The 144,179-nt window shown below is 42.3% G+C and overlaps 4 protein-coding genes across 6 annotated transcripts; all 4 read left to right on the top strand.

Annotated features, from left to right (window-relative positions):
- The first annotated feature begins 1,859 nt into the window (after positions 1-1,859).
- Positions 1,860-27,077, top strand: NPLOC4 (NPL4 homolog, ubiquitin recognition factor). Its single transcript, XM_032974637.2, has 17 exons — positions 1,860-1,985; positions 5,061-5,141; positions 6,781-6,893; positions 8,749-9,015; positions 10,006-10,054; positions 11,711-11,805; positions 12,323-12,446; positions 12,684-12,863; positions 13,464-13,550; positions 13,817-13,888; positions 19,999-20,125; positions 20,817-20,977; positions 21,541-21,612; positions 22,123-22,218; positions 22,632-22,748; positions 24,662-24,764; positions 25,177-27,077. The coding sequence occupies exons 1-17, from the start codon at positions 1,974-1,976 to the stop codon at positions 25,338-25,340; spliced, it is 1,920 nt and encodes a 639-aa protein (XP_032830528.2). The 5' UTR covers positions 1,860-1,973; the 3' UTR covers positions 25,341-27,077.
- Positions 27,078-29,149: 2,072 nt separating this feature from the next.
- LOC116954167 (ras-related C3 botulinum toxin substrate 1-like) lies at positions 29,150-40,797 on the top strand. 3 transcript variants are annotated; one of them, XM_032974650.2, is made up of 6 exons: positions 29,150-29,420; positions 34,368-34,439; positions 35,051-35,168; positions 36,377-36,439; positions 38,236-38,395; positions 39,763-40,797. In XM_032974650.2, the coding sequence occupies exons 1-6, from the start codon at positions 29,227-29,229 to the stop codon at positions 39,894-39,896; spliced, it is 741 nt and encodes a 246-aa protein (XP_032830541.2). In that variant the 5' UTR covers positions 29,150-29,226; the 3' UTR covers positions 39,897-40,797. The 3 variants fall into 3 exon arrangements, with proteins under 3 accessions (XP_032830541.2, XP_032830558.1, XP_032830550.1); XM_032974667.2 differs by having other exon boundaries at positions 29,397-29,482; XM_032974659.2 differs by lacking the exon at positions 29,150-29,420 and adding an exon at positions 29,527-29,783.
- A 2,939-nt stretch (positions 40,798-43,736) lies between these two features.
- On the top strand, positions 43,737-51,545 carry LOC116954183 (small integral membrane protein 10-like protein 3). The gene is made up of 3 exons (XM_076074292.1): positions 43,737-44,042; positions 44,835-45,054; positions 47,975-51,545. Exons 2-3 carry the CDS (start codon positions 44,890-44,892, stop codon positions 47,999-48,001), a joined length of 192 nt encoding a protein of 63 aa, XP_075930407.1. The 5' UTR covers positions 43,737-44,042; positions 44,835-44,889; the 3' UTR covers positions 48,002-51,545.
- Positions 51,546-55,799: 4,254 nt separating this feature from the next.
- WBP11 (WW domain binding protein 11) lies at positions 55,800-67,693 on the top strand. The gene is made up of 11 exons (XM_032974689.2): positions 55,800-56,049; positions 57,317-57,348; positions 57,683-57,776; positions 58,473-58,669; positions 59,242-59,378; positions 60,712-60,926; positions 61,112-61,363; positions 62,434-62,550; positions 63,206-63,559; positions 64,655-64,828; positions 65,784-67,693. Exons 1-11 carry the CDS (start codon positions 55,986-55,988, stop codon positions 66,305-66,307), a joined length of 2,160 nt encoding a protein of 719 aa, XP_032830580.1. The 5' UTR covers positions 55,800-55,985; the 3' UTR covers positions 66,308-67,693.
- Positions 67,694-144,179: the final 76,486 nt, after the last annotated feature.

Here is a 144,179-nt window from a genome sequence, read left to right on the forward strand (position 1 = left end):
GATATTTATTTAATTTTATATACTTCAGCCCCTTAGTGTTAGACTTTTAACCCTTATTATGGTAGGACTTGTTTAAAACTTATTTAAGATTTTAGATTCCTATATGTTGAATGTATGCACCATCCTGCCAAAGTAAATTCCGTGTCGGTGTGAACTTACATGGCGAATAAAACCCTTTCTGATTCTGATTCTGATTCTGAAGAAGGGTTATTCATTAACACAAACCACTCTAAGAATGAATGATACATTACTTTGACGGGTCCATGTACAGTTCACGAAACATTCCAATCTTCTCGTTTGACATGTGATTAATAATCTAAGGGTTTCTGACCTCATGATTTTCAAACAAATTTACAGAAGGATTGTTTTTTTTTGGGGTTTTCAGTATCAATTATTGGCTTTAAGACTCGTGCTTAGCAATAGTAGCACTAAATGTGTGTTTTTTTTTCCTCCTCGGAAAAATTGTGGCGCTTCCCTTCCAATCTCGATTGTGACATTGAAAGGTCTAATGAATGGACAGACTGATCATTACAAGCAAGCATTGTCTTCCAATTCGTCGTCATATTATTGAAGCTACAATCATTCCGGTATACGTCGAGTGTGACGTAGCATATCGTGTCGCTTCTTCCATAAACTCAAACAAACTTAACTTTGCTGACCGTGCTCCATTACAATGTCCAGTGGATGCTCAATATAGGACGCATCACTGTGACCTCTATGCCATGGCTGGGCAAATGTCATTGGACACTTTCACTGCAGGGATACTTTCATTTACAAGGCGATTGTCAGCAGATCTGCTCTTTATTTGTCTGACCTGGTGTTACCATTGCACAATCCTGATTATCTATGAATAGTCCCCAGATTTCCCAGGCCATTTGGATCAAGATCATTTCATGTAGCTGCTCTGAAGTTTTGCATGCACCTTCCTGCAGTTTCGTTTCTTGACGTCTCCGTCCTGACATCTCTGTCCGCATTTACACTGATTCTATAAAGTTCAGAATCTTGATTTATACTGCAGGAGGAATCCGATGAGCTACGAAGCTCTTTTTAAAAGATGTCCAGTATGGGCAAGGTCAGCAAGTTACAACAGCAATCACTCAAGTTTAAGTGTAGACGTAATTTTACGACATAATTTTTATTGTTGTTTTTCTTTTTTTACAATGTAAGTGTGGACTGCTTTGATGTCTGCCAGTCCAGTCGCCCTGAAAAAAAAATCTTCTAAGCTCACTGAGCAATTTAACTTGGTAAATCAACTTCCCAGTCTGATGGTTGAAAATCACAACCCTGCGGTCGTTACACAAACAGAGGCGATTATTCCACCAGTGCGCCTGCGCAGTGCGCCGCCCTCGCGGCCGCGCGCGCGACGCACGACGGGAGGACGATGCGAAGAATGGATTTCAGAGGGAATCGACCGCCTGGCCCGAGTTCTAAATCGAACCGGAACCGCAATCGGTGTGATTAATATTCCCCCTTTAAGGAATTAAAATGATCGGCGAGCAGCCACAACCGTCACGAATAAATGAATCACGAAATTTTGAAAGCGACCCCCGCGTATATTGCTTAACGATTGAAAAAAAACGTGCACATACGTTTCAAATAGCTACACGAGGAGGAATCGCAAAATCGATTCCTCGTCGCATCCTCAGCCAACGGTTAATGGCGGGGGGGGGGGTGTTGAGGGGGGGGTTGAAGGGGGGGTTGAGGGGGGGGGTTGAGGGGGGGGTGTTGAGGGGGGGGTGTTAGGGGGGGTTGAATGGGTGGGTTGTTGAGGGGGGGGGTTGAGGGGGGGGTGTTGAGGGGGGGGTGTTAGGGGGGGTTGAATGGGTGGGTTGTTGAGGGGGGAGGGGTGTTGAGGGGGGAGGGGTGTGTGAGGGGTAAGAGAAGCTGGAATCGAACTAGGAGAGGAATCGATCGCGGGGAGGAATCGCCGGGCTGAGCCGCCGAGAGGCCGAGAGTGAGGGGCCGCGGCGACCATGGGCGACTTGGTGAGGGCGATCGGCGATCGGCGTGCGGGGCGAGGGCTGCGAGGGCTGAGAGGGGACGGCGGCGGAGGGAGCCGCGGCGGCCGCTGACGTTGGCGGCGGTCGCGAGAGCGATAGCGACGGTGGCGGTGGTGGGTCTGGTCCTTGTTGTCGTCGTCTACATGGGCCCGAGGCAGCGATGATCTGGCAGAATTTGGTCACTCGGCGGACGCAGTCGTCTCCTCCTGGCGTCCACCTCGCGTCCACCGTTCGTGTGGCCCACCGTTCGTGTCTCTTGTCGTCGTGTGTCCACGTGTCCCCCGTGCTGTCCACGACCTCCCTGTGTCCTGCTCACTCCCCTTGTGTTCACGGTGTTTCCCCCGTGCCCACCCTCCTCGTCCACCACCAAGTCATACCTTTTGGACACCGTGTTGTCCACCTTGTTCCCACTTGTAATAAGAGGCATGGGTTTTTTTACTCTTGTACTGTCCCATAAATTGAGGCCATCAGTCTACTCCAGGCATCGCATAGCAACACCCAGGTTAACCAAGTTCAATTTCCGGCCACACAACGCCCGTCACTAGAGTGCTGTCTGCCTGGTGGAGCTGCAACTATCGGCAAACGGAAAGCGAAATAATCTGTACATTGCGTATTCGGCTACGTTTTCTGCATTCTGTCGGCCAGATGCACAGCGAATACCATACATTCCTGAGATGCAATTATATGTTTCCTACTCAATTTATCTATTTGAATGATTATATTAAATCATGATTGCGTGTCTTGACGCTATCTCAAAGGCGCTATGTCTCACAGGCTGGTATAGTCTGCCGCGTGTTCATAGTAGTAGGAGGAGGAGGGGGGGGTAGATGTTGCTAAGTTTATTTTTTTACAAGTTGGGTAGATGGTTATATTTGTAACCGCGACACCGGCACACATGCCCTACTTTTTCGATTGGAGAGGTGGTATATAAATTTCGATTTAAAGCTTTCGTGACTGCAAGGATTCATCTTCTTTGGTTCTTTCGGTAAAGTCACGTAGAATGAGAATAAAATAATAAATTGATAAAATAACACAATATTCTCACGACGTTTCGGCCACAACACAAGCGACCTTCATCAGGTGAAGGGACGAGACTGTCTGGAAGACAGCGCTGGAGGTGGTACATAGTATTGGTTAAGTGCCCCCTACGCTAAGCTATCAACCTGGAGTCTCGAGTTAAATTTCCGGCCACGGCAGCGGAAAGTGATGTTGTGAACCGGCCTTGCCTCCTCCCCCCCACTCCACACGTTCGCCAACCCCACACTGATGGACCTGGTGATGAAGTATGGCACAAAAATAAAATCGCGTGACCCAACGTGGCGTGTATTCGGTATGGCTGGAAATTATTTGACAATGTACTGTTTTGATTTAAAGCTTTCGCGACTGCAGGGATTCATATTCTTGGTTCTTTCGGTAAAGTCACGTAGAAGGGAAACAATAAAATAAGAAAAATATAAAACAATAAAATCCTCACGACCTCTCGACTGCAACACAAGCAATCATCATCAGGTGTGAAAACCACCAAGAAATTTTGACAAAAGTCAAGCCGCTGTGGTTTTCACACCTGATGATGATTGCTTGTGTTGCAGTCGAAACGTCGTGAGAATTTTATTGTTTTATATTTTTATTTTATTGTTTCCCTTCTACGTGACTTTACCGAAAGAACCAATAATATATAATGTAGTGTAACAAAAACCAGAATGGGGCCTGAATACATACAACTCTTTGAGCAGCTGTGATAGTTAATTGTCCATTTTTATTTCGATTTGCTACAGAGGGGCAATTTTCCGTTCATCTTCACAATCCTACGTGGGTTTTTTTTGTGTAAAACGGCATATATCGTGCTTTTAAAAAATATAAACGATACAGTATGTGCTTTCATAGTGACAATCCATGAATTTTTATTTAAAGCTTTCGTGACCGCAGTGATTCATATTCTTGGTTCTTTCGGCAAAGTCACGTTGAAGGGAAACAATAAAATAATAAAATATATAAAACAATAAAATTATCACGACGTTTCGACTGCAACACAAGCAGTCATCATCAGGTGTGAAAATGTTCTTGCCGTTGGTTTTCACAACTGATGATGACTGCTTGTGTTGCAGCCGAAACGTCGTGAGAATTTAATTGTTTTATATATTTTATTGTTTCCCTTCAACGTGACTTTACCGAAAGAACCAAGAATATGAATCCATTCATAATTCATGGTTGCTGATGCTTGTCTTGTAACCCTCGACGTAAAAAAGAGGCAGTACCGCAGATGTGCATCATGAATGATAAAGTTCGTAATTCATCATGAGTATGTTAAGCTTGTGGACAATAGTGTTATACTTGAGCCTGTATTAATTTTCTTGGCCCCACAGCAGCCAGTGCGGTTAGCTTCCATTGCATGCAATCAGTGTTTCTGATTGCTGGACATGCCAACAACTCCCTTTATGCCTGGTGACATAAGAACCCCAGTTCTGTACTTCCATGTTGTTGAGGGAGCATGCTCTTGTTAAAAAAAAAACTTCATTATTTCTTATTTCCTTATGCATAGACAATTATTAAAGTATGAATGCATAGCACATACGTTAGGTCTCATTAGACTGTAAATAATGTATGTGTGGGTGGTGGGTATAAGGTAGTATTGTGGTGTAAACTTACATGCAGCTTAACCTAAGCTGTGCTGAAATTTAATAAGCCGTTGACAATGCAGACCTGCAGGCAGGTAACACGAGGAGATGTATACGAGGGATATGAAACTGCTCCATATTTGATTGATTCTGAAGCTCTCAGATTTGGTGCTATATTTTCTTTGTCAATAAGTGGAATTAATGTAGGGCAACATTTACATGCGTTCATCAAATTGACGTTTATCAAAGTGCTGCACATTACAACTTTCTTGTTTAGATCCACCCCCTAACTCCATGCTTATTTTTGAACACCACATTCTATTTATACCAGTCTTACCATGAGGTGCATGTTCAGTAAATGCTTAACCTTGTAACGTTGTTAGATGGCATGAAACAACTTCTGTACATCTTTAAAAGGACTTGTATTTTTGTAACTTTTTTTTAGATCATTCGTGTCCAGTCTCCAGATGGAACAAGGCGCGTTCCGGTAACTCGAAGGGAGACGGCTGCAGATTTTCTAAAAAAGGTAAAACATGATTATAAATCAATTCTTCATGCATGCGTTGCATTGAGTGGTCTGGAAATGTGAATGTAGCTAGCCATATTTTTGCATGGGCTCTTATATTATTGTAACAGGTGCTTTAAACGTTTCATATCGAATTTAAAACAGTACGGTAAGGCGCTGTTCCCTTAAATGTCCGTGTTTAAACGGGCATTAACTCTGAGTGTACACCACATCGGCATGGATGGTGCTCGAATCTTACAGTTTTTGACAGCCTGCCAAATCACTTAAAGCCTGCGAATATACATACTGAAATATTACCCCTGGTATATCGGAATGCGCTTAGGTTTGGTACAATTAAGGTTTGTGGAACAGCTTTGGTTGCTCAAAAGTATATAAAGTTGCATATATTTTAAGTACAATTATGTGCTGTATACTTCATTTAATTCATAATGATGAAGGTAATACATGTGTGGTCACTGTTGTGAATATTTTGCATGGTAGAATGTAATCCCATTGTTGTATTAAGATGTATTACAACTGTCTGTATTATGATTAGTGAAACCTAAGTGGGTTTTTCTTTATCTAAGTATGGTACCACATTTGCATTTATTCAATCACGGTAAAAGCACAAACATAAAGCATTAAACATAAAGCATTAAACATTCCCACATAACCATTCTGAGAACATAGAGTACATATATTACAAGTTATGTCACAACCATCTCAAAATGCACAGCATGTACATCAAAAATTACACAGTACACTCAGTCCACAATGGTAGATAAAATGCGATCTGGGATGAAAGGGAGACCTGGGAACAATACACAGTGATGCACAAAGGCGGATGTCCACTGAACAATATCCTCACGGGGGTGCACAATAACGCATGCTTCTTGGATTGCATCACCATGTAATGTAGAAATTTCACACGGATAAGTAAGGTAAATTTTTATTAACATAGCATATACTTAGTTCTTTCGGTAAAGTCACGTTGAAGGGAAACAACAAAAGACGACCGTTTGTGTTATGGTCGAAACGTCGTGATAATTTTTATTGTTATATATATATTTTATTATTTTGTTGTTTCCCTTCAACGTGACTTTACCGAAAGAACTAAGAATATGAATTACTGCAGTCACGAAAGCTTTAAATCAAAAATATAGCATATACTTTGCTTGTCATGTAGTATCACTTATACATCCTCAGATTGAACCAGTTGTAGGGCAGTAAATGAAACTTTGTTATCTTCATGTCATGGTGGTCATCATTATTACTTAACCAGGCATTCTAGAATTTTGCCCTCAAACATTTGAGGACCATGTATGGCTCGGATGCCTCTTTGCGTGGGAATTAGAAAATAAGTCTTCGCAATGCCAGAACCACCAGCCCACCGTGCCTGAATGAGGCTGCTGTCGATCGTTAGTTATTTCTTTAATCGTAGCCTCCACTATTGAAGGTCACATACTGCGTGATTAGGCACTTCTCTGAGGTAATTTGTACAAATACTATACCGATAACCAAGTGTGTGTAGTTTTCACTTGCCAAGGTCTCTCTTTAACATTAAGATGTCAACCAATCAGTTTAGTAATACAGTAATTTGGGTTTTAACAGTATTTTCACAGTTGCTTGAAATCAAATACATTTTGTATGTTCTCTGCAGGTGTCATCAGAGTTTGGATTCTCTGAAAATGGATTTGTCATATGCACGAACCGAGACAAGAGCGGCGAGATCAACGGGAAGTCCCGACAGTCTCTAAATGCACTGAATATTAAGTAAGCATAATGTTCTTGTTGCGGTCTTCAGCTCTGATTCATATCATAGCAGGTCATATCCAGTTTTTAAATTTTATTTTATAGGCACATTGACATGTTTATTCCCCTTATCAAATGTAGTTTTCAGGAAGCAGTTCAACCTGCTCTCACTTACCTCTTTATTCTTGAATTTTGATCCTGATGTGCTTTCATCAATTGTCACAGGTATGCATATTCTGTTCTCTTTTTTAACTGTGTCCCTCCCAGCAATTATTTTTGCTTTTGTTTATGAAAAATGGGAAAACATGTAAAATAAAACAATGCAAAGAAGCTTAGAGAAATACATTCCGGGACTTACACTGAGAAAGAGAATTAACATGTTATAGATGTCATTGACTTAAGAAAAGTAAGCGAGCTTGAACAGGACATGTTGCTATAAGATCTGATGGCCAATTGAAAAGCTGTTGATGGAATGTCAGTTAAAGCAGAGAACACACCTAAGAGGTTAATCAACGTGATGGAGTGATGAGATCAATTCACGTGCATAAGTAAGATGGATTGTGAAATCGCAAGACCATATGCGATTATAATGTATTGAGGCCTTCATCCATCAGTGGGGATAGATAATGGCTGGTGATGTTGGTTATAACAACATAGCTTTACTTTGTTCAGAATTTTTTTACAATACTGTACATCTAATACATAACCCTTTAAATAGTCTTATGTTGGCATAAATGTTTTATATCTTTGTGTTTTTGAATAATAGAACCTTCTTAGATGGGGGTAGGGGCTCACCTTCTCATTCTATAAATGCATTAACCTGTGATCATGGGATATGTATTTTTCTGTTTTTTTTCGTCGTTTTAATTTTTTTCATATATACTGCCTGGAGTAAAATTAAATGCCGTTAGTAAGTGTTGTTTTACTTGAGATTCTGTTGTGAGAAGTTAATTTCAAATAATAAATTAATGCACCGAAAGAGCAATGAAAATTGTCTGCCTAATTACAGAAAGCTCTTGCAAGGAATGCAGTTTAATTCTAGACTCAATCACTTAGTAATAACTGACAAATCTGCCACGGAAAGGGCTGTCTGAAATTAGGAAATATGCTACTATGTCGATGCATATAAAGTCTCTAACATATTGGAGATTTTCAACCCAATTGCTAATAATATGCTGATGAACCCATCGAAAGAATTGAGGAATGCAGACTGCTGTGGTCTGGTAATGTCAAAAGCATTGGCAACACTCGTGGAAGGTGACGGGCAGAGGGTGACTGAGAAACAGATTAACTGATGGAGTGGAGGAGTAGGCATGAGAACAGTCAGGATTGACATGAAAACAATACTAACAGAGGGTACACGCATACCCTGGATTGCACCCAAGATGCGATCCTGAAAACCAGAATGTAAATAAAAAGTACTTAAATCGAAGGATTTTCGGTGGATTGTAATGTGGTACTATACCTAAACATAGGATGCTAAGTAACCCATTGAGCATCTATATTAATTTAGTACACATTAAAGAGACTAGCCAGTCAGGGATGTTGACGCTTGGGCACCTGAGGACATTTGGCGCCTGAATGTTCACCGTGGAATGTAACTAATTTTGGGCTTAATGATTACGTTTGTAAGTCTTCAGTACATTTTGACGAGGTACACAGTATGTAAAATGGAATTCGGTCTCAATAAGTTGAGTGTATTATTGCGAAAGTGCGTAAATAGGAAGGGCGTAAAAATCGGTGTTACTGTGTATAGTTGTAAAAAGTGGATATCTGCTGTCGGAAGTTTATGGGCCTTTCGACATCGGTAAAAAGGCTGGGTGGGAAAATAATAACTCATTGGAAATCTCCATTTGGCTGTCCTTTGTGCGAACAGGCATGGAGATATGGTTTACCTATTTCCGGACTCAGCCATGCCCTCCACGTCCGCCGAAGCCATGGACACAGGGGCAGCGGTGGGGTCAGTGCGTGGCTCTGTGTCGTTGCTGGCCCAAGCGGGCCCCAGCACAAGCACGACACTTGTAGCCAAGCGACAGGGTTTTCCCAATGCCCAGGCTTCAACGCAGGGCATCGTGGAGGAAGAGATTGACCAGTACCTGTCGAAACAGGAGGGAAAGATCTATCGCAACCGCGACACTCAGCTGTGAGTCTGCATCCCTTACTGCTGCGAGTGTTGTTGCTGGTCATGCTGCACCATTACCTGCCTGATTGTTAGTTGTGTTCATATGCTTGTTAATCAGTATAGCACTCTTGGCAGTTCAAAGCCCATCACGTCCACTGAGCTATGAAGTGAACATTACGGGCACTTTAGCTATCTCTTGCTAGCATAGGAAATGTTCTGCCAATTGGATGACTAATTTGGAAATTTCCCTTCATGAAACTAAATTGTGTAATGCACTTTTATTGCCGCGATAAGAAATGCATGAGCAGACCTGGTCAGTTTTAGCATTGTCAGTCATCCTGTCGGCATGCAGTAATTGGAGTGCAATATTAAATAATTTAGCTATTATAATTTATTTGTAGATCTGTTTATAAAGTGATATCTTTATGAATGCATCCAAATAATAGAGCTGTCATGAATTTTAAATATATTTACAGATGTATTACATAAATTTAATGTCAATTTAGCTGTCTGAAATTTGTTCAAATGGGAAATGTCCTTTGATTGTCTTTAGAGCATTACTAAAATTAACAATGAATACAAACAGCTGAGTCAACCTTCTGTGTGACATGTGTTGATGCTATTCCTGGAAAATACTGCTGTGTACTGTGGCATGTATGACGTGTTTATTTCTGTGTTTGCGTCGAAAGTAGTTTTAAAAATTGCTTATAGCACTGACTTTCAAACTACAACAGCTAGTCCCAATATAGCCTCGTTTTCCTTGAGTGAGGGCTATCTGCATTTGAATACTGTACGAATTTTTTTTTGTATTGCGCATTGAATGTTGAATCCTGAGGCTTCAGATGTATGACTGTTAAAATAGTTTTGAAATCTGAGATGTTTTTTGTTATGAAACACTTTGCTGTTCTTGCCACTTTGTTTTACATTGATTATTATAAAATACCTATTAGTAGAGGTTGTACTTGGATTACAGATTTTGGGATTCTTATCTTTGTTTAATTTCTTTCTCAGTTGCCGCCATGGACCGATGGGAAAGTGTGTGCACTGTGTTCCCTTGGAGGTAAAGCTTTTGACCTGCACGTGTCAGATTTACATGATTCAAACTAAATTCCACTTTGGTTGAGAGCTAGAGCATTGGCATGGGTGGTTAGTGCAATGGGCTATGAATCAAGTATCCTGAATTAATTTTAACACGTAGGCTTTCGCGTGTTATATCTGAGACAGTCCTAGGATGCCTCTTCACCAACCCACAATTAGCAGCATGGTAAAGTATGGTAAAACAACCTCCTTGACCAACACGGCAGAACGAGACCTTCATTCAACAGTGGCTGTAAGTTATTATTATGGGAATAAGGGAAGATCATATTGTGCTTAAAAAACATCCCATTAGGTTTTTAGATTTGTCGAATTTGTAAAATTCACAAACAATCTAAAGGTCACCACTAAAGTTAAAACCAGTTTTGTTCCTTGTTATTAAATGTAGTGTGTATATTTTTCCTCTGTTAGCTAACTTTGTGCATCAGTAGTTTATGTGCACTGCACCGTGAACAAAGTGATATATGAAACCAGTCCTGAGCTTCCTTTAAACCCGCACTGACCAGCATGGTTAGATATGGTCAAAAAAAATTCATGACCCTACATGGCAATGTGAGGCCATGTAGCAGTAGAATGACAATGTAAATTAGTATTTGTTTATTGACTTATTTGATTGGTTAAGTAGGATTACACTAATAAACTATTTCTTCGACAAACAAGTAGTTTTATTTTTTAAATGATTGTGCCCATTCACACTTGGCTTTTAAAAAAAATGTCTTATTAAATTGTTCAAGTTTACAGGAGTTGTTTGCAAAATGTCAGCCAATATATAGATTTTTATGTCCTCAGGGGTGGTATACACAGGCATCTAACCCTTCACCTGTCAGTGCAGTTATACAACCACTTACCATCTGTGGTATTTAGAAATTGTCAACATTCTTAAATATGCTGTGTCGTGCCTTTCTAATTTGTTTTTCTACCCATTTAAAATGTTGCTGTACTTTCCAATACAGAATGAATCATTTAAATTTGCTATTTTGATGGTGCGTAGCAGGTATTAAAATTATATTAGGTTATTTAAAAGTTAAGTTCACAACTTTAATGTGCACGTACCTGGAGTGTGCCAACATATCTTAAAAGCATCAACTGTTCTTCAGAGCAGTTTTAGACTAAAATGTACCATTGTCACACGACATACTTGTTAAAGGAAACGATATACACATATAGTCATAAGTGCATATTTTAAATGGTTAAAGTGGTTTTTTGTAATCACATTTCCCACAGGTGTTATCTGGGGTGGAACAATGGCATCATTGGTTAGGGGGAATGCATTATGAAGTAGGTGACCTGACTTAGATTCCAAGCCATGGCTATCATCGGTGGCGAGTGATATTTGAACCAGTCCTGTTCCACCCCTTCACCAACCCTAAATGATGAGCGTAGTGAAGTATGGTCATACAACCCCATGACCGACACGGCGTGGTTGAGGCCTTCATCTCAAAGTGGATTGACAAAAGGTCAAATGGCCTGATAATACACAATTTGAGATATGATCTGGTGTATAAAGACCCTGTACAGGGGGTTAGGTGAACCATTACACTCAGTGTTGAGTGCTGCATTATTGGATAACATAGATTGATCACTGGTGCTCACAGTTTCCCTTGCTGTCTCCTCCTCACAGCCATTTGATGAAGACTACTTGAATCACCTGGATCCACCAGTCAAGCACATGCCCTTCCATGCTTACATTCGCAAGCTGACGGGTGGTGCCGACAAGTGAGTGTTAAAGGCAGAGACATGAACCGATTCCGGGTATACATTTTCAGTTGAGACATTATGCTTGTGTTCTGTTTTCAACATGTAAGTTCAATGTCCTGCATTTCCAAAGTGTGTTCAACCAGAGCAAGCTTGTTTTTCTTATCTAAAATGGAGTACGTGTCTCTTTTAAGAGAGTCCTTAATTGAGCTGTTGTATGTGGAAGTGAATCCAAGCATAGGTGGTTGTTGAAACACTAAAGATCTGAACCCACTTTTATAGCCATCTCCCCGTCACCCCACAGCACAGCAGATTTGGAATGTTTGTACCTACGTGACAGGCCAATACTTCCCTGCAAGTACTGGATTCCAGGCATGAACTACCATGCCATAAATGTTTTGCTTTTGTCGAACAATTGCTTATTCTCCTTGTTCCAGCTAGTGTGCATGCATGTCTGTTGTGTTCTGTGATCATGCAGATTCCACAGCTGGCGCACTGTTTACGACATTGACCTTTTCTTTTGTGCCACTCGTGCCAGGGGGAAGTTTGTTGCACTGGAGAACATCAGCTGCAAGATCAAGTCTGGGTGTGAGGGCCACCCGCCATGGCCTGATGGCATCTGCACCAAGTGCCAGCCGAGTGCGATCACCCTCAACAGACAGGTACTAGGGTAGTTGTTTAAAATGATCTGCGCAAGAGCTTTTAATGCTTGAAACTGGGTGGATGTCATACGTTTTCAGAAGTTACCCAAGTATAACCCACTGAGCAATGAAGCTCTTTTTCAAAGGCAACTCGGCAGACAACGGCGGCAGCAACGCATTCCATCTTAAAGATGTGTATATTTTTTAATGTTTCGATATCTTAAAGCGAATTATCTTGTGCATGTACATCGTGTGTAGAAATACCGCCATGTGGACAACATCATGTTTGAAAATCACACGATTGCCGACTGCTTCCTCAACTGCTGGCGGAATACGGGGCAGCAGCGCGTGGGTTTGCTGTACGGCCGCTACGTGGAGCACAAAGATATCCCCCTGGCCATACGGGCAGAAGTCGCTGCCATATATGAGCCTCCGCAGGTGAGGACTCACTACTCTGTACCAAGTGTTTGGACGGGGTATTACTTCAAAAGTTTGCCTTTAGGAATTTCGGTTAACCATTCGGTCACAATTAAGCAAGCACTCACTGGAATTTGTAATGCCGGGAGGCCTGTGGCAATCTCATTGGCCTACCCTGCTCACCAGGAACCCCTATATATAGGACCTGGTATTTGGTGTCAACCACATTCACACCACGTGCCCAAAATGTCGGTGGCAAACCTGCATGATAAAAATAAATACGTAATGCAGTAATTATGAATGTGTTCTGAACAAGCAGCCATTCGAATAAATATGTTTTTGTTCTTAGCAGTATTCTCCTGCTTCACAGCATCTATGTAGAGAAGAAAATGACCTTAAAACATTAAGGATTTTAAAAATAAATGCGTAATTACAAATAACTCTTAATATGAACTCAGCTTTTTAAGCATTTTGATTGTGGCTCCTTTTGGTCTGCCTTTTGTTATGTGACCTAAATGAAATGTAGGTTTGCAGTGAATGTGTATAAATTATCTATCATGCTGTGTTGCCCACCACTGATTGTTGGGTCTTTTATCCCTATTCAACCTCCATTAAGCACAGAAGGGCTCGGAGAACAGCTTGGAACTCTTACCTGACCCACGTGCCGATGTGGTTGATGAGATTGCAGGAAAGCTGGGTCTGAGAAAGGTAAGTGCCGCATCATTATAACCACCACCAACACTGGCTACATTAATATTGTACCCATGCCAGATAATGTGGATGAAGGGACAGACAAGGCTTGTCACACACACATGCTTTATTATCTGTCCAACTAAGGGATACATGTGAAAATTAAAATGTGTAAAGTTATTGTTTGTGCAATAGACTTGGAAGAATCCATTTATTTTGGTTGTGAGCTAGACTGAATAAATGCTCATCAATAAGTCTATAACTCTGCTTTGTACATTTTGCAGGTCGGTTGGATTTTTACTGACTTGCTACCAGAAGACACAAGGAAAGGCACTGTAAAATATATTCGGCACAAGGTAATTTTCCTTCAGTTGGATGCCTCGCTTTGCCACTTGTTTAGTTACATTCTCTCGCAAGCCCATTACCAAAACATGTTGGTGGGTGTGTGATGCCTGCTATGACCTGTCACAGGTGCTAGCTAAAGTGGCCTCTCGGTCATCCTGTTGGGTGCCTTTATTGCCTGAGTGGGTCATAATCCAGGTACCTGGGCTGGAGTGATTCAAAGACATGGGCCAGATCAACTGAATAACAATAGTAGGAGGCTGCTAGACATCTATGCAGCCCCCATTGGCTTGGAATTGCCAATGCGCTGTTCTGGCATAGGCGAATCCATACAGCCTCATTGATGCATGCCTGGTCCAAGCACGAACATCTGCTAGACTATATACTGACGGAACAGCAGATGCGGGCCCCTGTCCTTGACATCCGCTTGTCGTCTGTAAAATGCACATACAAATCTTCCACTGCGGAAGTGTGTGTCCACCTAGAAACACATTCAAATGTGCAATGACTTAATCTCAGCTGGATGATGAAAGTGGCTAGTGGGAAATTTATCATCGCTTGCAAATGGAGTTGGCATCGCCCCCCCCCCTGCTCATGCCGAAGGGAAATAGGTGAGGTTCAGGACTGTGGCTCATGCAGCTTCAATGGCGTCTTTGTGTAGGCGGTCCAAACCTCTCCAGAGACCCTGGCTAACAGACAAGGCGTTCAGACTAGCTGAGGAAAAGCAACAGGCCCACTCCTACCATCTACAGTATCCCACGTCGGAGAATGAGGAGGCTCTCACTGCAGCCTTCACCCGGGGGTTTGGAGAGCCGTGCGGCGCTGAAAGGATGAGCGGTGTTCGCAGGATGCTGAGAAGATGGAATCTGCCTCAGTAGCCCACGATCACAAATTACTCTTTAATTCCATAAAAATAGTAACTTAAGAGGAAGGAAAGGTGAACCGATCTCCAACCCCCAGGAACAGATTTTCAGGCTTGCTGAGCATATCTGTGAGGTCTTGGGGGAGGGGAAATCCCTCATCCCAAAAAACAATAGGGCAAGGTAGGGATTACCCTGCTGGGGCTGCGATGCCTCAAATATTAATCACCTCCTGTGAGTGGCTGACAGAGCTGCCCTCTGTTGATGTATGGAAGGTGATCCAGAGTATGAGACCAGGAAAAATGCAGGGCAAAAATAATCTCCCAAGCGAACTGCTGAAAGAGGGTGGTGTTTGTTTTCAGACTGTCTTATATGACATCACTAGCTTTACTACCCGGCTTCGCCCGGGACTTGGATTCTTGTCTTGGATTAATACACGGCCTACGCGGAGGGTGGGGGGGGGATGCGTGACGTCAGCATGCACACTGCGTAACGCTGCCGCATGCGGGTTACATCACAGATGTGACGTCACCGCTCACTTGTGCAATATATTATATCCATTATTTCCCCCCCCCCCCCAGCCGTGCATTTGTGCGGGATACACGGCCTATGCGTAGGGTTGGGGGAGGATGCGTGATGTCAGCAGGCACACTGCGTAACGCTGCCGCATACAAAAGTCTATTATACTTTTTGCATTGTGTACAGTCTGGAAACTACCCACATGCCAAATTTCAAGTTTTTTGCATGTCGGGAATGCACATACAAACAACTATAGGGGTATCTCCCTCCTCAGTGCGATGGGAAAGGTCTTGACCAGCATTGCTCAACATCACCTTGGCAGGCACACTGAGGGATAGGCTTGCGGATCGCCAATGTGTTTTCAGGTCAGGGCGGTCCTGCACAGATGTCATATCCTCTGTTTGCTACAGCAGAGGTATAGGGAATTCCAACAGCATCTACATCTCTGCTTTATTGACCTAGTCAATGTATGTATGTTGAACTTATTTCACACCATACATAGCCAACCGTGCTAATTGGAGATACAGGGGAAGGAGAACAAAAGCATATGATGCCATCAATAGGCCAGGGCTCTGTGTTGTTCTTTGTGCTTTTGGAGTCCCTCACTCTCTGCTCACGCTCATTCAGGACCTTCATGATGGTTGGCAGGTCCCGGTAAAGCTATGTGAGTGGGAGTCTGAACAATTCCCTGTTCACCTTGGGGGGTGCGACAGGGAATACCCTGGCTCCTACATTATTTAACATCTTTTTTGACCACGTAGTTTGAGAAGCCTTCCATGGCTGTACCGGAGGAATTTCCATCTGGTACAAATACAATGGGAGGCAAATCAATGCCAGAGTGCAGTCGAGGGATGGTTCCCGATTTGTCAATAATACTGATTATAATCTGATGATTGCTGCTGACTCGGTGAAGGAGTGGGAGGTGCTGCTGCTGAACCTAGAATGTGCTACTAAGAGGTGTGGGGCCTTACCATCAGCCCCACCAAAACAAAGCACCTGCCATTGGTGATGGATCAGTTGTGGAGAGAGGGGAGAGGTTTCCAAATCTGGGCAGTGTGCTTATGACCAGCTCTGGTTTTGACAGCAGAGGTCCCGCTCAGAATCAGTCGAACGGGGGATTATCTTTTCATCGGCTGCGTAACGCTGTGTGGAAATGACCTGGTCTGTCGCTCTACACAGCTTCGGGTCTTCTCGGCGACCGTCATGTCCTCTCCACTATGTTTACAAAACGTGGATCCCCCCTAATGGAACATATCTGCCGATTAGAAACATTCAGGTTGGCCTGCCTACAATCTATCCTGGGTTTAACCAGACTGAAATGTGTGAGGAGCTCACTAATCCTTGAAATATCTGGACACAGTCCCATTGGTGAGTGCCTCTGGTCGGTAATGCCGCGTTGGATGTCATGTAGCTTGCATGCCGAGCCACTGCATAAGCAAACAGCTTTTGTTTGGCCGGATAGAGGGGGGATAAACGGGTATGGCATAGGATAGAGAAGAGGTTAACTGATTTTGTACATGAGAATATGGAGCTGAATGGACTTGCTGATGACTGTTTCAGTTTATTTTGGTATAGCCCTGTGAGCCATTTGGCTCTTTAATCGGGTACAACCACAACAAACAAAAAAAAGAAAAACACGAACAAGAAAAACATCTTATAGTGACTATGTGACTGTGCAAACAGAAAATCCATGAAAAACACAGCAAAATATTCCTGAAAAAAGAACCGTACACCAACGCTGTGTGCAAAAAATCCCAGTGGGATGCAAGTCAAACAACAACAACCTCAAGAAAACTTAGATTAAGACCATCAGTCTAACTCCTTACTACAACAAAACAAACATGTCCAAACCAAAAAACTTTTCGAAATCACCAAAAAATAAAGCCATAATTGCAACATAACAGTGATCACAGGGACTGTGACCGAATTTTTACAATAAACTACATACATAACATGTAACACCAAATCCTAGAGCCATAGCTGGCTGCATGAGTTACTCCACAACAACAGAAGCATCAGTCGGAGTATCAAATTTTTCAATGCACCTTTAAGATCAGCACGCTAAATCAAAAAACAATACTTTGCAGCGTCATCCGGAGCGAAACATTTTATTTTATTTTACGCCAATGAATAGCAGTGGCAGCTAGGGGTGTACAACTCCTCTAGAGCAGTTTTGAGAGAAGATCTCATTGGTAGCGATTCAAGTTGTAGTTTATTAGCAATAGCATTCCATAACCTGGGGGCATCAATAGTAAAGGCCCTTCCTCCAGTTTTAGTACGGCAATAAGGAATGTGAAGCTGGTAAATGAGCGAAGACCTGAGGTAAAATTTGTTCTTTGAAACAGAGAGGAGATCCAGCAGGTAGTCTGCGGATTTTTTTGTAAGTACATCGTGAATAAATAAGATCTGGTGCACAAGCCGTCGAACATTAAGAGATGTTAAGTTTGACCCAATGTAGAGATCACAGTGGTGAGTCCTATTTAGCCAGTTCAATGTAAATCTTAAGGCCAAGTGATATATGGAATCAAGCTTCTTCAGTACAGTACTTGGGGCTGATTTATACACGATGTCACAGTAGTCAAGTAGAGGCAGTATGGTAGCTTTTATCAATTCCAAACGGAACATTGGGGGGAAGCAGTGCTTGTGTCGATACAGAAAACCAATTTTTATTTTTGTCTTTTTACCAATATAATCAATGTGATCTTCAAAATTCAGTTTTGAATCCAGGATGACCCCAAGATACTTACAGATCTTGACTTGCTCTATTTGATAATTATTTAAGGAATGTAATTGGGGAAAAATAACTTCCTGCTTTAGTCCTGGTGAGAAGCATAGCACCTTGGTTTTGGAGGTATTCAAGACTAGTTTAAGAGCAACTAGCTGATGTAGTTTGTTGAAATCACCCTGTAGCTTAGCAATCACGTCATCCGGAGAGTGGCCAGCAGTAATCAGTATCGTGTCATCTGCAAAAACATTTACCCTGGAATGATCCAGGTCAGTGCCCAAGTCATTGACATAAAGAGAGAACAAAAGGGGGCCGAGGATGGAACCCTGTGGAACCCCTTTTGTTATCTTAACACTGTTTGACCTCCAACCATCTGTGAATACAGTTTGGGTGTGAGAAAAGAGGTAATTTTGTAACCATTTTACTGCGTTTTCGGAAAAACCGAGGCAACTTAGTTACTAAGCAGGGTGTTGTGGTCTACTGTATCAAAAGCTTTGGACAGGTCTAGAAAAAGACAGGCACAGTATTGTTTATTATCAAGGCTACTGTAAATGTGATTCAGAGAGTCTAATGCAGCAGATGTGGTGCTGTATTTTTTCGGAACCCAGATTGTTTTAGATGTAGTAGATTGTTGGTGGACAAGAAACTGCTAATTTGGTAGGTCAATAATTTTTCAAAACTTTTCATCAACGGGGACAAAATTGAGATAGGTCGGTAGTTATTTGGATCATCTTTAGGGCCCCCTTTGTGAAGTGGACGGACATAGGAATGTTTCCATTCTAGAGGAACTGATGCTTCTTTGATGGACAGGTTGAAAATATGGGCTATAGGTTTGTATATTAGGTGATCAACAGTTAGTAGAACAAAGACGGGAATACTATCTGCTCCGGTAGAGGGAGGACCCTTTGAGGTAGGACAGTTGTTTCAGAACATTACTTTCGTGGATTGGCTGGAAACTAAATTCGTTTAATGTTTGGACAGGGGTGTAGGAATTTGCATGAGCAGGAGTGACTCCCAATACATTATCAAAAAGATTACCAGCTTCAGAAAAATGAAGGTTAAAATTGTCAACTATTTTTTTGGGATCTGAAAAATATTCCCCATTTCAGTTAAGCTCAACGGGCAGATTGTCTGTTTTGGATGCCTTTTCGATACATTTGATTGTTTTCTAGAAAATCCTGGCATTTCCATGTGATTCCAGGAGAGTGGAGGAAAAGTGGGCATTTTTTGCATGCCGTATTTTTTTGACGCATCTATGCCTAGCCAGTCATTGACCAAATTACTTTTCTGAGCACATGCCCAAGCCTTGTCCCTAGTTTTCATTAGCTTTGTAATCAAAGGATCAAACCATGGTGGGCGGTTGCCTTTAGTTTTAAATCTAACCAACGGAGCATGTTTGTTAAGAATTTGGAGAAACGTGTACCTGAACGTCTCCCAAGCCGTAGTCAGGTTGGGGATATCACAGACCTTGTCAATATCCGAGTGAAGCACATCATTAGTAAATTCCTGAGTGCTGAAGTGTCTCATAGAGTGCTTCTCAACCAATTCAGTAGTATCAAGATTGGCCTCTGTGGAAGAGGCTCGTGAAGGACACTACTGGGCAGTTGGAGGCAGTCGTCCTCCCACAGCATATGGCAGAGGAGTGATGCTCGCAACAACGAGCTGAGCGCCGGACAGCTAAAACACAGAAGTTAGCAAAGTAGGGGGCAAAGGTGGTGCATCTACCAGTGATCTCAGTCAGTTAACCCTTGGCACCTGGGTCTGTCCCGTGACCACTTGTCGGCAAGCGTTCGACACTTCACGTGGCCGCAAAGTGCACATAGCCTGGCACAAACGCCGTGGTGATGTCACCGCCACTTAGTGTCGAATGATGGTTGTTGTTCATCTGTTTGCCAATTGCATTGTACTTCAAAGGGGAGAATCCTTTTAATGCATGTTTTCTCTTTACCACAAATATCATTACAGGAAGTATTGAAAAACTAAGGGAACGTGTTGCTGTTGTTGTGTGCATTGGGAACAGGACTCTCATTTTATGAGCGCAGAAGAGTGCATCATGGCTGGAGAATTTCAGAACGCAAATCCCAACCCCTGCCGACTCTCACCGGACGGACACTTTGGCTCCAAGTTTGTGACAGTCGTAGCCACTGGTACCTGATTTATTCTTTTTCCCCCATCTTAAGATTGATTCATTTAATAGCTATGATATTTTGCATAAGTGTATTGGGTTAGTTTAAAGCAATGCTGTTCAAACCAGACATGTTTTATGGACTTCTGTCGGGTAAGTCACAAAGTCTCCAATTTGTGTATGATGTAAACAGGTTCATTGTGTTTTTCCAAAATTGTATATCAGAATGAACGCTGTCCCATTCCGTTGACATACATGTACATCATCACTTTTTCATCTGAATCCTTTCCGATGACATATGTGTACGTAAAGTTTTTTTGTGTGATCATGAGACGCAGTATCTATTTTGATCTTTCTAAGAGCATTACAAAGATGGTTACCGCATCGCGTGCTTTCAGATGCCCTTATGTGGCCGTCTGGAACACTTCATTACAATATTAAGAAGCCACTGGAGCTATGCACTTGTAAATCTAGATTGAAAACTCGTTTCTTTAGAATTGTTTTTTTGTGTTTAGCTTGTTATCCTTCCCCGCACCTCCGATTAGCACTGTTGACTACGTACCGTGTGAAAAAAGTTAAACATACGTACAACCTGAAACTGTCAACTCGCTATACCTGAGAACCTGGCTTAATTAGAAATCCAGATTTGAACCGCAAATCAATCAAAAGCGGTGCCTGCTCGGTGTTCATACGATTGGGTTTCTTTCGAACAGGGGGCCCAGACAATCAGGTGCACTTTGAAGGCTACCAGGTAACAAACCAGTGCATGGCGTTGGTGCGAGACGACTGCCTCCTGCCCACGCGCGACGCTGCCGAGCTGGGCTTCGTCAAGGAGTCGTCCAGTGAGCAGTACGTCCCGGACGTGTTTTACAAGGTCGGTTCTGCACACCAGTCCCTGCAGCTTTATTCCCACACTGCGAGGTTATGTTTTTTTTATGACAAAGTACCGATGGTACAGTGGCAGTTTTTTTGGAAGGTCAAGTGATATGGACATCTCCTTGTTTATGTTCTGTTACTTGTTCAGCACCCTGCCCAGCATAGTGAAATATTATTAAATGTTCCTCATGGCCCGCAAGGTGTGGGGATGCCCTTATCCAGCAGTGGTTTGACAAAAACGGCCTGTACATGTGCCGAATTTGTTTCGCAGATTGGTGAAGGTAACCTACACAAGTAACAGAACAAACCGACTTGCATTATGAAGCATGGCCAAATAACTCACGAAACTGCCTCTATTTAAAAATGCCTGCCGATGGATATCATTGACAATCGATGTATTATGAATCTTTTCAGCTGTACGAAAAACACATTTTTTACATTTTACAGTGAGCATACATCTTTATTGTACGAAGTAATGTTACCTTAAAATGTAATGTTGCTCAGCTTGAAGTGTATGGAAAAAAAAAATTGTTGTGCCCACTTTTTTTCACTTGCGATCAGGACATAGACAAGTTTGGCAATGAGATCACGCAGCTGGCTCGGCCACTTCCCTTGGAATACCTGATCATCGACGTAAGTGTTCACTGCCGTTTCTTTGTGCCGATATAGAGCGCACACCAGCACCAGTTAATGAGGGATCAATACGAAGAGACCTCAGAAATGTATTATGAGAGCAAAGATGAATTTGCATGGACAAGAAATGGGTGAGGATTGTGGCTGCATCTAAATCACCTGGAATGTACCCGATTTCGTCAGATGTCGGGAGCTTAGCATGGTTCAGCTTGAATAGTGCTTGGAGGGTTGTGAGCTGCAGAATGTAGTGCAGCTCAATCCAGTATTGTACTGTACTTATATTCTCCCACTTTGATGCGTCTCGCCTTCAACCTATAATGAGCAGTGTAGTGCAGTCTGGTCAAATAACCCCCATGACCCACAATGGGGTAGGCAGACCCTGATCCAGCAGTGAGTTAACAAAAAGTTAAATAATTTAAACTCCATTTAAGTTTGCTTATTTAATGAGTGTGATACTTTAATGATCGGTTAGAATGCACCATTGACGTGTGTTTCCTCTTCACTGTTCAGATCCCCACAACGTTCCCGAGGGAGCCACAGTACACATTCAGCACAATTACAACACAGTTTCCGATCGAGAACCGGGAGATCACTGGCGAGACACAGGTAAAATCGCCCTGGCATTTACCGTGAAGAGTCTGGACACTGCACAGCCACCCTCAAGTGCTGTTTTTATAATGCATTATACAATATATATTCTAGAAAATTTGGGCAAACTGCTTTTCATCGTAAAATATTTATCTTGTACATTAACCTTTTCTTATACCGCTAAGGGTTGAGCATTACATACATCCTACGTGTAAGCATTTCTAAGATTGCATTGTGTTTTTTTAATAGAATGCTTTTGAGATGTGTTTGTACGATATGAAAAACCTCCCTTTACTTGTGATTGCTTTAAAGATAGCACATTGATGCCAATGAATTATGTCAATATCAGATGATTGGATTTAGGCAAAACAAAATATGCCTGCCAATGTGCTTTTAATAACCTGATTGTCCACCGCCATGTTTTGTTACAGGATTTCAGCAGCCTGGCGGATTACCTAGCACAGCCAGGCAGCAAGAGCCTTCTGGAGACACTGGCCAATTTCCATCTGCTCATCTTTCTTGCCACAAATGATGTCATGCCTCTCAGGGTGAGTCATGGGAACACACATCGTGCAGGTGCAGCAAGGAGAAGCAAACAGCATTTAATCGAGGGGCAGTGGTTGTGGCTGCCTTCGTGTAGTTATTTTGGAATACTGGCGAACTACTATGCTGGCATCGTGTCAATCAGCCAACGCATTAGCAGCTGTCCATGTACGCTGCAGTGAATGTTCGGGGAGTAAGGTGAATTCTATTAGACTGCTGATGATTAAGTGCGAAAGATTAAATTATATCTATAGTATGAGCAAATATTTGTTTTTTGTTATCAAACTTAAATAAGTTTTGATGGGTTTATGCATGTTTGTGTACATAATCATCAGCACAGTGAATACGTTTGCATTTACTGTTTGGAAAAAATTGAAAGAACTTTTCAAAAAGTACCAACTTTTCTAATTGACAACACGACTCGTACATTGTAAAGCAAATTTGACTTTGGTAAACTGTATCAGTTTGACTGATGATGGAATTACATAAATAACAGACGATAATATGCAATGTTGAACCCAGTTTGATTCCCAGTGATATCTAACATCAGCGGTGAGTGATATCTCAATCACTCTTTATTTTACGTGCCAATATGGCCCTCAATAAAGTAGGCATCAGTGCACATTACAGCAGAACGGGAATGGTACAGGGGGCATAGAACGGGAATGAAAAAAGAAACCCGTCACTGGGTGAGCAAAATAAATTGAAACCGCGTGGAAAATGAAGTGCAAACTTGTGTGACGAATAGCATAAGAAAGGAAAGTAGTAAATAAAATAAATAAGTAAATATGGGGGTTTTTTCCCGCTTAATTTTTTTAATTCATGGGAAGGCAAGCCTGAACAGATGTATTGTACAGACTGCAAAATTGAGAGACAATTGAAGCGTTTCAGATGTCCAGTGGCAGGGTGTTCCAGATTTTTGGAGCTGCGCTCGAAGGCTCGTCGCCTCAGCGTCAGGTGAAAAATCCTGGCCTGTGCAAGTCTTGCCGATCCTATGGAACGGAGTGTGTATATGTCCGAGAATTGGAGGGAGATGCGGTTTTGCAAGTAGATAGGGGCCAAGCGATGCATATGTACATTAGTACAGCAGTGAACTGTTATACAGTCAACCCTTTCTATCCACGAGAGATACGTTCTTAAAAACGCTTGCGAACGCTGAATTCGCGAACACAGAAACCTTGTTCCAATGAGAAAAATAGGGTTACGTTCCAGGTACGAGTGAACATAGGGGGGAAATAGTAAATGTTTATTAACAATGACTACAATAAATAATACGTTATAAAGAAGAATAGGATGATTTGATGACAAAATATGGTGAGAAATTCAGGAGGATGACTCATCCGGAGATGCAGTTATTTGATAATGCACGGTTATCATTTTAGTTCTCTGGGGAGTGCTAGCTACAATACTTTCCCTGACTGTATTTGTATTATTTTTAATGGACCACAGTTGACTCATTTATTCTGAAATGTATAAACGAGTCAACTGTAAGTACATATAAAGTAAAAGTACACAATAGCGAGCTCAGAGCGGGATTACTGCAAGACTTCAGGATTACGCGGGCAGCGGAGGGGGTGTGCCCAATCTTCGCAAACAGTTTCAAATGTAAAATGCTGTGCACACCTCCCCGGTGTCTGGTCTGGCACGATGTACACTTGCGAAGATCGGAGTCCAACGGATCGCGAATAGGACCATTAGTATACATTTAGTAACTCGCAAATATGCAAACTTGCGAATCCAGAACTCGCGCATAGCGAGGGTTTACTGTACTTATTTCCATAAACAACCGAAGCACTTAAGCTAGACAAATTTTGTAATTGTTGGTAATGAGATTTTGGCACATTTTTTACATTAAGAAAGGTGAAAGTTAAGATTTGTTGACATGTGAATTGTGTCTATAATGTATTTGGGTGTGCAGGATCATATGGATCTGCTACTAGATGCTATTAAAATGAATGATGAAACGCTGGCTCATCACTTCTCTGAATCGGAGCACTGGGCGACACTTGATCAGCTCTGCAGTAAGTATAAAACTAATTTGGCTGTAAATAAGTACTAATATGAAGAATTTTTGGTCTTGTAACATACTCTTTATTATGGTTTATTATTCCATAACGACCTGCATCGATTCAAAGCATCCGTGCATTCTTTACCATCAAACATGAAATCTAAACCCTTTTGAGAGTCAAAACATGAAGGTTCCCATAAAATGTGCCATACCATTAAGCATACTCATCTGTGTGGTGTAATTAATCTCATTGTTAGTTTTCGCTTTGCATTGTAGGGGGCAAATGTTTTTTTTCTTATGTGCTAGGCTAATATAACAAGTGTTCACGCCTCAGTTTACTTACTCATCAGTCCAACGTGCCCCTGTGGATTCGTGGAAGGTTGCTGATTGCGTGTTCCCCGCGTGTGCGCACGCTGTGATTGCAGAGAACGTGATTGTGCAGCCGCGCGGTGGCGAGTTTGAATCCATGGGTGCTGCCGGAGGTTTCTCACAGTCCTCGTCAGCGGCGGTGTGGGCCTGCAAGCACTGCACATACAACAACCCACCTGGCACGGCACAGTGTGAAGTGTGCAGCCTTCCCCGCTCTTGAGAGAGACTCTGCCAGGCACACAAATGCCATTGCAAAGGCCAACGCAGGCGCAGGCTTGGCTGACAAAGAACCCACTTGCAACTGCTGTGGCTGCTGAAAGCATGTGTGTCCTTTCTGCATTCAATCTGCCACGCACAGGATAGTCGTTGCCTTCATGAAGTTTTTCTTTTGACGCATGTTCCCTGGAACATCAAAGCTACAGGATGCAAAAAAAGACAAATCATCGTGTTTGCCCGGTTTTCCTCCTAATTATGTTTTGACGGACATTCACAGCCGCAGCTCTTGAGTTTATCATATTTTTTCCCAGACATTAGAGCAACTTGATTTCTGTTCGTAGCAATTAAATGTCAACTGTATCAATTAAAAAAACAACAGCATTTTATAAAATTTCAAGCAAAGAATGTTACATGATCAGTGTTGGTATTAGTTACAGACAGCTATAATCGAATTTTAAATTATTTACTTTAAACATTTAAGGCTTATTTACCAGCAGCTGTTATTTTTCAAGTGAAAAAATCCCTATTATTGCAAGACTCATTAATTCAGCAGTATCTCGACAGGGTCAGGTCCTAGGGCTGCTGTAACCTCAATGTCTGGCTGAAAAGCTGCCGTACATAAAGTGAAAATTGGTGTATAGTAAGAGATTTGGCAAAAACGACGGTAACATTGCAACTTTATCATTGAATAAAATATCACTTTAATTTGTTCAGTGTTAGATTTTAAAGATGTGCATTTGTTTTATAGATTTCCTGTCAAACTAGTAATTCCTCCACCAGAAAGTGGCAAGATGCGTGGGTTTGGTTGAAATATTTGATTTTTTTCGCTCTGTCATTCCAGTGGTTTATATGCGCTGGAGGGGCTATACTTCACAGCATTTGCACTTCCAGTAGTAGAGCTAGACCTGCGATGAAGTGCTGGGGATGCCTTGCTTATTGCGCCTAAGCCCATGTGACAATAGTGAATAATTAACTAATACATCAGCGCTGTACATCCATACAAATTACACCAATACTACAGATCCACTTTTGTGGCAAGTTGAGGGGACCTTTTTGAAATTAATATCAACAATTCATTGTACGATTTCAAGAATATGTATATTTAATTTATGATAATGAAAAATTAGTTGATTTTTTATTTTACATTTCGGTGTGTTATGCAGGAGACATTCTGTAAATGTAATTTTTGATGTTAAATTTGACATTTCTGAGTACCTTTCTTCTTGACAATGTGGAAGTCACCTGTGTTTTGGATGTTAAAAATGTCCATGTTTGTAGCAGTTTGTCAGTGCATTATCGCACCTCGGATTAGCATTGTTGGCTACGTACGTTGCAAAAGAATTTCAACCTACATACATACACCAGCATGTGACTGACTGGCATGAACCATCAAAGTGATGTCTGATAACCAGTTGAGTTTGTGATGCATAAGATCAAGCTTAAGACTCCAGCTGCACGGTCCGCCTAAGGAATTAGAACAAAGTATACATCGACCCCATTATGTTACAAATGAGAATTTCAATAAGAGACTTTGTAAAAACTAAGTTGACGTTTAAATTTGACACCTTAAATATATCGCAATGAATTCTCCATCCATTGTACTGCTTTATTTATGTATCCCTAAAGTGGTCTTTTGGGCGAATTCCGTATTTGAATGCTTGTTTTTTTTCTGCTAAAGAGTGTCTAGCTCTGCTACTGTGCATTTCCTTCAGGTTGCTGAATAAAGAATCCTTTAAATGAGTGCATATTTCTTGCCTGAAAATAATAAACACCGAGTGGAATGGTTGTAGGAATATGAATTCCATGAGGTGGAATTCTAGGTTAACCTCTGGTGTCTCAGATGATGAATACTTGTAGGAAAAGTTAAATTGTTTGACAGAATTTTACGAAAATAACTCGCACCCCGTGATTTTCTGCTAAAATGACCATTGAGACGGTGCTCCTCTCCTTTTGACAGTCCTGGGTCAGTGTGGAAATTCCACATAGCTATGGTGTGGGCTAGCTTCCTGCTTGGACAACCACTGATCATTTTACCCGAAAAGTGGTACTTATTTCATTGACCCCAAATGGATGATGAGCTGAGTCAACCCCATCCAGGATTTGAGCTGACAACCTTTCTATCGCGGAGCTACCTAATGGACTGTTTTACAGTTCAGTGCACTGTAATAAAATGTATCATCCGTTCAGTAAATGGTATCAACGAGACTCAAGATCTCGATATTTTACAATGTTGAAAAGGAAGTTTTCTGTTGTGCAAATGTGTTCAGGTGTAACTGCAATACAAGCACGTTCCAGTGGGGACAACTCAGAGATTTCTATACTCTTTGGTTCTATTGGGTAAAGTCACGTAGGTAAAAAATAACAAAAATCACGACGTTTCGACCACAACACAAGTGGCCTTCATCAGGTGAAGGGACCAACCTGTCCGGAGGACAGCGTTGGAGTGAAAAAAGTCAAGCGCAGGTCGCCTTTAAGATTTCTGTCCCCACTATTGCCCCGTATGAGCATGTTTAGATTGCTCTTGTTGGTCTCGGTATGAGTGGCATTTGGTAGAAACCGTTTGACCTTTTTTTAAAACAGTAGAGTGCTACTTTTTAAAGTGACATTAATGTCAATTCCATTTTAATCCAAGCTATTCATATTTTAATTTATATGACTTGCATTTCATCATGAATACAATGTTCTTTTGTCCCAAAAATTGCATTAATTAAAGTGGATAGACTAGTATTTGAGGAAAAGCCTTGGCATCCGCAAGTGACAAGTGTAACATTTTGTGCATTTGATTTGCCTGTTGTATTCACAGTACAATATTTCTAATTATTTAGAATAACTTCCCATTACTCTTGATCACTATTTAGGTTTATGCCTGTTGAACATTGCATCCAAAAGCGTACACATTCCACACGTACTCATTTTCATATCTAAGCTATTAGAGCGCACATGCTATGCAAGTTGTAACCAATGTGACAATCTGTAGTCAGTATTGTGTTCTACTAATGCAGCTTTTACCGCTGTTAGAAGATAGGGTCGTATTCACAAATGGCTTAGAAAATGTCTGCGTAAATGTTTATAATGAAGGCAGGTTTGTGCTCTACAGTATACAGTGCTAAACCGATGTAGTGATTGAAACCTACTGCATGTTGGCTCCGTGTGTAGTTACGGGAGGCACAATGAGTATTTATCTTTATGTTTGAAAATCTAAAATGTTATAGTTTTCATCAGACGTCTCACATTTTAAACGAACGTCCATTTGTCTTATATTAATTTATTACAGCAGTGTTACCCGGATTACATTAAGCCCTTAAAACCAATAATATCCCATATGTTTGTGTTATATTATCATGTACGGTAGAAGGTTTGTAGGTTTTATATTGGAGATACTGTATTGATAGTCGTGCAGTAAAGCCACTGACTGGTCCAAAACTCGGTGCTGCCCGATTCACTGCGGTACCATTTCACATTAAAATACTGCCGTTAAAGCGTTCAAATACGACCTTATCATTAGCGTCGTTGTGGAGAAGATAACACAAATTACCAAGACAAATCACCTTCCATAATTTAGTATTATGTATTTTTACAGAGTATTATATATAATTGTGCGTCGTTCTTGGACACACCATATCTGGTGTATTCGGTAAGGTCCTTGCCTATGAACATCTGGCAGTTTTCCAGCAATACTCTTTGGTTCTTTCGGTAAAGTCACGTAGGTATAAAAAATAAAACAAATTGTATACTTATTACGTGACTTTACCGAAAGAACCAAAGAGTTATGGATCCCTGCAGTCACGAAAACTTCAAATCTAGATTTCCAGCAAATATTTGAGGCAAGCTTGACTGCTGATGATACACCGAATGTCGAACTCGGTCCAGAGTTTCCTTGGCTTGAATCAATGCCGCTGAAACGTCGCTTCCGAGTGACCGATAGAACGTGTAACAAAAAAAACAACACATTTTTATTACGGCTATGGGAATGGGGCAAATCTTCTGGGCGTTTGCGTTGTCACGACCGCGCGTGCACGGAGAACGTTGCTCGGCACCACGCCAGTGAAGAGCGGCAGGAACCAACAAGATCGCGTCGCGCTCTGTAAGGCAAGAGGAAGTTTTTTTTTGTTGTTGCTGCATACAGGTGGTATTTTCCCCGGCCAGGTGAACGCCTACATATTTGTACAAACCCCCACTCCAACACACACACACGCCTCTTTCTTTTGTCCCCTCTCTCTCTCTCGAGTGCTCTCTTCCCATTTCTTCACCGTTGTTATATGTGAACAAGAGTTTTAAAGATTCATACGCAGTTGCCTCTGCGACTACGCAGGCTTGGTTGCTTGGTCCCCCCCCCCTCCCACCACGTTCCCTACCACCCTCTCCCCGCGGCTTTGGCAAGCGCACGCCGGGCGTGAGCGCTTGTGCCAGGCATGCAGGCAATCAAGTGTGTGGTGGTCGGGGATGGGTACGTCTTCTCACCGTCTCACACCTATCTCTCTCTCGCTGTGCGTGCGTGTGTAGGTCGACTCAGCCTCTGTCTAATGCTGTCCTTAAAGTGTGTAACCAACCGTCGGTGTATACTTGAGTGAAGTTGAAGGTCGTAATGGGTGGTGCTGTCGGTACTATGTGTCTATGATGTGCGTCAATGTTGAACTTCTTTCGCGACTCACGTCGTCAACCGTGCTTATGGGAGGTGCGCGGGGCACGACGACAAACTGAAAGATGAAAAGCAGTTCTAATGAAATGCGTTTTCAATTTAGAAGATGGTATTCCAGCGTACGTAGTTTTAAAAAAAATGCATGCGAGTGTGTCGCCGCATTCGTACGGTTCGCTGACGGCACTTGCCCCAAACGTCTGTGACGGCTGTATGTAGTGGGGAGGGGAATCTTTCTTCCTTTGTACGGTTCCGCGTAGCGGAGAAGTCGCTCGGCACAAAGTGGAGCGAAGAGCTGATGCGTTAAAACCGCTTGCGCTGAGCGCGTAACGCCCGGGTCGGCTGCTACGTTTCGTCTACAAGATATTCAAAGTGTGAATGGAAAGATATTCAAAGTGTGAATGGAAAGATATACAAAGTGTGAATGGAAAGATATTCAAAGTGTGAATGGAAAGATATTCAAAGTGTGAATGGAGGAAAGGTGGCGGCGAGTTTGAAAGTCTCGGACGGGCGCTCGCGTCGGGCCGAGTGGCCTCTTCCACCCTTTCGAGAAATCCACACGGGGTGGAGCACGGACAGCTCTGTTCTGTGTCTGTCTTCGCTTACACATCATAACGCTCTTTGGGGCTTCTTACTACAGTTGCAGATTCCCGTGTGGGATCTCAGAGCCACCCGCAATTCGTTTCAGGTCCCATAGCTTTAAGCACGAGATTACATGTCAAAGTGATTATATATGTGACAATTTTTCAGAAATGTTTCACATTTTGTGAACTGAATCCGTTGCATACATTGTGTAGTCCCGCGTATGCTGTCATGGTGCATTGGTAACGGATCGTCATTGTAGAGGCTTCATTAGATATTTCAAAAAGATACATGTTCATACCTGCTCTGTTCTCCTTATCGCTGTAGCGACCTGGAGACAAAGGTCGCAAATCGCATCTACCCCATGGAGTGACAGACCTTGTGGTAACCATGTACTGACCACAGCGTGCTATTAATTGGACATCTGAAACTTACATATGTGTGGCACAGGCAAATCACTCCAAAACCTCATCTGTCACTCCGAAGCCAATCTAGCCGAAGGATATTACAGAGGAATTCAGGGTAAAGCAATGTTTCCGCTTTCAACGTCAGTTCGTGCCGGCTGGGTACAGCTCACACATCACTTGCTGCTAAAGCGTGCATTTCTTGTTTATACGCATACTGTAGCGGTGGTCTTTGTTCAAAGCCAGGTTACAATGCGTTTGGAATTTACTTATGACCAGTGAATAGACGCTTGATGGAACAAGAATGAGGAAGAAAGCTAATTTTAAAACGTATCCACGAAAAAGTATATATTTTTTTACCTTGATCGGCTTCTTAAAATAACTGTTGTGCTGCACATATGTACGCCATGTAAATATAGTGACACGCCATTTCATAATGGGGAATTGTGACCATCCCTACAAGCTCATACTTGGAGAAAATCACTTCAAAGGCAGGGAATTTGAGGGTAATGGACCTCGTGGTCGAAGGACTGCTAGTTGCACTTAGAACAGTGCATTTGACACAAGGCAAGAGAATAGGGAGCAAAGACGTATCTATGCCAGGCACACAGACGATAACAAATTACTCATGTTCAGTCAAGCCGCACTGCCATTTTACAGCAAGATTGGCATCATGATCACAACACGAGTTCCATTTTAAGTTTTTTTTTGGCTTCTCATTAGGTCTGCGTATGTGCTAGTTCATACAGTGAGGGAAAAAAGTATTTTATCCCCTGCTGATTTTGTACGTTTGCCCACTGACAAAAAAAATGATCAGTCTATAATTTTAATGGTAGGTTTATTTGAACAGTGAGAGACAGAATAACAACAACAAAATCCAGAAAAACGCATGTCAAAACTGTTATAAATTGATTTGCATTTTAATTAGGGAAATAAGTATTTGACCCCTCTGCAAAACATGACTTAGTACTTGGTGGCAAAACGTTGTTGGCAATCACAGAGGTCAGACGTTTCTTGTAGTTGGCCACTAGGTTTGCACACATCTCAGGAGGGATTTTGTCCCACACCTCTTTGCAGATGTTCTCCAAGTCATTAAGGTTTTGAGGCTGACGTTTGGCAACTCGAACCTTCAGCTCCCTCCACAGATTTTCAATGGGATTAAGGTCTGGAGGCTGGCTAAATTAATGTGCTTCTTCTTGAGCCACTCCTTTGTTGCCTTGGCCGTGTGTTATGGGTCATTGTCATGCTGGAATACCCATCCACGACCCATTTTCAATGCTCTGGCTGAGGGAAGGAGGTTCTCACCCAAGATTTGACGGTACATGGCCCCGTCCATCGTCCCTTTGATGCGGTGAAGTTGTCCTGTCCCCTTAGCAGAAAAACACCCCCAAAGCATAATGTTTCCACCTCCATGTTTGACGGTGGGGATGGTGTTCTTGGGATCATAGGCAGCATTCCTCCTCCAAACACGGCGAGTTGAGTTGATGCAAAAGAGCTCCATTTTGGTCTCATCTGACCATAACACATTCACCCAGTTGTCCTCTGAATCATACAGATGTTCATTGGCAAACTTCAGACGGACATGTATATGTGCTTTCTTGAGCAGGGGGACCTTGCGGGCGCTGCAGGATTTCAGTCCTTCACGGCGTAGTGTGTTACCAATTGTTTTCTTGGTGACTATGGTCCCAGCTGCCTTGAGATTATTGACAAGATCCTCCCGTGTAGTTCTGGGCTGATTCTTCACCATTCTCATGATCATTGCAACTCCACGAGGTGAGATCTTGCATGGAGCCCCATGCCGAGGAAGATTGACAGTTATTTTGTGTTTCTTCCATTTGCGAATAATCGCACCAACTGTTGTCACCTTCTCACCAAGCTGCTTGGAAATGATCTTGTAGCCTATTCCAGCCTTGTGTAGTTCTACAATCTTGTCCCTGACATCCTTGGAGAGCTCTTTGGTCTTGGCCATGGTGGAGAATTTGGAATCTGATTGTTTCTGTGGACAGGTGTCTTTTATACAGGTAACAAGCTGAGATTAGAAGCACTCCCTTTAAGAGTGCGCCCCTAATCTCAGCTCGTTACCTGTATAAAAGACACCTGGGAGCCAGAAATCTTTCTGATTGAGAGGGGGTCAAACACTTATTTCCCTCATCTTGGCCATGGTGGAGAGTTTGGAATCTGATTGATTGATTGCTTCTGTGGACAGGTGTCTTTTATACAGGTAACAAGCTGAGATTAGAAGCACTCCCTTTAAGAGTGCGCTCCTAATCTCAGCTCGTTACCTTATAAAAGACACCTGGGAGCCAGAAATCTTTCTGATTGAGAGGGGGTCAAATACTTATTTTCCTCATTAAAATGCAAATCAATTTATAACATTTTTGACATGCGTTTTTCAGGATATTTTGTTGTCATTCTGTCTCTCACTGTTCAAATAGACCTACCATTAAATTACAGACTGATCATTTCTTTGTCAGTGGGCAAACGTGCAAAATCAGCAGGGGATCAAATACTTTTTTCCCTCACTGTATGTAAGACGATGTCTTCATGTGTTATTTCCAAGTTTTGTCAGGATGCTTTGGCAACAGCTTTGCTGTTCAGTTGTGTCTGGGAAAAGGCGTTCGCGTGACATCGAAGGAGCTCATTTCAACGGCTGCACTGATTTAAGCTGAGGAATTGTAGCAAAACCAATTTGTGCTGCATATTACAGACCATAGCGCGTAACGACTGTACTTGAAGTCTTATTTTTCAAACTAATGTTGTCCTGTACACAGCAGTTCGGTTTAACAGTGGAAATCGACTATGAAGTATATCTGGGTGGGAAAACAAATGGCAATGTTTCTTCAAAGACAACGAACTAACATGCGTTATATGCAGGGCCGACATGTTCGTAGACCAGGACTTCTAAAGTGCATTGACAATTTGTCTGACAATGTTAAATTTCAATAGCTTTACACAGATCCTAAGAGGTGTACAGAGAAAAAGCAAATACATTTAAATGCAATTTTCTTGATTCAATTAAATAAGATAATTTCTTTAAAAACATATTTTTGAAGATGGGTACATTGTCATATTTACAATAACAAACAAGAGGCTGGTCCCTCTCATTATCTCGGTTCACCATATGTGGCGTAATGTGGAAAACCTTTGGATTGTTGCATTCCCTCATGCTTTCAGCTGACCTTCATCAGAGGTCCTGGCAGTTTGAATTGATTTCATGTCAAGTCAACCGAGCAGAGTATGGAGGCATGGGAGCCGATTGAATCGTGGGTGTAGGAGGCTGCTCGTGGTCGTGGAAGCGTGGATCCACCAGGATGGAAATGGAACGTGCAGTTCATTAACAATTATGCGAGAGCTCACAAGTAAACATCTACAGAGGAGTTGACGGTGGTGTTTGTGCACTTTGTGTCAGTGCGGTGGGAAAGACGTGCATGCTGATCAGCTTCAGCAACAACACCTTCCCCGGGGAGTACATTCCGACAGTGTGAGTTATCCCTTTGTTGCCAATGGCAGCAAAAAAATATTTAAAACACCTTTTACATGTAAACGTTTTGTTTCTGTGGAAGTAGGCGTTATTGCAGAGCAAAATGTGAAGAAAATGCATTGTCTACATTATTGATACTGTTCGCCGTGTTTTATTATACATTGAGAATAAGTTTACCACCACCTGTCCTGCTAATCCCAGGTTCATCCTCTCTATTTGGGGTAGTTGTCCTGAGAAATTTGTAAATTTCCCGGAACATTAAATGGGCTGCTTATTTGTCATTTGTGTAATAATTCACCACTTAAGGCAACACATTTACCCACAGTTCTCGCTTCTTTTGGTATGATGAGACATTCTTCCCCCCATGATATCCTGTTTTTGTGTACCTCAGGCGGCAGTGCTCCTTGAGTCCAATGCCAATTCGTGAAGCATGGCTGTTTCGCGTAAAAATAATGTACACACTTGCGTGTTGTGTAACATGCTCGACATGCCAAAGTACATGGCATTCTTTCGTAAATAAAGGAGGCGCGTGAGTGAGAGACTGCATCCCCATGCTGTACACTCGGTAGAAGTGAGGTTGTGTGTACATGTGGCGTGCTTGCATCAAACAGGTTCGACAACTACGCCGTCAATCTTATGGTTGATGGAAAATACGTGAACCTGGGGCTCTGGGACACTGCAGGGCAGGAAGACTACGATCGGCTGAGGCCGCTCTCTTACCCACAGACGGTACGGTGTCCACGTCCACACCCGTGGATACATCCTCACCCATGTTCTTGTACACACGCTTATGTAAGGATTGTTTACATCCGTGTAAATCTGTCTCCCTGCTGTGACACGTCGTGACTTGGCACTCGCCTCCATGCGCAGCAATCAGCCAATGCTGGCAATGACACATCCCATAGCAGGCACCACTGGTCTCTGGATATATGGTTTCTGAGGCAGTGGTTATGATTGTATTAGCTCTAGAGAGATGATGACAGATTTGAACTTGCAGCCTGCCACATATACGTCGAATGCTCTGATCACATTGCTCCCAAGCTGGCTTACATCAGTATCGATGCATATATGTACAGTGTTGGGAATACTTTTACCTGTGTACTGAAGAGAGACAAACAACGAGCTCTCCCAGTGTTATTCTAAGCTTGCTATCAGCTTCATTACATGAGACAAAGTGTCAATTCAGAACTCTTGTAGTGAAAGTCATCACCCAATTTGTTAGAGAATGGTTTGTGGAAGGGATATCAGAGCTACAGTAGTGAGATTCTTTCAAGTGACCGATTTCATCCATACTCGTAGGCACTGGCACTTGTCCACACACCATGCACAGAGAAATCTATGTTGCATGGCAGTCCAACCAATATATTTTATTATTTATAAAAGCTGTAATGTAGCCACATTAAGTGAAAACCCTAATTTATTATTGTGATGGAATTTTTTTCGCGCATTGATAACCACGAAGAGACCCATCAACTCTCTGCACTTTAGAACACAGTTTAATCACCCAGATTCAAAGCCAGGATTCTTTGGTGCCGGCTCATTGGTCTCAATCTTGACCCACCCAGCCACCTCCGTGGCTCCTTGTGTATTCTTTCTTACATCATCAGAGTGAGAAATGAGACTTGACCTATAGGCAAAGGTCGCCTTATGGGTGATACGCTGTGTTTGAAAAGGTGTACTTTTTCTATTTGCCGTACATTTATAAAGGTCTCCTAGATGACCTGGACACCGAGCATATGGCATTCACTACAAAAAATATATTACATTTGCCTCTATATATCATACATATTTTTCACTGTGGATACGCTTAAGCATTGAAATGTTAATTAAGTGTACTGTTTCGTTGTAGTATATGCATTTTTGCACTTGCTGACACAAGTAAGTATTATTATTTGATCGGTAAAACTATGCAGCTAACTCTCTCTTTGCTTCTTTAGGACATTTTTCTCATTTGCTTCTCGGTGGTGAGCCCATCTTCCTATGACAACGTACGCGTAAAGGTATGGCAACAGTACGTGTTTATATATTTAATTTTTGGAATTTTTTTTATCCCAAATGTTATCCAAATTGTGCGTTTGGTGTCATATGAGATGAAAACTCCATTCGCATCTCTCTTGGAACAGTTCAACTCTTCAATTTTGAAAGTTAAGTTAATGATTTATCCAGGAAGTCACACTGTGTAATAGGACTTTTTTCAGGAGGATTCTGCATTGGCATTAAAATTTTAGATATTTTCACCCAGTTAATACGTGTTCATACATGAAATTGGCAACTCATGGAATAAGATGTCAGAAATACGTCTGATATCCCATACAGTGACCTCCATGTGGCCCACGCGGTAGAAGGGATCACTTCCCTATCTGCTCTGCTTACGGGGCAATGTTTGTCACTTTGCTGCAGATTTTTTAAACATTGCACAATGCTGTATTTAAGTGTTCTGGATGCGGTAGCTTTGATTTTTACATTTATCTTGCTTTTCGCTATTACATTACAATCGTTTGAAAACGACGTCATCAATCTTACGGTTGATGGTAAACATGTGAACATGGGGATGTGGGACATGGCTGGGCAGGTAAGATTATGATCGGCTGAGGCCACTCTCATACCCACAGACAGTACGGTGTACATGTCTACACACGTGTGTTCATCCTCACATATAAGTATCCACATCATGAAATAAAGAGATGTCCATTCACAACATGCAGAAAGCAGTGTACCACCCCCAACCTATAATATTACCTCTGGAAGGTGATATGATAAACATACTTCTAAGACCCCTTTTTCTCTGATCCAAGTGGTGACGCACCTTTTGACATCCGGTGCTTCATCGATCCCGACTGTGAATCTCCTGCCAACTACATTTGTCTGTAAAACATAGCACCTTTGTGATAGCTTTGCACTATGATAATGGTGCAAGTACCAATTGGTTTAATGTATTATATGCCTTGCAATTTTGTGCACAAACCAAGAATAGATGAGTATTTTTCTCACCTACATAACTCTGTTTATTTGCATCAATTAACAGGCACTTTGCTTATAACCTAAAAGACATAAGTTGCAGACAAATAATTTCATTATTACAGTGTTACAATTCTTCCATGCAACATGCGATATTGTTTCAATCATTACATACACAAAATCACAACAAAGCAAAGCAGAGAATATCCTGCGCATCCCTCAAATGTATCCCCATGTCCATATACAGCCTTCATTCTATGAAGTTCACCAAGTGTTTCCGGTTTAATCTGTGTGCCTAGGATGCGGTATGATTAATGTGTGTGCAGAAATATATCTGGCGCACCCTGATTCGGCATTGGAACAGCATCAGTTACAAGAATCCTCAGGCAAAATACAGGAACGAGCAACTGAATACAGACGCAAGTGCTAACATGCTTACCCATAACCGCTAAGCTTAGCAAACAAATGTTTCTGTTTTACGAGTTTTCCTGCTTCATTAAAAAAAACACAATACAACAGAAAATTGGATATACAATATATGGCGACCAAATGTGACTGTATTTAAAGACGCTATACAGAAACAGATGTACAGCACTTTTCTGTAGTTCGTGACCATACTTCACCACATTCGTCAGTGCGGGCTGGCGAATGCGTAGAGCACAGACGTGGGGACATTGTCAAATTATTTTTCTGCATCGTCCTATGCTGCTAACAACATAGCCCAAGTGGCACTATATAAGCAGTTGACATTTATTTTAACACCAGCAGCAGCAGTCAGTCAGTCACAGGCAGAGGAAAGTTAAAATGGTAAACGTTCGGCTGTTGACTGTGTACCCAGTGGTTCAAGGAAGTGCGGCACCACTGCCCAGAGACCCCCATCATCCTGGTGGGTACCAAGCAGGACCAGCGTGAAGACAAGGACATTCTCAAGCACCTCGAGGAGAAAAGCATGCAGCCTGTGACCAATGCTCAGGGACTGAGTCTAGCCAAGGAGATAGGTGAGCAATGCGAAAGGATATCCGCACCCACTTCTTAACGTGGTCCAATCCGAAAAAATGAATTGTGGATCACATGTATACTTTGTTACTATGAGCCATAGTACGTACAGTATTCCCTCATTATTGACGGGGGATACGTTCTAGAGATTCTCGTGAATAGCACATTTCACGGGTAATGATTTCGCCTTCGAAAAACCTATCTTTTTAACGAATTACCATAAGTCAATACATAAATAAGCTATTAAATGCATACAAATTATCATAACACAGCACAATTCGTGGTAATATACATAAATGAAAAATAAATATAAAAAAAATTGTTTGCCTCCTATCTCCCCCACCATCCAGTTCCAATGTGTTTTTAAATAACTTGAGTTAGCTGCCACTTCACTTTGGCCAATAGCTAGATTTCTCCTGGAAAATGTTCTTCTTGAGTTGGCCAGAATTCCCCGTGTCAGAAGTTAGGCCAAGCAGAAATATAAAGACCTCTCCAGCTTTCGTGAATAACTCCCGAAATCATAGAAATGTAACTTTTTCATTAACTTGAGTTTATCATCAACTTGATATTTGGGAGAATTGAGGTCAACTCACATTCACACGAGTTGAGTTGAGTTGGCTGTTCATGGAAACAAGGTATTTCATACCTCCGATTGAATTGTTGGCTATGTACGGTGCGAAAGAACTTCAACATACATACATTACACTAACTACACCAGCCAAGTAATTATCCACCCCCTGAACAACCTGTACCTCATCATTGCCACAATTAAGGAGCCATCGTTTTATTCAAGAATGGTTAATTTTTGTTTCATCTGTATAATTTCGTGTGTGCCCATTTTTTCTGTTCCATTTGCAAAAACTGGCCTTCCCATTCCATCGCCACCCTCCCGGTCCTGCAATCTCACGTGAACAGATCCTATCGTCCCATTGCCACGGTGGTCGCACCCTCTGATGTATTCTCTCCTTTGGCTGCCATTCTATCACTGTCCTCATCCATTGGCCATCAACCCTTTTCATCAAGCTGTGTCCTGCCCAAGCCCACTTTTTTAGCATTCGATTGGTCATCTCTATGTCTTATTCGTTTTTTATCATCCCCCTTTGATCTATGATATATATATTTAGTGATTCACGGCATCTTGTTTACTTTTTTAAAAGGTGCTTTATAAATATAATTCATTATTATGAATCCATGTGTTCAAGTTCCTGTCACCCCGTGTAATTCCAAGCATGCACATCTGCACGCTTCTCTGCACACGCTTCATTGATCGTTTTTTGCACTATACAGATCACATTTGTAAACCGCACTGCTTCACAGGCTTCTTGTGGTTGTCGGTACAGTGGAGGAATTCACTTGTTTGTTCATTCAGGTGCAATCAAGTACTTGGAGTGCTCAGCCCTGACGCAGCGTGGCCTCAAGAATGTGTTTGATGAAACAGTTCGGGCTGTCATCTCTCCAGAACCAAAGATAGAGAGGAAGAAAAAGAGTTGTGCTCTTTTATAACACCTAAGGCTTGCGTACGATGGACATCTCTTGCACTCTGCCAAGCAAGCCTCCACAACCAATGTGGGATCCAAACCCCGAAAATGCATTTTGTCAACAGTGTCAACAATGTATCATATTTAATTTCCTACAAAATAACAAGTTAAATGCAGTTGATGCTTGTAAAAATGCACACAGAGTACACGACAATAACTGTATATGTATAAGCCTCTGTCTTCATACTATTTTGGAAATGTGGGATTTTTAATCATTACTGTATAGCCATGTATTTACGAGCAGTCGTGCAAGTGACATGCTCATCCGCTTGCTGTTTACAGTTTCTGTCGCTTGGCCCATTCTGTCTAAGCTACTGCACTTGGGCAAACAAAATTGGGAACAATTCAGTATTCTCCACATTTATACAGCATTGTGCCCTTGTTGAATGTATTCTGCACTTGCATAAAATGTCTATTTTGTATTCAGATCTGTTTATTTTTTAATAATCCTTTGGTTAAAAATAGTGATGTGCTTATTTTGAACACTACAGGGATTACTCAAATACGTTACTTGCATTTATCTTAGAATGTTCCATCCTATTACTCTCACACTGTTGTCAATAGTTGAGCTTTTATTCTATTTTTTGTAATGCTTGCATGCGCCGTTTTTTATAAAATATAAAAAAATAACCTTGCAAATAAACTCAATGGGACGGACTGCATTCAGGGCTTTTGCCCGTGGTTGTGCCACGCATTAAAAATAGGGCACGAGGTGGCTGGATGGTTCAGGGAGCCCGTGTCATTGTACCGAGATTCCACGTGCGTTTCGTTTGATGGTTTAACAGAATGTCTCGATTTTATTTTCTTTCTCATTTACTGGATCCACATGGATCTATTGGAAAATATATAAATACTTCATGTATCAATGTTTATTTTGGTTGTGGTTTTTTAAGAGGACACTATTTTGCCCATCTGAACAATATTGCAAACTGTCTTACTGAATAGACAGCACATACAGTATTCAGACGAACCACAACATATACATGATTACGTGGCCACCCGTGCCGATAAGCAGTTGGTTACGTACGGAGCGAAAGAAGTTCAACATACATACGTCAAAATCGCAATTATTTTATTTTTGGCGACTCCGTCCCACCGCTCACATCGACCCACCTGGCGGGGATCATTCTGTTGTCACGTCATGTCTAAGCACAACAGCGAGGACGAATGCGCAGAAGAGCTGAACAAGCGAATGTACTCCATGCTCGGGTATGGGCAGGATCATAATACGTCTTATCCAAAGCTGCTAAAACTGCCTACACGACTTAAGTCCTTTATTTATCATAACGGTATGCATAATACAGTGAAACTGCTCTCTTCATTATTATTATTTGTGACCTACCAATGTCTGCAGCCAGGATCAATCGTTGACAATCCTATTACCTGCATATATTTAGCAGATGAGATGCGTTGCACCGTTAATTCCTCCTGTTTGATAATACTTCTCTTATCCGTATGCATCTGTGTAGATAGGTTTTTACTGGTAGGAAACGTAGTGGACTGGAAGCCCAACCGGGATTCACAGGAGGCAGGGGATTAATTGTGGATATCTGTGGATGTCTGTCCACGTGGGAGGGGTGGGGCTGGGTGGAGAGGGGAGGGTGGGGCTGGGTGGAGAGGGGAGGGTAGGGAGGGGCTGGGTGGGGTGGGGTGGGGCGGGGTGGGGAGGGGCTGGTCACCCCGTGGTGCCCTTATATGGACTGGAAGCCCAACCGGGATTAATTCACAGGAGGCAGGGGATTAATTTATTGTGTATGTCTGTGGATGTCTGTCCACGTGTATCCGGACACCCGGATATATAACAAATGCACTCCTAGTGGGCATTACTGGTAGGAAACGTAGTGGATTGGAAGCCCAGCCGGGATTAATTCTGGCAGCAGGCAGGGGATGAATTGTGGATGTCTGTCCACATGTATCCGGACATTCGGATATTAAAAAAATGGGAGGGGTGGGGCTGGGGCTGGGTGGAGAAGGGAGGGTAGGGAGGGGCTGGGTGGGGAGGGGCTGGGTGGGGAGGGTGGGGAGGGGCTGGGTGGGGAGAGTGGGGCTGGGTGGGGGGTGGGAGGGGTGGGGCTGGGTGGGGTGGGGCTGGGTGGGTGGGGAGGGACTGGTCACCCCGTGGTGCCCTTATAAAACTCAACATTTAACCTACTCACGCCGGCTTGTGCCCGCCCTCACAGTCGGGCATATTTGCGGAATACACCACGTGGTGCCGCCGTTGACCCTGGCCACTGACCGAGCAACCAACGTTCCTACCAGCTCCCTCCGCAGGAATGTGTAATGCAGTTAAGCCATCGTCCCCATATACCGCTCGTATCAATGCGGATAAGAGGAGCGGCGACCCACTACTCTGTAGAGTAACATTGGTATAAACGCTTGTTACAATATGAACAGCGCATTGAAAACGCGTACTATTTTATGTACTGTTTGCAAAGTGTGTTCACAAATCGACACTGAGAAACACGATGATTGACTGAGTGGTGTAAATAATTTTTTCGATAGTGTACTTAAAAAGAGGTACTGCAGGTAAATAGTTTTCAGTTTGAAAGGCGTAGTTTAAGAAGACAACACTTGCCACCATCCTTCAAACCAATTGGTGAAAAAGAGCAAAGTTTTTGTTTATATTATAATATAATGCTTAGATTATATATAATATGTTTATTTATGCTAGAGCCGGGGGCTTATGGGACCCCGGGGTCCCGCCATAAGGTTCATATATTGACCAGGCCAATAAAGCAGAGATGTAGGTGCTGTTGACATACAAAACAAAAAGCTACTGTAGTTGGAAACCCAGTTTGTCAAATTTGTGAAGAGAAAAAGCCATCAGAGCAGAATTGGTGGAGGCCTCCCAACAATGAGTTTCAAACAACGTGCGTTTTGCAAAAAAAAAACTATCAGCACTTCCAGAAGAACTACAGTGGTCCTCTCGTCTAAAACCACCACCGCAATGGGAAAATGTGGCCAGTTGACAGCAGCCAGTGATAGACACAATTGTGGACCGGTTTTGTCTTCATTTGAATACGCCAACACGGCAGTTCACCAACGCGCACTGCAGTTGACGACTCTTAATGACGTCAGAGACATTCCGCAGTTTGTGTGAAACCCACTCCTGTTACTTTGCACTCCGATCACGTTTTTGTACTGCTTGTTGTTGTAACGTCCTGACTCGCCCCTACTGGACATCTGTGAAGAAAAAAGAGCTTTGTAGCCGTCGAAATCAAGATTCGGATTCTGAAACCTCCCCCCAACCACACCCCCACGTGGGGCAACGAACCCCCGCCCCCTTGCCCACAAGTCCAGCCCCCTTACCCGAAATCCCGCCCCTTACCCGTAAGTACCGCCCTCTTGTCCACAAGCCCCGCCTCTCCGTGGCGGAACCCACCCCCCGCGTTCCATTGGCCATAATGGCTGTGGACCCCGCCCCTTTGTCGGAGAGGTCACCCCCCTCCCCATGACCGGCCCCAGTTGAATGCCCTCGAATCCGATTGGTGGCGCTTCGCGACTGCTGAACCAATGAGGGGCGACGACACGAGGCGGCTGCAATCAGCTGGGTCGGGTCAAGGGTCGCGACGGCCGCGCCACGTGTGGCGTGGGGGGGAGAGACGTAGCAGGGACGCATCCATACCCCACTACTCCACCCATAGCAAGCTCACCAATCCACACAGTCCACTCATAGCATGCTCACCACTACACAGAGTCCACTCAAAGCAAGCTCACCCCTTCGTGCATAGCATCAGCTCACCACTTCACACAGTCCACTCATAGCCTCAGCTCACCCCCTACACACAGTCACGCATAGCCTCAGCTCACCCCCTACACACAAGTCACGCATAGCCTCAGCTCACCCCCTACACACAAGTCACGCATAGCCTCAGCTCACCACTGCTCGCGGCCGAGCACCACCCCAACTAGGCACACGCCACGCGCGCTATAAAACGCCACACGCTGCAAACTCTGTGGACGAGGCGAAGAGAGACGCTGCGCGCACCACAATCTCACCCGCGCTGCGTAGACCCCGCACGCCGACATCTGGAGAACGTGACGGCCGCTCTTGAGCTTCAAAACTGGAAAAGAAAAACGTAACAAAAAGTGACCCTACGGAAACTGAGAGGTGGGATTATGGTTATGCTCAATAAGAGTGCCACGTGAAATAGTTGGCTAAGGTTGGGGATACTGCAAGCGCCTGGTTCGCACAAGGTTCTGGATATGTGCGAGTATTAGTGTTTGGTAGGCTCGTCTGGGACCAGTACTAGTGGCGAGGTTGGATAGGGGTTAGATTTGGGTCCGTTCGGGCGGTGTTTGGTTGGTTTATCGGGGTCGGTGTGGGTGGACCAATCTTCGTGGCTGGTTAGCAATGTAGTTATGGGTTTTGGTTAGTGGGATATATTACTCGTGACCGATTAGCTAGTTGGTCAAGGATATGATTTAGGTGATCGATCGTACAAGTTGCCGTTTGCATAGTTGGTTCGTGTCAGGTCGAGAGTTTCTAGTGTTGTGTGTGTGTGTCCAGTGCGCTCCGCTATAAAACTGCTCGCGTGTGCCTGCCATATTCACTGTAACCACGTGCGGCCTATTTCATTGTTCGTCCGTGCTTCTCGTTACGTCGGCGGTCACAGGCTGTAAACATCGCAAAGCGGCAAAAACTTAAAACGCTCATTCATCGGGTGGGGGAGGAGGAGGAGGGGGTGGTAGGCAAACCCGTGTTTAGGACGGATCGCGGCTTGGCCAACCAATCTCTGGCCCTCGAACGAGCCAACCAGCCACCGGCAACCATCCAACTCCACTCCCCCCACACCACACACTCACACATATACAGCGCTTCAACCCACAGAGACCATCAATCATCCGTTGTGTTCGCGTTTCACTTGTGGTGGCCATAACGCTACGGCGACTACGTTTCCAGTTCGCTGCCTCCCGAGCCGGGAAGCCTGCCGCCGGCTTCATCTCGCGAGGCCACCATGGTCGGGCTGACGGACGCCGCGGCTTTCGGCCACTTCTACTCGTTCTTCTCGAAGAACATGACGCGCTCGCTGCTGCTGCTCTTCGACCTGGCGTGGAAGTTCCGCCACAGGTTCCCCTACATGTACTTCGTGGCGTCCATGGTGATGAACGTGCGGCTGCAGGTGCGCTGATACAAAAAAAAACATCCTTCCCAGCCTTGTCGTCACCAACCACCCAACACCATTTGCCAGGCCCGCGGTGGCTTTGTTAGGTAAATGCCGTGTGTGTGTGTTGTGTGTTTTTGTGTGTGTGTGTGCTGACATGCCAGTCAAGTGTTACTTGTGTGTGCGCACTTTTGTAATGGTGATGGTCTTGCGTTGATAGTTGTGATTGTGGTGGTGCTTATGATCGCAGTGGTATTCATGATCGTGGTGGTATTCATGATGGTGGATGTTATGCTATTTGTTGCGGATGTGGTAATGTGATGATGTGGTGGTTTGGTGGTACAGTACTGTAAGATGTATCGAACTCGACAACGATGGTGAGGTTGGCTGTGATGACCTCGTGGTGAGGTTATTTCAGCCAGGCCCACATTGCGGTGATGTGTTTAAATCGCGTTGTACACGGCGCGACAAAGCCGCCGTCGCCCGGCGAATCGAGTGATCTGTTATTACGATGAGCTTTTAGATATTTTAGTAATCCGGCAATTTCAGATCGACACTCTTGGAGAGATTTGTATTGGATGAATTAAATTGCTTTAGACAAATCAGTTCAGCCTGATTTTTAGATAAATCTGTTTAGTCAAATCGGTTGGACTTAACCAGGCATTTTTTTCTACCTGTAAAAATTACTAATAAAATTACCTACTCGTCACATCTTGACAAGTGTAAAAATGTGTTTCATTTTTGGCAGCTCCGTCACCAGCAATGGCGATGATCGCCAAGGCAGTACGTTTCAAAATCTAAATATGGCTCAAATCGCTCTAACGTGGCATTTAAAATCACCACATCTGGAGGCTTAAATGTCGCTCGTAATGGCGACTTTTAATCCCACGCATGTAAGAGGTGAAGTGCTGACTGACAAACTCTTTATGGCATAGGTGCTGCAGTACTCTAGATTTCCTCTTGTTGACAAAACAGACTGGAGTTTAAATAATGTCTATTGTAAGTACCACAAGGTCATCATAGTTGTGCTGTATATTGCTGATTGGCCGTGTCGGGTGGTGGAGGGTTACGACACATTTATAAATAAACGCGATCTAACCCAAAAACCTTTATTATGAAGGTCATTATGTTAGGCTGTATGCAACATTTCAGGGTTTCGGTGAACCCACAGAGGATAGGTCGAAACCAGCTGTTGGGGAGGTGCAGCCATATTGACAGGCACGTACATTTTTCAAATGTTATTCATTACACATACGTCCAAATATGCCATTCGCTAGATTGTGTGGGTAGGCAAGGAAAAGGTTTAAACTTTGCGCACTGCACTGATGCCATTTGAAAGAAGAGCTGTACATCGTGTGCCAGAGTTCATCTTTCATTTCACATTGCTGCCCCACATCGCCGTCATTTGTCCCAAAATAAATTAAGGGCCTCTTTGTTTTTCCATGTTTTGTAGTTGCTGTATTAAAACCTAATTCAGCCACGTTTTGCTCAGCTATTTATCCGTAAAAGAAAAGCAGGCCTTCTCTTTATATATGCCTCTGTTGCCCTTAATATCATCACCACTTCTTCTCTGCATTACTGTACATTGACTCGTGACTTAGGCGTTTTAGAATTACAAATGCCCATAATGTGCTTTTAACCAAAGCTTAGCAGCACAGCTAAGTACGCCATAATATTGCACTTTAAATAATAATTTAGCTTCTATACGTGTTCATGATTGTCTAGCTTCCAATTAAATTTTAATTGTCATACATCAGAGCTCTTTTGCCAACACTTTGCCATTGCACCCTGCAGGTACAATTAGTGTAATGTTAAGCAAATATATTAAGTTGAAATGGACAACTGAGGTTATTGCATTATTGGTGTCTGGAAGAAGTATATTGTGTCTAAACTAATAAACAATGGGTCTATGCTGCTAGAATAATTCATTATTGATTTTCTTGTGCCACAGTAACTCATGCCATATGGTTACTTACACTTGGCCTCCCATGGTACCTGGTATGGGACGGATACTGAATATATTACAGCAATATATACAAACAGTGCTATAAGGACTGCGTCGCCCGGGTAAATCTCTGCAACGGTCAGTAGAATGGATAACGGAGACCAGTCGCAAATGTCTAGAGCTCGCAAATCTTAATTATTTAAGTAATTGAGAGTATTAAACCAAATATCGGTTTGATTAATCGGCGAATCTGATGCAATTAAAGTAATTGCGAAAAAAAGTATCCTCTATTCCCACGTGTGCCTGTGGATGGGAGGTGATGAGCAGGATTTGGTGACATTGATATCTTCAACGTGTCACGCTGGGTGTTGCTTGTTGGGGGTTTCCTTCAGTAGACGTGATGTAGAGGCCACCACCGTTTTGAAAGTGGCCGAGTAATCATATGCAAAATAAGTAACCAGTTAAATGTTTTTGATTCATCTACTTAATAGAGCCGTAATTTTAAATAAGTCATCCTTCGATGAATTTGGGACATAGTGTCGTTTGACCTTGAAAATAAATACGTTTTTCTAATGCAAACTACAGCATGTATTGGTATGGCTAAAGTCCATAACCCAATTGTTGTAACTATATGCTGACATTTGAATGGTAAATAATCAAGGGTTCAGTAATAATTCAAATATAATATTATGGCCGAGTGGTTATAACCATTTGAATACGTTTTAGTTTGTGATTTATTTGTACCTTTGTCAATCCACTGCTGAACAAAGGCTTCCCCATAGATGGTGTAGAGGTGGAACAAGACTGGTAAGTTTGTGATTAGAATAAATAAAGTGTCTACATTTCACTTTTGTGCATTGTTTTTGCTTTTATAATGCCTTGTAAATTAACCTAAAATGTTTGTTCTTGTGGGGTTTTACATTTTGTATGACAGTTTAACAATGTTGTGTGGTTCTGTCATTGTGAATCATGTTGTATTTTCTCTGCTTGCAGGTACACATTGAAATCAACCCACATTAAAGAAAACCTTGGAGTTGAAGATGTTTTATGTAAACTGGACAAAAACACTCGTCATAAGATGCTCCGTTTTGGATTTAGTTCAGGACCTTCATAGGCAAGACGTTTGATATAAGAAGAATTACCTACAGTGCAATCTGTTCTGCAAACAATGCAATTGCAAAAACAGTCATATTTAGAACAATTATTGTACCGAACCAACTGTTATAAGCTATGACTGGTTTGATTTTTGCATATCAAATATAAATAAACTGTTTACACTCAACAGCAGGGCAGTTATTATTATTTGGAGCCTTGAATTGCTCACAAAATGCATTTGTGCCCAAATTGGTATGCGAAGGAGTTTTTTTGGCACGCAATCTTTCGTGATTTTTTTAAACTTAAGACACTGCTGTTGCTGTCATCAGAACCTGCCTCATCTTAGTATATTGAGAAATTATTGGATTTCTCGGTAAAGAAATTGGTAACATGTTACACTGTTTACGTTTCACACCAGTAAAACATTGAGGTATGTGGTCTTCTCTGTAAGTTGACCCATTCAGGGTAGCATATTTTATGTGTAGGATAAGTTAAGTTGTGTAATGTCTGTGTAAAGTGAATGCACTTGTACAAAAGGACATTTTATGGAATAGAATGATGGTGCTACTGCATTGTTGCATTTATTGCTAAAGGTGTTATAGAGATGCTAAATAATGGTTATTTATAGGAATATAAATAACCATTATTTAGCATCTCTCTTGTCCATTGTGTCCTTCAACATTTGGATTATAATCAACATTACATTGCCTGACATACACACTTAAAATGTTTTGTTCAGCATTTCGCAAAACACCTGTTTTAAATTCTGGAAAGCAAGCCTTATTTTGACTTGTACTTAGAAAATTTCGAAACGTCTGTCAGAGTTTAGATTTTTCATGTGCTACAGCACGCCCCTTGTGCATTAAAAATGAGGAATGTCTTTTTTCAAAAATGTTTTATTGGTATTGAATAACCACCTTACTGTGGTTTGTATAAAAAAAACGCATTTCAATTGGTGGTTGAAGTTCAAAGTGGACTGTGGCCCTCAAAGGAATAGCGCCACCCCCGTGATCACCCCCGTGATATGTGGATCAAAGAAACTACTCTCGACGCTGGTATGGCAGCAAGAAAAGTTTATGCGAATGCTGTGTGCAAGAGGTCACACATTTGGCCCAACGGTCTTGCGCTGATGCATGATGAATGAACGTGATTTATAAAAGTAAAAACATTGCATTGTTTTGAAACGTGTTGATATGAGTCGCGTGATAAACACAATTTTGTAAGATAAAATGTAATGTCTGCAGTGTTTACGGCCTTTAAATTAATTGCCTGTGTTATAGACTATGTACGGTGTAACAAAATCTAGAATGTATAATGCATATTTATGACTTAAAGCTCAAAGTAGCTTTGGCTTAGACCAACAATGTAAGTAATGATTAATTATAGCTGCTGTGATTTGGAAGGTACTGGAAAATTATATTGGGGATGTTTGTGACGTCTCAGAAATATTAAGTCGGCCAGTGTTATATTGTCATCATTCTCTTTGGTTCTTTCGCTTAAGTCACATAGAAAATTAATAGATCACGACGTATCGATCGCAACACGAGCAATCGTCATCAGGTGAGGCAGTTCTGCTGTTTGGAAAGCTTCATATCAAGATTGTCATTATTGCATGCGAAATGGTCTTCCCATGCCATCTCATTTTCTTGTACATAAGGAACATAAAAATGTGCATATGTACGTGAACATTTAAAAAGTCCAACTGCTTGCACTCTTGTTTTCTGTTATATTTTTTGTACACATTTTTCAGTCGCTTTATTTTGCAGTATTGTGATTAATGCTATTTTTGGCTACTTGTAACAACTCGGCCAAGTTGTTCTATGACTTGTTAATTGAATACAATTACAAACATTAGATATAATTAATTGATAATTAATTTCAATGCTTTGTCAAGCCACTGCTGGACGATGGGCTCTCCATCTCGTGTCGGTTGTTTTGGTCATACTTCACAGGTCGGTCCAGGTTGGTGACATGGTAGCTGTGGCTGAGAAGTTAAATCCAGTTGCTGGGTCAGTTGTGGAATGTGCTGACCACAGTGCCATGATTACTCTCAACAATAATGCACTGATGCATTTGGTAACTGCTTTGGTCCTGGAATAGATTTGGGCCACTTTTATTCCCATAGAGCACGGTCATCTTTTAGCACAGTAGGTGATATCAAGATATGTATTTTAAACCAATGTAAGCCAACTCATTTGTACAACAGCACAAGTTATACATGACACGAACTTTTTTTAAATGTCTGCCTTAATATTAACTTGTGTACATTTAATTTCACAAATGTACACATCCCTGGTCTCCATCTCGATACGATTGTGTTGAGCTGATGTATTCGATGGCTATCAACTTGGCAGATTGATACTGCACCTCAACTGAACTTTTTTTTTTTTACAACTGAAGGGCATTTGGTGAAGTTGATCCTTCATGAGCTATGATAATCAGCTTGAGCGTTAAGCTCCGTAGCAAAGTAGATACATGTGTCTCTTTGATATTGTAGGAGTGGATAAAACGTAAGCTTTTTTTGGAGGTGGTTCCACCTCAAATATTTATCCGCAAAATATAGTCTGCGTTTGTATTTTGTTTGTAATTGTCCATTATTAAAATATTCGTCTGCATAATCCATCAAGATGGAACATTTCATTTGTAAGCATGTCAAGTGATGACTGCTTGCATGAATATTGAGATTTTGATGTATATGGATTTAGTAGCAAATACAAATCATGGGAATGTTAAAGAAAACCAATTTATGCACGTGTTATCTTGAAATGTTTGCTTTTTCAGAGTTATTTTACAGAGCTCTGAACTTGACTGGATTATAAACGTGTGTTTTACGTAAGAACCTATGTGGTGGTACGGTACTAAGGGATATTCATGGAGATGAATGGTCCATCTGGTTTCCCAACAGCTTGCTGCTCCTGGTTGGTTAATTCTGCTAAACCTAAAGTGATGAAGTGTGTTGGTGTATATATGTTTCCCTCACGATACATTGGGCGACTAGCACTTGTTTGACTTAAATGAAAAGTAAACTAATTACATTGCAGGGGAAAACATTTGAAATGGCTTTTTGTTTTGTAAGCTATATATGATATGTTTGGTTTAGTGTTTTGTACGATAGTATTACTGTGTTTGAAAACAAGTTAGAGCTTCATAAAATTGAGCTAGCTCATGTTGTATAAGACTTCTGATCACCTGCTCTCCATGGTTAAATTGTATTGCGTGCTGAGAAAATAAAACTTCTAACTTCACTGTATCAAAAGTAGTGGCATAAATGATAATGTATTTTTTTATACTTGTCAATTTCAGCTACCTACTAGTAATATCTGTACCTCGTGAGCTATGTACTGTTAACCATGAATGTAGAGGGTTTTTTAAGTCTTGCCTTACTGGCTGCAACATGTAGTGACTGCAAATGTCATGTTTGTCATCGTGGCATTGAATTGTCAATAAAGCCTCCAATAAGCCCCATGAAGTTTTCGTAAATGTAGACTTACATCTTCGAATGCATTACATAATGAGCATCTATTATGGGAAATTACTAGGAATCTTTATTAATTAATAATTAGACTCGAGCATATGGACATATTGTCCGATTGCAGATAATTCTAGAGCCAGTTAAATATCAAGGTTTAATAATGACTTGTCAACTTATTAAATTACTTTTGGGATATGAGTACATTATTATTTAAATACCAAATTTCTGTGTAAAAAAATCGCACTGTAAACTTAAGAAAGCATGACAGTCAAATGGTTTAGATTATTCAGTGGAAACCGCCACAGTGGCGTTCCCAGCAAGAGCGTTGGCCTGCAATTGTTCCAGAAAGCCCTGTGTCCTCAGTTGCCCCCTGGTGGAGGTTCTATGTCAAAAGTACATGGTGTGGACAATCCCATTACATTTTCCCCATCATTCAAAAGAAGTGTGGAAGTGTTCACATAAATGGTTTTCAGAGGCAGACTTTGAAGCAATGAGCATTGGTAACTGCTGTGCCGATGGGTCTTCATGATGAAATCGGTCCACAGTTGTCGATCACTGCTTCACCGCTGCTGTTGTCAGTCGGTCACATTTCAAATGTACTCTGATGGTGACTGTATTGGACACGAAGATGCAGTCCTTCAGATACTGCTGATGGTTTTTGCTGAAACGCACAGAGGCTGAACTCTTATTCCGATATGGGATTTTATCGTAAATTACAGATTCATTTGGTCAATAGGGTCGCCGCTATAATTTTTTTGGCGATAGGATAGAAAATATCACGATACGACGATTATCGCGAAATAATTTCCCCATTACGTATTTCACATTATCGACTTGCTTTTTGGTGGTTCACTCAAAAAGCCTTGCCACAAGTCTTCTCATCGCTAATGAATGATTGTTTACTCAGGAAAGCCTCACTCGTTATCATCACTCTTTCAGGAGGGTCCTGCCAAGTTTTCACAGAAGTGGGCGGTGATTGCTCTGTGTACATGTACAGCATTCCAATGAATACATTTGCGGGTAATGAATGGGCAATGGTTCTCTTTCTTGTACTATTAGAATCAGAGTCTTTATTTATCCTGAAGGATTTTGACGAGCACACATGTCCAGTCGGGGTGGGTCATCGAGTTACAACAACAAACAATACAAAATAACTATAGAAGTGCTATATAAAGAGAATATAAGCAAGTCACTAAAATTAATTGAATAAAAACCAAGAAGGTATACAATTACTAATTGTATAATCAACGATATCCATATGAATAGTTTTTGAATGTATTTTGTAATGGAGTGGTGTCCTAAATGGCGTTTTCTGACATGCAGAGAGGCATGTCTACGATTAATATTTAAGCTTCGGGTAACAGGTGCAGGCTTTATGACACTAACAATATCATGTAACTATATAATATTGCAGACTGGAAGAAGTGAAATTGTTTTAAAAAGTATAGGAGTGTGTTGTGTGTGTAATGGATGTGACTGAGTTTCATGGTGTGAGTGAGAATGGGGTAAAACACAGACCAGAATTACTGTTATGAGAGTGCTGTATTGTGACTTCATATTTTGTCCGGAAAACAAATTGTATATGCCAAAAACAAATGAAACGAGCTGCGATAATCACGATATTCGCAAAAAGGACGAAACGATGATCGTATCGTACGATATATCACAGTGTTTCCTATGGACAAAAACAATTATGACTTTCCACAAAGTACTGTAACACAAACGATAGGAGTGCAAAATACAGAAAAGATAAGCAAGTCATTAAACGTAAATGAATAAAAACAAATCAGGTATATAAGTACACATTGTATAATGGGACCAGGATTGGTTTCAACACCCGTCCGAGATGTTAACTACCCTCGCCTGTAATGAAGGAGGTTGTGGGTTCGATCCCGACCCTGACGCCTGCTGTATATTTGGGAGTTTGTGGTGTCTCTCCCCGTGGTCGCGTGGATTTTTCTGCGGGTCCTCTGGCTTTTCCCCTACACATTTAGAATCAACACCACTCGTTTCCAGTCTTCCTTGAGAACGTCATCCGCGACGCCGTCACCTGCACGGAGCACGCCAAGCGCAAGACCGTCATCGCCACGGACGTGGTCTACGGCTTCGGAGGCTGGGTGCCCATCTCTCGCGCAAACTAAACCAACCCAAAGGCTCTTCTTTAGAGCCACCCACCTCTTCTAAACTGCTTGCGCGCCAGTGTTACCAAACCGTTCACGAAAGAAACACTTTCTAAATGGAGCACGTGTCCTGGTTTGTTGCGCGTCAATTCCTCGTGAGCGTGGACCGTGGCTTTTCTCGTGGACGCGCGGTGGAGGCTCGAGGTGCAGTCTGCTGCTGTCGCTCTGCGCTAGGTTAAGATGTTTTTTCTTTTCGATTTAAAGCTTTCGTGACTGCAAGGATTAATCTTCTTTGGTTCTTTCGGTAAAGTCACGTAGAATGAGAATAAAATAATAAATTGATAAAATAAAACAACAATAATATTCTCACGACGTTTCGGCTACAACACAAGCGGCCTTCATCAGGTGAAGGGACGAGACTGTCTGGCGCTGTCCTCCAGACAGTCTCGTCTGGCGCTGTCTTCCAGACAGTCTCGTCCCTTCACCTGATGAAGGCCGCTTGTGTTGTGGCCGAAACGTTGTGAGAATATTATTGTGTTATTTTATCAATTTATTATTTTATTCTCATTCTACGTGACTTTACCGAAAGAACAAAAGAAGATGTTTTTCTTGTTCATGTTTTTTTTGTTTGTTGCGGTTGCACCCGATTCAAGAGGCGAATGGCTCACAGGGCTATACCAAATAAATGAAACTGAAACAGTGTTTTTGCTACTGATATAAATGTCCACATGACGGTAAGCCACTTTGTTGAACTATCCTTTCTGGTCAGGTCGCTTCTGAGAAAGAGTCACATCGCTAGCTCAGTTGGCCTTACCTGGTAAAATAACAAAAATATGAAAAATAAGAATAGGTTTGAACCTTTTCAGGCAATAGAACAGCTGTTCAGATGTTAAAACACCAAATTCTGTAGATACCTTTTGTAAGGAATCATGTCTGCATTAACCACACGTACTGGTGAACATGCAAACAAACATGCTCTGATAGAATATGCATTGTCTTTGAAACTGGCCTACACCAATACATATCTGTCAACCCCTTATCAGTGCCGACCTTATCACAGACATTCAGACCTTATTGGTCATCACGTGCCCTTATAAAATTCAACGTTCATCCTACAAAGTCCCATCACAAAGGAGAAACAAATAAATACCGAAACATTTGTTTTGCCCGTATTGAAACGGCTGTACGCCGTATGGAGCTAACAACTAAATTTCCCAGTACATGATGGATACGGGTAAACCGTATGGGTTGACAGATATTCCAATGCATTGTCCTTGAGTTTCAAAGACAATGTCATAAAGAGCATGTTTGTTTGCATGTTCACCACAAGTACCGCGTGTGGTTAATACAGTATTTGATGCCTTGCAAAAGAGGATCTATTTGGTGTTTGAACATCTTAACGCCTGTTTTATTGCCCAGAAATTATTAAAAAAAATACTCTTATTTTTCATACTTTGAAACTGGCAAAAAGGTACCGCGATCAAGTAAATAAATAGTTTATAGACTCGTAAGGCGACAATATGTTCTGTTTAACACGTAGGCTTTCGCGACCAATATCATCCATAATACAGGTTTTTTGGGGTGGTTAGATCGCGTTAATATATGAATGTGTCGTTAAACCCACCACCACCCGACACAGCCAATTAGCAAGGTTTTGTCACGTTAACAAGACATGCAATTTCAATTCTAGATTTGAAGCTTTCGTGACTGCAAGGATCTATACTCTTTGGTTCTATTCGGTAAAGTCACGTAGAACGCGACCTGGGCTTGGCTGTTTTCACTCCAACGCTGTCCTCATGACAGCACGGTCCCTTCACCTGATGAAGGCCACTTGTGTTGTGGCCGAAACGTCGTGATTTTTGTTATTTTATTTTTTACCTACGTGACTTTACCGAATAGAACATGAAATTTCGTTACTAGTACAGCACACAGGTGCGTTGGAGAGTAAATCCACAACATTTACAACGTATCGCGGATAACATTGGTCGCGAAAGCCGGCGTGTTTAACGGAGCTGATCGTTTAAAGTTTGACCGTCATAATGAGGCGGTCGAGCTGTGACGTCAGGGGGAGGGGCGGGGGCTAGCGGGCACGTGACTTCGCTGAGGGGCGGGGGCTGGCGGCCGTCACGTCCCCCCCCCTACCACCTACCCTCCCACTCTCGCGCTGCACGCCGGGAGTTGTCGCTGTGAGGGGGCCGCGCGTCTCGCTCCTGCGGCGGCGGCTGAATCCGAGCGTTCGTGGTGGTTGGGGGTGTCGGAGGGGGGGGAGAGCTCCGCCGCAGCCGTTTCTCGTCGGGCGAACCAACGCGAAGCCAAGATGGGGCGGCGCTCGACGAGCTCCACGAAGAGCGGGAAATTCATGAACCCCACGGACCAAGCGCGTGAGTCCCGCCGAGCGCCGCCGCCGCCTCCCGCCAGGCCTCAATTTCCCCCGAGCTCCCTTCGGCCGCAACGAGCCGCGAGGGCTGCCACCCTCAGCCTTTGATTGGTCCGCGCTCGCGTCACGTGACGCGCGGGCACCAATGGCGCGCTGCGAAAAAATGTTTTTGCAAGCGCGCGCGCTGGAGAGAGGGGGGTGGGGGGCCCGTCAGTTGCACGTGGAAATTTTGGCGTGGATTTGTTTTCGATTTGTGGGCGTCCTCGGTTGTTGTTGTTGTGTGGTTATTTGACACGAGTACCCGGTGCGCTGTGTAGTAAAACATCGCCAGGAGGGAGACAAAGGCGGCCGGACGTGGTTGTCCGCCTCCCCACTGCCTCGTGTGCTGTGCCGGTCTTAATAGGTGCTCGCTAACAGCGCTTGTCCGAACAGTCTGTTTACAATACGGGGGGGGGGATCTTTGTCGTTGTGTGTGAGAACCTCTTGCGCGCCGTACCGTAGCCAACCGTGCTCATTGGAGGTGCCGGGGGAAGCACAACAAACTAAACGCAAAAATAAGTTGTAAAGAAATGAGTTTGTCGGATCTAGATTTAAAAAGTGCGTATAGCTCCCAGTGGCTTCCTGATATCGGAAGGAAGAGCGTTCCAGACGGCCGCAGAAGCGCATCTGAAAGCGGGCGATGCAGTGGCCGTCTGTTTTTCGATGACCAGCTAAAAGCCGCTGCGAGGATGACCGGAGTTTGCGTGATGTTTGATGCTCCTTGAGTTTTGTACAACATTTTTTTGTTTTGTACAACATTGTAATATTTGTGATGCCTTCATGATCAACAATGATACGCAAATCAATGACTGAATTAATAACTTTACTGGCATTGCACTTAAAGTAATAACATTTCGCGGACACACCTTAATTACTGATAAGTAAAGGTTATTAAAACACTAATTAAACCGATGTGAATACATTTTCACCGATTTTAGTAACACTTGGAAATTGCTTTATTAGCACTAACACGATGCTAACATTCACAGCAGTGAGATCAATCTGCTAATAACGTTATTGTCGCATTGATAAATATCGGCGTGAATGGGCTGAGCTAAGCTTGACTCGGACTTAAGCTTGTCATTTCAAAACTGAGAGCCTTGATGCTATTTAAGGTCAATATATCCCAATTGTATACTGTGAATATTTAAAAATGTTGTACAAATGTGGAATTTCTGTGTTTGATATTGCCGTTCTATACCATTCTCCTAAAAATATTTTTTTCTATTCAGGCAAGGAAGCAAGGAAGAGAGAACTTAAAAAGGTATTGAACAATTGCACGACTTTTGCCTTGTAATTGCTTCATTTGTATCGACACTTGGGACGTTGGAAATTGGCAGGACAACACATATAACTGGCATTTTGAAATTTGAGAAAAAAATATTTTCGGGCTTGTTTTAGATCAGGTATTTTCGATGCAAGTTTATATTGTTAGCAGTTTTATAGTTGGATGTTTCTGAATGGCTTTAGAAAAGTGATCTTTTAAAATTATTCACGTTAAAAGTGCGTTGTGTGAATGTGTTAGTATGGCAGCTTATAATTAAATATTTGTAAATGCTTCATCGCAAATTACCTTATTGTGAAATTCTTGTTTACAGAACAAAAAGCAGCGCATGATGGTGCGGACAGCGGTGCTGAAGATGAAAGATCCCAAACAGATATTGAGGGACATGGAGAAACTTGATGAACTTGGTAACAAACTTTTAAATGTAGCTCTGTAGAATTATTTGCTGTTTTTAGAAATCGGACATTTCGTTTTTGTGATCCACCACCAGTATCAGATTTCATGTTCAAGATTTCTTTATACCTGTTCAAGATTGCTTTACACCTTTACACCTGTAAAGCAATCTTGAACATGTGGTAATTTCTGTTGATTTAAACATTCAAAATACAAAGTCACTTGATCAGTCTTGAGTACAGCATGTGCATCTTGACCATACTATTTGTGATAAGTCATGTCATTTATGCAGTTTTATAATTTATTATATACAGTTGCAATTTTAATATGTATAGCATCTAAATGTAGCTTTATAACAAGACACTACAAAAAACGAGACGGGCATCATAAAAAAACTTGACGTTTGTATTGAAGACGTATCTAGGAAAACAGTCACAGGCAGTGGTTGCCATGTGTTACAGATTGGCATCGAAACATGCAAGAATATCAAAAATGATCACGTCTTCATGCATTTGAGGCCATTATGATATATTATTTTAATATACATTATAAGATGCGAACACATTGTGTGAATAGGAGTAGTGGATGTGCTTGCTTCAAAGCTTAAAATGCGAATTGGAATTGTTTTCTTAGGAGTGTATGTTTAAGTGAAGTTTTTTTTTTACATGGGAGTATATTTTTTGAGTAAAAATGTGGAATGTTTGTTGCAGAATTTAGTGCCATACAGACACCCATCTTGAATGAAAAGGTTTTGAGAGACAAGCGTAAGAAACTTCAGGAGACGCTGGACCGAATCCTTCACCTTTATGAGAAAGACAACCCCGAGCAGTACAAGGACCTACGCTCCGCTGAGATTGAGTACAATCAGAAGCGCCTGCAGATGTGCAATTACTACGAAGCTGTCAAGGTGGGCTCCAGTAAAGCCACTCGGTTTATACTCATAAATTTAATACTTCCGAGTTTACACACGTTGAAAAATAGCTTAAAATCCATGCTTGATTTTCTTGTTTATGATTGCTGGGTAAATGCAAGTGTGGTTAATAGTGAGTAGTCTAGATTTTATTGGAAGTTGCAATATTTTATTTAAATATATGGGTTTTCAGTCCTGTTAAAATATACGTTTTTCTAAACTGATTAGTACCATATTGCTGCTGCCTGGTTACATAATTGCATGATTGCATGTAACTTGCAAAGTACACGGTAAAAAATGTCTGATTGAATCTGTTACTCCTTAATCACCGATTACATGCTCCACATGCCACTTGTGCAGATAAATAACAGATACATATTTTTATATAAAATTATAATTATAGTTAATCAATATCGTTAATTGCCTAATCTTGGAATTAATGATCAACTTCTGATAAAAAATATATAAAAAAGTATTTGCACTACCTTCAGAAGGATATGTCAGCTTGCAGACTTGTGAGTCAGACCAACGTTTATGTTGCTAAGTGGTATATTTTCTCTTTACTTTAGAATGCCCAACACGTGGAGATAGAGAGTATCCCACTGCCAGAGATGCCGCACGCGCCCTCCAACATCACATCCATCCAAGACATCCCCCTGCCAGGCGCGCAGCCACCCTCCATCCTCAAGAAGCCTTCCGCCTTCAGGTGTGCATACCATGGCATCCAGTGATGTATGGGGCTTCTCATGGAGACTTTAAATGTATGAACAACTTTGATGATGAACGTAATTAAGGTTACTCTTTGGTTCTTTCGGTAAAGTCACGTAGGTAGAAAAATAAGAGATCACGACGTTTCGATCGCAACACAAGCAATCGTCATCAGGTGGGACAACCACAGCAAGAAAAAATGCTGTAAATTGTCTATTTTGGTTTATAGAGTACATTGGATTTAAACACTGACTTGTAACACATTAAAATGATGAGATGCAAGTGGCCATGATATCATTACCATAAATAGATTGCTTAGCTATCTTTACAGATCCTTGAGTTTTATTTATTCTTATCTTTTGGTTTTATGTGATTACGCCAGTTTCTCAAAAATACTCAAATACTCCATTATGGTTTAGACAAACATCACAAATCAGACCCTCCTCAATTCACAGTGTGATTTTATTGGATTAAATAAACATGCATTGAGATTATTGAGATGAATTTTCTGCTATAAATGTAAAAATGGCAAGCCACTTTGTCGTGCTATCATTTGTTGCTTCTGAAAAATAAGTTAATACTTCAATGGGCTTTGCCTGATAGTATGGGGATGGTTTAGTTTTATTTGTATGTTTGGGTGATTTGTTTACCTTGTACTTTGTACTACTATCAAGTTTTTGTATTGTTGTAACGGTCTTACCCACCTCTACTGGACATCTGTGAAAAATAGCTTTATAGCTCATCAGATTCCTCATGTATAAATAAATATTCTGTTTCTGAACTTCGAGCAGTGGTTGAAGCACTGCACTATAATCCTAGTTCGATTCTGGACTATGTCATATCAGTGGTGAGTGATAAATAAACTGGTCTTAAGCCCCCTACAAATCCACACATGAAGTAAAGTGAAGTAATGTTAAACAACTCTCATGCTTGACATGGCAAAGGAAGACCATCCTGCAGTAGATAGACATATGGCTGTAAAATAATGTACTGGATGCTATATACAGCACACTTAATAATTTTGCATTGATACTACTGTTTTAAGTTTTTTGTGTTTGTTCTTTATAGCACTCCGATGTGTTTTCAGGTAGTACCTCTTATAATTTTGCATAATCTCCGATGCTTCGCTCCATATGCTGCAAGCTAATTCATAAACTAAGATTCATACATATCGAAGATCAGTTCTTAAAGTTAGGTTCCTGAATAAACTCCGAGCATGTGGACCAAAGCATGAGATATTCCGAACAACACAGTGTACTACCAGAAAATGCATTGGAGAATTATCTTCTCGTTGACTTGGATTTGCGCCCTCTGTTGGTCACGTGTGACAGTGCGACCAAGGTGGGCCCTGGCGCAGGTGTGATTCGGCTCCCACTGGGCAGGAGGCCCCCAGGACCTCCCCCTGGGCCACCGCCTCCCCAGGTTCTAATGCAAGCAGGCCTGCTGTCTGGGCCTCGTGCAGCCCCTGTGCAGCCAGCTGCTCCCTCGCAGGAAAATGAGGATGATGAGGAAGACGACGATGAGGAGATATACGATCCTGAGGCTGGTAAGCGATCACTGAAATGTCGCTGTTTGCTATGAATTAATATTAAATGTTAGCCCATATTACTGACCGTGGGTGTAATAGTTTACAATGACTGTGATTCTGAAGCGTGTCATGTCCGTAGGAATGATTTATCTGTTTGCCATGAGTCGGGCTTACATTTGTCGCCCCTGCGTGCGCCGGAGCAGCCGTTCCAGAGCTGGACGATGAGGACCTCAAGGACCCAAACCTGCATGAGGGGCTGGACGCAGACGGCAGCGAGGACACGGACAACGACTCGAGCGACGACGACGACGATGACGACGACGACGATGATGACGATGATGACGTGGATGAGAAGCGCAAAGAAAAGGATGAAGAAGAACATGACAAAATGTTGCACCAGGACAAAACATCACACCAGGACAAAACATCACACCAGGACACCGCCGAGCGGTCCGGTGAGCCCTTTCCGCCAGAAACTTCTCAGTGGCACCCCTCGTTATAGTTCTCTCGTGCCAGCTCAGCACTTATTCTTCTACGTGTGCGTGCAATGTGTTCTTAAAATAATGTGAGTGGATGTATCGTGTCTCTGCACATATTACATTGTATGTGGAATCCCGAAAAATTGGAAAATAAATCAAAATTGCACTCGCGCTGATTTGTTCTTAGCTCCTTTTCCACACTGAAATCGCCAGCCAGTCTCAGTTTAGTCCTGTCCTGTATAGTAACAACTAGCATTGGATTATGCATCCCAGAATCGGGTTGTAATTTTCATGATTTTAAGTGCTAATTTGACGTTTCTGTCAATAGTTATTACAATACAGTTATATAATGTGTATAAATAAAAAGCAATATTAAAAAATGACCAGCTGTAAATGGCCAAAATTTGGTCTTCATGGAATTTACAGGGTTTTGTGTAGCAGCTATTTTCTGGAAATTCGCCTGGTATATCGATGACATTGTATTTTGCCAAGTGAGATCACAGCATGTGTGTTGGGTATAACATAATGATTACTGGGGAATACGTTTTTGTAAAAATACAATGTGCTTCGTAATTGTTCTGTTACAAATACAAAGTACTGTATGGAGACACATCTAAACAAATACAGCCATGCACTATCAAAAGCATGATATATGGCAGCCTGGACATGGTTTGTAAAAATGTGCACTTATTTTTTTAGCCATTGTGAGTGATTTCTATCTTGGACAAGCCATGAAATGTAATTTAGAAGTAATTAAATATTCCTACAGTCTTTGCACAATGCATGACATTGTGTAGTTATAACCTTATTTACTTAACATCTAATAATAACGTTGATTTATTAAACCTCTAAATATAAAAGGTATTGCAAGACATTGTAAAGAGCTTTAATAAAACAAATCTCCCAGACGATACATTAATAACATGTAAAAAAACTATTTAAATACATTGCGATTAAAATAAAATGGCAGTGGGTATGAAGCAGAAGATAGCTCGTGGAAACAGGCCAAAACCGCGTCCAGTTTAATCTCAACATTTCTTTCTCAGGGCGGTCGGTGCGCTTCGCCGATGCTCCAGAGGAGCCTCCAAAACCCATCGTCAAGAAGAAGAAAAAGACTAAAGAGGGCCTCACTCCGTTGCAGGCCATGATGTTAAGGATGGCTGGTAAGGCTTCCTTATAATAAACGTTGCTACACACATTCAAAATTTAAAGATATATTACAATACACAAGATACTTGTGACATTTTCTAGTTCATAGTTCCTATAGGTGTGTATTAAAAATATATAATTTTCACAAGCTGTCAATGCTAGCTGATGTCATTGGTGGAAATGAATGGTCAAGTCCATTGTTAGGGAATGCAATATATGCCCATATTTCAGCAATGCAGATTCCACATTTATATTGTGCAGTTCGATGTCACCACTGCTTTGCATATTACACTAATACAGAGTTGGATAATGCTTCCAGATTTAGATCAAGGCAAGATCTGCTATTAGCTCAATTAAACTGTTAGTCATGGTGTTACTTAACAAATGTGGGATTTAACTAAACTACAGGGGTTGGTGGTGGAGTGGTTCGCACACTGCTATGAACTCGGAATCCTGAATTAGATTCCAAGCCATGGATGGGCCCCATCTTCACCAACCGGCACTGACCAGTGTGGTGAATAATAATTAATCAACCCCCATGTTGAGGTATTCATCTAACAGTGGATTAACAAAATGGCTGAGAAGTAAAGTTGAAGTATACTGATATTCCACTGACCATATTAAAACCAAGATGTAATATTGACGTAATGTACATTTTCTCCGTTACAGGTCAAGAGGTGCCAGGCATCGAAGAGGAAGAAGATGACGATGATAATGATGATGATGAAGACATGGAGGCTGAGCAAGAGGAGAAAAAGAAAGACACGGATGACAGGATGGGCAGGGAGCAGCTAAAGACAGGGCCGATGCCTCCACCTCCTCCACCGGGCATTGGGACGAAACATCCCTCAGCTCCCCCACAGATGCCACATGGACGCATGCTGCCTCCGCCTTCCCAGCAGCCACAACCACCTCCCCACATGATGATGCACCCTCAGGGACCCCCACCGCTCGTGCCCCCTGGCCCACCTCTAATGAGGCCCCCTGGGCCCCCCTCTGGCCCTCCACCTGGGCCGCCTCCAGGTACACGTGTGAATGTTATGAATGCTCTTTTTACTGTTCGCTTGAAATAGCCTCTTACAATATATGTACGGTATTGTTGAGATTATAAGACGCACTTTTGTCCTTGAATTTTTAAGAAAAGGTTGAGGGGGGGGGAGTGTCTTATAATTCAGAGAATACTTAGTCTTCTGGAATATTAGGTTTAATCTAGTGGTTAAAGATCACCTCCTGGAAGATAGTTCTCCATAGCAATGTGTTACCACCCAAAAGACTTCACACCAGCCAATCACCATAATCATCCAGAACACATCTCTTTGTTTTAAGCTGCCATGGTGCAATGGTTAACACACAATCCACAAGGCTCGATGCAATCCTCCGACGCGATATTTGAAACAATGGGTAAGATTCGTAAATCTCCCTTCCTCTTTCCACCCAGCCGTCTAAATGGGTACACAACAGTCAATCAGCAGGATGCATGTGGTCGAGTAAATTGTGGGTATTCCTACTTCTTTCGACCTCTAGCCAGCGTGTGGATATTAGGTCTTCTCGAGGGTTTCTCTTGAACCCTGTCCAGTGGAGGCCCTTCTGTCAGCAGTGGCATGAGCAAGGAATTGCATAGCTGCATCTTTACATATATATTTTTTAGGGATGAGTTTTGAATTGAAAGGTTTTCCCATTTTTAAGGATGATTTAGGGTTTTTCTGGATCATACATTGAAATAATTTAACTTCTCTTTGTGCTAACAAAAGTGACACCATGTGACACCACTTTTGTCAATAAGAGATAGAAGTCATGTTCCAGTGGTGTCTCACTTTCTCATCAATCAGCAACTCAAGAAAATTTTGGATCCAAAATTTCCTATTGAGGCTCAACGTTTGTATTTGAGAATCTCAAACACGTCCCTAGCATTCTATTTTAATTTGTTCTGCAATCAGAATTCAGAATGCATCGTGCGTACAACACAGCTGTTAATGACTTATGGATATTTTACACAAGCAAAAACCTTTAGATGTTTCAATCTGGTTATTAATAATTCATGTTGGTCTGTTGTCGTCGTTCAGGTTGCATTGACGAAGCACCATTTGTTCACCGTGGATTTGTTGTTTGTTTTCCCAGGTGCTCCTCCATTCATGCGTCCGCCAGGGATGCCTGGCATGCGAGGGCCTCTTCCCCCTCGCATGCTTCCACCAGGACCTCCGCCCGGCCGCCCTCCAGGGCCACCCCCTGGTCTGCCTCCCGGTCCCCCTCCCCGCGGACCCCCACCCCGCCTCATGCCACCTGCAATCCCAGGTATTGACACCTCTCACTTGACTTCTGAATTAATTATGTTAAGTCTTTCCAACTAAGGTTAAAAGCATTTATGCATTAGGCTGCCGATTGGTTAGTAGCAGAAGGTGACGATATATGTCATAAAACTGATTCAATACAAATTTACATTTCGTGTAAACATGCATTGCTATAATACCTTATAGAATACTGGCCGAATTGGTTGATTGGTTGCCTAAAACTTGGTGATAAAAATCAGTGTAAAGGAGATCACCCTTTCCTGCCAAGATGATTGTCACAAACTGTACGCACCTCACCTCACCATGATGTCATCATGTGACTTGACACATGTGATGTATGACAGCATCTTTTGAGAATTGTAAGATAATGTTATTATCAGTATTAATAAAATACTTATGAGAATAAGCACATGTTAAAATGTGATCGAGAATTCGTGCATATGCATGGTTTTTCTTATTGGTGGGATAGAATGACTAGGCCATCTTCACACCACCTAAAGTTATTATACTTGTGCTGAATACAATTGATCTTGATGCTGTGGAGTTAACCTATGTTACCCAACCGTGAACAGCAATGTAATTGGCCACCTTAACTATTTAAGACTCGGACATCGGAGCGCTGCTGAGCTGGCACCTCTGATATCCTGAGTTCAAATCCAGGTAAACACTTGTGATGAAGATTGGGTTCTCAAGTGGAGTGAGTTGATGGTCCCAGCCTGGCCACCAAAGACTGCACGAAAAATTATTCACTTAAAATTTGGTTAACTAAATTTCGATAATTTCCTGCTCTGGGAATGAAATATATCTGTTTAATTGTGATGCAATAAACATTACTGTCAGTGGAAGATCAGGTGGGAAATTGCTGCCCCTAATTGGTAGAAGGTCACTTGAAAGGACTTTCAGAGGTAGCCTTACATCTGGTAGAGATCAGCTGATAAATGAGTTGCTTGTGTGTTTAGGGATGCTTCCTCCACGCCCGGGTATGATGCGCCCACTGTCCATGGCCCCCCCGCTGGGGCCTCCTGGAGTTTTCCCCCCTCCTGGTCAGCCAGGCGGTCTTCCCAATCCTGGAGTGCTCAGTGCCCCTCCGAGCCTCATTCAGCGGCCAAAACCAGATGAGTCGGGTGGCCCTGGAGTGCCCAGTATAGCGGTGCAGCAGCAGCAGCAACAGCAACAAAGTCAACAGCAAAAGCAGCAGCAGCCACTCGCTGGTGCCACCATCGAGAAGAAAGCGACAGCGGGCGCTACAATCAGCGCCAAGCCACAGATCACCAACCCCAAAGCGGACGTGACCCGGTTCATGCCCACTTCGCTGCGCGTCAAGCGAGAGGCCAAGGGCAGGGGCGCCCAGCGGCGGGCGGATGAGGACATAGCCCAGCGGCCCCTGCAGAAATCCAGCGTGGCCTCCGTATCTACAGCCACCATGGCCACTAAGGATGACATGTACGAGTCTTTCATGAAGGAAATGGAGGGCCTGCTGTAGAAAATGCGTTTTTGTATGTTATTTTGTTTAAAAAAAAAAAAATCTGTTTTAACATAAGCTCCACTCGAGAGGAAAGCAGCCCCACTGAATTACATTTTGCGTTGTGTGGTATGTAAAATTGACTGTTTTTTGGCCATTAAACAATTCCTTTTGAAGTATTTCCATGCATTATTTTCCACTTTCGTGATAAAACTGCCTTTGTCAGTGTGGTAAACTAAACATCGCACACAAATCCACTTCAAGATAAAATTGGGTTATATCAAGCAGGAATACAACCACCGGGCAATGTGTGCAGAGGTTCGCATTGTGTTAAATCATGTTTCCAATTTCTTATCGATTATTTCAATTGATATAAAATTGTGAAAATAATTGCATAATTTTAGTATTTTACATGCCTAAATTGAACATTCCTTCATAACAGTTATTGCCTTCAGGAAACAATTTCGAAGTGTACAAGCAGAGGTTACTTTTTGTGCTTTCGAAAGGCAGATGCACACGAGTTGTGGTTCACATGTTGGCAAAGCAATATTTAGGTCTAGCAGAACACTCTCCCTTGGCAGAGCCAACGCAACAACCCATAGAGAACTTCGCCAGTCTTACGTGGCCTTTTTCCAACATGAATCATGCTCGTGATATTGGAGGGTTATAATAGGGCCATGGTTGGGTGTCTTATTTTCATTTCATATTTAATGGCAGACGAGCAGTTATGTTTTTTTAATTTACAAAGGAATTGGTGACCTTGCATTTTGACTTTTAAATTCTACATCAGGGGTCGGCAACCAAAATGACAATGGGCCTTTTTTTCTAATTCATTATCAAACTATTTGAAGAACTGTAAATGCGTGTGAATACGACATGGTGGTCCTTATTAATAAAGTCAGGAAGTAGTCCTTACAGGGACCCATGTGGCTCTGGAGCCGCAGGTTGCGAACCCTGTCCTCGATAGTGTACTTTTTTAAATTGAAACATGCTTGCATTTGACATGTCCAAAGTGAAGTTTGCATTCTCAGTTGAGCATGGGTGGTGCTCTCCATTGGCAGCCTTGAGCCAGTGGTCGAAATTACACATTCCTGTATTGGGGAAAAATCTGAACATATACTCCGTAAACATTGGCGTTCCTTTGGTGATACAGTACAATTAAATGGTGCATGTGCAGGAGCAGTATTTAATCATTTTAATGGTCACTAGAAAGCATTTCTTGGTAATGCTAAACCTACCCACTAATCAAATTAGTTATGCTGCAAAAATAACGCAAATCCCTGCAAGTTTTCGTGTACAAGGTATCAAGTTAATGTTATGGTTGAAGAAAATATCGTGAAGTTGGGTTTGAAAAATTACATGGCTCAGCCATCCAGACGTTGAGGCAATAAACAATTGACTCTTGTGCATGTGGCTGCTGTGATGTCTGTTTAAAAGGATCTAGCATTGTTTTCATTATAGATGCTTGGCATTGGAACAGCTCATCTAATTTATTTCTATTTTCATTGACTCTTTGTACGTCCATTTAAAGGCATCATATTGCCATCCATCTTGCATATGGCAGTTATGCCTGTCAATCCAGATACTTCATGACAATTTTTTAAAATGGTGTTTGCGTTTTTTTTACGTCAACGCTTCGTTACATAGAAGTCCTTGTACATTTTCTCACAACGTAGAACGTTGCAGAAAATACATGCTTTTGTAATAGGGAGTCTCTTGACAGTTATTACACCCAAAAATTTGTTTTTTAAGAAGACTAATGTCTGGCCTAAAACTGAAATATATATTTTTTGGGTCTTTCGGTAAAGTCACGTAGATAGGTTAAAATTAATAAAAAATAAAATAAACAAAAACCACGACGTTTTTATCACAACACAAGTGATCGTCATCAGGAGGAAAAAGGAGGGGGAAAGCTGCTGAGGCAGACTGTTTTAAAGGTTTAAAATGGGTGTAGCCCAAGTGTCATAAAAGAAGTGGGTGGGGCTAGTGATGTTAATGTGAGAAATTTGCATGTTAATGTAAGATCGGAGAGCCGCCGCAACGTCGAGGTTGACGCGGGGAGGTGGCTATGTTGGTGTGAACAAATTTTAACCTGTTAATGTAAAATCGGAGAGCCGAAGCCACGGGGAAAAAAAAAAACACTAACATCGGAAGGTGGCAGGATGGGAACATGTTTAAAACAGCCTGCCTCAGCAGCTTTCACCCTCTTTTTTTCCTCCTGATGACGATCGCTTGTGTTGTGATCGAAACGTGGTTTTTGTTTATTTTATTTTTATTAATTTGAACCTATCTACGTGACTTTACCAAAAGACCCAAAGAATATGAATTCCTGCAGTCACGAAAGCTTTTAAGTCAAGATTGAAATATATATGTACAGTGAGGGAAAAAAGTATTTTATCCCCTGCTGATTTTGTACGTTTGCCCACTGACAAATAAATGATCAGTCTATAATTTTAATGGTAGGTTTATTTGAACAGTGAGAGACAGAATAACAACAAAAATCCAGATAAACGCATGTCAAAAATGTTATAAATTGATTTGCATTTTAATTAGGGAAATAAGTGTTTGACCCCCTCTCAATCAGAAAGATTTCTGGCTCCCAGGTGTCTTTTATACAGGTAACGAGCTGAGATTAGGAGCACACTCTTAATGGGAGTGCTCCTAATCTCAGCTTGTTACCTGTATAAAAGACACCTATCCACAGAAGCAATCAATCAGATTCCAAACTCTCCACCATGGTCAAGACCAAAGAGCTCTCCCAGGATGTCAGGGACAAGATTGTAGACCTACACAAGGCTGGAATGGGCTACAACACCATTGCCAAGCAGCTTGGTGAGAAGGTGACAACAGTTGGTGCGATTATTCGCAAATGGAAGAAACACAAAAGAACTGTCAATCTCCCTCGGCCTGGGGCTCCATGCAAGATCTCACCTCGTGGAGTTGCAATGATCATGAGAACGGTGAGGAATCAGCCCAGAACTTCACGGGAGGATCTTGTCAATGATCTCAAGGCAGCTGGAACCATAGTCACCAAGAAAACAATTGTTAACACACTACGCTGTGAAGGACTGAAATCCTGCAGCGCCCGCAAGGTCCCTCTGCTCAAGAAAGCACATACATGCCCGTCTGAAGTTTGCCAATGAACATCTGAATGATTCGGAGGACAACTGGGTGAAAGTGTTGTGGTCAGATGAGACCAAAATGGAGCTCTTTGGCATCAACTCAACTCGCCGTGTTTGGAGGAGGAGGAATGCTGCCTATGACCTCAAGAACACCATCCCCACCGTCAAACATGGAGGTGGAAACATGCTTTGGGGGTGTTTTTCTGCTAAGCGGACAGGACAACTTCACCGCATCAAAGGGACGATAGACGGGGCCATGTACCGTCAAATCTTGGGTGAGAACCTCCTTACAACAGCCAGGGCATTGAAAATGGGTCGTGGATGGGTATTCCAGCATGACAATGACCCAAAACACACGGCCAAGGCAACAAAGGAGTGGCTCAAGAAGAAGCACATTATGGTCCTGGAGTGGCCTCGCCAGTCTCCAGACCTTAATCCCATAGAAAATCTGTGGAGGGAGCTGAAGGTTCGAGTTGCCAAACGTCAGCCTCGAAACCTTAATGACTTGGAGAAGATCTGCAAAGAGGAGTGGGACAAAATCCCTCCGAGATGTGTGCAAACCTGGTGGCCAACTACAAGAAACGTCTGACCTCTGTGATTGCCAACAAGGGTTTTGCCCCCAAGTACTAAGTCATGTTTTGCAGAGGGGTCAAATACTTATTTCCCTCATTAAAATGCAAATAAATGTATAACATTTTTGACATGCGTTTTTCTGGATTTTGTTGTTCTTATTCTGTCTCTCAATGTTCAAATTAACCTACCATTAAAATTATCGACTGATCATGTATTTGTCAGTGGGCAAGCGTACAAAATCAGCAGGGGATAAAATACTTTTTTCCCTCACTCTATCCAACAATTTGTGAATGTGCATTCAAATTGCATTTTAATATGCTTTCACATGAATTTTTTTACTTTGCAAATGGTGAGTATTTTACAAATATTAAATGATACTTGTGAATGCCTGTCTCTACAATAATAGTTATTTCATTCTCCAAACTTAGAAAACTATGGTAGTAAACAAGTGTGTTGTCATCAAGCTTGTGGAGAATAAATACATTTTAAAATGTGACATTTGTTATCTGAAGCAATCACTTTGGCTGCGCAATATTTTATATATCAGCCATGTTGCATGGGAATTTGTATGCAGCCCACGATGTGCTTTAAAGACCTCGAGCATTTATATTGATAACCAGCAATTTTATATTTTAAATGTGACATTTTACATTTCGATTAGGCACATCATGTACCTTCTAATCCATTGAACTGATGAAGCCGTCCTGCCATGCCTCATGAGTGAAGTTGTTAACCTGGAAAGCCACTCTAAATCCCATAACCGTGATGTGACTAATGATTTCCATAAATTCCTGCTAAAGCCTTTCAGATTTGAAACTGTTCAGAAATTGGATTCCACCTTCACCTAAAGGGACTGATAATATGAAACAAATTGCAAACGATTCATCTAATTATTTATATCATGGGACTTCCTTTGCCAGTACCAAAATATAATATTCGGGTTTCTGGTATGGTCGTCTCTGGTGTGGACCAATCAGTTTCAAGGACAATGCATATATTATCAGTGTTTTTTTGTTTGTATTTTCACCACAAGTATTGTGGTTAATGCACACATGATTCCTTTATATTCTTGGTTCTTCCGGTAAAGTCACGTAGAAGGGAAACAATAAAATAATAAAAATATAAAACAATAAAATTCACACGACGTTTCGACTGCAACACAAGCAATCATCATCAGGTGTGAAAACCACAGCAAGAAAATTTGAAAAAAGTGGCGGGTTGTTTTTAACGTTAGCACCACGGATAGCGATTTGGTTTGGTTTCAGTTTTGTTGCCAGAAAAAAAGAGGAAAAACCCTAATATAGGTGTTAAGATGTTAAGATCCCCCACTCTTTTTGTGTGATATACCCTCTATGCACACCATTTCAAATTAGCAATATGTATATAATACCGATAAACGGATGGGTACGGTTTTTAATGTTTGTATTGAGACTAATTTAAGTTTTAGATTGCACCTTACATATTTCACGAGCATATCCTAGTTGAATATACAGGCTTATGTGTAAATAAATCTTGTTTCACTTATCTCATGCACCGTATAACAAGCATTACCTGCACCTGCGAGGTATTCAGCGCACATTCCTTGCGCATAATGCGTCCCTCGGTATTGGCTTTCAAGAGGTGAAAACTCGTATTGCATGGGATGCAAGGCACAAATTGCATATCTAATTTCGAACGACCTCTCGCAAGAAACTGCAGATCAACCACCACTTGAGCATCAGTATTCAAATACGGCAGCTTCCATTTTGTGAATTTGCAATTAAATAAGAAAACAGCAGCAGGAGTATAGATTACCGCATATGGTGCTGCGCTATGAAAAGGTTACATTCACAGCGCTGGCTAATGAGCAAGATTTAATCTGAAATTAATGAACCTGCATTATAATGTAGGGGGATGATGCATGCAAATTAGTTTAGGGATGCAGAAAATGAATAAAAGTGCATCGTTTGAATTGAAGCTATTTGATTAATATTATCCGTTTGGTCATCAGTGGTTCGTTTTAAAAGCGTGGCATCTCACAGTAGGCCTTTCATGCCCCACTCGTTTATACATACATTAAAATTAAACATTCAGTAACTGCGGCTAATTGGTGTTTATTCAAATATTGTAGAACCTTCACAAAGGCCAACTTAGATGAATGCATGATGATCACTTCATGTGCTTTTAAGAAGCAAATGCGTATTAAGTGTAACAGAGGACATATACAGGTTTATGCACATTTAGTTTTTCGTGCTAAAAATTTTAATGTGCAAAAAACATTGTGATTTTGTGGAACGGGCTTGACCAACAGGGAAAATGTATAGAGGTGGTACCGTTGATTTTGCAAAGACAGCCTCAAACAAAAGTAACCATTGAGTCCTATGATTCAAAATTCTGTGGTTCCTGCAATTCCTCGTAATTGTGGAGAAGTCTATTTGGGTCCAGTATGTTTAACGTTCAAAGTAAAAGTGATTATTATTGGCCAAACGGGCTCTAGATTAATTTAACAATGCATTGATTAATCGATAAATATATTGTTTGCACTCTACATACAATGGTGCGTGTAAGGTTTATTTTATTAATTGTATAACAAAGAAGACTGCAACGTTGTGATCAGTATAAACGAGTTAAACAAGTAATGTACAAAAAGCTCACTAAACAACACACTTGTTTACGCCGCACGACGACAATCTTCTCGACATCAATAAAGTGAGGTCTTAGCAAGCGACATTGATCTGCTGCTGAGCATGGCACCTCCGATTAGCACGGTTGGCTGCGTGCGGCGCGAATTAAGTTCAGCATACATTTTTTTGAACGGACAACTGGAAAAGATATCGGAACATTCTAACCTCAGGAAATTATTTAAGACAGTCGGATCAAATTATGTCTGTATGTTGAACTTCTTTCGCACCGTATGTAGCCAACCGTGCTAATCGGAGGTGCGGGATGAAATGAGGGGTTGGTTTGAGCAGATTGCAGTGCATGTCGCGAAATTGAACTTAAGTATTGAAAGGCAACAATGTGCCTAAAAAAGAAAGTGTTCCACTCTGACACGAATCAAAAACATGAACATTGTACTATAATAAATTGGAACAAAATATCAAACTTACGGAAAGCATGGATAGATGCATGCTTGGAATCACCGTGATAGAAAGAAGAACATGGGTAGGGCAACAAGCGCAAATTCGAGATATGTGGACTGTTCGGAATATTCAGTGGGCATGGGCAGGACACCGCTAGAAGGGACGATGACTGCGACTGGCAATGCAGTAGCAGGCAAAGGGCAGTACATACTATAGAGAATGACCAATGGAGTGGATAAGAAGACAATGTCACCTTCATATATCCGTCTCCACATAAAACACAAGTATTTGTCACGCAACCCATCTCACTGAGATGTACACAACCCCCTGTGGAGCTAGAGTGATAAGGTGAGCTAGATGAGTTGTTACACCATGAGACCACGAGGGGAAGGTTTAACCTGGCAGTGAATAGATCATGGATAATTATTGTGTATGTAATTGCTATACGTAAACCGGTTAGCCACTAGAGGTGCTACATTCACAATGGCAAAACAAATAATTGAATTCAATTTAAACCCTGAAAATGTAACAATCGAATCGCGAAAGGAGTCAATCTCGACACGCTTCGTCAATTGCATTTGTAGGCATCTAGCAAAGAGGAAATAGTGCCCCCTTGTGTGCCTGATGAAGATTTCGCACAGTAAAATGACTGCTTTTATAGCCACATCGATAATATATACTTCGCAGTACATCTAATGGATGCTGATACAGTATATAATACTGTGCATTAGTATTGCATACATTTGTTAACCTGCTGGATGAAGGCATCCCCATGCGCGTGCTGGGCATGTGGGTTGTTGCACCATACTTGGTGATGATAAGGTTGGTGGGTTCAGTGGTGGGAGGGCACCAGTGCTGTGGCCTGTTCAGATGTCACTCAACACTGAGAGCTGCAGCGAAATCGGGTTGCAAAGTTTGTCATTAACGCGGCGCGCCAAACCACACTGCGTCACTGCTCTCGCTTTTGCAAAACAATATTTCTTTAAACTTTCACTGGCATCTCTTAAGAAGTTGATATTAACTCCCCCCCCCCCCCCCCCAAAAAAAAAAGCAGTGAAGGGTGGTCAAGGAATCATGATTGGGAGTGTAAAATGCTATATATGTAACGAATACTTTCTGCTCTTGCCTATCAATTTTGTGTGTGTGCGTTATCAGTGTCTGTTATCATTCTGTGTTACCGTTGTGTCGATCGTTTTATTAATTGTACATTTCCACGTTTTTTTAACCTTCTTTAGTCTGCTGAGTGGGCTTTCACGCATCATTTCCATGACTATAAAACCAGGAGTGATGCAGTATGGATGTCGGTGTATGTAATTAAATATGCTGATATTTAAACTTGTAAACAGCCTTTTAAAAATAATATTTAGGTTTAAATGTTTTTAAAGCACATACAATTATTTAATTATGCATCTGTGGAGCTATTGAGCTATCATGGATGAACATTTGGTCGGAACTCTGGGCTGCTACAGGTGTGGACAACAGGGCTGGAGGGTACAGAGTGGAGCAATCGGTCGTTTCAGAGTGAACAACAAACACATCTGATGATTGCTGAACGTGTATTATTAATGGGCCTTGAGGCCAGGCGTTTGACACGGCAAAATCAAACTGCTTTCGGAATCATTTTATATATTTTTGTTCAGCCCTTTATCACTCCACTGCTAGATGAAGGTCGGTCTCCCTCCTCCCCATGCCGTGTGGGTCGTGGCCAGGTTGTTTAGCCATGGTTCACCACGCTGGTCAGTGTGGTTTGGAGAAGGAGGTGGAGGATTCTATCGGGACCGTTTCATAAATCACTAATCACGGATGCGAGCAGTGACCGTGGGGGCATCGAACTCAAGTGGCTGGGTTCACAGTGTAGTGCGCTAACCAATGTGCCACCACTCCACCCCTCTGTTGTATCGTACACAGGCTTATTTGATTTCTGACAACATTTTAAGTAGATTTTAGATGCACAGTACGCAATTTTCTTGCAGTTATATATGATGATCCAGTTTACCTGGGGTGCGGTGATAGTGAAACGAGCACAATTATGGTTTAGTTCATATTTTGTCCTTCAGTTTTGTTGGACACTTTTGCTGTGAAGTGTGAGTTGTGGAGCGACACTGGGTTTCGTAACGAGGACCCCCTGCACACTGGCACAATGTATTGCGCTAACAAAGAGCTGCGTGAAACGAAACATCACAGATATTTGACTCCCAACGTTTTAAATATTTTAGAAATGGTCTTTAGCTTGTTCTCGACCGCCTTGTTAGAAGATAGTCGTTTGCTATGGGCAAGTCCAAACATTATTTTTAAGGCACACTCAATAATTGAGTCCCATTCTGGTGGCATCTGTGAATAACATCAAATCCACTGCAGTAGGAATCGAGAGTCGATCCTAGAAGGGAATCTATTCTCAATATCGTTAATATTGAGTTTGGTTTTAATCAAATCCAAAAATCACGGAATCGGCCATCCCTACCAAATAGTATTAATCATTTATAAGCAGGAGGATCCGACCTATGCTGTTGTGAAACTCCCACATAGTGTGGGTACCTCTTTTGCATAATCCCTAAATTTAGAGAGGTAATAACAATCAAATGGTGTTGTTTAAAAAAAAAATCAACAACTGCATGCTTGTTTAACACGTAGGCTTTCGCGTCCAATATCATCCATAATACAGGTTTCTTGGGTTAGATCGCGTAAATAACATGCAGTTTGCCCGTGGCAACTGCATGTTTGTGGAGAACTGCATGTTTGCCACAGGACGCACATAGCACGGCCGCCAAACAAGTTAGCCACCACTGTGGGTGGTAATAACTTTCTAAAGCATTCCCATTGTTTTATGTCACAAGCACACGATATGAGCATTCGCCTCAACACGCCAGCGGCGCTCAAGCTAGCTTCACGACGCTACTGCGTTATTACTTACTCCTCAGAAGCTTCATCATCTGTCGCCTAAAGTCGTGCGTGGGACTGACTGGAGGCCGTGCCGATTGATGGGCGCGTGGTAGCCAGAGGAGTGTGTCGGCAGCCTGCCTGGGAACACGCGGCCCACCGCGATCCCATGTGGTCACTGATTAATGCCCCCTCTCAGTCAGCCACATAAAAGTGGTCAGACTTTGTGCCACTTATAGATGGATGACCTCCCCGCCGCTCTCCTCCCCCATGCACCTCGGCTTGCAGCAGGGAGAGACCCATTGTCCCCCGTGTTTGTTTATTTCCCACTACCCCACATCTGCCGCACTAATTTTTTGGGGTAGCTCTCCCCTGCTCTCGGAATAGCGATTGATGAGCCCGAAGAGCACCGGAGAATTGTTAACGCAGAGGGGAGTGCTGGGCATTACAGGCAGCGGCGTTTGCATTAAGCGTGGCTGTGCAATTAATGCGAGCCCTCTTTGACCCTGACTGCTAATTTGTGATGTGCTTATATGATTTTGTATTGCACACAATTGTTTTGTTGAAAATATTTTCTCGTTGAATTAAGTTCAAATATTTCCCTCCTTACATAACTGGATAATATCTATACGGGACATTGTATAAAATATATAGCTTTTATATTGTACTGTGGAGTAAAGGTCACAAATGGTAATCACTGTATTGCTGTTTATATGCTGTTAGTAACAGATGGGAAAATTGCTGTGTCCTTAGCGACCCTTGTCGGCCACTGATGAGTTTTGTGAAATGTGTAACTCTTGCTCTCACTTGTGGATTACCATACTGTGTATGTAATGAAGAATCTATGACCACAGTAATTTTCATGGGACAAATTATTCACTGCCGCTCCAAATTCGTGAATATGGTATTGTATTTGAATGAAGAAATATATTGCACTCAATGATTTTGCGGTCATATTGAGTTTCCTTTCTCGTCTTATGATAAACCATTACTCCCTCTTTTATTGTGGACATCGGGAAAAATAAATCCCACTTCACATTGGTACTACGTTCAGTGGATATGGTTAATATATTTGGGTATTGAAACAACATTTATATATTTTAGAAATTACCTACTTGTGTTTAGAATGTCCATCGATGCACAATTTATTCACTGTCGCTGCCCTCTCTGCCTGTGAGGTCTGGAATAGATTGATGAATGGGAAGGCTGATTGTTGTGTCACGGAGCAATCAGGCGGCTTGTAGTTTGGGTCCTTCGTGGGGGTTCGGCCAAACCTACATTGTTTCCGCTTGTGCGATTCTATCCATCATTAATTAAAACTGAAAAGCCCACGTATCTGATTCTATTTTAAATTGCACTATCAACATATAAATTCAAATAAATTTAAAAGGACAAGAGAGTCATAGATACCCATTGCAAGTTAAGGCCAACTAAACCAAATATGCCAAATTGTGCACTCTAAAAACATTTGTCATTATGCTAAAGCAACGAAACGAAACAAGTCGTGCATGATTCACAAAAATCGCCAATATTGTAATTTCTCAGCATGTCTGTGTGAAGGAATCATAGACAGTGGCAATGATGTCTAGCAATATCTGACTCTGAAACGCAGGCCAGAGTGCACAGTAACAATCACCATTACAGAACTCTAATTGGGAATCCATTGCGCTGGAGCTTTTTGAGTTAATATACCTCAACATTTCAATCTCCAGAGGAGATCTATTTTACATTTAAATGCTGGCCGATAAGCCCACTTATGCAGCCACCGTTACATGCTACATATACTTTACAGTAATAGTTAATACCTTTACATTGTGGGTAGCACAAGACAGTGCTGCCCACAATCAATCTATGCTCTCCACCTTCACCAACCGGTACTGACCAGGGTGTTGAAGTTCTGTATTGTCAAATAAAGCCCTATGACGCACACGGTGCGGGGAGGCCCTCATCTAGCAGTGGATTGATAAAAAAGGACCATATATGCCCATTAATACGATATGCATGAGGATATGTAATATGCTTTGCAATTGAATGTGATGTGCCGTGTAAAAGGATAGAGTACAAAACTTTCATCACACAGCTTCTTGACAATGACATCTGTTGCTGAGGGCAAGTGCGGAATATGATTATGACTTTGCTGATTTTTAAATGCACGATCTGCTATTTCACCGGCACGATCACTGACGGTACATCGTTTGAAACCCTGAGTGACAAAAGAGAAACAACCTGGCAGGGAGCGGCTCGGAAATGAGACACTGCATGGCCCCCCACCCTGCCCCGGGTTGGTTCATTTAACTTCTCAAACCTGCCCCTAGCAGGTGTCGTCCAGCTGCGGAAGATAATTATAATCGTCTGTGCCTCTGCACCTCTTGTGTTAGCTCGAGAACAGAATGTGTTAAAATAAAAATAAAAAATCAAGGTAAGCGTTGTGGGGTTTTCTTGTTGTTGTTGCTGTTTGTGAACGTTGATATCTGGGCCCGAGACCATCTGCCTTGGTGCTCATGAGAACGATTTTCTTCCTTCAAGTGGAACTCGGGCACAGCCACGTGGCCACTGCGAGCGAATTGAGAGCATGTTTCTTATAGGGGTTTGTCTCGGTTATATTGCATCCATGTACCTACCCTGTGCACGTACAGGACTGCACAATGTCCGGCACAGGGGTTTAAAAGGCTATTGGAGACTTGGTCAGGTTTTCAACAAGTTTGACATTCGCATGAATAAAATTTTTTCGTTCACGAGTAATTCATGACCCAGGGATTTTAGTTATTAAAACTAACAACATTGAAGGGATACAGTATATACCACAAGTATATATTTTGTACAATTATACTGTCGTGTCAAAAAATACAGTTTTGTTTCAGATATAATTTGCCACTCATGATGGTCGTGGCCGGGAATATAACTCAGAGATAGATGGGTTCACAGCGCAGTGCCACTCCCATTGTTCATTTGTAAAATATTTCATACATATTAGATATACAGTACGCACAGTACATTATTTTAATTGTGAGCAACATAACGGAGTGCTGCTTCCCATTACTGTAAAATAAAAAGCAGCATTCTAGTCAAGAAGAGGGGTGTGTGAGCATGGTTTCACGATTATTATTATTATTATTCACCCTGTACCAAATTAGCGCATTAATAGTTAACAAGGATCCATCTCTACGGGATTCTAATTCTAATGTTAATAGGATACATATGTTCCTGCCTTCCCAGGGTTCTTGTTCAATACACAGAGGATTTGCTAGCGCATAAAAAGGTCGCTCTGATCCATTCATCCTCTATGGGAAGGCTAAACGATTCTCTGGTTACGCTTTGACCCAACAGTAAAAGGTCAATCCTCCTTAGAGCGCACGGTCCCCAATGATCACTGCTCTGTTGCAGCTGGTTGTGTGCAGCAGTTAGTGATCACGAGTGCAGTGCTCTATACGGCCACAATTTTTCAGTCAAAGGATATGAATGTGTGTGTATTCGGCACATGTCTTTAACCACCCATCAACGCTGTGCAGATATCACCAGCACCCATGTGTGAATGTCATCGGCCTTATAATATAGAAACATCGAATAGGCTGAAGTTTTAGCTCTCCATGGAAGGCCCTTTGCTCTAAAAGTCAGATTTTTATTATTTGTTTTATTGTTTTTGACATTATTTTGTGACCTCCCCTTATAAGTGCAATGTAATAATGAATTTAGTGAGGGTTCTTGTGTACTATGTATTTTCATTTGACAGATTATTAGCAATTGATAGACTAGTTTGGTTTGCACATGTTTCGTGTGCTCTTGTGTCTATTCTCATCATGGGACTTTGTGATCTTTGTCACTTGATATTGACAACAATGAATCCGAAACAAAGTGACAGTTCTCATGAAAATATGCTAATGACGTGTCCGCTATATTTACAAGCAAAATATGCGTTATCTTTCAGCTTTGAAGAAAGTAATTACGAGACATTCACAGTATGGCATATTCTTTGGGTCTTTCGGTAACGCCACGTAGATAGAAACATAATAAAATAAAAAATAATAACAATATCACGACGTTTCGATCACAACAATCGTCACCAGGTGAAAAATATAGCGGGACAGCTGCTGAGGCAGGAAAAAAATATATACACATATATTGTTATGATTTAATTTTATTATTTTTCTATCTACGTGGCTTAAAGCTTTCGTGCAGTCACGAAAGCTTTAAGTCAAGTATGGCATTCATTGTACGACTCAGAATAATATCAGCATTGATTTATTTCAACGAATTGTCTTTATTATAAACAGTGCATAATGCTCTTTGAGGTTCCCTCCTCCCTCCCCAGTAATGCAAAATATTTTTCATTTTATGGAGTGAACAAGTGCCAAATACTTTAGTCGCGTTATATGTGCACTTTCAACTGGCTGGCATTTGAATGCGTAATAAGGCCATCCGTGGATGACCTAAAACTGTGGGGGGCAGCGTGGAAGTGGGAAATTAAAACAGCAATACCCAGGAATGTAAAGCGTTTTTGTTCAAATACCATACATCGCCGTGCACTTCTTCTATCGTATGGATTATTAACAGCGGATTAAATATGTAATTTTAGATTATTTTTTTATCCACTCAATTGTTTATTCAGAAGCAGAGTGGATTATGTCCATTCCTCCTTTAAAGGAGTGAAGAGAGCAGCTGTTTACAACACGTGATGGTCGATGGTGTGGGATTCGTGGCCGCACTCGCAGGCCACCGAATCTTTGATGCGTCATTTTGTGCATCAGGTGGCCGTATGGGCCATGGCCGGTGCTGATTCGGTTGATGGTCGAACATTGGCGGTGTGGAAGGTTGAAACCGGGAGGTTCGACGGTATGGCTTTGCAGTACAAGACGCTGGGTACAGGCACACCCCTTGTGAGCAAGGCCACCTGTGTTTATATGCGAAGTGTCCACCACCGGTGTAAAATAAGCAGATATTGCTTATATCAGAACTGTGCTTATATAAGATGCGTGTATATACAGCTTCCGCTGTTATTATGAGTGTGTTTATTTGCTATTGTTATGATTGCAGACGGTATGCTGCACTTCGCATGAGTGCGATGGAAGGTCATTGCTTGATTTGCTCTCCAGTCGTCGCGGTGCTTGTGAATGTGAGTGTATAGTGCACAAGCATCATTAACGCCACCAGACAAGAGTGATTGATTGATTGTACATTAAGTTACAATGTTGAACGTAGATGACAGATGGGTGAAAAAAAAACATCCACAGAGATGCATTATCTCCCGAGTCCTTTTAATAATTTTAGCCAACGGTCCTGGACTTCATTTCGAGAGTTCATTTCCTTTTCCCCTGTCACCCGTTATCCTCCGATACCCTTCCCTTACACACAAAGTTTTGATGGCCACGGTAAATACGTGGGGTTATGCATTGCTTTTTTTTAATGTTTTCTCTCGAGTGATTTTTGCATAGCGTGCGTGACAGCTCACAGCTGCCAGCTGCTCTTTACCTGGTCAACAGTCTGCATGACGCAACAACAACAAAAGAGGGCAAACAATGAGCTACCAAAAAAAAATCGTTACCATTGCTGAATCTGTGCCTCCTTCGCACGTGTCCCATGTGTGTGTGTTTGTGTGTGTGTGCTCTCCTTGGACCGGAAATGAAATTTATGTGTACGAATTTATTGTTCCATTGTTTATTTATTTTAACAGGAAAGGGTCCTTTTTTTTTAGGTAACGGTAAAAAAAAAGAAATTCAACCCGCGCACAATGGCGTCACCTGCAAAAGCGGGCTTTTGTGTTGCTGCCAATGATTCTGGGACGTTTAAAACGAGACGCGCTTCTCGCTGCTCTCTAATGTCGCGATTGTGAGGCAACGGTTGGTCACAAGCACCGTCTGCCAATTCAACCGCAGAAACAGCAGGTATTCGTGCAGCAGCTTGTATCTTCGGAGCAAAGTGGTTTTGTTGTAAACACGTATGAACCCGGCAGCACGAACGGGAATTTGCTCGGCTAAATGCGTGTGAAAACGCGGCAACAAGCACTGTCTCCTGCTGTCGCAGAAAAGTCGAGATGTCAGTGGAACGCATTTCACATTCAATTTAACGTTACCCTGAAATGACCCTTGTCACATGAGACGCTTTAGAAACTGAAAGGGGAGCAACGTGGTTTTTTTTACAAGGGATTTTTTTTATCTTAAAAAATTCGGGATTTTTTAATGACATTTTTTGAGGTGAATATGAATATGCATTTTTGTTGTTGTTGTTGTATTAACTGTGGAGACATTTTATGTTGCGTCGTTAAATGAAACACGTGTGGAACGTGTATGTAATTACTTCGGACGTTACACAAAAGAACACGTGGTCCATAATTTGATTCCTTTCGTAGTTGATTTTTTTTAAAGTCATGTTTTGTTGTAAATCTGCAGTGGGTAACTGTTCTGTGATATGAACGTTCAATTTCCACCTTTAGCTCAGCGCTGGCTTTCGCTCAAAACACGAGCCACCGTCCCCTGCTCATTCATTTGAGCGACTCGGCGGTGGGGGGGGGGGGAGGACGAGGTGGGGGGGGGGTTAAATCGATGTGGGAGAATTGGAATGGGAGGTGAAGTGTGCCACCAAGCAAGGAGGAGGCAAGAGAGCAAAATGCCACTTGCGTGCGAGCTTCCCCCCCCCTAGGGCAAGCGACTGTGCCCTCCAGGTGGCGAGCGTGGAGTGCACGGGCAGCGTCTCTCCTCGGCAGCACGCGGCACCTTGTGGCGGCCGCGCTGATCGGAGCGCTCTCACCAACTCTGCACACTTGACAATAACGCTGCCACACGCAGAACAACACGGGACAGTATGCTGTGTAAAGTAGGCGATGTTTCTATGAAGAAGAGCAAGGGCAATTGCCCCCCACGTCACCTATTGTATACTTATGTTATTCCTCTTACGGCAGTGATATTGGCGAATGTTGTTGAGATTTTGCTGTTTGTGCTTATGCACCACTGCCGAAGCCGTATTTAATGATAATAATGAAAGGATTCTTGCCAAGGTCCAGGGTCACTTCGCACCTCCGATTAGTACGGTTGCCTACGTGCGGTGCGAAAGAAGTTCAACATACACACCTCGGGAAAATAAAATATCTGTCTCACCCCACCGCACCCCCACCCCGCCCCCAACGCTGTTGCTTTCATTGATCACGCAATTACCAGTCACCTTAAGCAAAGATCATGATCACCCATAGCCAAGTTGCACTCTGTTTACATGTTCCTCGGTAACACACGGGTTAACCCGAAATGATAGTGGGACGGTTGTACATTCTGCGTCAGCCGGCACGTGTTCTTTTGCTGTGACACGCACATACGGGAGGTTGAGTGGCAACGCGATGATCAACACTCTGCGTTTTGCAACTCGCAAACCTGAGTTTTATTCCCAGGCACAGCTGGCATCAGTAGCAAGTGATGTCTAAGTTGGTCCTGGGGCCCCCTTCACGAATATGGTGAAGTATGGCATAACAACCCCCATGACTGACAGCATTGGGAGTCCTTCGTCAGCGGATTGCCAAAGTGCTGTCAATTGTTTTTAATAATTGCTAGGAACGTGCACGTCCTATTCTATTCTATTTAGTATTTATTATATTTAGTCCTTTTGACGTGAACGTCTGTCAGTCCCTACAGCCAGCCAGCAAACACTTCTGGAAAACATTGTGTATGTACATATGACAGCATATCAGTCCATGTATATATTGGTGCTATACACCATTGCCACCATCATTTGCAAATGTTCAATTGACTCATTGGAAAATGCCTCCGAAGTTTGTTTAGGATATTAGATATTGTATACATGATAGGAGTCCTTTTTGACATAAAACAATCTATTTTGTCAAATATAAGCTTTGCACAGCCCGTCGGAGCTTTAGTCTCATGCATCTCTACACTCGGGATGTGTTCCTGATTTTTGAATTATTCCAAATAAAAGATAAAGGTCAGGCTTTGATACGAAATTTGTGTGATATGAGGAATAAAAAAATGTTTCAGATCGTTCCGAAAGCGTGATGTCACATGCAGGTGACGTCACTTCTATGCTCGCCTAAAGTGCTGTGACGTGGGGTCATTTGGACGATACGTTATGTCACTTTTTCTTCAATGATTAAAATCTAAAAATGTGTTCTTTTAAATTATTTTTACTCGTGGTGCGTTACGCTTAATATTGAAAAATCATTATTAACATTTAAAATTATTTCAATAATTACATTTGTTGTGTAAAGCATGAAATGTATAAGAATGTACAGGTACCCCTCGATTTACGAACGTTCGGTTTACGAAATTTCTCGTTCACGCAATTGACAAATTACGGAACATTTTTTGATGAGCTTAATCGAATTTACGCTTTAACGAAATTTCACACGGCACGCGCCATGAAATCAAACAAAAAGCACCCCGGGAGGATGCCGTCATTCATCTGCGGCAGCGTCAAGGTATCCCTACAGTGTAACGGCAAAGCCTCCACGTCACCTTTACAGTCATTCCAACAGCAATATCTTTTAGTGAGTTGCCTGCATATTTTAATTGTTTCTTTAAAATTAATGATCAATCCATTTAATATTTACGTTCTTTATTTTTTCTGGAAAGTGATACAGGTGTGTATTTTTAGGTTAGGAGTAGAGTTGGAATGACTGTCCGAAACACATCCCGAATTCTTTGTATTAAAATAATGGGAAAATCCATTCCAATTTACGAAATTTAATTTCACGCGTGTTTTTTTGAAGAACCAATCTCTTTGTAAATCGAGGGATACCTGTAATACATTTGATCCGAAAATACGAAATGAAATCTGCAATAGACCTTAACAAAAAAAATCGCATATTACGAAAAAATAAAATCCCAAAATTATTCCTGCGATAAATAAACGATGATAATGATGATCTAGTAACAGGTGTCTGCAACTAACAAATCCCTAAACAAACGCGTTTTTCAAATGGCTTAGGTAGGCTCATCTGGGCATGAGATGTACCGTTTTCTACAAGTGCTGCTTCCTTTGGGACTCTATTAGGCATGTAAAGGTTGCGTGCACGTTAACCAGTTCACCCACGGTACATCTGTCATGTTGGCGCTGCCAGCTGTCTTTGCTTATCCAGCGAGCGGTGAAAATTGACATTTGTAAGCCCATAATACCACATCGCTGTACAGTGCTATTTGTATTTCTTAAGAACAGAGGGAGCAGCGAAGGGTGACGTTTAATTGCTCTCGAGTCAAAGTGTCTCCCTGCTTAAATGGGAAGTGGAGCTTTTCTTTTTTTGGCGTCACCGAACCAGTGGTGGAAATTCCTCACTCCCAAGGTGAGGCTGTTAGGAGAAGTAAGCAGGATTGGACAGGGCATGTTGCTATGAAGGATGATGGCCGGTGGTCGAGACTAATCAGAGTGGCAGCCAAAGGTAGATAATTTGCAAATTGAGTAATGAAAACAGCTCGTACGCAGAAGTTTTATGGATTGTAACAACCGGAGATTGGCAGAGATGGGGACGGCTTGGGGAGGCCTTCATCCAGCAGAGGTTAGATCATGGTTGATGATAATAATAGCGACACCTGCCTCGCCATAAGATGATCACTGTTGACTTTCCACAAATCAATTTCAAGTGTACAGTTGACACAAAACAGTTCATTGACGCATCGATTAAAATATGTTCGTATGCTCGTGATACATACATATACAGTAGGTTTGTGTGAGAATCAATCATTTACGCGTTATGAAAATTACATGCAGATGATATGCTTATATTGCGTGTAGACTAATGGAGTGGACAAAATAGTACCAACGAGACAGAACAAAATTGTGAAATAATAGAAACGAGATGTAAATTAATCGAATCGTGACCCCAAATGGTGACCAATTTGAATCACAAGGGTGGGTGAGAATCATTACCTATGCCCCATGTCTCCATAGACACCTTGCAAGATACTTTCTGGGATGAGTTTTTGTAGTCCCCCACTACCTCTAGAGGAACTGCTGATTTGATATAAAACGCATTAACACGTGCTCTACTTATACTGGACCACACTGGGCTGCATCCTTTTCAGAAACGTTTGGGAACATGATCGACCTACATAAATACAATATGTTTTGTGATGCTGCATTGGCAGTGGTGCATAGGCACAATAAAACAACTCAACAGATGTATCAATAACACTGCCCTAAAAGAGAGATATTTCTTCTATGAATAAGGGTCATTGCCCAAAACGTCACCTTTTACAGATACATTATATGTCTTTTTAGGACAGTGTTATTGACAAATGTGTTGAGTTTTTGTTATCCACGAGTACATGACACCATTTGCTGAATCCTCAGTGCCCGACCATAAGGGTTACATTTCATCCATGTGATGTCATGCCCAGAAATGCATTTAACAAGTGCCTTTGACCTGCCCGCCCCACCCCGAATCAAAAAGTGCGTTTAAAAAAAAGAGAAAATGTCAGATATAATTCATGCTCCTTCGCTTGGTCATTGTTCCGGCTGAGGCCATGCGCGGCGTATGAGCTTGGAGCTGGCTTTTGTGTGGGTTGACTCGGTTAAATCTATTAGCCGCAGCTGACACGGAGAACCCACGCTGATGTGTTTGCTCTACACGGTGGCATTTAAAATAAGCCCTGTAGCAGAATGGAGCGATGAAGCAGATCAACTCGAGAGCTTCGCAGCCACCGCATCAATCACCTTGGCTGTCTGCGGTAATCAGTAAAAACACAGCAGGCCAGTTACCATCAAGTAGTGCTCTTTGTAAAGCAGAAAAAAAGCAATTTATTTATTTCCGCTTTTACACTCATTGTCAATGCATCAATCATCAGTGAAATGAATCAGAAAGGTCATATAGTGCTTCTTGCATTGTAATTAAATAAAATTCAGAGATACAAAAAATATATGTTCAGAATTTTAGAATTGTGTTCTGGTTTTGATCAGTCGGCTAAATACCGAATGTACGTATGTATGTGCATTCTTGATAACACCGGTGGATGATGGCCTCCTCGAGCCGTGTTAATTATCATAGTTGTTTGACCATACTTCACCACGGCTGGTTAGTGCGGGTTGGTGACAGGGTGGTCAAGGACTCATTCAGATATCACTTTCCACTGGGGTTCGCAGTGGCCAGGAATTGAACCCAGGTAGCTAGGCTTGTAACACAGAATGCTAACCACGACGTGACACTTGATCAATTAAAAACCCAGAGGCATTGTTAAATATTTAATCAGAACCCCCGACTTGTTAACCTGTTCAGTGCGGGCATGTTTAACCAGCGTGGCATTGATCACCCACAAAAACAAAATGAACGAAAAAAATGATCGATTAAAATGTGTTTGCTCAGACTTATCGATCGCCTGAGTGTCAGGGATAAATGTTTCTCTAAAAGGTCTGGACCTTCACACTGGCCCTGGTGAGCACTTATTTTTTTTTGCTGCTGCTTTGCTGCTGCCACCCTCCCCAACAGCAGCTTCCTCCGACCGTCCCGGAGTTGTGCGTGCCGCATGTCCCCCTTGTTGTGAAGCACTCGGTGGGGGAGCTTCGTGTTTGCCGCACGTTGGCGTTCTCAACTGCACCCCCCCCCCACGTCCGTAGCTCTCATACCAAACAACTATTCTCCTTTTTAAAAGAAAAAAAAATGTCCTACATTTGCTATTTGCATTGTCGCTCACGTCAAAAGTCTGGACGAGTTTCCCTTTTTTTGGTCATGAAAAGAGAGAGAGGGGTGGGAGGGGAGGAGGGGGAGTGTGAAAGAGGGGAAAAGAGGCAGGGTTGGGGTATGGGGCGAAGTAAGTGAGTGGCTACAGAGGGACAAAGGCAGAGGGAGAGAGACAGTTCTGTTTTAATAGCCAGCAGGTTAAGAATTGGCCATGAGCCAAAACGAGTGTATAGAGATTGACAGAGGCTGCAACACAAATAAGCAATCGGGTAACCAAGTAATCGTGCTAAGGCACGATTCTAGAATTTGGAGAGAGTGTTGTCCGCCCTGCGTTTTATTGGTACGTGTGCCAGGTGCGGCTAATAAAACTCTGGTGGAACACATTCGTTCACATTTACTCTTCAGTCACCTCAAATACCTTACTCCCACACGCCCCATGATCGATAAGACATTGTTTTCGAAAGTGAAGAAAACTGCAAATGTAAAAAAAAGGCTGTAACATTTTTTTTAAAAGAGAAGGGCAGCATTCTAGGCTAATGTCTTGTACGTTATCAGATAGCAAACTGACAGTAGACCCCCAATTGAACAAACATTGGCCCAATGCAGCAAGTCCACTCGGTTATCAGTGATTGATTAATTCACACATTGCAGAGAGTTGAAGGGCTTGCTTGTAATTAAGTTTTATGCAGCTCAGTGTACAGCCCTGTGTCAATCCACTTCTTCTGAGGTCGATGTAGAGCAACAACTGTAATTTTAATTTTGATTTGAAGCTTTCGTGACTGCAGGAATCCATACTCTTTGGGTCTTTATTTTATTTTATACCCACGTGACTTTACCGAAAGAACCAAAGAGCAACTATAATTTTGGTTTAACACGTCGGCTTTCGCGACCAATATTATCCAAAATAAAGTGGTGGTGGTGGGTTGGGTTTGGTTAGATCGCGTAAATACTTTACACTGTGGGGCAGTGCGGGTTGGTGACGGACACCCAGGATCGATGCAGCTATCACTCATCACTGATCAGCTATGCCTGGGAATCGAATTCCTGTGGTTGGGTTTTGAGCATCGTGCACTTACCACCACGCAATCGCTGCACGGCCCTATAGAATGTGATGGGCGGCTAAATACAATAATTAAGATGTGTCTGTCGTTATAATAAACCACTCGGCGGGCATTGCAAACTTTTGGAGGTGACTCGTGAGCGTTGACTCGCACACGAGAGCACTCGGGATTAATCGTCTCATTTTTTGTCGTGATGATCCGGTGTTTCTCAAAAAGGGCCCCCCCCCCCTGCTCTTCACAGCTTGAAATGATGTTTCCCTAATACCAGTCTGAGACGCGTGATATGCGCCTCCGCCTGATTAATTAGCGGAGGGTTACGGCAGTCTTTTAGCGCCACTGTGCCATTGTTGGATTACGAAGGATTTTACACGGAACCATAATGTAATTTTACGTTACTTGAACGGCATGGGTAGGAAGACACCTGCGGTCATTCCAAACGCAGTGACGGGTTTCCAGTTCAGCTGGCTGATTGAAAAGCAAACGGCCTTTTCTAGGTCGTCACAACATCATTGTCAGCCGTGATCTATCCACCGCTGGATGAAAGCCTCCCTAAGCCGTCGCCATCCCTCACAGTCCGTCAATGCAGTAATCAATCCACCTCACAGGCTGGGTAAACGCAGTGAATGGTGGAAATAGGGGATGGTAACAGTGGATGGTAACGTTTAAAAGTGAAGTGGTTCGTGCAATGCAATAACCTAATTGGGAATTTAGGGAGGTTATTAGCAACAGCTTTTATTGAAGTCTTCACAATGAGAGCATATTTGTGCTATATGGAGGAAGTTATTACTGTATTTTTCAATCCTAGTTATAAGAAGGATTAGTCCCTACATTGTTGCTTTCATAGACTATTTATGGAATTCTTGACAGCTGCCTACAAATCCTTTTTTTCAGTTGCAGGTTCCAGTGTTTGCCCCATAATACCTTGGCAAGGGAATGCAATAATTGTCCTGTTGTCGAGTTATAAATGACATTGATTTCATTGTAAGCAGTGGCAGTTTTCAAACAATTACCTTTTGTTATTCGTTATTACGACCGAGTTAATTTATACAAGATATATTCCCCCCTCCCCCCCCCACAATTTCCCCACTGCTAAGTGCCTCTTTCGTACGTAACAACCAAACAAAGTTAATCGTAGAGGGCGGTTGCGTTCATGAAACATAAAACCACTATCCGAAATGCAAACCCCTTAGACTCACTTGTCAATCTTCCCAAAATTACTTTAACTACTTACGCAAAACTTAATAAGCCCTCCCCACCCCCACCTACCTCCCCCTTCTTTTTAATGTCCATGGCATCCCCATAAACGCTCGTTGCTACGAACAAAACGGGGGACAAACAGCGCCCGCCGTGTCACGAATACCAGCTCACTTAGCGGGTGACGCACGCGCGTGCGTGCCAATGCGTTTGTTTGCGGCCTTTCTCCGCCTATTTCATACCCCGACAACGGCACCTTTTATGTCACTTCTGCGATTAGGAACTGTGGGTGGGACCAAGCCGCCGCGTCTGTTTGCTTTGCTAACAGATTTCACGTGAAGGGGGAGGTGGTGGTGACTGTGATGGCACGCCGTCCTGGGGTAGGAGATGCAAGCTCCGCTGTGCCACCTTTGTGGCCAGACAAGCCCGAGCATGCAGCGATGCCCCACGTCACCTCATAGCTGCTGCCGCTGCTGCCGCTGCGAAGGGGGCGACTCAGGTATGCTCGGCTCGTGAGGCGTTGGCAGCCTGGCTAACCATGAGCCTGCTCAGAGTGCTGATTTTACAAACTGACACGGTGTGATAACGGCAATAATTATAATAATTTACGTTTATTTACCCTGCAAAGCCTCCCTGATTATGAAGACTTTTTTTTCGTGACAGTTGGGGTGTTTGGCCAATTTCATTAATGAGACCTCCCTTGGCAGTATCAAAATATGAGAATAGGTTTGACCTTTTCTGGCATAAAAGTTTTTGTTAAGATGTTAAAACACCAAACATAAACCTTTTGCAAGGAATCAAGTCTACATTAACCACACATACTTGTGGTGAACATGCAAACAAAAACATGCTCTGATAATTTACATTATGAGACCTCCTTTGCCAGTAACAAGATAGAGTAATAAGTTATACCCTTTTAACTGGCACAAAAACTGACACCTTTATTCAAGGCATCATGTTTGCAATAACCACAACACAAGCAGTCAAAATGCAAACAAAAGAGAACTCTGATTTGAGTTGTACGCCTTTTGGCGTCTTCTGGTCCAACACCAGTGGAGACTAGGCTCTAAAAAAAGCTGTCTCGGGTGTGGACCAATCAAATTCAAGGACAGTGCATATTATTGTCAGAGTTCTCTTTTGTTTGCATTTTGACTGCTTGTGTTGTGGTTATTGCAAACATGATGCCTTGAATAAAGGTGTCAGTTTTTGTGCCAGTTAAAAGGGTAAAACCTATTACTATGCTCTGATAATATATGCATTGTCTTTGAAACTGATTGGTCCACACCAGAGACAGCTTTCTTTCTAGCCTAGTCTCAAACCGGTGTCAGACCAGAGGACGCCAAAGGCGAACAGCACAAAGACAATGCCACTAGCAGGGTACTATCAGGGTACCCCGAGCTATAAATGCCCTGATAGTGGCATTGTCTTTGTGCTGTTCGCCTTCTGGCGTCCTCTGGTCTGACACTGTTTGAGACTAGGCGCTAAAGAAAGCTGTCTCTGGTGTGGACCAATCAGTTTGTGTGGTTAACGCACACGTGATTCCTTGCAAAAATTTTGTGTTTGGTGTTTTAACATCTTAACACAAACTGTTTCATTGCCAGAAAGGGTAAAACCTATTGTTATATTTATTCATAAGTGTTTACTATGTATGAGGAACCTGGAGTATGCGTGAGAAAAGTCATGCATTTAAGGAGCATAACATTCAAAGCTCCACACAGATGTAATTGATTCATGACTGTACTGCCGACTCGTGGCCACCTTGTAACCCAATCCTACAACACCGAGAATTCCCCGGTAGTCACCTCTTAAAGTTACTCGCCAAGTTCCACTCTGCTTCGATTCCCAGATCTGACAAGATTGGGTGCGTTCAGGATGATTTGCTCGTAGGCGGTTGTACATTGTAGGATGTCCAATTTGCATGCTCATTCTAAACCCCGTTCACCCATGCCCCTTATAACCCTTTGGTTCCTCCCCTCGCTCCAGCATCCCAGCTCTCTGCGCTGCCACTCCCCCTCCCCTTTGCCCGAATTGTATTCCCACACTTTGCCCTACCCTTCAATGGACAAGAAACTCCATTTGCATAGTGTTTCCCGAAAACCAGAGCTGTATATATGTCAATTCAGAACTCTGCTGTTCAGAAAAGTAGATTTATCTTATTGTGATTTACTTTTACATCTGCATTTCTTTACTTAGTACACAGTCTGTTCCGTGTCGCTGACACATTGGGCAGCCCAACTGCCTCCACTTGTCACAGTCTTGTGCCATCAGTCAGTGCCTCGTGGATATAAATACAGATTTGGGATGCATGAATGGATTGTGCGATGGTTAGAGTGCTCGACTCACAATCGGAGGGTTGTAAGTTTGAATCCTGATCAGGAGTCAAATCAGCCTATCGTCCATCTGGAGTCGTTAAAATAAATAACACTTCGAAGGAAATGAATAGCAGTTGTTCTATGGTGAATAGGGCCCCCACCAATGGAATGTGGAGTTTACAAAACTTATTCAGGGCCGCCAAAGGACCACTGCTCTACCCTCAATAAATACCAATTCGTTACCCGGGAACGCTTCACTGAGTCTCACGACTCGTTCACAGGAGGATCCTGCATTGGGATTGTTTGGTCTTTTTCCATGAATGAGAGTGTAGGGAGAATCCAGAGCATGAGGGGATAACATTCAAAGCTCTGCCGCAAGTATATTTAATCCAAGGACTCAATTCAGTGAGTGGATCAAATCTATCTGTGGACCCCACCCATGGCTGTACTGCCTCCTCCTGTCACCTCGCAACCCTCTTAACCCTCTGCCTACATCCGTTAGTTTGCACCGGTGGTCACCCATCCAAGCATGAACCATGCTCAGTCCAGCTAAGCCCCTAAGGCACAGTTTGGGTGATTGCGATGTCGGAAGACAATGATATTGTTTTGTTTCACATGGATGTATGTAGTCATTTTCCACGTAAATAGCAGTAATCACAGAAATTGAATTTCCTTGTGGAAGCAATTTGACACTATAGGAGCATTCTGTATGCCATTCGTAAAAATCTTGAGAGACTATATTTCGTGAAGAATGTATCACCGTACCTCAACTCACGTCACAGTACACCTCATCAGCAGGGTGCACTTCGTCACCATGGACCGCCTCTTCACCACAGAGTGCCTCATCACCAGAGTGCATCTCGTTACCACAATCTACCTCTTTACCACAAGTGCACCTCATCGCCACAGTAGTACACATCGCCAGCCCAGTGCACCTCATCCTCCACAGTAGTACACATCGCCAGCCCAGTGCACCTCATCCTCCACAGTAGTACACGTCGCCAGCCCAGTGCACCTCATCCTCCACAGTAGTACACGTCGCCAGCCCAGTGCACCTCATCGCGCTGCGTCTGAACGATTTTACTTTCTGCGGGATTTTCTGCTTGGTTAATGTTAATTAGAGCGGCTGCCCCGGGCGCGCGCTCGGTATGCGCCAGCGACGCTCCGAGGGGTGAGCGCGGCACCGCATGCGTCACCCGCTGCCCGCGGGGGGCCTTGGCCACGACGCAGATTTGCAGCCCCGGGTAACCGCAGCTCCATGCCCTCGGCGGCGTGTGGGGAGGGGTGGCGATTTTTTTTTTTAAACCAACTTCGAGAGCTAGTTGGTGCAACTTTGTTGACTTGAACGGTGGAAATGTGGTGTTTGCACCCAGCAAATTGGGTGTCGCAAACAGTTTCTGCAGTGGTGAGTTTGGCTGGCTGCATTCTGCATGAATGTCCCAGTAATTCGACATTACCGGGCATTTATTGATATGTTTGTAGTAATGTGTGAAACAAAAGTATATATTTTGATGTTCCGTATCATTTACACTCAGGGTGGAGTGGTGACGCAGTGGTTAACTCACTGCGCTATGAACACAATGATGACCTGAGTTTGTTTCTAAGACAATATCACTGGCGAGTGACATTTGATATCTGAAGCTGTTCTGTGCGCCCTCTCCTTCACCAGCCCACACTGACCAGCATGGTGACGTATGGCCAATATAATGTCCATGTCCGATACAGCATTGGAAGGCCTTCATCCAGCAGTAGATTGACAAGGGCTGAAAATTGTTCATTTTAGTATTGCCACTGATAACATTTGAAGGCCGATCTCGAATGCACTTCATACGAGAGGTTGAAACGTAGAATTTGGTGCTATTGTTCTATTGTGAGTTTAAATTTATGACTACACCTTTGTGACTACACTTCTGCTCTTGCAAGCCTCAGTCCAATTGACGTTTCACTGGTTTTTGTCTTCCCTTAATCATGAACGTTGCAATCCACTCTGGAAATAAATAACCTTTATAAATTGAGCACAATGCAAACTGGAATTTATAATAAAACAAGGCAATTGATTACACAGGGAAATGTAAAATTGGCTTCACAAAACAGAGTTAAATTCCGTGTTTTAACGGCTGTTAAAAGTGATTTAAATAACATTGCAAAGGGTGCTCAGTATTTTGAAGAATATATATTTTTAGAATGTATTCATGAAAGGCGACGATTACATTATTTTGAAGAAAACTTTTTATTTTTTTGTCATATTTCGCTGGATCTATTTATATGTATTTACTTATATTAATTGATATAATGTTACTCTTTATTTATATATTAATTGATAGAATATTACTCTTTATTTATATATTAATTGACATTATATTACTCTTTATTTATATATTAATTGAATTGTTAGATTATGTATAATTTTTTTCATAATTTGCTTTTGAAAATGCAAACTTCATTACATGTTCATCCCATTCTCATTTGAATAACTTTAAACACTCATTAGGCAATGTTAATGCGGAATAAGGGCAAATAATTGCTGTTCAGTTACCAAAGCGCGTTTCCTCTAATCACCTTGGTCGTAAAACTGTATTCAGTGATGTCAACCTCCTCCGATGGTTTATTTCCCTTTCCAAGATTGCGTACCTGAAAGCTTGTACCTTGGCCTGAGCGAGAAGCCATGTTTAATCTCGGCCCACGCATGCTTTATAACTTGGCCCACTGCACATGATGAGAATACATGTCCAAAAGTGAGCATTATTTTCGAAAAGAGTATTCATGGAGAAGAGACTGATTCCCAAGCCCAATTCCATTACATGTAACAACATCCTGGTGGTGCTGGAAGTCCCAGGGCGAATGTTCAGTTAACATTTGCACCCGCCTCGAATGTGCGATATTCAATGAATTTATAATGGATAAGGATATTTCAGGGTGGAGCGGCTAACATCAGTGGCGAGTGATATTTCGTTGCCTCTCACCGCACCAACCCGCGCTGACCAGCGGAGTAAACAAAAAGTCAGTTAACTAATGTTCATTTATTCAGGATATTTACATGAAGACATTTTTGTTTTTTTTCCCATTAAACAGGTGATGGCATGGCATGACAAACTTTATGTGCTTCGATAGCGTTTGTACCGTATCGGCCTTCATAGGTGCTCAATAACCGCACTTGCCCCGAACAGTCTGTGAAAGGCTGTATGGAGGATCGTGTTGTATGTTTGTTGGAATACATTTAAGTATGTGCTGTATTTAGCATGGCGATTAAATGTGTAACAATTTGATTTTCTTTTTACCTTATTCAGGTCACATCGGAAGATGCACGTTATAATAACTCACCGTAGAGATAAATTGATAATAGGTTGCCCTAATTGGGGTTAATCAACGTGGTGCAAATGGCAGCGCCTCTTGTGGCTGCAGCTGTGACGCGAACCCACCGCACAACAATCGATACAAATTCTAAATATTGATTCTTGCACACGTGATTCGATGCATGTATTATGAACTTAAGAACCGATGTAGATTGATGAATCGATGTGTCAGCGTGTAAATGCATATGATGTGTGTTTTAAGCAGTGTCTGTGTACATGCGTAAATGGTTCACATCTATTATAGGCAGCTGTATGATGGACAGTTTATAGCAAACTGGTTTCTGAAAATGTGTTTCCACCACTGTCCACACATATACGATCAATCAGATCCTACAAAAGACAAATGAATTTCAGATACCATTATATCTGGCTTTTTCACATATCGATACAAGTTGTACAATATGAAACATATACAGAAATGATCAAAACCATTTATAGAGGTGCAACAGCTCCGCCAAGACTGCATGGAAAAGGTAGCTGAGTACAAATTGCGCTCTCACCAAGCCTATGACAAATATTCTGGAAACAGGGCTGGAGAAATACAGGCATGCAGAGAAAGGATTTAACATCTCAGGCCTGCTGCCAACATACTCCGAACAATAACCAATGGAAATGTACTGCAGGATATTATGAAAGTCGTATTCAAGTTTGGCAAAGAAAAATGCATTACAACGATGTGCGTAGATCATACTCTATGTAGGGTTAACACGTGCTCTGTCCTTACATAAACGTTTGAGTCCGTATATTATTGTCTAGATTTTTAATAACTGCGTCTGCAAATTTCTTCGGTAAAGGCGTGGCCCTGTAATTGCTCTGCACACACCACTGCTGGCAGAAGAGCCTCCACGAAGCGGTAGTTCTTAGAGAGCCCCTCTCGGTGATGTTTGTGGACTATTCTAGATTTAAAGCTTTCGTGACTGCAAGGATCCATACTCTTTGGTTCTATTGGGTAAAGTCACGTAAAGTCACGTTACTCCAGCGCTGTCCTCCAGACAGTCTCGTCCCTTCACCTGATGAAGGCCGCTTGTGTTGTGGCCGAAACGTCGTGATTTTTGTTATTTTATTTTTTTACCTACGTGACTTTACCCAATAGAACCAAAGAGTTTGTGGACTATTCTTTCACACCGGCCAGACAACTTGGAAGAGGCCAGAGTACTTGCACATTACCCCACCACACGTGACCTACCGATCGGCTAACTGTGCACATTTGTTATCTATATATGAAAAAAGCCACATATTTACACGCGTTTTGCATACGAGTCGGCTTTGCATTTTTTTTCTCAGCACATAAAAGTGTAACGCGTGCTCTTGATCACATGCGCACATATACAATGTACGTGCTCACGTGTACTTTCGTCTGTGTGTGTGTGTGCAGCCTTTACTCCTGTGGTGGGTTTGTTTTAGTGGTATATATATTTTATCATTAATAATTTTTACTCTTGGTCAGTAAATGTGAGAGCTTCACAGTGTCACTGAAAAGTAATAAAACGCTAATGCAAGTGCACAGCGTGTAACGTTCCTGATCCCGTGGTTAGAGCCCTCCTCACATTTCCGGTAGCCCACATTGCGTTTTACTGTTGCTTTTTATTGCTGTGGAAATGAACTTCTGGTCATACATTACCGCATGTTAAAATACAACACAGTTATGTCACGACTGCAGAGGGCAGTACAGCAACAACAAAAATAATCCGTTGTTGTACTGCACCACACTCCAACATCTTTGCTCCCCGCATTCACCAAAGCACGCTGACCAGCATGGTGAAGTATGGTCAAATAACCTGCATGGCGTGGGGAAGTGGATTGACACGAGGGATGTGTATGTACACGACCGATGTTGGTTCATACGGGAGCAGATTCACCTGACCTAATGTGGGATTTTGGACAGGAATTGTCACCAATAATATCCAAAACAAACGAGGGCAGGAGCATTTGTTGACTCAGAGGTGGTTCCATTTGATATGTGACCGTAGCTGAAGCGAGCACCATTCTCACAGCCATGCCTGTGACCACATGTTCATGCTCAGGAATATTGTAGGGGTGTGTACATGTACAGTACTGCCCTTTTGGCAATCCAACGCTGGATGAGGGCCTCCCTACACCGTGCAGATCCTGGGGTTATTTAATCATACATCGTCATGCTGGCCAGTAGGTTGTGAAGGAGTGAGGGAGGCAAAGACATTGGAAAATAGTACAGTAACAATTATTTATTCGTCGTGAGAATTTTGTGTAATTTTATTTTATTATTTTATTCTCATTCTACGTGACTTTACCGAAAGAACCAAAGAAGAAGAAAATTATTTATTCCACACTGTCCTACTCTATAGCCCACCACGAAGCCTCCCAGGAGCCTAATGCATGATGGTTACCAACTCAATCACCATCCAGATTGAACCCTGCTTAGATTCTGAGATCTGATGAGATCGGGCTTATTCCGGGTGATTTGGTCATAGGTGAAAGTGAATTCCGACTTCTCTTGGATCCACTTCGTTTACAGATATGGCAGCATGCACCTGTAGTCAAGCACTTAGTCCTGCACAAGAGACGTCCCATTGACAGGGCAGCAATGTGGCCAATATATAGGAGTACAGAGAATATGCTTTAATCTATCTGCATATATTTAATAATCTGTGGGTACTCTACTGTTTACCCTATACAGGCTAAATACCCAAGAAGAAAAATAGCTGAACATCCCAATACAAACCTTCCTGAGAGAGGCTCTGTGCGGCTTTAGTGGATAAAGGACATTGTAATTACTAAACTGGTAGGTTTAATTTTACAGAGCCTCTTTATTGGTTTCAAAAAGGAAAAGAGGCCACGATAATAATCGGTCACGATTTTTATTTTTAAAAGTGCGACTTTTTTTTTCAGACAGAACTTGTTGCGAGTAAAATAATTATATGATTTAACCTTGAAAAACACCATCATGAGTTTGGGTGGAGAGGGGGGGGAAGGCATAAGGATCCTGGGTGACTCAGGGGTGCAATGCACTGTGTCAGGGCACTGAGGAATCGCCTCTGTGAACCCGAGGTTGACTGCTGGGGCAAACAAGAAAAAAAAAGCAAAAGTGCTGTCCCAACGATGCAGAAGGGTTCTCATGTGTAGTGAGTTGAATCGTCTCAGCCCAGTCACCGATGATTGTGCTAACAAAAGAAAAACACTGTTTCCAAAAAAAGAGTGGCTGTTTGTGCTTGATTCCCAAAATACTCATCTCAGAGACGACACAAACGCCAAGAGATGCGCCGAAGAAAAGTGCCGGGCAACGCAGCAGGAGAAGATCCATTCATGCTGCAAGGCTTGCTTAATTAAAGAGTGCACTGATGTGGCAGTAGAGTCCCTGTCATGCCTATCGCCTTTGAGGTGAGCCCGTAAGCTCCGTAACTCTGCTGCTAGGCATTTAAAAAAAAATAAACCACACCTCCTCTGTATTATTCCCAGAGGTCATTGAGTTAATGATATGCAGCAAGAGAGACGTTCTAACCATGCGCAGCTTGGCCCCGTCTCTCACACGGGATCACGTTTATTCGGGTCTCTGGCTGCCCTCGTGTATAGTAACCCAAGCCGCAAGTCCAGGTCACAGCAGCACAGACAGATGTCGCAAAATAAACCAACGTAGAGGCAGAATTAAGCACCCGCCGTAATTGCCAAACCTCACCGTACATTTATGAGCAGGTATCGATTTGTAAAGCCAACGAACAAATCACCTGGAATGTGCACGATCTTGAGAAACTAAACAGGGTTTAGGATGGATCGTGCATGGGTGGGTGACCACCATGCACAAAAGGTTGTTATAGGTTGCTGGGTTACGCGGTGGGCAGCAGAGGGCAGTGCAGAGAAATTCGTTGCTGCACTGAACTTCTATGCTTCTCCTTCACCAACCCCCAATGACGACCGTGAAGTATGGGCAAATATCTATCATCCGGCAGTGTATTGACAAAAGGGTTGAGCAATGCATGTGCATGCATTGATTTGTAACAGCAACGTGAGGGTATACAGCCTTCAAACGTCCCTCAATAAGGCAATCCCATTGCTGTGTAGTATAGACATATTCCTATAGCAACCTAGCACAAGCCACGAATGATAGACTGTTGTTTTGCCCTATTGAACTACAGGTGTTTATTGATGTGTGTGTGTGTTTACATTTGTTGTATTTTCTGTAATAATTAGCATAACGTATCGTATGTTTGTGATGATAATTCTAATTTCACATTGGCTGATAACGTAAGTACCGTTTGATGGGGAAGTGAAGAATTGCTGTCCCGTAGTTGATGAAGCAGCGAGATGGTGAGCGTTTTTTTTACTACGGTATATTAGATCTACAACGGAGGTGGCCGGGTGACTCACGGGTCAGAGTTCTGAGCCCGAGCCGCTGAGAACCACTCAGATTAAACTAGGATGTCAAGTCTCGTAAAGTTGACGGTCTTAGCGCTGTTATGAATAACTACACACACACACAAAATAACTAACATTTCTATTCGGGTTTTCACTTCATTTAGCTCTGGCTCTGAATATATGTTTTCGTGTTTGATTGAGATTTAAAAAAACACGCTTTCCAGTGTATTCATAGGGTTCACCTCGTGTGGATTGGATTATTTAAATTGATTCCATGAAGAGCTAGCTGCACAGAGAGAGTGGAATGTTTTCACCTTGTGACATTATACTCATAGCGCAATTGGAATATAATTGAGATACAAGCAAAAACCTACATGACAAAAATTGTAGCAAATTAAACGCAACATGCACAAATGGTGGCGGCAGATACCGATATGGGTAAAGGCAGCTTAGTGAGTGTCACGTAAAAATACTCTTCTCTACGCATGCGTGCTTGTGTGATATTGTATACTCATGATGCACGCACATGGAAGAGCGTACATCAGTTGAATACAACCCAGTGACCGAAGCATAGAATAGATTGCACCTTCTCACCTAACGCTCGGTCAAGTGGGCTTCTCAGCGGGTATTTTTCAATCTTCCATCATCCCCAGGCGTTCATTCCATTTATCCTCACGCATGGCTGGCAGTTCAAGCTACTAGGACAGTAGTGCTGGTGTGTTTAATTTTTTTTTTGGATTAAAAGCCACTTTGCGGCGAGCGAGTCGACGCGCTCAGAAAGAGTGTTATTGTGCCTCTCTAGACCTGTCCCTGAGTAACCTTGCGTTGCCTCCAAACGTACACTTTTATTTTAGGTGAATGATTGAAAGGTTGTCCATCTTTGGCCTGTCAGAACATCGGGCCCGCGTTTGCTCAAGCGTCCGTGCGTTTGCGATGTCAACGCTCTCCCCGTGGTTCAGAATCAGAATATGTATTTATACTGGAGGAATCCGATGAGCTATGACGTTCTTTAATCACTGATGTCCAGTTGGGGGCAGATCAGAACGTTACAACAAACAATTCCAAAACACGATACAAGTTGCAAAGGTTGATGCCAACGCCGGAAAACCGTATGTGTGCCTGCGTTGTGTGAAGGTGCTCAACAAAACCTACAAAAAAATGTCTAAATGCATTGGTCTAACATCCTAAGCATAATCCATGTGAATAACGAGTCTTGAGACTTGGTAAGGCTTTCCTTGGTAATAATAATCATCATGACGATAACTGTTAATGCTTGAATACTTCATGAGTCTCAATGCACAAGCGCATGGGTCAGCGTGTAATGTGTGTTATCCTCTGACTCACAGCACACTTGGTCGCCTATTCAGTTTCCATGTGCAAAATAAACCACAACACTACTCATAGCTTGGCAGAGGCCCTGTGTGCAACTCACTCCTGCTTTGTACAATGTCTTTTCAGTTGCGAACGACCATTTATAACTTCTCGTGCCATTGAACTAGAATGTTCATGCTCACAATGCATTTTGGTTCCACTTTCTCAAGGGTAAAGCTCAACATGTTGATAATGTATTCTGCACGTCCTCCACGCACTTGCCCTGACAAATGAATGCACAGAGATGTGGTGGTGAGGTGGCGCATTGGTTAGTGCACTGGACTCTGAGCCCCTTACCTAAGTTCGATTCCCGGTCACGGTCAACATCAGCCGTGAGTGATATCTGATCCGGACCTGAAGTCCCCCCACCGCCCTGTTCACAACCCACACTGACCAGCGAAGGGAAGTATGGTCAAGCAACCTCCACGAAATACACAGTGTGTCCTTTCATCTAGCAGTGGATTGACAAAGGGCTGTGAGAGAAGTGTTTAAATGTTCTCGGCGGACCAGCTTTGTGATTTGAACGGTTGTGATTGTTTCGAGTTCTCCAGTTAACTTTAGGCCCTCCCGTGGCACGTTTGAAAGCGAAGTTTAAAACTCACAGACTCGAACAAAGGAAACAACGCGAGGCACTCGCAGCTTAGAACTCAGTTGTCTGGGGACAAGGCGAGGCGGGGAGGCTTGTGACTGCCCCGGCCAATCTGAAACGAGGGACGTTTTTTTTGTTAATTCCCCTGTGGGTCCCAGGTAATGAAGGGTCGTGACAGCTTGCGCTGTTTGAAGTATCCATCTACCAATGGTGGGTTTTCTTGTTGTTATTGTTGTTTGTTAGATGTATTTGTGTACCGCAAAAAGATAATATTATTTCATTTTTATTAGTTGCCGAATAACAAATTCGCATGACGCTAATAAATCTGTACAATTTTGTATTTTGCACTTTTACTTCAGACATTACAATTATTTTTTTTTACCAGCACGACTGGTTAAGGATTAGTTATTCTTTGAGTGTTACTGGCTAAGCCAGTCCACCCCTATGAGTGACAAATCAAAACATTTTGTCTGGATGTGACAAAATGTGGACCGAACATTTGTTAACTGGTCTTAAGCATTTCAATGTAAAAACAGTGAAGTATTGGCATTGTGAATTTACGCATACGATTCCTATTTAATGTTTAGGCCTGGAATTTGGTTACGAATGAAAAGTATGTAACATCATATAGAATACATGGAGAGGGGGTGGGGAGCGGTGGCAACGTGGTTAACACACCGCAATATGAGTTCAATTTCCAGTAATAGCTGGCATCAGTGACGAATGCTACGTGATCTTCTCTTCACAAACCCTCACTGACGAATGACAAAGTATGGTTAAACGACCCTACCATGACCGACATTACGTAGGAAGGCCTTCATCCAGCAATGGACTGACAAAGGGCTAGCATTTTAAGTGATAGCATTACATCCGTGTAAGCACGTACGAATATACACATGTAAGGTTTTTTTTGGAAACGGGGAGTAACTGGTATGGATTTGATTAACTTAGAATCCATCACGGTTGTTGCAAATGTTGTTGACCTATTTGGAGAACACAAAGGACACAAGGCCAGAAGGAAAACAAAGATGAAAGGCCGAGGTGAATCAGAGACATCCCTTCCTCTCCGTCTCTCTTCGGCGGCCGCATTATGTGCGCACGGTAACATTTTCAGAGCGGATTTGGCGGGAGAGATCAAATAGAGTGGAATCCCACAAAACCGTGGGATCCATCAAGGGGCCCTCAGCACCCCCTCCACGCCTCCAGGCTCCCGGCAAATATTGATTCCCTCCTCCCCAAGCGAGTCGCTCCGGTGGCTCCTGGGGGCGGTTGGGGAGCCGACCGACCGACCAAGGGGATGGGGGTAGGGGAGGGTTGCGTGTGTGGGATGGGGGTGGCAGAGGTTTAGCTAGAGGTTGGGGTGGTGGTGGGTTGAGTATTAGGCAGGGATGATGGGAGCTCTCATCAGCTCTTGGCCGAACGAGTGCTCAGCTGTGACGAGTCCTGGGAGGTGCAGCCGTGTGTAATTGTTTGTGTCTTTCCGTCATCTCAGCTCCTCGAGCGCGTTTGCTTTCTCTCTCATAACATTTCGGTCTTGCATTGGCAAAGAGCACAGGTGCAGGGAGATGTGATCGAGGTTAACAATGCTTTCGCCGTCCCTACACTCACCCTCCAAGAGCTAACCTGTCAGTTGGCGGCAGCTGACTGAACAGAGGTTATGACAGGAACACATCTTGGTTTTGCCGGTTCATGAAGGAAAGACAGAGCAAAGGGCAGGCCGGGTCAAAGTATTATTTTCGTGATGTAGTCAGCTTCGAAGCAAAACATGCATCTACAAGTAGCATATGCAGTGTAATCCTTTGTCAGCTGCGAATATTTTGTGCGCATGTACAGTTTTTGTCTACAAAAAACGCTGCTTTAGGTAGATTACATGTGCACTGTGAAGAGCTTTTCTTTATTCTATCACAGCTTGTAAATCCTTCAAAGCTAATAGCTCATCTCATGTCTCCACCACTGGAACTTCATTATAAATAATATAAAGTTTGAAGTGTGATTGCCCTGTCGTGAAAAATGCCATCGAAATACACACCAAAGTAGTTGTATACAGCATTAAGATGTAAAGGCGTCTGTGGATATTTTAGGACAATAATAACAGCAGTATTGTTCAGCAGAGTCTCAAGACTCTTCATTCATGAAGGTCCTGCTTGGGCATGTTTCTCAGTTCCCTAAACATGCACTTTATGTGTGTGGAAGAAAAAAAAACAACGTGCGCTGTAAGAACTATTTCAAAAATAAAAAAAAATCTACAAACTTTTTTTTATTTTACTAGGAAAGGCCCACTGAGCTATGAAGCTCTTTTTCAGAAGTGACCTGGCCACAAATGATAGATCAACAAAGTGGTTCACCATGTGGATATATATAGCAGCCAAATACTCAAAACGCATGTTTCTAAATGTGGGGTGGGGGGGGGGGGAAACCGGAGGACCCAGAGAAAAATCCACGCGAACACGAGGAGAACATGCAAACTCCAAATATGCAGACGTCATTGTCGGGATAGAACCCACAACCTCCTGATCACCAAGTGATGGAGTTAAAATCTCACACTCGCGGTGCTCAAATGCCACTCACACAGGGGTGACACTCACAATATCCACAGATAGGTCAACAACCTACTTTCTGCACTGCCATCATGCAGGTGTGATTATCACAGACTTGATAATGTCTGTAAGATTCACTAACACTACCTCCTCATTGTTGCTTGCAGGAAATACATTCAGAAATACTTCTCCTTGCACAAACCAAGCATAGAGTGGTGCTTATCTCAATTACATATGATGGTAGAGCCCAATCAAAAACCTAAGGATGGGTAAGACAATTTAGCAACACAGAAGTCAGTTTAACACGTAGGCTTTCGCGACCAATATCATCCATAATAGAGGTTTTTGGGCTAGATCGCGTAAATATATAAATGTGTCATTGAACCCGCCACCACCCGACGCAGCCAACTAGTAAGGGTTGTGGCTTGGCTCTCCAACACACCGGTGTACTGTACTAGTGAAGAATTGCATGTTATGTTTACTCGACAACCCTTACTAGTTGGCTGTGTCGGGTAGTGGCGGGGTTTAACGACACATTTATGTATTTACGCGATTGAACCCAACAACCTATATTATGGACAACACAGAATTATTAAAAAATAATGGGATAATAACGATTGTAACTGTTTTTAATCAGATAGAGGAATGTGGCCTAAACTATGGACGTGCAGTTCGAGGGTCACAGGGCCCTTGGGAAATTCAAAGGCAGAAGGGCAAGAGGAAGGCAAAGATGGAGGCGGTAATAGGATGATAACATCAAGGAGTAGACCTAGCTCACAGATTGAACATCACGAGAGCTTGTGCCGAGAGGAAATGCTGGCATGACTCTCGACCTCCAAACCCGGAGATACCACCGCTAGATGGAAACTGAATAACATAGTGCCATTTCAATTTATTGTGTAGAAGAGGTCAAAATTGCGTGATAAAAAATGATTATACCTCTCTCGAAAGCAACAGTCCAGGGCCCTTTGATTTATACAATAAGCCAAGCATGTCAACAGTCCTTGTGCGTTATATACACAGCATAGTCACTTGGCCTGGGCCCTTACAGTCTGCTTGGAGCATCCCCACTCTAACACCGCACCACACCTACGAAGGCCCAAGGCCTGCATGCCTTTTGAAGTGCCACTGTTTTCATAGTGGATTCCCCTTCATGTCCCATCGAGTAAAATACTATAAAGGCATTAGTTCAGGCAGTAGGCACAACCGGATAAAGATTAGGGCGCGCAATTGTCTGGCTCCTTTTCTGTCTGTTATTTTACTAAGCCTACAAAAGCTAATTTATTCGTTAAAAAAGAGCATATTTTACGACACATATATGAAGCTATCAATTTGGTGTCATTGTATTAATCAGAATGGTTATGCAAAACTGTGCACCAAAATGAGACGAAATAATAAACAACAATTGTTTAATATATTTAGGCTCGAATATGTCTGAAGTAAAACAATTATATTGAATAATGACAATCATCCTCGTCATAGCCATACTGTTCATAGCGCTTCGATTTTAACGTTGCTTGCCACATTCACAAATGGAGAGATAGTTGCAAATGAAGTAAATTAACATAGTCTCACCTGATGATTAGACACCTACAGGGTGCCATATACTAACAATGACAATATAGTTACACTTTAAAGTGTATTTAAACATACATCATATCACTTTTCTGGGACGGTAAGAGGTTCGCGAAGTCTAACACGCTCAAGGTTAATTAAGTAGACAAAGTAAATATCCATTAACTGTAGAAAAAAAAACAGTATACAGAATTGGAAGTGAGAGCCGAGGGCTGTATGGAGTGGAATGTAAGCTGTTCCAGGGGTTGTGGTGCTTGGTCGTGACGGTTTGGGTTAGAGGGTTTACACAAGCTTCGGAGGGATAAGCCTCTCTGAGCAAACACACAGCCCAGCTCTTACACAAAGTAGACAAGGAACCACTAGAGGAGGAGTTCAAACGCCGCATCTGCCTGTGATGCCTGGTCCTGTGATGCACATTGCCATCACACGGTGCTTTTCAATAAGAAAAGAATACCACTAATGGACACGCATCACAGTCCAATTGGCATCGACGAATGAGACAGTCACGGACATCGGAAAATGAAAATGCATTCGGTTCGTCGCGGTGTTGGGAATTCGATTTTGCTCAGTTCCATGAAAAGATAATGGTGCAGCCATGCAATCGTGTGTTCCCACCACTGCTGATGGAAGGGCCTCCATCGGAGGGAGCTCAAGAGAGCCCCTCGAGAGGACACCTTTACCTACTGTCTTCCATGCTGGCCAGATATATTGCAAAAAGGTGGGAGTAACTCACACTTTACCCCACCACGTGCGAATGCCGATCAACTGTGGTGTTGCCCATTTACACTACTGGGTCTACAGAGGCAGATAATACGTAAGGTGAGCCCCCCCAATTGCGACACATTGGGGTAAATTAAATATTCGGCAGCTTGCACGTTAAAATGTGGTCGGGTAACTTAGCACAGAATACAGTGTGTTGCTTTTAGATCACGAGGCAAAGCTTATTGGAGTACGTTTGAGTCACATCAGCGAGTGCTTACTCGGGGTGTAAATTCGGCCAGGTGGCACAGCGGAAGAGCAAGCAGCTCGTATTCGGAAGGTTTCCACATTAAATTCTGGTTTGGGGGTTAATTCAGCCCATCATCTCTTTCGGGGTCGATAAAACGAGTACTGCATTGTGGGGAATTCAGCAGTGTTTGACCTGTGGACACACTTTCCCCCATCATAGGAATGCAGAATTTCTACCAATGGTTAAGGGCTGTAAAGAGGAGAGGAGCGGCGCATCAGAAATCAACCCCCTCGTTGATTCAATGAATTGCCCCGATTTCAGGTTACAATTAAATAAAAAAATTTAAACACTATGGTGGTTACAGAGTACCTGTGAATCCATTAAGTGCGGCGTAAACAATTTTAAAAACATCGATTGTTTCACCCGGGATTTGATGCATGCATCGTGAGTTTATAGAATCGAAATTAATCAATGAATCAATGCATACAGCCCTATTGCTTACCTTTGCTTGCAATAAAGTTTGCCACAATCCATCTTGCTTCTGTTTATCAGCTGATCCTCCGTGGTGGTCATCTTCTCGGGCGTGTTGCCTCCTTTTGGCTGACATTCTCACAACATTTCCTGTAATTCATTCTGCCCAGCAAATGTGTCCTGTCCAAAACCACTTAATTTTGTTTCCATGTAATGTCTCTAATTTGTTGTGTTCTCTGATTCATGTGTTTCTTTTCCTGTCCCTCAGTGTAATTCCCAGCATGCATCTCTCTATGTATCTTTGCTTACCATTCGTCTTCTTGGTCCACGTGCATATTTGTTGTTTTCTATTTGTCTTGGCAGTTCAGTTTTCCAAAAGCACCCCAATATGCTTTGGGTTTTAAAAAATATATCATTAATGAGCGTTTATATAAGTGGCATGAAACCGGAGCACCCGGGAAAAAGATCACACATCCCCGTATAGATGGAAACACATGGCAATTAGGCCACTTGCTGTACTGCGTTCTCCTGGCGAGCAAGGGTTATGGCACCTCGACAGCCACGGGAGGGGAGTTTCACAACATTTATGCGGTGATGCGCCAACCCTCACTGAATCCACAGTGCTGGATAACAGGCCACGTGCATGGCCACCACCACCCAGCAGTAAGTTAATGTTAATTAGATATAAGCTACATGCAATGGATTCCATCCAATGACAGAAAGTTATAATCAGGAACAAACAAAAAGACAACGACACGGTGCGAGCGGTAGCCATGAAAGAGAAATAATTACGTATTGGAAATCAGTGAAGTTACTCGTCTTGGCCAAAATCATTTTGATTATAATAATCAGCGTTATTTATTATGTTTGCTAATGAAAACCCAGTGAGTGGTTGTGAAAATAACCCCAAATTGACAGATTTCTCACCCTTACAGGCATCCGTATCTGCATGCAGAAGGGACACCTCATTATGAATCATGATCATTATCAAACCTGTCAGCTGCTGGATCTACTCAAGGCAATGTGCCATGTGTAAGCATCTAGCATCACGGTATTCGAGCATAAATATATACCCACGTGTAGTGGCAGGTTACGAATGTCATTATGTTTATATTTTTGTCCTTTTAAAATCAATTATTTACTTTATTTCTTGCTTGCACAATCTGATGTTTGAATTATGTAAAAGTATACACCAGTTTCCTACATTATTTTTTTTCCCAGGTCTGCCGTACAAAGGAGACGTACTGTATTTTACCTTGCTACTTAAATGAAATTACTGCCACTAATACAGATATTTTTGCAATCGTGCAGTGACTGATTTCATTTACCACCCTTTGTTAATGCACTTCTGTATGAAGGTACCCCACGCCAAGTTGATAATAGGGGCTGTTTGACTACATTTCACATCGATCAGTGCGGGTTGGTGAAGGGGGTGTGTGATGGCCCAGGGCAGATTCAGATATCACTCAACAAACAAACTCAGGTCGCCAAGCTCATAGTGCAGTGAAATAATCACTCTGCCACCACTATTCGACCCCCCGCTTTGAGCAAAGGATGCCATTGCTGCTTTTAATGCTGTAAGGTATGATGAAAAACAAAAATCGACTTTGAATGTCTTGTTTAAAAGAATAATTATATAAACAAGAATGTTTGTTTTGGCTGTATTCGATTTCGGTATCAAGTATCACTGCGAACACAGTGTTGTTTCTGCATAGCTTTAATATTGTAGGGTAAGATAACATTACCAAGGAACTTGCACTGGCATAACAATTGGAGATACTGGAATGGTATTTAGATAAATTTATATATTACGGAGCCTATGGCCAAATTACCTGGAATTCCGATCTCATCAGAAGCCAAGCAGAATTGAGCCTCGACAATGGCATGGATGGGAGACCACCATGTGTATAGCAGGTGTTGTAGGCTGCTTTGGGGCTACAATTTTAGCAGAGTGCAGTGCTGGAAATTGTATTGTTGTTCTCAGTTATGCTCCAACATCTATGTTGCTCACCTTTACCAACCTAAATTGACCTGCACCGTGAATAACTGAAATAACCTGCATGACATAAGGAAGCCCTTGTTCAGCAGTGGATTGCACAAATATATATGACAACAAGCTTTGCAGACATAAAGCATTCGATATGACATTACCCCAAAACATACCTGATCTGGATGGAGTCTCTTCTGAAGGCCGTCAAACACTGCCATCAGTCTAAAGACTGAAAGGGGAGCTCCCATGCAATGTTTAGCTCACCGTTTGCGTGTGAATGTAAGTGGAGTGGTGCAGTGATTATTGCAGTGCACTACACAATTCCTGAGTTGGACAGCCTGCCATGGCTAATGTCAACCATCAGACATGGGAAGACTAATACAATTTGGCAAGGTGCTGGCCATACCAGCCCACCCCCACACACTAAATAGGTGCCTAGTAACAGGTGTTTAGCGAGTAGTGGTGGAGCATCGGTTGTGCACTGTGCTATGATCACGGTTTCCTCGGTTCGATTTCCCAGTCATGAATATCTATAGACAGTTGTATCTCAACCTGTTGTGGCCCTCTGCTGTGTAGACTCAGCCTTAAACTGTTATCTGGTGCAGTGTGGAGACAGTTGGCTGGGATTTCGTGCTGGTCACACCACCCTCTTCTGTGCTGCGTTGGCCTTAGGTCCTTCCCTGACAGCACTTGCCTCTACAGTCTGTTCGGGGAAATGAGGGATATTTTATATTAAAATGCATTATCACCAATGTGTATGCTGATCTGAAACCCCACACAAGTTAAATATGTTAACAGAGATGCCGAGATGTTGAAGACAACTGGATGGATTGCTAAGAGTGCTCGAGAACCGATGCTGGTGTTTTTTTTTGTAGAAAGGTCAATCTTATCGGCTGATTGCATATTCTGTGTGAATGTCACTCCACATTACATTGAGTCATAGAGTGATGTACTTCAGTTTTGCGGAGGAATTGACTTAGTTTACTTACAGTTTATATCAACAAAATGTAAATAGTATACAACACTTATTTTGAACAAAATATGTTTTTTTTATCTACCTTTAATTAGATTTTGTATCGTTCAGATTATTAACAAAATAATCACAATGTTTGTATTATACTCTTTGGGTAAGTATTCATAATACTTAAAAGCAGATGACTGAAGGCCTTTAGAAAAATATATGAATAGCATTTTGAGAGTGGCCTATGGATCTGTAGCAAACCCACAACGCAAGATTCAGTGGCCTATGATCCATCTCACTGTCGTGGCCATGTTTCATTCCCCTGATACTATACCACGTGGAACAATCACAAACGAGTTTGGTTCTCTAGATGACACCTGTTGTCCGCTAATCTGTAAGCATTAAGATCCGAATTCAGTGTCATATTAGAATCGTATTTAAAATAGCAGTCATAGTAGTACGGCCTTTGTCATGAAGGTAATGCGATGACCATTTTCTAAATACGCAAACAAAATATTTTCTCGGTCTGGCTGAGAGTGCAATAACCTTTAGTGTAAATTGCTTATGAAATATTTTTCTTCCGTACAAAAAAACAGAAAAGATATAAATTAAAAAAAACCCGGACCACTCAATTGATTGGTTTACTTTGGGAAAACAAATGTAAGACGTGTTAAATGTCCAGCAGATGCGTATTGATTTCCGCGTGTTTATTTCCGCTTGGGCGCAGACGCTGCCGGGCTCCTTTGCGCCCGCTGCCCCTGTTTATCGCACGGCGGCGCATCCCACGTGCGAGCAATTAGGCGGGCCCCGCAATCGACGGCGCGGCAGAGCCTCACAACATGTCACATGGGCTTTAATTGGGGGACATTAATTAGCGTGCAAAAAAAACCGGGGAACCGTGCTGGGGAGCATGCGCAGAAGAGCTGGAACGGCGCGTTCTCTGGAGCCTTGCGGGAGAGTTAATTACCGCACTGTATGGAGCACCCCCCCACCCACCACGCCGGCTGAATACGGCCGTGTGTGCAGATGAGTGGCCTCATTAGGATTGGCTCAGCTCGGTTAAAAAAAAACCCCGAGGTGTTGTGGGGTGGAGCAAACGCGGCACCGTGGCTCGGAGGGACCTTCTGGCTCAAGTGATGCTCGCAAAATCCACGGCCACCTTCTTCCACACCCCCCGTCCTCCTGGGCCCTCTGCTCCGTTCTGCCAGTCATGCGCGAGCTCGCAGGGGAATTGGTGACCCACCCCCCTCTGTCTCTGCGTTCTGTCTCACTTAAGCGCCGCCTGCCACTTTCCCATTTAATGTACACAAAGTGTGCTTTTATCGCTCTACACTTTTCCCGTTCTTCGAACGCATAGGAATATTGTAGTGAGGGAGGGGGGTGTTCCTTATTGAGTATTTTTGTAAAGTAATAACAGATAAAAGTGTTAAGGCAGAAATATACTTTATCATTATAATTTCGAGAGCAATGCCAATGTAACCACTGTTTCTCCATAGGGTTGTTACAATATGACTGAATATGATCACATTTTCATTCAGACTCGTAAAGCGACAACAATGTGCTATGTTTAACACGTAGGCTGTCGCGACTAATATCCATAATACAGTTTTTTGGGGGTTTGATCGCATAAATATAAATGTGTCGTTCAACTCGCAACCACCCGAAACAGCCAATCAGTAAGGTTTGTCACGTAAACCGAACATGCCAATTCGTTACTAGTACAGCACACTGGTGTGTTGGAGAGCAAATCCACAACATTTACCATCTCAGTAGCGAATTAACATGTTCTGTTTACGTGACAACCCCCTTACTAATTGGCTGTGTCGCGTGGTGGCGGGTCTAACGACACATTTATATTTACGCGATATAACACCCAAAAAAAACCAGTATTATGGATAACAATGTGCTCTTCCAAACCGTATATTCGCTGCAGATTCCTCCCCAACCCCCAATTTCATCCACTTTTACCGTAAAAGCCACGGTGGACGTGTCGTGTATGGGATGACAACACCCGTGTTATAATACCGCGTAGGGGAGCCAACCTTTACACGGGGATCGTGTCGGGGTCGTTCCCTCGTTATTTTGTTTTGCCCACCCACCCGCAGTGCAGGTGATGTATTTTACCTGTTACTCGCACGGTCACACCACCTCCCCAACCTCCTCTCACACATCTGACTGGCGAGCCTCACATCTTGAATTTTTATTTTCTATCTACGTGACTTTACCGAAAGAACCAAAAATATGAATTCCTGCAGTCACCAAAGTTTTAAGTCAAAATTTACCTTCGGTCGTGTTCCCTGTCACTGTGCAAGGAAGGGCATGCGGTTTGTACGCGCATGCAGCCCGCTTATAATTACACGGTGTATAGTACATAATATACTGGCACGCGCAGCTGTGGGATTTTCACATTGGGGAAAGCGTTTGGCTGTGAGAGCTTTGTCCAGGTGCGATCCTGCGGCCCTTTTGCATATCAGAGGCAAGCCCCATAACGTATACAGTATGAGTATGCATGGATTGTGTTTTTTTTGGTATGCAGTGCATGCAGCTCACACACTTTTGGGGGAAAAGGGGTTATGCGTTGGTTTATTAATGCTTGGGCACATGAATATTGATTATCTGTGTCAGTCTTGCCAAATAAATAGCATGACGTATTCTTGAGTTTTTTTTTCTTTCTCAAAACTGCTATATTCTACAGTTTGTGTTTATATGGTGTCTAAATGCAACTGCAACTCAAGACGCCGTCTAAATATTGAGCCATGCGTATCATGGGGACGAATTGGAGGGATACTTTTTAAAAGTTAGGTGTCATTGAAAACACGTACCTAAACAAGTTGACCATTTATAGAAACCCCTACTAAAATAATAGGGAGGCATTGGACAATCACAGGCTGTGATTGATTGCTGTGAAGAATTGCAACCTGTACACACGTAATACATTCTCCAAAGTTGTTACAGCTTTGGCTCTGTGTTTCGTTACATCATTAATTGAAAGCGGGGTTATTTGCAGTGACGCACCCCAAAATGTGTGTGTGTGTGTCACAGGTCCGCGAATCTCCTCCATCTGTGCTGCCTCCTTGCTGCTCCACTTGGCTGTAAGATGTGGGAGCCATCGCTTACACAATATTTCAATCAGCCCCTTGGAGAAGAAAATAAGAGATCATTAGAAGTCCTTGGAGTATCTTTAAATGGATCCCCTTCTTCGTGGGAAAACATAGTAGAGACATTCTATCGGTGGGAAGAATGTTGAATAATACTGCAGGTAATTCTTCTCAGACTCAAGGCAGCTTCAATAAAACATGAGTCATATTTCTTGTAATACATATTGTGATTGGACAGGGTCGGTTGGACAAAGCGTAAGTTATGAAACGGATTATTGTTCGATAAATATTCATGATTAAAGCATACTTGTACACGCACATTACAACACGCAACAATCGATACTACTGACCACCAAGGGATGGTCAAATCACCATAATGTGTCAAACTACATGTGCTCAAAAGTTTATTGGCATAGCGATAGTTGGCTGGCAGGAGATCTATGGACAAACCATTGCGTTGCGGTTTTTCTTGATGGAGTAGTCAGCGTCGACACCCATTTGAGCCGCATGTGTTTCTTGCCAGTAGAATTAGATCAGTAGCACAGTGGTTATAAGCACGGTGCCCTCAGTGTAATTGCCTGGCGACCAGTTCCGGCTTCTCCCCCCCGCCTACCATCCTTTACCAACCCGCACTGACCATGCATGGTGAAGTACTGTGAAACAACCCCCCCATTAATGACTCCGTCTGTGGAGGCTTTCATATAGCAGTGCATTAACATAGGGCTGAACACTTTCATTTTATTATTAAAGGAGAGTAGAAGAGAGATGCACCGTATGTGTGTACTGTATGTATGTGTAACTTCTTTTGCACCGTACTTAGACAACCGCGCTAAACGGACGCGCGTGGGAAGGCAAACAAATTAAAAACAAAAATCAGTTAAAAAGAAGTTACATTTCTATCCACATTTAAATTTCATATCTCCAGTGGCTTCCTAATATCGGAAGGAAGAGCGTCACAGACGCCCGCAGAAGTGCATCTGAATGCACGTGATGTAGTGACCATCTTTGTTCGATGGCTAGCTAAAAGCTGCGAGGGTGACCGGAGTTCACATGATGGTTTATGCTGCATGACGAGATCAGCAAGGTAGAATATTTATGCATGCGTATTGCACGCATGTATAGAAGACCCCCCCATATAGGCTGAACAGATTTTTGGGCAAGGGCTGTTCGCGAGCACTTATGAAGGCAGGCACAGCACACTAGACGGTGGGTGGCCAGCACCATGCCCAGTCGCCTTTGTCTCCCGAGTGATGATAATGTTTACACACCGCACCAGGTACTTATTTGAGGCTGAGTCAACCTAGATGATGGGCAGGACCGGTTCAGATAATCATCACTGTTGGCAATGAGCGGGAATCAAACTCGACTCTCCATGTTCGTAGTGCAATGCGCTAACCGCTACGATACCATGCATACTAACAATCACAGTAAAATACATCCTGATTATAATTCAAACATTTGCATTTGTATTACTCTATACAATTTACATGTGCACACACTGAAATGTATAGCATACAGAATGCTTGTGGTCAAATATATATATATTTTTCAATGTAGTATCTTGTGTACATTGCAGAAAAGTTAAGTGTTCCAATTTTGTGGCTCTTTCGGTAAGACACGTTCCTGCTGAGAGTGAAGTTAGAGGATGCAAAGGGCGCAGATTGTCAGACAAATCATGATGGCTGTGAACTTCCTGGTGTGCCCTCATTCTTTTGTAGCCAGCCAGTCTTTCTATTCGCCATCCAGTAACTGTTTAAGAAGGATCCCTCTATTGATTCTACACATACACACGCCCGCGCACAAACACACACACACACAAACGAATATCCTTATGGCCTTTGTAGACCGTTGGAGCAAGTTCTATTTGTGAGCACATATTAATGCAGGTCACCTTTGTCTCTCCAATGCTGAAGTTTACGCAGCACATCAGCTACTCATTCAAGGGTGAGTCCACTGGTTTTGAAGGGGAGGCCCAGAGCTGGTTCAGATACTGGCGTTAGCCTTGGCCAGGAATGAAACTCGGGTTGCCGGGTTCGTGGCATCGTCGCTCAACCCACACACAAACCAGACAAGAAACATCCACTCACAGTCCACACATTTCAAACGTACACAACAAAGTGCATCAATGGAATAAATGATGTGGAAGTGTGCATTTGCACACACAATGCGCGTGTTCTTAAAAGCACAACGGGCAGGTCCGAGGTGAGGGAACAAAGGGGTCTGAGTACGCAGTAAGCACGCAGCACACGCTCATGCACACAAAGAGCACGTGCAAGTACATCCAGTCAGCACACAAAGACATACAAAGATCCCCCGTATAGCCTTCACCGACTGTTGGGGCAGGTGCTGTTGGCGTGCACCTATGAAGGCCGGCAAGGCACACAAGGGGGTGGGTGTCCAGCACCACACCTGGCCGCCTTTGTCTCCCGATTGGCGATATTTACACACCACGCCAGGTACTCGTTTTTGGGGCTGAGTTGACCTTGTGGATGCTCGGTTCATAAAATCGTCACCGGTGTTGGCCGTGAGCGGAAATCGAATCCACCTGGGTCGCTGGGTTCAGAGCGCAGCGTGCTAACCGTTGCACTATCGCTCCACGCACACACAGAGACAAAGACACACACACACGTGCAAACGCGGCGTGGCTCATAATACCACAGTGACTGCATAATGTAGGTATTGGCGGATTAATCACCCAGCGCACGCACACTCTGTGAGCACAGCACACGTGCACAAGGACTTGCATTTGCACCTGACTAAGACCACCTGGGGTTTTAAGTCAAACATTAAGTGATCGTGGTTCCCGGTGTGGAAAATTGAGAGATAGACATGTATACGTGATTTAGAATGCATTGTTACGTATCACAGCGCTCTGCGCGCGTGGAAAAAAAGGTAGGAATTAACAAAAACGTGCTTTCTTGTTGGAATTGAAGCAGTGGGTGAATGAGAGTAGGCTTACAGATGCTTTCTTAGGCAAACTCCTACAGGACACGTCATGGCATAAGGACACGTGTCAGGGCATAAGAGCACTTGGGAAGGCAGCCAACCACGTCCTCCGCATGCTGCTGGTGCTTATTATATCCATCATTCAAGTTTTGGAAGCTTGTACGAAACTTTTAATAATTTTTGTTTCACGCAAGGTTTCCAACATTTGATAAGCTGCGAGTGTTGTGTTTTTCTTTTGCTACACCTTCCACATCCTGACGTTTAATACACACATACATGAACATTGTCGGCGACACGCGGTAAGGTCGGATTTAAAAAGTGAATTGAATGCGCTTTGCAACCGCCTTCACAGCTGCGGATCACAGTTTGGATCATGATTTCCGTGAGCTCGCCAGCTGCCACCACTCACCTTAGCACTTGAGCTAAATGAACACCAGCTGCTTGCGAGACGAAAGCGGTGGAGGGAAGTCCTTTAGTTGGCTGACCACCTGCTCAATGGAAGAGACAACTGTCTGGTCTTGTTGTTGAGTAGAAGACTCTCACGTGAATTTGTATTCCACCGATGCTGTTGCTTGGCAGAAGAGTCATGTTTTGACAGTTTGTGTTTTTTTTGCGTGCAAGGCAGTGTTATATTTAATTCCCAGTGTAAATTATGATTGCACAGTTGAATGATTCCCAAACCATTGTAAGGTAAGCTTAAGTCCGAGGTTCATTGATTGTGATGTTTTTGTTTAATTGCCTCACTGGTGGTATTTGTATACATACATGTGAACTAATATCGCAATAAAACACACATTTTTAAAGGGCATCCTGAAAGAAAATCTTCTTCGATGTGTTTTTGGGAATCATGACGTTCCATGGTTCGCTCCACGTGTGCTCTGAATTGATTCGTCTTGCCAAACAATATACGGTACAACCTTAAAATAAATCGGAGAGCGATACAGCACAACCCGCGAAAACTTACGCAGTCGTGGTATTTAAAACCAGGAACCTTCATATGGACGTAACTACAATTTTATTTATTTTAAACGGCATTTAAAAAAGATTGCAAGAGATGTGGTCCGATTGCTCGGTTGGTTAATGGTTCATGTGAAGGCATAGCCTGGCGGTTGTGGCTCACGCCTCTAATCCAGCGATGTGGAGCCTACAATTGTTGCCAAACTCCCTTCTCGTAAGCATCGAGGTTTTCCAGGAGAAGGCAGCACAGCATAATGTCCACTCCATTTGTTCCATCTGTGGGTTTGCACCGGGAGCTCCAGTGTCCTTCTGCATGTAAACATCCATTAATTGGCCGATAACACTTTACTATGTACAGAACCGCAGAGATAGGAGGGGAATTTGACGCCGTTGGCTGCCTTTCACCCTTGGCTGTGGTTCCTTGCATCTCTGATTTATGATCTCTCTTCATGAGTCAGCGAATAGTGTGTGCTTACAAGTTGACATTGTTGTTGTTATTATTGTTGCACTGCTATATCTGAGATATTGCAGCCAGTCCCCCCAAGGGTGGACAACAGAAACATGAATGTCGTCTTCCCAACATGGCAGGATCTTTAGGTGCAGTAAGTTGGATGGTCTAAGCTTTCCTATTGCGTTGGTTTTCACGGTTTTGTGCTTTATATCTCTCCGATGCATCTTCAGGTTTTTCAGCATGATGTCCAGTGTTTGGCTCCACATGCGGCGCTCTTCGCGTGATTGTGGGTTGAAATGTCACACACACACCAAACGGCACGCGGTTCAACCCCGAAAAACAAATCCGAGGGCCCAATGTTTGTTTCTGACGGCTGTGATGAAAAACTATTTAAAAATATAGTGGCTGACACGGTCTTAAAATACGTGTTTTCATTATTCTGATTTAGTAAGCGCTAAGTACACAATCGGTGAATATTATCAGCTGCTCAATCAGGAAGTGCACCTTAGAGAATTTCTGAAAGAGCCGCGTTAATTAGACGTGAGGAAATATATTGTTTTCACCTGCGGCTTGCTCTTGACGAAGTGATGCACTCTGTGCAACGAATGGAAAGCTCCAGTGAAGGAAAATGTATAACTGAAACTGGCCCCATTACGCTTCCATAAAAAAAACGAAAAATAAACAATTATATTCATAATAAAACGTGCTTACAGTTACATACTGATCAGATACTGTCCATTAATAGGCGTTGTAAAGTACCTAATTATGGAGAGATAATTCTTATCCTTTATAGACATGATCCCATTTATGCACCATGTTGAAATGTTTTATTTTTCTTTTGTCATTTTATTTGTTTCACTCTGGCTTGATATGACTTCATTTCGAAATGGACTATGGATAATTTCCTGAAACATGTTGGGGAGTCACAGATTGTTTTCTGGGGATTCCATTCTCATAGTTCCGTTTGACCTTCAGTAATAGCAAAGCTTTGAGTACAGATAGCCATCATAAATCAGCTGGGAAAAACATACTTTCCTGCTTTGAAATGAAAGTGGTCTTTATATAAATCCTGCCTGTAATTCATTTGAAAAAAAGCATTGGGATTGATGCGGAGTGGATAATAACGTGATATAATTATGGTGACAAAAGATGTTTTCATGGTAATTTCAGAGTGTTGCAATGGCTCTTCAATTCCATCCTGATCGTTTCATATATATATCCAAATGTCTTTTTCCATACAGAAGCCCTCTCTGCGAGTACATTCCTCTCCCTAGCACCCTTCTTTCACAAAGAAAAGATCCTCTTTTAACAGCATCTTGGGATGTGGGTTGCATATAGATGCTTTATAAATGTGTAGTGGGTCCAACTGAGTCACAGACGTTGTTCCTTTTAGAGGCAACACTTTTATTTGTAACACTGTAACACCGTAACACAAAGGGGTAACTGCCCCTTTACCAGACTACAGCGAGTTACTGCTACGAAGGGTCGATCCCTCACTCGGTCTGCGACCACGTGGTTGCCTCGTAGGACCGAGAGCTTCAGCTTGAGACGTAGAGATTCCCACTTGTAGGTGTTGAGCTTCCCGCTTGTAGATGTTGAGATTCCCGTTTGTAGGTGTTGAGATGCCAGCTTGTAGATGTTGAGATTCCAGCTTGTAGGTGTTGAGCTTCCCGTTTGTAGATGTTGAGCTTCCCGTTTGTAGATGTTGAGCTTCCCGCTTGTAGATGTTGAGCTTCCCGCTTGTAGGTGTTGAGCTTCTAGCTTGTAGACGTTGAGCTTCCAGCTTGTAGGTGTTGAGCTTCCAGCTTGTAGGTGTTGAGCTTCCCACTTGTAGATGTCGAGCTTCCAGCTTGTAAATGTTGAGCTTCCAGCTTGTAGATGTTGAGCTTCCCGCTTGTAGATGTTGAGCTTCCAGCTTGTAGGTGTTGAGCTTCCCGCTTGTAAATGTTGAGCTTCCAGCTTGTAGATGTTGAGCTTCCAGCTTGTAGGTGTTGAGCTTCCAGCTTGTAGATGTTGAGTTTCCCGCTTGTAGATGTTGAGCTTCCAGCTTGTAGATGTTGAGCTTCCAGCTTGTAGGTGTTGAGATGCCAGCTTGTAGATGTTGAGATTCCCACTTGTAGGTGTTGAGCTTCCCGCTTGTAAATGTTGAGCTTCCAGCTTGTAGATATTGAGCTTCCCACTTGTAGATGTTGAGATTCCAGCTTGTAGATGTTGAGCTTCCCGCTTGTAGGTGTTGAGATTCCAGCTTGTAGATGTTGAGCTTCCCACTTGTAGATGTTGAGCTTCCCACTTGTAGATGTTGAGATTCCAGCTTGTAGATGTTGAGCTTCCAGCTTGTAGATGTTGAGCTTCCAGCTTGTAGATGTTGAGCTTCCCGCTTGTAGATGTTGAGCTTCCAGCTTGTAGATGTTGAGCTTCCCACTTGTAGATGTTGAGATTCCAGCTTGTAGATGTTGAGCTTCCCGCTTGTAGATGTTGAGCTTCCAGCTTGTAGATGTTGAGCTTGCAGCTTGTAGATATTGAGCTTCCCACTTGTAGGTGTTGAGATTCCAGCTTGTAGATGTTGAGCTTCCCACTTGTAGGTGTTGAGATTCCCGCTTGTAGATATTGAGCTTCCCGCTTGTAGATATTGAGCTTCCCACTTGTAGATGTTGAGCTTCCCACTTGTAGATGTTGGTCTCCCCGCTTGTAGATGTTGAGATTCCAGCTTGTAGATGTTGAGCTTGTAGATGTTGAGCTTCCCGCTTGTAGGTGTTGAGCTTCCCGCTTGTAGGTGTTGAGCTTCCCACTTGTAGATGTTGAGCTTCCAGCTTGTAGATGTTGAGCTTCCAGCTTGTAGATGTTGAGCTTCCAGCTTGTAGGTGTTGAGCTTCCAGCTTGTAGATGTTGAGCTCCCAGCTTGTAGATGTTGAGCTTCCCGCTTGTAGATGTTGAGCTTCCAGCTTGTAGGTGTTGAGCTTCCCGCTTGTAGGTGTTGAGCTTCCCGCTTGTAGGTGTTGAGCTTCCCACTTGTAGATGTTGAGCTTCCAGCTTGTAGATGTTGAGATTCCAGCTTGTAGATGTTGAGCTTCCAGCTTGTAGATGTTGAGCTTCCAGCTTGTAGATGTTGAGCTTCCAGCTTGTAAATGTTGAGATTCCCGCTTGTAGAATGCAGCAACCCCGGTCCCTCTCAGGGACCCGGCTTATATCCCTCTCCGGTCGGGGCCGCTCCGCCCTCGGCCACGCCCCGCCTTCCCGAACATTCTCGTTCCCTCTCGATCCTTCTCAAGAGCTCTCTCTCTGGACACGTGATCACCCCCAAGGCCCCCACACCTGGGGCCCCCTGTATGGGGATTCCGGATCACGTGTCTACGGGGTCAACCAGAGTGCCACGGCCCGGGGCAACCCTGCCCCTGGGCTGACACTCACCCCCTCCCCCTCGGGGGAGCCCCCACCACACGCTGTGCGTGGTGCCCGCACTATCCCAGTGCTCGCCAAGCCCCGCTAGGGCTGGTACTACACACAGCCACCCACACAGTGCTGTCCACGCTAGGGCTGGTGTCACACACAGCCACCCACACGGTGCTGTCCACGCTAGGGCTGGTGTCACACACAGCCACCCACACGGCGCTGTCCACGCTAGGGCTGGTGTTACACACAGCCACCCTCACGGTGCTGTCCACGCTAGGGCTGGAGTTACACACAGCCACCCACACGGTGCTGTCCACGCTAGGGCTGGTGTTACACACAGCCACCCTCACGGTGCTGTCCACGCTAGGGCTGGTGTTACACACAGCCACCCACACGGTGCTGTCCACGCTAGGGCTGGTGTTACACACAGCCACCCACACGGTGCTGTCCACGCTAGGGCTGGTGTTACACACAGCCACCCACACGGTGCTGTCCACGCTAGGGCTGGTGTTACACACAGCCACCTACACGGTGCTGTCCACGCTAGGGCTGGTGTTACACACAGCCACCCACACGGTGCTGTCCACGCTAGGGCTGGTTTTACACACAGCCACCCACACGGTGCTGTCCACGCTAGGGCTGGTGCTATACACAGCCACCCTCACGGTGCTGTCCACGCTAGGGCTGGTGCTACACACAGCCACCCTCACGGTGCTGTCCACGCTAGGGCTGGTGTTACACACAGCCACCCTCACGGTGCTGTCCACGCTAGGGCTGGTGTTACACACAGCCACCCACACGGTGCTGTCCACGCTAGGGCTGGTACTACACACAGCCACCCACACGGTGCTGTCCACGCTAGGGCTGGTGTTACACACAGCCACCCACACGGTGCTGTCCACGCTAGGGCTGGTGCTACACACAGCCACCCTCACGGTGCTGTCCACGATGTAGGAACATCGAACGGCCACGACCCTTCCGGGTCGGCACCATACAGTGACATCCCCAATGTCACTACAAATGCAAATGGGTGAATGGTGAAGTGGTTTAGAATTCTGAGCTATGAACCAGGCGACCCGAGTTCTATTCCTGGCCAGACCGGCGTGGCGAAGTATGGCCAAACAGTCTCCATGCCTGACACGGCAGGGGGATGCTTTCATCCAGCAGCGGATTCACAAAGGGCCGTAAACTTGAATTAAAATAATTATTGTATTGTCAACGGTGACTCGGTAAATACCCCCTCAGTAAACTGTTGATTGCTGAAGCAACAAATGCATCTGGAAGAGGCGTCGATGGGTACAGGCAAGGAGGGTGAATGCGGAGAGTTCATCTTGGTTGGGCGATTTACAGCCGTCGGTTGCAAGTGACGCTGCCTGAGCTCTGAGCGCTCATTAATCATCTAAGCGCGAAGGGAGCTGGCTGGTTTTACGGGATGGCCGTGTGTGCCCAGTTGGCAGCGGTTATCCTGGAGGGGACGTGTGGGGTCCGTTGAATGTGTGTGGAGCGTCTGGGTGGGTGGCACGAGGGAGCGAGGGAGGGAGGGAATGAGGCAGCGAGAGTGGGGTGGTGACCGGTGGAGTGGGGGGTGGTGAGAGTTCTGATGTTATAAGGGTCTGACGAGGCTTTGGCCGTTTCAGCAAATGCGAGCCGAATATAAACGACCCAGTTCTGGGAAGCTTCTCGGCAGAGCCCATCGCTGCAGAAGCGCCTTTGAAATGCGCAACATAAAATAGATATAAATGTATCGTTCTTACATCTAAGTGTTCCATTGCCTGTGCCAAATGCTTAATTATTTCACTTTAAATGTAACTGTAAATACATAAATAAGGGTCTAAGCCTTTTCATTTAAGTGCTTATTGTGGGGGGGGGGGGGGGGGGGGGGGTTTGTTGAGATTTTTTTTACACTTTCCACATCTCATGTTTATGTAATTAAGAGGGGGATTGAAGTTGCTTGACAACCCTACTAATGAATATTCATTTAAACGTTTTGACTGCGGAGTGTAAAATAATGTGATGCATTGACCCCTTGGTGCACATTTTTTCCTGGATAATTGATTTTCAGTGATTGCTTGCCTGCTTGCAATTCTCAACATGTGTTCTGAATTAATTTCTATAAAACTAAAAACTGTTTTTATTTTACCAGATAGGGCCCACTGATCTATACAGATGTTCTTTCAAAAGCGACGTGGCCACAAATGATCGCTTAACGAAGTGGCTTATCACGTGGAAATTTATAGCAGCCAAATACTCTAAACGCTCGTTTCTGTCACCATCATCATCAGCCATTATATACAGTGGCCCCAAAGTGATTTTCTCAACATTGATACACTTATGCATTTGCATTCTATTTTTAGTCACATCAAAATAACATCGTAATTATTTGTTTGCATCATCATTATTAACGTCAACAACATTCATTAAATAAAATGTCAAGGCACATTTTTCTCGAAGGGAAGAAAAGTAGGACAACTTTTTCAATAGTTTGCCTTCGTTGTTTACACACATTTGACCAGGATCGACCACACAGTGACAGATTGCTCTACATAGCTCAGTATTTATAACAAAGTAATGAAAACTGTCATTCAATCAAGGTCGTGAAAAGTATTAAAACTATGAACACGATTGTCTTTTTTTGCTTAGAATAAGTTACACTTTACCTCAATAAATTCGCTTTCGAGCCACATGATATATGCAAACCTTGCTGCTGGCTTGAAATCACAGTCTCTGATCCTGTGCAATGATAATTCATCTGCAGTCGCTTGCTGTGGACACAAACGTCTCTGAACATCCGGTGTTTGTCCATCAGGATCAAGTTATTATCTATTTGAGCTCTGTCATATCCCTGTTGTAGACTCTTTGTGTAAAGGTGTCCGTTACCTTCATTTCCCTGCTGGCTCTGAACTCTTATAGATGCGCTCTATCTCTTGTTCCTCACTTCAATGCCAAACTTACAAATCCTCCTCCCCCCATTTCTGTTTATTTTACCTACCTTTGCACTATTGTCACCCCAGGATGATTTTAACTTGTGTCAGGCCCTTATTTAAAGTTCCTATCCAACGTATGTTAATTGTCCCTGAAGATTTTCCAAAACGGAACAATGAGCAAAACTGGAATTAGAAAGAGGGTTTCTACCAAAATCAGTTTTTTTTTCTAGATACGTGGAATTAGAGTTAGATCCTAGAGAAGACATATTAATATCAAATGCCATGAGGCCTGATTTAATAGACTCATTACGATCATCATCACACACACTCTATCCACTACTGGCTGAAGGCATCCTAAAACCATCACCATCCCACACCATCTCGTGATGCAACAATGTAACTCCTGCACATCAGCTGATTTTTGTCCACCTTGGTGGTGACGTTTCTCGTTTGTCGTGTTCCCTCCTAGTGGACATGTGTGAAAAAGAGCTTTATAGCTCATCGGATTCCTCCAGTATAAATAAATATCCTGATTCTGATAATTTGGTTGTCACAAGTAAAAAAAAGATCTAATTATAGATTCTTAGCCTTTGTAGACTGCTGTATTAAAAATAATTTGATATTCAGCAGAGACATGCAATCATCGAAGCTATTGCAAAGCAATGCTTTAATACAATGTATATAGAGAATGTATTACACTCATTCATAGAGGTTGAACAGCGGCACTGACAGTGCATGAAGAAAATAACAAATAAAAAAAAGGAGTCAGAATAGGATATGCACTCTCAAGAAATATATTCTGAAAATTTGAATTGGCGAATTGACGGCATAAAAGCAATTGAAAAAATATTAATAATTGAATTTTTTTCTGATGGGATTATCATTACAGCATCCAATGGCAATGCAGTCCCAGGAAATAATTAAATAACTTCCAAAGAAGGCGAATAAGTTCAACAATAAAATGGAATTATTTGATGGATACAATTGAAAAAAATATACGACAGAATAGGCATGCCTAAGAAAATTATTGAAGGCAGACCCAGATGAGAATGGGGGTAATAAAACGGTTAGTGTAAGACGATTGAAGTGCTTTTGGAACATTGGATTTGATCATGAAAAGCAATGATCCAATGTTCCCAACTAAGAATGTTTTCAATCAGTGTATGATAACTGCTATGACATTGTTTATAAACATGGAAACCCACAAAATGCCACAAAAGCTGGAAAGTGTGTAATGAAGTAGAGTATCGGGAAATACATCTTGGAATTATACTTAACGTCTGACAAAGGAACCTTTGCACCAGGGAACAAATGTAAATTAGAGACGTAATAATGACTGTTAAGAAGAGTTGGCAGGATGCATTGCTACAGGAGAAGATGGCCGATGGACAAGACTGGTGATTGATTGCTGCCAAAGGATAGAAGCAATGCCCAGGAAGACTGACCACTGTGAAGGTGGAGTGATGAGATCAGCAAATGGACAGGAGCGACATAGACTGCAGCATTGCAAGACGATAATGAGCGGTGGTGACATTTCCAGCAGTGGATAGGTGACATATCCAGCAGTGGATCGGTCACGGCTGATGCATATTTCGTCACGGTTTCTGTTGAATGAGCGTACGAGGAGTTCTGTTATAGAATCGTAAGTGAAGTTGTAAACGTGACTTCTGGTTCACACATCGCATTACTCCCAAGGTTTAATTAAACCATGACAGTGTACGGCTCAGTCACTATTTTATTTCTTTAATGTTTTTACTTAAGTGCCTCGGCTAAGACAAATGCCATGAAATGTGTGAATCCTCCCTGATGAGACACAAAGGTCCTGTTTTCACTCATCTGTGCCAGGGATTAATCCCAGCCTCTTTCACACATTACGGCTCCTTTCTGAAAAGGGCAAATTAGTCCATAAGCCACCCTGCCACCTGACATAGCTAATTGCTTCACGTTTATGTTTTCTATAATCTGCAGTGTTATGCCTCAACTATGTGTGAAGTTATGCTTTGTATTTGTGTGTGTGTGTGTGTGCTTTGCTTCTGACAATGTTAGCTTCGTTTTCCTTTATTCAATTTGACCGTTGTTTAAAAAAATGCTGCATTAAAATTGACATTTAAAAAATATTTCGTATGAGTCCTCCATCGAAATGAATGACGCATCTGTAATTTATATGGAGTATGTATGTGTTGTCTATGTACCTGTAAACACTTATATTTAATGCACAGTGCAATGGGTCGCTCATCATAGAACGGTTCATTTTATGAGTAGAAATGTTGTGAATTCGAGTTTTACTTTGCCAGACTTTTTTAAATCTAAAATACTAATAAGACTAATTTTATAAATGGAATAGAGGAATAACAACAACCTTGTGACATTTATTATCCTATCATAGATTTTAAATGTATTCACCACAAATGTACCTTATTTCTTCTGTCAATCACCAATTATAACTAACTCATGGAACATCTTACCAGTTATTTAACTTATTTTCCTGCGTTTTTTAAATACTTTGTACCTTATATTCATGTTTATCATTGAGGGGTGGCATCGTGGTTTGTGCAACGCTCTATGAGACCCGGTGACTGGAGTTCAAATCCCAGCCATTGCTAAAATCAGTGGATAATTGATGTACAAACCACACCTGGATACCTTCTTCTTACCAACCTGCAATGACCGTGATGGTGAAGTATGGTCCATCAACCCCTATAACCAATATGGCATGGAAAGGCCTTTATCTGGAAGTGGATTGACAAAGATCTGAGAATTATATGAATATTTAGAATATATATAATACACCACTATGAAATCTAGAATACACCACTAATATATCAGCATCAAACAGGGAATAACCTCTGTGCATGTTTTACAAACCCCCTTTACACATTTCCACACTTGTTGATGTTCATAGTTTTGACCTCAGGAAACAAATTGGTGTCATCCACTGAAACGGAATTCCATTGTCAGTGTGTATATGTGTGTGTGTGTGTTTGTAGACATATATAATCCTGTTAATAATACATTTCAGAAAAAAGCACTGGACCTAGCTCTGACCTCGGCAGAACTCCACGAAACAGCTCTTACTCATTGCAGTAGCGTTTGTAAAAACCAGCCTTTGCTTTCTATCATTTTAACAATTCTCAAGTCAATATGCTTCTTTATCACTGGTGCTGTGATGCTTCAATCATTCCAATGTCTTACCATAAGGTTCTTTATAAATAAATAAAATGAATTAGACATTAATAAATGCCGGAGTGAGCCTTTATATATATATCATGAGAGGCTGCTGCTTCACTGGTGATAAATAGATTGATCATAATTGAATCATAATACATTCCATGTTTAAAAAAATGCATATGGACTGCAAAAAACATAGGCTTGTACTCTTATAAAATTAAGTACTATAAATGTTAAATATGTGCAAAAAAGGGTAAACAATTAAACTTGTATTTTTAGGTCAACTCAGTCATTTGAGGTCATGAGAAACTTATCCTAATATTTGGGAGGGAAGTTCGTAAAGGCTCAACACACACTCGATACTAGGGTCTACCAAATTGAGTGCGCATGCATACAGCAGGTAAATGAAAAACACGCACAAACACACTTGGCAAGACACTTTAGCGCTAAGTTATCATGCGATACAATTGCTCGTTCTAGAATCGTCTAGATTGCATAATGTTACAATAACCCATTATAGTGTAAACAAAAAAAATATCGATGTTTGCGCCAAAGCTAAAAGAGTTAGGAGAAAAATAATAAGCAGGCAATATGCCCTCTTGCCACACAAACTCTGGGCCGGTTTTCAGATTCAACGTCTCATGAGCAGAGCCACACCTGGTTAAACCAATGCTGATGAACTGCCTGATATTCAGATCAATTTATCTGCCAACGCATTGACGTTCTTACTTTCGTTATTGCAAGAGTTGGGGCGTTGTAAACGTGTGTTGATAACCATTCTGCATGCAGTGTGGTTAAAGAATACCTATTTGATTCGAACATTGTAGTGTACAAAATCGTTGGCCATCTTCAGCAGCAGCAATGCTAAATGGTTCCCCAATGTCTCGCCATCCCTCACAGTCTCGTCATGCCCAAATCCATATACATGCACTGATCTCATTGTTCCATATCCACAGTGGCTATGCCCTTGGGCATCGTCTCTCCTTGGCTGCTACTCCATTGTCAGTTTCATCCATCAGCCATTAGGCCTTCTGGCAATGTGTCCTGCACAATCCCACTTGTTTTTTTATCAGTCACTACGATGTCTTCGATATTCGTTTGTTCCCCGATGAATGTGTTCCTCTGTCTGTCTCTCACTGCAATCATGGGCAAGCAGATCTTTATGCTTCTTTTGCACTTTTCTGATTTTCTTCCATTGATGTCGATGTTTTTGATCCGTATGTCAGAGCAAGTAATATTCATTGATTTAACATGTTCTTATGTAGGCGGATTGGTATGTTGCTTTTCATTCCACTATGTAACACAATTTATATTCCCGTGTAGTAAGCGTTAATTCGTAATTGTTTATGACTAAAAAGTACAGACAATGGCTAAAACGGGCGAATTTGTGTCTTTTCGTTGACATAAAATCAGAAAAAAAAACATATGGATCAAAATTCACATGTATTTATACGAAAGTAATACAAAAATGACTACTAATTATTTAGAAGTGAGTTGTTTTTCGAGATTGTTCCTCACCACAGAGAACTCGGCCCGCTTTGGCCAGTCATTTTTGTATTACTTTAGTATTAATACATGTTTATTTGGATTCACATGTTGTTTTTTCTGACTTTATGTGAACGAAAAGACACAAATTCGCCCGTTTTCTCATTGGAAATCGGTAAATTTCAAAATATCAATGTCCTGGTCACAAAAGCAAAGTTTATGGGGAATAATAGCCATTTTCTATACTTTTGAGGCATACGCAATTATGAAATAACACTTACTACCGAGGAACAAAACAAAAATTGTTACACAGTGTTATCTTTACAACCCTTCATTTTGATTCCAGTCTCCTTTCAATAATTGTGTTGGGTATAAATACTCTGATGCGTTTTCCAATGTTGCCCCTCCTACAATGAATCTATTTTGTTTAGCAATACTACTAACATATAGCCTGAAATACAAGTAAAGTAGCACATGAACTAGATAGCATATATATTACTGGTAGGAACCTCCTGGTTGCACCAGCCCACAGGGGATTATTGTGTCCGTCCGTCGTGCATCCACAAATGGGAGGGGTGGGGCTGGGTGGAGAGAGGAGGGTGGGGAGGGGAGGGTGGGGAGGGTGGGGCTGGGTGGGGAGGGTGGGGAGGGGCTGGGTGGGGAGGGTGGGGAGGGGCTGGGTGGGGAGGGGCTGGGTGGGGGGTGGGACGGGTGGGGCTTCGTGGGGAGGGGCTGGTCACCCAGTGGTGCCCTTATAAAACTCAACATCTAACCTACTCACGCCAGCTTGTGCCCGCCCTCACAGTCGGGCATATTTGCGGAATACACCACGTGGTGCCACCGTTGACCCTGGCCATTGACCGAGCAACCCAACGTTCCTACCAGCTCCCTCCGCAGGAATGTGTTTACTGGAGATCATTGGTATGTGGCAGATTAAATTTGCACTACCTGGTAAGTAACCACTTGGTGTGAATTTAACGATGATCATCCTAGTGATAGACAGTCCCAGTCATATGAATGTGGAAGTTTCACCACTGGCATCTATTGCCAACATGAGTATGGTGCTATTGCTTGCTTTAGTAGAGACACATTGTATTGCTCTCAAGCACCTACACATACACTCTGGTGTGCGATCGGAGTCGCCCAGAACAGACCATGGAACGTACAACGCCTCAATACCTGATTCACAAGTACGAAGGATACATCGCCACAGCGATAAACTCCGCTTTTCCTGACAAAATCATCTGGCTCAACCAGCTCAATGTAAAATTATAGTTGTTACTCGACATCAACATAAGCCACGCGAAGAGAAAGACACACAAACAGCTTTAGTTTTTTTCAAACATGCTCATCGGCTTCATAGAAATTAAATATACCATTCCTCCTTATAAAGCTGTATGTGAATTGTATTTAAGCAGCAGAACGTGGATCAAAAGGTATTACAGCTAGCAGCCTCTTAAAATAAATGGCACATGCATTTGGATAGTTAGCATCCGTTCTACGTGTATTATAAAATGCTACAAATGTTATTGTAACATAATTGGAACGTTTGAAATTGTTAAAATTTGGTCAGTGAATTTTCATTAACCATCGTCACCATCATTGTCAGCGGTGGTGAATCCACTGCTGGATGGTCTCCCCAAGCCGCTGCCACATCCGATGATCCTGCAACGAAACAATCCACCCAGGGCATGCACACAAACTGATTTTAGAACTCCCATCACCTAATTTGGATTTACTCTCGGACACATTCCATCGCTCGGCTGCCACTCCATTATAATGTTTGACCATCGTCCATCATCTCTTCGAACAACATGTCCACTTTACATATGTTTATTAGGCATAATGAATACTGGAAATGGATTATCATAAAAAAACCCAGATGTAGTCGCTAAAACACTTATTAAGGGTCCAACAGGACGGATAACATTATTTTTGGCATTCTTTTTTTATTTTATGGAGCGTATTTAAATATTAATGATAACAACAACAAAAATAAGGGTACCTTCCAGAATTCACAAAGTCTACTCAATCTAATGAAATAAATAATAAAGTGAGCACAAAAGGTGTGTGTTGATAGTATGTTCTTTTGTGATGTTGTTCCCGCACACCGACTGAACAAACGGTTCTGAGCTGAAAGCTTTTTGGCTGTAAGAAGCGGGTGAACGTGAAAACGCTAAGTAAACGTGTGGGGATATTTTTTTTCCCTCGTCGAGGGGATGGAAGGATATCGAGCAATCCCGAGCACTGCTCCACAGCTGGATATCTGACTATACTAACATCTTTTCTCGCGTCTGTGTCAACACAAATAAAACTCATGTACGTGTGTATAATAAACAACAATGTGTGCACTATTTATGAATACATAACGCATGTATTTTTTTATTGTCCACAGATGCAGTATATATGTATATATGTGGAGGGAGTGGTGATGCAGTGGGCAACACCCTGTGCTCTGCACCCAGTGACCTGCGTTCAATTCCTGGCCATGGCTCACGGTGAGGAATGATATCTGAAGCAGTCCTGGGCTTCAACCCCACGCAGTCATACACTGACCAGTGTTGTGAAGTATGGCTAAACAACCCCCCATGGCAGATGCATCATGGGGAGGCCTTTATTCAGCAGTAGATTGACTTAAAATTTTATATGATTTATTTGTATTAGTATATATACATAATGTGAGTATTTAGAGACATGGCAGATGTCACTTTGCATCATCCATCCGTGAGATGTCTGCATCTGGTAAGCATATGAGAAGGGACACTATAATTATATTGTGCTTGTGGTCAAAGATTGAAGAAGTAATTTTGAAGCCCAATAACACAATTATTTATGGGGTTCTTGATGGTCTGAAACAAATTTGTGAGTATTTGCACAAATATATATTACTTTACGGCATGCATGCATGCCATATCTAGAAACATGAAAAATACATTATGCGCCCTGTGATAGGATATAATTAAGGTGAAGTGTCTGATGCCTCCAAACCCCCTTATCAACAGAGCCCTCCCGTAGAGGTTCGGGTCTCTGAGTCTCTACCACTATGGGTAGAGGTAACAGTGCAGCCCTGCCATCTCTTACTATACCACTGCTGGTGGAAGGACTGTATGTAGAGAGCCCCTGTCGACGGTATTTTTACCTCCTCTTCCATTCTGACCAGAAATCTTGGAATAGGCGGAAGTACCCACAACTTGTTTTATGCTGCCAGCCGTGACCTGTCATATGGCGGTCATTGACTGCTGGTCAGTCACCTCCTTATCACTCTTCTCGTCGCTACTACCAAGGTTACGGTTCCCGTTAACCTGACACATTTATGTATCTACTCCTGTGGAGCACTCGCTCTACCAGAAGTACTGATTCATGTCATCCACGCTGTGTTTAACCACCACATTGCAGGTCACAACACCGCTCTGTCTGCTTCTCCCCTCGCAGTGTTCGACGTTGGAATTCCCCTCCTGTTGTATATTTCCCCAAGTTATTACAACTTTGCTCATATTAATAAGTATATTATTTTAATATGTTAACTTAAATAGTGCTGAAAGCTGGCTGTTTGGTCTTTCGATTATTTGGGCCTGTTCTTAGCAATTGTGATATTATTTTAAGTAAAAATAATGTATAACTTAGACTGAACATTTCTAGTAGGCGTTGTGTTTATGTAGCCGGTAAATTATATGTGTACATTACTAATTTTACAATATAGGCATTATTTGTTGAAAGTTCTAATTGATTTGTAGGAGATTTATTTAAAATTAGGTGGCATTACAGGATTTAGTTTGCGCTAAACGGAAATGAAAATTACGGTGTGTAAAATGTAAGTAAATAATAAAATAAACTATAAGTCCCTCTTTAAGCTGATAGGGCTTCATGCCTTGTATTTTTGCAAACTATAAAAACAGTCCATTGTTAACCGTTTGTCCTGAGGCTGATTTTAAATAAGCCATCAAAGGTCAGAGACAACTCTGCCAGCACATGTGCAATGGCTATACAATCTTTCTCTTATCTTAACGGATGGTCCTAGGAAGTCCTTTAACAATAATAAAGAACCTTTATCACAGCATCCGGCCTAGCCGGCAGCCTTGCATTTTAAGTAAAAATGGGGAAATAAAAACACCGTCTTTCAGTGTGTGTGTGTATATCAATTCTATTACATGCAATCATTATTATTTATGTAAAAATAAGAATAGTTTTTACCTTTTCTGGCAATAAAACATGGGTTAAGATGTTGGAACATCAAATAGATACCCTTTTGCAAGGCATTAACCACAGGTACTTGTGACAAAACATGGAAAATTTGACCATGCTACTTAGGGTATGTGTCATTTATTCATTCATATAAATTGCTTTCTTGATATAGAGTTAATATATATATTTTTAGAAGTCGCATGAAGCATAGTTATTGACTTATTTCTTCAGTGAACGGGAAGTTTTATGGCCATTTTCTAACAAGCAAAGTTCATTCATCTCTCACTTCTCCACGTCTGACGCAGACTATCATACCCCTTTTCACACCTTAGAATAGACTCAGGTGTCAACAACAGGTGAGACAAGGATTTAAAAAAAACATAGGTGTTATATCACTACACGACCTCTGGGAAGAGATATATGAAATTGTACAATTATTTTTTGCAGCACACTTCCCTAAAAAGTAGCTGCTTCATCTGCACATTTACCAGTGTTAGAAAAATGCATCAGATGTTGTGCAAGCCACCTTAATGTGTTAATAATACTACGATTAATCTCCCATAAGAGCCAGGCTTTGTCCTTTAAAAGAGAAGCTGGGAGAGAAGCAACAAGCAGTATTTATACCAAAATGTGACTGGTCATGATCAGGGGTTAGGCAACCAAAACAACAAGAAGAGACATTGTTATTCAAATTCGGGAAAAAAACCCCCTCAATATTTCAACAGCCGCAATGCATGTGAATACGAGACAGTGTTCCTTAATAAATGACGTTGCAAAACAGTCCTTGAAGAGCCGCATGTGGCTCCAGAGCCGCAGGTTGCCGACCCCTGGTCATGATGAACAACGGTTTGAATCGATACATTGAGATAGCAATGGTGTGTTTGAAATGGTGCGTGTTTTTCAGCTAACTTTTTTTGTGACTTTTGTTTCACGTAACTTAAGTACAGGGTGTCCATGCAGTTATCATCAATTGAAACATTATTATACTGTAATTACACAGCAGTTTGATATGCGTGTTCAAAGTTGGCAAACTCTTCCTTTTGGGCTTATGCTTTTTTATATATATAAAACTGAAAATCTTGAATGGTCTTTAACAGCGTGTAACAGAAGCATTTGAACAATCACAGCTGAGATGTTGGCGAATACCTGGGACGCCCTCAAGTCTCAATAGGACGATATCGCCTTGGGGGTTATGTGCATGATTTGGGGGATGAAACTCACAATGTAGAATATTCATGATTTGAAGCTTTAGTGACTGCAGGAATTACTCTTTGGTTCTTTCGGTAAAGTCACGTAGAAATTAAATAAATTAAATAATAGAGTACGACGTTTCGATTGCAACACAAGCAACCGTCATCAGGTAGAACTAAATATGAGAGACAAAACACAGACACGGAGACACACAGACAGACACACAAGCAGAGAGAGACAACACAGAGACACAGAGCACAACATAGTCACACATAGGCGTTTGTGTGTCTCCGTGTCTGTGTTTTGTCTCTCTCTCAAATTTAATTATAATAATAGTTCTACCTGATGACGGTTGCTTGTGTTGCTATCGAAACGTCGTACTCTATTATTTAAATTATTTCCTTTCTACGTAACTTCACCGAAAAAAACAAAGAGTAGAATATTCATAATTCAAGCTGTGTGCGGTTGTAGTTTTATCCCCGTAGCCTATACTGCTATCGAGAGTAATCACAACTCTTTATTAATGGATGCTATCTTTATACAGTATTTCACAAAAACATGTTGTCATATATTTAAATTATTATATGTGCTGTGCTTTAAACTATGACATTTGTCATGCTTAACCAATTTATATAAATGTTGATGCACCTTTACATTGGTATATAGAATTATTATTGTATCCTAAAATACACACTGTATCATAACAATGTAAATGATATATTTACATTCACCAAAAAAGTATGAATACGAATGATAATTTTATAGAATGTGTTAATTTATTGTACATATGGATGAAACTGTCTTAATAAACAAAGCAAACATTTCTGAGCCCCAAAAAACACCTTTGTATTTATAATTAGCTTCTGAAGTCATCCTTCAACCCAGAGATTGGGAGTCTCTCCAGGGTAATATATGCTTATGCAAAGAATGTTCATACATTCTTCTGCCAATAATGATCATGTGTATTCCCTTTATGGCTTATATAATTCTACCCATCAATTCCTGCTGTAAAAAAAAAACATTCTTAAAAGCCTCTTGCTTTACGTGTTTCCTCTGTTTATATTGCGTTTTTAGATGTAGTCGGATCTCGATGTTTTGTAAATCCAAATTGTGGGTTCAGCCCGCATCAGGTCCTTCTAACTTGAAACACGAACCTGGTGAGGCCAGCCTTATGTAAGCTTGGCATGAAGTACACCAATTTGGTCATTTAATGTAACTACTGTAGACTATCCATTATTCGCGGTAATGAAGGGGACGGCCGCGGATAATTCAAAATCGCGGATATTTCGAAAAAAATAATTTTCCACTGATCTCTATGTCGAAAACCACATTTGCCCATGCAGAAGACTCTGCCCACTAAGTGGACAGCAGAGCCATGCCAATCAAAGTCAATCAAACTCTGCCCACTGTTGTAAAAATATGCAGCTACTGTATTGTAGTGGCGATCACGTGGATTTCGGATTAACCAGAGCACATATTTGTTCGGTTGAAGCACGTGACTTGTAGTAAACATTGACAAGAATAACAATATATAATTAATTTGGGCTTAGGGGAAAATCCATGATTTATTAACTTATGTCAAAATCTCAGGTGCGCAGTTACTCCACAAATCATAATAATCCGCACGCGGATAATTATGATTACAATCAAGAGTCTACTATAGTTGTCCTATGGGTGTAGCTGTGGAATTCCATTTTGGCAGCTTACTGCACTTGTTTGAAGCACTCCTCTATATGCAGATTTGGGTTTTCCCACCCACCTTTCCCCTCTTTAGGCCCCGCACCTTCCTCTTTAGGCTCCACCCTCTTTATATTGAGGCCCGCCCCTTATCAGCTAGGCCACGCCACTCTTATGTATAATTCGCCCCTTGCAAATGTATGCTCCACCCCTTCCCTGATTTGAGTGAGAAACAACGCGAGTGGGTATTGGGTGGTTGTGGAAGTGGTGGGGGGGGGGGGAGTGCTCACACAAACAGAAGTATGAATGGGCGGACACAGCACGGGATTGGAGGTAGTTCGGCTTCAGGATGACAAACACAATCCATTTCGAGAAGTATAATAATAGATGCTAATAACAAGAGAGAAATAACAACATTACATCGAAGAAAACTCTAACCAAAATGTTGTGCTCGATGGCCAACCATGTAGTGTATTTGTCATGCAAGTTAAGTACATCGTATTGGCTGTTAATAAAAAATAGCATGACATGTTACTTGACAGGATGATGTCCAATGCTCGAGACTCATGACAGAGTGGGGGCTTACGGGGGGAATGCACCCGAGAGGACATTCACCGCATAGTTTTAGCAATGCAAACACTTTGTGTGCAGGTAATACATGAACTAATGCGTCTTAAGACCATGAGAGATGGTGATTGGTTGGGTAAGGCCTTCATCCAGCAGTGAAAAGATCATGGCTAATGATAATATGTAGCCAACATTGATCTCTAAATGTTTTAGGTGTTTACTGCAGTCACGTAGTATGACACCACATTCTCTACAAAAATAATTGTTGAGTGAGTGTCCACCTCATAGCATTAGGACCAGGGGTTTCATTTATCTTTGAAGAGTACGTGAATACACTTCCCCATCTGGCTCACAAGTCAATTTGCATATGTAGCTCAAGCATTGAAACCCCGTCAAAAAGTAAATGAAACAACACGAATTTCCATATTTATTAGTCACACATTTGTAAGAGATGTTAACTACGGTACCTCACCTGGTATACAGAAAATCGTGGGTTGCATCCCGACCCTGATGCCTGTATATTTGGAGTTTGCATGTTTTCCCCATGGTGGTGTGGATTTTTCTCCGTCCATATTTAGATTATTTGGCTGCTATACATTTCCACATGATAAACCACTTTGTTGAACTATCATTTGTGGCCAGGTCACTTCTGAAAAGAGCTCTATAGCTCAGTTGGCTTTACGTGGTCAAAGACAAAATAGTTTATAGTTTTATAAGTCACATTCCAATATTTATATTACTCAAAATTACAAACATTACCGGCAAAATCACATTATAACTCTTCCTTTGTAAATTAGAACAGGATATTCAAATCCAATGTTGTGTCAATCCATTAAAGTAGCATACTTCACAGGTCAGTGGCCTCAGTTCAGACTTGAATCTGCATACAAAGAGGAGCCTTTGAAGACAGCCCCATTGGTGAGTCGATGTACTCAATGGGCCCTGTTACAAAAAGGGGAAGTTAGCCCCTTCAGACGTCTTTAACAAATCATCACTGCACTGTACCCGAATGGAATGAACCTAGACCCTTCATCTTAACCCACCGAGCTCCCAAAATAAGAAGGCCCCATGGGTGGTACCGGATTCCCTGGTGTCGGCAGCCACGAAGGCTGGGATTAGGGAATGTCAATTGATCTGCACACTCTCCTGACCGCCTTGGCAAAGTGAGGGCTCCCTTCCTTCGGGGCTCTGTTGCACTTGATATACTTTAACAGTCCTCCAGCGTGGAATGCACGGACCCCATTCCTCCCTGGCCTGAGACAGAATGCAGGATTTAAGAAGGGGCCAGCAATGGACTCTGACAGTGGGTGCTGGGATTTGAGCCCATTGAGCCACTGAGCCGTTTGCCCATGAGCATGAAGTGTCTGCGTGAGACCGTGCGCCTCATTGGCTTAAACAGTTCATCTGCAATTCTCAACACACAGGCTTCCTATGAAGTTGTGACGAGGTGGCTTTGCCCGTAGCTTGCTGAAACAAAATCTTTGCAGTCGGGCTGAGCATGCTCATGGACAGGAGGTTAGGTGGGGGGGGTGTGAGAAAGTTGTCGCGAGCGCTTGGTTTTCAATTACAAATGCACCTCTGTGTGCACTTTAGGGGTTCCATTATGTTGTGTGTATACCCTATAGTATACAGTGTACCCTATACAGGGGCACTGCGATGGCGGGATGTTAACTCCCTCGCCTGATATGCAGAATCTCGTGGGTTCGATACCGACCTCGACGACTGTTGTGTATTTGGAGTTTGCATGTTCTCCCCGTGGACGTGTCGATTTTTATCCTCCGGTTTTTCTCCCCACATTTAGAAACATGCATTGAGAGTATTTGGTTGCTATACATTTCTACGTGATAAGCCATTTCGTTGAGCTATCATTTGTGGCCAGGTCACTCCTGTAAAAGAGCTATCTAGCTACAACATTTTGAGTCAGAATTTGTAAATTAGCTGAAATTATTGAAGCAAATATGAGTATAAACACAAGCGTTATGTCTGGAGTGAGTGTACGTGTGGGTGTCACAAGTGGAACCGTTGGTGTGGTTGTGTGAATGCAGCATTGGAGCAGATATACCGTGTCCCATATAAATTGCCATCCGATGCCAAATCGAACTCTCAGCATTTATTTTATAAAAATGTTGCACATCAGTTTTGGTATCTGCCCCTTTTAGGATCCAGATTGAGATCCTTGTCATACTGGTGGCTGTACCTTACAATTTGTGAACACACAAAAACAACAATTGACAGTAGTTGAAATTCATTTTCATGTAGGCTTTAAAAAATATGTCAAACCATGTTGTAAGTGCATTATGCTTTTATTTTTCCAATTCAAATGTTGGTACTCTGAGATCCATTGCTGAAGGGCCCCTTATAAATCTAGATTGTTATTATTATAAATATGGTAAATGGTGAAAGTACGAGCCATCTATTTTCTGATGACATAGTAATTATAACTGCCAATGATAATAAACTACATTAAATGACTGAACAAATTGTACAATGGGGCTAAATATAAATAGGAACAAAATAAAAGGAATCATTGTTGGATTGACACAACTGGAAAACACAACACGTTATGTATTAAGTTATCGTTACAGACTGACCAGGATCAAAATGATTAAATAAATAGCTGAGTGAGAGCAGGATTGAGTGTTTATTGGAAAATTAGATTTCGTAGTAAAAAGCAATATACCAATGTGCCTACAAAATAAAGTTCCTAACAACCTTCTATGACATAGCGAAGTATGCAAGGAAAGATGGAGAAGTACATGCTGGAAACTACACTGAGAGACAGAAATAGGAACACATGGATCAAAGAAAAATGCTAATTGGAGACATTATGTTGACTGCTCAGAAAAGCACAGGGACACATCACGAGAAGGGATGAGAGCACATGCACAAGACTGATGATGGGTCGTAGCCATAGGAGGGAACACTCCCAAGAGGATGACCACCACGGCGATGGAGCGATGAGAGCGGCTCATGCACAGGAGCAAGATGGATAGTGCCATTGGAGTGCCGAGAGGGATGGTCACGACGTGGGAAGGCCTTCGTGCAGAAGTGATGGTGATGATAATGTACGTGGTGAGGTTAGAGGCAGGAAACGATTAGATGAATAATCCATCTTTTCAATATGATCTTGTCATGCCTGCCAAGTGAGCATGCCCCCACAATGATCTTTATTGTCTGGAATGGTCTCAGTTTTACTTTTGGAGCCAGATATAATAATAATTTAATAAATGTACGTTGAGCCTTATGAGCAGCATAATATAAAATGTTTGTAATTAATGCCGCATTTACACCGAGTTGTATTTTTCATTTAAAAATAGTTCTTACTATATTTTGTCAATCCACTGCTTTATGAAGGCCTCCCCACGCTGTCAGTTTTTTTTTTGCCATACTTCACCACAGTGGTCAGTTTCCAGCCGTGGCTGGCGATCGAACCCAAGACATCCGAGTTCACAGTGCAGCGCGTGAGCTACTTTGCTGCTGCTCCACCCAAGGCACAGCAGACGAATGGCTTAATCTCATACCACGATTTTGAAGATGAAGAATGCCCCATGAAGTGGAGTTTTAAAAGCAGCCAAGAGCAAATAAAAGAAAATATTCCGATTTTTGCCAAGTTGGTGCTGAGGTCATGGGGGGTGGCATTTGTTGTCATTCTTATGAGGAGTTGGTGTGATGTGTGTGTGCCATCCAGCCATTCTCCCCCACAGCTCATGGAATAATTCAGTAGGGCTCTCTCAGTGGCAGTGGCAGGGCCCCGAGCCAGCTGAATGTAAGCCCTGTTTTAAAAATGTATTTTATATATTTTTAATATGTCCCGTTATTTATTTATTTTAAAACGCTGGCCCAAATCACTACCACAGACTAAAGCTGCTTTAATGAAGAAGAAGAAAAAAACGGCTGCACTATCCAAGCAAACAATGTCAGAGGGAGGCTGGCTGGGCTTGAGAGAGAGAGGGTGTGAAAGCTGTTGAAACAAAGGCCTCCTCTATTTCTAGATGAACACAGACGCTTCATAAGCAGTTCAGCGCATGGAAGATTGTGTCTGTGAATAAAACAGCTTTTCACCGCATTGCCTCTTTCCCGAAGCTCAAATCCCACTTTTGAGGATCTCACCCTTGCCAACTGCGTATTAATAGGAGGACGACTGACGGCTGCCCAAACCGCCACGCTGGGAAAAAAAAACAAATTGTGTACAGAGATGCCAGATGGCTTCAACTGTTGTTGCTCTTGCATCTTAATCATAACACTTACCGTAAGCAAAACTTGTTTTTTTTAAATATATATAAATAATACAATTACACATAAATGTTTTACAACCCTATCAAGGACATTATTTACCAGAGTGTGTATGACGTATTACATGGAGTTCATTCATGTGGGGTTTGCTTTATTTTAATGCCACTATCACGCAGTGTAATGCGCAACCAAAATAGAACACGGGAAACTAAAAAACAGGCCAAAGTCGTAACCCTCTACTCGTGTTAAAAACCCTTAACGCAATCTGATTACTCACCATGTCATCGATAATTGCCATTACATGTCGCAACGTAAGCCCAGCATTACTTTGCTCCCACTTACCACGCTGACCCCCTCTCACTCTCCTTCGCATCCCAACCGCAGTGCTCTGTGCACTCTGCCTTGCTTACCTCCTGTATATGTCAAGCAAAGACAAAGATCCCCCATGTAGCCATTAACACAGTTCGGGCAAGTGCTGTTGTTGGGTGGCCAGCACCACGCCCGACCGCCTTTGTCTCCCCAGTGACGATGTTTACACACCAGATACTCATTTGAGGCTGAGTGGACCTGGGGGAGGCCCAGGACTGGTTCAGATATTCGTCACCGATGTTAGAATCGAACTCGGGTTTGGAGCGCAGTGAGAGCTCCCCACACGCACAATAATAGTTACGAACCACAATTTCTATAGCGCTGTAACATAGCGACTCATTATAAGGGCGCTGAAAACAATTCTACAAATGCATTTGCTGTTCCTTCATGGCTCTCGTAATATATTGTTCTGTTCACCTTGTGCCTTTGCAGTATCCGTTGACACATTTGTATTTTTCCACCACGTAATGCCACTTCATATTGAACACTAACAAACGATGGGTTTTAATATGTAATGTTAAATTAGGTAGCTATTTAAACGATACTGCCGTAATTTCTCATGAAAATGTTATTTATGTGGTGCACAATTCTCATGAACTAGTTTGAAGACATTTTATTAAAACCTACTGTATATGATATGGTGCTTGTTCCTGAATAAAATGAACCTATGGAAAACGTAAATAAGTTAACAAATACCGTATTGATATTGCCAAAAGCATTTGAAGAAGAGCCGTCAGTTTAATAAAGCGTCACGACACACATTTAAATTAAATATAAAATGTGTCGCAGAGTAAAAACACAGACGAAAGATACCCGCAGACGGCAAACATAATCATAAATAATACTAACAAAAAATAATTGGGAAGGCAGCGCACAATTAACGACATTAAACAAAAACTCGATAGCTGTTTGTGAAGAATCCATTCACGAGCAATGACGACTCCCGAGATGAATTCTTTTTGAGTGCTCCTGTGTGACGTCAGAACGGGAGTATATAGGTTTTGTTACAAATGCCTATAGGACTATTTATGGTCCAACAGCACCAAATTACTTGCTTGAATTCACTTTATACGTCAATTGTGTGCCTGTTGTAAGAGGGGGGTGGGTGGAGGGGGGTCAGCATCTCCTTCAAGTTCAAATGCGGGCACGCTAAGTGACGTTTTGCTTTGTTGTCACGTGAACGCTTACAGTAGACATCTGTGCTGACGATGGCCCTGTCCAAGTTCATGCTCAAGACCTTTCTTCTTTCCTTCTTGCCTATGACCGGCTGCCTTTTTTGCTCTATAAAATAATGAAATGCCCACACTCTTCACACTTTCTCTTGACATGTGGGGGCATTTAAATTATTTAAACAAAATTGTGTCGTGTAAATGCATTGTATACATGCAGTGTGGTGTGAACATTGCACAGCAATTGTGCAGTTACCCAAAGAACAATTGAGGGGTTTTTAATCCATTTATGAATTCGTCGTCCGAGACAGCTGTAAAGAAACCGGAGAGATTTATTTAATCTCCGTTGCATTTAGCGCTACGATAAATGTGGCCCCAAAGACGAAACGCCTGCGTGTTTGTGTCCGATGCCTTTGATGATTTATAAACCGCAAAGGTTAAGCTGTCGTAATTAATGCACATGGAAGATGAGAAGTTGCTGGTGTCATGTCAATGCATGTGTCCCATAATTAATACAACATTCTTAGCGCTGTGCTTCTCTTGTGCAGCGACTGTAGCGACTGATTTGCTAAATATAAATGAATGTGACCTCTTAATATGAATTCTACAACATAGAGTATTTGTTGCGACACTGCAAATTATAAACTGACAAATTAATAATACAGTGTAATCAATACATCATAAAAGAGATCACTTACTTTCTAAATACATCACTTGATTTTAATGGAACAATGACATTAATTGAGCAAATTAATATTTAAAAAGTGCCTATACTATAATTAATATGTACATTTATTTGTTGACTGCATTTTCTATCTTAATCCCAGTTTTATTCCAATTGTACTATAGGCATCGTCATGAGATGCGAATCTATTTGGATCTCTCGCTGTGCAGTGCATCGCCCCATGATAAAAACCCAGGCAATGGAATGAGATATCAGAACTAAGTCTAAAACCTCAGATGACCTCTTATCCACACTAGAAGTAGGGCACTTTTTAACAAGCCCTTCAAATAATATTTGTCGTATGGCAGACAGATCATATATTTTTTTTTAACTCACAGGACTGTAATTAGGACAAGATGAGTGTCAAATCAGATTTAGTTTTGTGTGTTTGTGTGCGGTGATTGGTGACTGGGCTGAGACATCAACCTACCGCACTTGAAAACTGGGGTCAATGATGGGTTACGACTCAGATTTGAGCGCAGGATCTCAGTGGTGTCGGCTCAAGACTTTCACCCCTGAACTACGCAGCCACTTAACTTTTTTATAGTGAACTCAATTAAAAAATGTACTCCTCTGTGCTGATGCCATATTTATCAGTAATTGAATGGAGCTGTAGTCCATCTCAGTCCTTCACTTAATTCCACATTGGCTGTTCCTTGGAACTCTTCACTTTCCCAGTGCCTGGTTTTAATAATCAGAGTTGTGGGAGTTCACTTTAACTCCTGTCATGACTTGCTTTCTGTTGAGTCTTGCTGGTTGGGGCTCTTGTATGATGCCGGTATTTAAGTTGAACGTAAAAAAAGAGCACAGAATGGTTATATTAATTAGTTGCATTTTATAAAAAAATATTTCGTTGCTTAAAAACACAACTGAATGCTTATATTAGTTTAATGATGACTCCTAATTAATTATAATTGCTGTCTCTGTTACATGCAACTTTCACTAGTAATTGAACAAAATTCAGGCCCCTTCTAATAGTCTCATATGTAACGAGTATTGTAAACTAAAATATTTCTTTAAATATTTAGATCTACTAACCAAATTATTTATTTACATGTTTTTACCTTTGCTGATGGCATGACCCACGGTAATAAAGAAAATGTTCAGTGCCAAATCTTTTCCTCACCAAATAATTTAAATTGCTTTCAGTTGGTAGCAGTATTTCCCACACGGAATGTAAAATATGCCAACTCCAGAAAAGCTTTCCAAACACGAAGGTATTTTGTCAGTTTTTTTTTATCAAATATAGTGGGTAATGTGATGTTTATTCTTTTCACAATAAGTGAAAATAAAATCCTCAGTTTGAATTATTAGTCGAACACAAAACATAGCTTATACCATCTTAATGATATCTATCCGAAAATGCATTATTATTTTTTTGCACAAAAAACGACAACAATAAATTAGATATTGTGAAATTGTCTCACCACG

The sequence above is a fragment of the Petromyzon marinus genome, chromosome 3 (assembly GCF_048934315.1).
Source record: "Petromyzon marinus isolate PM22_M1 ecotype Great Lakes invasive population chromosome 3, UKy_Petmar_22M1.pri1.0, whole genome shotgun sequence".
Taxonomy (NCBI): Eukaryota; Metazoa; Chordata; class Hyperoartia; order Petromyzontiformes; family Petromyzontidae; genus Petromyzon; species Petromyzon marinus.

Coding starts and splice junctions, on each gene's coding strand:
- NPLOC4 (XM_032974637.2), top strand. Junction 13,889..19,998: donor TAAAATATATTCGGCACAAG/GTAATTTTCCTT, acceptor CATTGGGAACAG/GACTCTCATTTTATGAGCGC. Junction 20,978..21,540: donor TCCCGGACGTGTTTTACAAG/GTCGGTTCTGCA, acceptor ACTTGCGATCAG/GACATAGACAAGTTTGGCAA.
- LOC116954167 (XM_032974650.2), top strand. CDS start 29,227: ATGCCGCTGAAACGTCGCTTCCGAGTGACCGATAGAACGTGTAACAAA. Junction 34,440..35,050: donor GGGGAGTACATTCCGACAGT/GTGAGTTATCCC, acceptor TGCATCAAACAG/GTTCGACAACTACGCCGTCA. Junction 35,169..36,376: donor CGCTCTCTTACCCACAGACG/GTACGGTGTCCA, acceptor TTGCTTCTTTAG/GACATTTTTCTCATTTGCTT.
- LOC116954183 (XM_076074292.1), top strand. CDS start 44,890: ATGGTCGGGCTGACGGACGCCGCGGCTTTCGGCCACTTCTACTCGTTC. Junction 45,055..47,974: donor TGATGAACGTGCGGCTGCAG/GTGCGCTGATAC, acceptor CTCTGCTTGCAG/GTACACATTGAAATCAACCC.
- WBP11 (XM_032974689.2), top strand. CDS start 55,986: ATGGGGCGGCGCTCGACGAGCTCCACGAAGAGCGGGAAATTCATGAAC. Junction 56,050..57,316: donor GAACCCCACGGACCAAGCGC/GTGAGTCCCGCC, acceptor TTTTCTATTCAG/GCAAGGAAGCAAGGAAGAGA. Junction 61,364..62,433: donor GGACACCGCCGAGCGGTCCG/GTGAGCCCTTTC, acceptor TTTCTTTCTCAG/GGCGGTCGGTGCGCTTCGCC.